This window comes from Sapajus apella, unplaced genomic scaffold (genome assembly GCF_009761245.1).
Source record: "Sapajus apella isolate SASKATOON/1434 unplaced genomic scaffold, GSC_monkey_1.0 scaffold16, whole genome shotgun sequence".
In the NCBI taxonomy this organism is placed as follows: domain Eukaryota; kingdom Metazoa; phylum Chordata; class Mammalia; order Primates; family Cebidae; genus Sapajus; species Sapajus apella.
In genome coordinates this window covers 7,238,054-7,382,232 of record NW_022436956.1, presented here as the reverse complement: position 1 = coordinate 7,382,232, position 144,179 = coordinate 7,238,054, and positions in this window count along the sequence as shown.

Genomic DNA, 144,179 nt, shown 5'->3' with positions numbered 1-144,179 from the left:
TAAAAATCACTGCTATAGAAATACACACATACATCTATTTTTTAAAACTTTATTCTATTGGTCAAGAAGAATTAATTTATTACAAAATTTGATAAGTAATTATTAAATGCAAGATTATTATTTTGACAATTTATCTCATAAAGGAAGAGATGGGGACATATAAGTCTTTGGGTAAAGGAAGATTTAGCCAACAACTGTACTTCAAATTATATTCTGCTTACTCAGAGTGATGTTCAAATTAAGATGGGGTGAGAGTTATCTCTTTCTTTTGTTAAGTGTGAGTGATAAGAGCAATGACGAAAGAACAGTGATAAAAGAGAACCAGCATAACTGTATAATTAAATTCAGAAGAAAGTCAACTTCCATGTTGGGGATATGAAACTTGACTCCTTAAACATTATTCCATGTATCCTTTAAAAAGTGTTTGTATATACCAGAGTAAGGGAACCCCGGTTTGAGACACATTGCACTAGTGAGTGAGGTCACACAGGTACAACTAATTGAAAAGTGCTGTGAAGTCCACATTACGTTCTCAGTAGCACAGAGAAATGGGCAATTAACTGCCTGGGGATGGGGAGGGGACAGTGGGGCCGCCAGGAAAAGAGATACTTGACTTCTGCATGATGGCAAAGAAAGCAATACCTATAAAGCCACAGACACGTAAATGTCACATTAATGACTAAAGGTAAGGCTAGGGTCAGGTTGCAACGGTGCCTCTGGTCTGAACTCATGATGAATATTATTTGTAGAATAATAGCTCATATCTTTAAAACAGAAGTAATATGAAGACTTAAAAAAAAAGTCAGACTAATGTGATCAGATTGCCTCCAGTGATCTAACCCTTAACCTAGGGTTAGCAAATGCCTAGGAGCTAAAGAATGTTTCTAAGACATATGATAATCAATATCAATGCCCAAAACAAAAACAAAACCATTCTTTTCCACATAAATGCATTTCTATTTTTCAAAAGGTATAAAAATATAATCGTACAAAAATAATTTGGAAGGGCTGTAGCATTCTTGCTAGTTTGTGTATTTGTCAAGGGCTCAGGGTGGGGGGCTGTCATATATTTTCTCCATGAACAGACACTTATCATGAAGGAGTAGTCTAAGTTTTTTCTTGCAATTAAAAATGAAATCACTTTTAGGATATGAACAAGAATGGGCTGATTACTCATTAAATTTAAAAATGGAATATGTTCGCAATAAGTCCGTAAAAGGACATTTAGCAACTTTCAGAGTGTTGCATTTCATTTCAGAACAGAAATGAAAGCGGACCATGCGCTCTTCTGCAGAGGATCTTACTTTAGGTAAACCCAATGTTTGAAAATCTGAGTTTACATAAAGCCTAAATTTAGAAACTAATTATTCACTTTTTAAAGGATTCACAGTAGGACATAAGTCAATAGAAAACTCTCTAGCATATTTAAAATAGAATTCAATTTACTTGCAACTTTGGGGAAGTTTTAAGATCAGTTTTGCCCACTCTTTAATTGCCATGCCCTGAAGTGTACAGACAACAAAATTGTTCCAAAGTTGGATTTATGGCTCTGAATACATGCAATGCCCTCAGGTCACCTTTAAAATGAAGCAAGAACTGATACTTTTAAATGCATGAGCTGTCAATGTCTCATATGCCTATTCAGTAATGATCACAGCTAATTGGACACAGACCAATACTTGATCCATACAACAAGTTCTCCTTGAAGGATTTGATGAGAGAACTCTGCCCAAGAGTAGCTCAATCCTGGAAGCTGAATTTCCAGCCCATCAAATCATAACTCCTTTATAATTTGAATGTGAGGCCTACAATAAGATAGAAAGAATCAATAACTAGAAGCAAGAGAAATGAAGGTAATAGGTAAGTTATCACAATAAGGAAATATGTTAGGTCAGTTTCAATTGCAATGAAAGAAACCCAATGCAAATTGACTTAGGTAAGGAAGGAGGTTTATTTGTTTATGCAACTAAAAGTTAGAAGGGTAAATTGAATTAAGGAATAGTTGGATCTGGATGTTCAAAAAGTGAAAAACACAATGTCATTGAGAATCTACCCCTTCCCATTTTTTGGCCTTGTTAGATTGACTTCATTTTCAGGCACTTTTCTGCAGATGACAAAAATATTCATCTGCAGAAAGATTGACTTCTTGTATAGATTGACTTCATTTTCAGGCTCTTTTCTGCAGATGACAAAAATATTCATCAGCAAGTCTTTGTGAAACATTTTTACCATTAGCCTTACATAGGTTGGCAAAACTGTAAGAAGTCTAACGATGTCACTGGGAGTTAAAGCTACTTTCCCCAAGAAACGTTTTCCATTGAAGAAAATAAAACCCACGGAGTGTTGCCTACATTTCAAAATGAGCAAAACTGTATCCATCAGAAGAGTCACTTACACATTGACTGAGAACATGGACTGCAACTGAACGTTATATAGTATTCTTGGAAGCCTTCCAGTTCCCTCTGCCTTCTTGCTATTTGTTCTAACCACACACTTTAATTTCCAAAGTCCCACAACCACTTTCCATCCTATCACTGGCTTTGTGATCTTGAGACTGTCACATAAACAGCTATGAATCCCAGTTTTTTCATCAGTTTGAAGACAATAAGTGTGCCAATCTCAAAGAGTTATGAAAATAAAATTATTCAGTGAAATATATGCAAATTTCCTAGATTGGAGTTTGACACATTGTGGGTTCTTAAGTCATGTTTATTTTTTAAGACACTGGATTCTTAAGTGATATGATGAGCAGTCATGGGACAGAGGTCCCCATGACAGTACGTCTGAGCCCAGATAGCCTACCATTGCACAGAGTACAGCCCAAAATAACCTTCAGATGCTCTTGGGAGCTCAGGTACTACTGTCAACTCTCCAACGAACAAAATATGTGACCTTATGCAATTCTCTTCATTCCTTTGAATTTTTAGTTTACTCATTTGGGAAAAAGAATTAGAGTGGGGTGAAAGGGTTTCTAAAGCTCTTTCTCTTTTTCTCTAACATACCACATCAAGATTTTCAAATCCTTACAAACAGTTAATATATTTTTATTTTTAGGAATGATAATGCCAATGTAAATGATATAAACAATAAGGAATTTTATTACTTCCCATAACAATAAAACTGAACCAAGGATGATTTTAGAGTTGAGTTGTTCAGTGTCTCCATGAGATTTTCAAGGGTTCAGATTCCTTCTGTCTTTCCACTCCGTCTTTCTCAGCAAGTTGACCACAAGATGACTGGGAAACTCCAGGCAACACATCTTGTGCTCTGCTGTCCTAAGAAGAGGAACTCTTTCTCACTGAACATCTTTAAACAAAAGTAAAGTATCTTGTGGAACCATAAAGAGTGACTAAATAATTTATGAATACATTCATTCATTTGTGAAGAAAGACACAAATACCCTTCTGAGAGTGAAAGGGGGTTAGTATTAATATCTAATGAGTACAAGAAGCAGACATCAGGTTGTTTTGGGCAAGTCTGGATGTATTCCCCTCACATCTCATTGATCAGAGTTGTGTCTCCTGTCCATACCCACATGAGTCACTGTAGGAAGGAATGGAGACTGTGACTGGGTTGGACCAATAGTGTTTTGCTACCTGTATGAGAGTGGGGATGGGTTTTCCTTCATAAATGGATATCTGCACAAAAACTGGGATGGCTGCTGAAAAGCCAAACAGCAGTGTCTGTTGCAGCTGCTTATTACTAACTGAGAATGCACTCCTCTCCAGTCTCAGCTCTTGCTGTTTTTTGAGTCATGTTTACACACTGAACAGCCTGTAGTTCTGAAATGCATCACGCTATTGCTACTTTTATTCTTTCCTTCCCTTTGCCTTCCTTTGCCTGGGAAGGAGAATAAAAGATGTCCCACTCTGGAGAGGGGAGAGCAAAAAAGAGAATCCTCTTTTTCTACCTGTTTTCCCAGCCAGTACCCAGCCCATGGGAGGTGCCTGCCCACAGAGACTGAGTCTTCCTCTTTACCCACTCCCCACCCATTGCACTCTGGTCCTTGGCTACCTATTGTGGTTACTTTTAGGTGTCAACTGTCAACTTGACTGAGTGGAGGGATGCCTAGATGGCGAGTGAAGCATCATTTCTGGTTATGTCTGTGAGTGTGTTACCAGGAGAGACTGACCTTGAATCAGTGGACTGAGAGTGGAAGACTCACTCTCTGTGGGCAGGCACCTCCCATGGGCTGGTTATTGGCTAGAAAAAAAAAGGTGAAAAAAGAGGGATCCTCCCTTTTTGCTCTCTCCTCTCGAGAGCGGAGCATCTTTTCTTCTCCTGGCCCTGAACACGAGACTCAAGGTTCTTCAATGTTTGGACTCTGGGACTTGAACTGGAGGATTTCCAGGTGCTCTCAGGCCTTCTGCCTCTAACTGGGGGTTGCACCGTTGCTTCCCTGGTTCTGTGATTTCTGGACTGAGCCACATTAATGGATTCTTTGGTTCTCCAGCTTGCAAATGGTCTATTATGGGATTTCTCTTCCTCTAATCATGTGAGCCAATTCCTCTAATAAATAGTGTCTCCAATATTCCATTGATTCTGTTTATCTGGAGAACTCTCATGAATACATTACCTAATGCTTTTTCATAATTAAGGTGAAAGCATTCCAATATCCCTCCCCCAGCCCTCAGCCTCTGCCTGCATTATGTAGGGTGTCCCTTTTCTGTGATCCTCTAAGACATGAACTTTTGCCTCTACATTTTCACTTCATGGTATTGGCAGGAGTGATTTGTTATTCTAAGCCTTGAATTGTATGAACTAATTTATCTATGTATCCTTGGTGCACAGCACAGGGCCAAGGAACTGCATAAGCTCAAGAAAAACAAACTAAATTAATAAATGAATAAATAAATCTTAACTCCAGAAAGAGAGTTTGGATTATTTTTCCCATGAAAGGCCTGAGCTTGAAAAAATAGAAACTGATTCCCAAAGTCCTAACTCCTAGCATCCATCCTAACTAATTCAAATAAAAATGTCCTTAGCTGGGCAGTAATGTGAGCTAACGGGATTTAGAAGGAGAAAAGAGCAGGCAGGCTCCTGATAGCATGTGGTGTTGAGAGAGACATCCCTATTATTAGGATATAATTAACAACTTTCCTCTCATAGACATTAATTTATTTTGTCATTAAATTAATTAGAATTAAACAAGCCTTTAAATCACTGCTTGTTCCTAGAAGAGATGTGTTTTTGAATGTGAAATCAAGCAAAATACCCCACTGCTTTCATGTCCCTACAGAGACAGAGAAGGGAGTGGCTGTCTTCTGGAGACAGTTACCTAAGTCTTCCCTGAGACAGGGTTGGATGCAGCAAAGAATGCCAGTGCGTTGTTCTTCTTTGAAGACAATGGAATAAGAAGAAACTGCCTGTGGAATGCATAATAAAGACTCGCAGACCTGGATCCTGCTGTGCTATTGGCATGCTGTGTTTTGATCTTCTGTTTCCTCTTTGATAAAATGAGGTAACAAGTTCCATCTCAGGGTTACGGTGAAATTTTAGTTAGATAATATAAGTAAAGTGCCAAGGGCTTATTAGACTTGCAATAAAATATAATTAACTTCCTTTTTCTTTATGCTGACATTTCAAGTTTTACTTCTGATCAAGATTGTATCATTGATTCCCAAAAAAAGATTCAAAATCTTTTTCCCTGAAAGGGAAAAACAAAACCAAAACAAAGTCTCACAACTGGATGATTACATCACTGATTCTTTATATGCTTACTCACTCGATCTAATTTGTCCATATAAATATCTTTTAAAATCTCCTTTCCTTGGCTACTTTAAAATCTATACATTTGTTAGTTCACTCTATCTTTTTCCTCCTAAATCTACCTATCGCTTCCAGTCTTTTTCCTCAAATACACCTTGAGCTCACACCACAACCCAAGAAACTCTCTCTGATTAAAGTGACAAGTGACACGGTTATCTCTTCGTTTTCCTTTTCATACAGAGATCAATGAAAAAAAAACCAACAGCAGTGAACATAGCTTGTGCCTGTGCTTATATCAAAAACATGTGTTGTGCACTTAGTTTTTATTGCATCTTAGACCTGCAATTTTAAAAAAATACAAATTCTTTTTTTTTTTTTTTTTTGAGACGGAGTTTCACTCATGTTACCCAGGCTGGAGTGCAATGGCGCGATCTCGGCTCACCGCAACCTCCGCCTCCTGGGTTCAGGCAATTCTCCTGAGTAGCTGGGATTACAGGCACGTACCACCATGCCCAGCTAATTTTTTTTTTTTGTATTTTTAGTAGAGACGGGGTTTCACCATGTTGACCAGGATGGTCTCGATCTCTTGACCTCGTGATCCACCCGCCTCGGCCTCCCAAAGTGCTGGGATTACAGGCTTGAGCCACCGCGCCCGGCCAAAAAAATACAAATTCTTGATGAGGACTACTATTTGCAATTTGTACTCGTAGAAATGAGACTCTTTTTGAATTATAGCCTAGAGGCTATTTATAGACTTTGAAGTACTTGAAGACGGCATGGGCTGAGCTCCTGAGATCTCTTGTAGCACTGGAACTATGTGTATCTATGAATCAGTGCTATTTCCTAGTTTTGAGAAAAGCATGTGAGTTATCTTAACAAGAATGTAGTCAAAAGGGTACACTCCTTATTGATTAATTCACAATCCAGTGTGACGAGGACATCAACTGAGGTGCCCTAAATTGACTTTTATTGTAGCTCAGTTTCAGAGTGGGAGGGGCAAATATTGGCCTAGACTCCAGCTTTTCAAAAGACAATAATGGGAAAATTGACCGCATAAAGGGTGCCTCAGATATAGAGAAGTTTCCGGCAAAATAGCTTAAGTCTACTGTTGAGTCTGATGGCTACTTAGTTCAACTGCTACAGGTTGAGATTTTGGCTGCTTATGCACTTAGATCAAGCATCATCAAGTTCAACATTCATGTTTTAACCTCGAAGCAAAAACATGAATAAATATAGATTATGTACTCTAATGTGATTTTCTGCCCTAACTGATATTTCACTGAATAAAATCAACCTATAATTGAACAACTCTAAGTGATGTTGACAGAGGTGCTGGGTGCTTTTTCCTCTTGATCTAACAAAATAAAAACTAAAAGCTGCATTAGTTCTTTTTTCTTTAATTAAGAGTACATCCTTATCAGTCTTTAGGAGACCAAATAGAATACACAGTTGAATAGCTATTTAATTAAGCTTTCCAGGAAACTTCTGAAGGCAACAGAGTAAATATAGACTGTTACTTTTTGTAATAAAAAAGTTTTAATTGTTTTTACCATGATACATTTTTTTCAATGTATGATCAACAAAATGCAAGTTGAGAAAACAAAGCCAATAGTCATTTTTTTCTTCACTTATTGCCAATGTTCAGAGGCCATCATTGAAGAGTTACTACGGGTATATCTCTGTATGTGCTCAGAAGGACACTGTGTGGTCCTGTGCCTTGCTTAAGATGACAATTCTAACCATGTATGTTGTAAATGTGTAGGAAAAAAAAAACCACTTTTCTTAAAAGAGCTGAATTTAAATATTCTTAGCCACTTGCATAACTGTAACCAGTATATGAGTACATTTAGGCTTAAAGAGCATTGAATATAAAATAAGATTACATGCTCTTTAATAATCAAATTTTAATATTTTTGAGTTTCTACCCACCTAATGAACAGTGACCTCAGTCTTTTGTATAGGTCCCTTCTCCAAATATATTCTAGAATCCCCCAGAATATTGCATATGGTGATCAGTCAACCATTACCAACTTCCAGGGAGCAAGAAGTCAGACGTGCACACAAACAGCTGCAGTTGACGGTGTTCTAGTGCCTGATGGAAGAAGAGCTGTGCTGGAGACCCCATGTGGAGTGGCTGCTCCCAGTGCTTTGCTTTCCACTCCCATTAATGCCACTGAGTTCACTATTTTTCTGGCCCTTGTTTACCTTCCTTTCATTTCTCGGAGTAAAAATAACCAGTCAATGGGAGTTCTCTGGTAATTAACTTTACCCATTTGTTATGAGTTTTGATAACATCGACAGTCATTTTACTTAAGGCAGAATCAAAATTCTAGGAAACCTTCCAGTAGCAGGTTCATTCTGTCCTCTCCCTTCAATGACACTCTCCTTTATCTATCTAGGCCAGCTAATGAGTCAAGGTCTTCATATTCTTTTCTCTTAAGGTACATTTCTTTTTACTAACCTTCATTCCTTCCTGTGATCACACCTCCTTTGGACTGTTCAAACTTGTTTGAATTTATCAGACATATTGATATAAAAGAGGAGGAAAGGAGTAGTGTGCTAATCTTTTTTATCCCAAAAGTCACCTAGAATTTTATTTAAACTTAGGTATGCATATATCTAGAAGAGTTGAGTTCTCCTTTTTTCTGAGACTCAAATTCAAAGAGAGATGTTGGAGAAGAAATGTTCAGAAATTATCCCTCACCAGTTGCATATAATTTCCAAGTTCTTTCAACACTTAAATGATCACTTACAAATCATTACAATTTATTGCATGCTCACATTGTGCAAAACAACAACAACAACAACACTGCAGATTATCACAGGTGTCAAAAATGTATGATAGTCTCATTCTCTAGGAGGTTAATAGTTTATGTAGCTCAGCAATTTTCAATTTGAATTTCATATTTAAGTGTTACTTTAAAGCATGTGCTTCATTTTTAATTTTACTTACCTATTTCAACTATTTAAAAAACTATAATAATAAAACTAACACATTTAAATGTGTTATATTCCATTTTTTCCCATGCTGGTGGCAGTTCATTAAATTGTCCTGCCAGGTTAACTTGGTTTGGGGCAGACCTTGTCATAAAACTCTGTCTGCTATCTTTGGTCAAATAATTGAAATTTTTATAAATGTGTCATTGCTTAGAAAAATGTGGTTCCACATTAATATTTTTAATTAGACCTCCAAATGTCTACAAAGATAGAATTGTATAAGCAATTATACTACACTCCTACAAGTGCCAGACAAGTCTAGCATCTGCCAGGATCATGGACTTAAGATATAATGTGTTGTTTATGATCCTTTAATGTTGTAAAATTCAGTATTTATCTAAACTGTGTTTTCTTTTTTTAATCTTCTCTAAACTTAAGGTCTTGATATTTTTGTGCTTACATCTATAGGAAGAATTTCAGGAAAAATACTCAGATATTTTAATTTTGGTTTTCATAAATAATTACAATAACTAGAATGTTTTTATATTTTGGGTTAATATTTCACATGAATGACTAATATATTTAAGTGTTTTTCTATGATAATAAACAGTTCATAAGGTTACAAGCTATTAAGTATATTTTACCTAATGATGATGCTTTTAAATAGTTATATAATATAGTCATTGGCACTCTCCAAATTAAAGAATTCCAGCATTTATTAGGTATGATTAGCAATTCAGGTCTGAAACGCAGTTTCTAATATTTCTCTTTCAGACATCTAGATAAGTTTTATTTATGAATATTCTGACATTGCAAGGAAAATTGTCAAGAAAAAAAATCTCGTTTGAAACTTTTCATCAGTATATACTACATAATTCTCAATTCTGGATACACAAAATGTAGATTTAATTGTATTCCTACTTTAATACAAAATGGCAGAGCTAAAATTCTGTATATAATATAATACCTTCCTTGCTTTCTTTGGGTGACTTTATAACAAAAATTTAAAACTTGAAACAATGCTGCTAAAAAGTTTGACAAGGCACTAATGTAGTGGATAATTCATGAAGTTTTTGATGATTAATAAATATTTCACATTTAATTTTATTTGAATTTTTTAAAATAAATGCCATGAAGTCCAAATGTTGAAAAATTATAATGGTAATTTATTTTCTAGGGAAAAAGAATAAATTGTCAAGCTGAGCTTCCTTTACCTCCTGATGCGGTTTTGGTCTGTGTCCCTGCCCAAATCTCATGTCAAATTGTAATCCCCATTGTTGGAGGAGGGGCCTGGTAGAAGGTAACTGGATCATGGAGGTGGAGTTCTTATGAATGGGTTAGCATCATCCCCCTCTTGGTAGTTTATAGTAATAGAGTTCTCATGAGATATGGTTGTATAAAAGTGTGTGGCACCTCCCCCCACCACTCCCACCTTTCTTCCTCTTGCTCCTGCCATGGGAAGTGCTAAAAGCTGTAGTCTTTACCACCATCCATGCTAGCAGAGGCCAAGTGGCAGATAGGACTTTCATCCCCACTGGCTGGTAATGAGGTACTGTCACCCTCACAATGTCAGTAGTGACAACACAGAAGCCTGGATTTCTACCTATACCCAACAGACATGAGATATCACTCTCTCTTCCAGTGGTTAGGTGGAATCTCGCATTGGTCAGGGGAATCCTAGTAAAAAGTCAGAACTTGTGATATATCAGTAATAAAAAGGCCACCTCTGCTGTAGTGTCATCGGAGACCACATGGGATAACGGAGTGCTCATCCAGCAGTAAAAATTGTTTCCACTTCAAGTGTCAATAGAAACTGAATGGTGAACTGGGACTTCTACTTTCATCTTGCAATAAAGTTGCAGCACCTTCCCTTCCCCTGTTGTAGTGATGTCCAAAAGAGTCAGCAAAAACAAAAGGTTTAAATACAAAGAAGGATTAAGCTTTCTCTAAATCTGAAACAATATTTAAATAGAATCTCATAACATAATACAAAAATGTCCAGATTTTAATAAAAATTATGCACTGTAGCAAGAACCAGAAGATGACAAAATGAATATTAAAATACAATAGATTCTGTATTAGTCAGAGTTCTCCCGAGAAACATTACCAATAAGATGTAGCTATAGACAGATATAGACATATAAGAGGAAATTAATTTTTGGAACTGATTCAAGTTATTATAGAGGGCAAGACATCCCGAGATATACTGCCTGCAAGATGGAGAACCAGTAAAGTTGATTGTGTATTTTGGTCTGAGTCCTAAGGCCTGAGAACCAGGAGAGCCCATGGTTTGCCTCAAAGTATAAGGCCAAAGGCCTAAGAACTAGGGAGAGAGGGTGACTGTTGTAAGTCTCAGATTCCAAAGAAGAGAGAGAAAGAATTTGCCCTTCCTACGCCTTTTTATTCTATTTGGAACCTCAGTAAATTAGATGATGCCCCCCTCTCATATTGGTGAGGACAGATCCTCTTCGGTAAATTTGGTTATTCAAATGCTAATCTCTTCCTGACACACTCTCACAGGCATACACAGTGACGTCTACAAGCTGACATAAAATTAACTATCATAAATGCCAACATCAAAATGATAGATATGTTAGAATTATCTAACAAATATTTTAAAGAAACCATTATTAAAATGCTAAAATAGATGATTACAACACATGTGGAAAAAAAATAAATAAAAACAATTAAAAAGCCCCAGTGGGGGGGAAAAAGAAAAAGATGCAAAGAAGCACCAGATGGAAATTTTAGAATTTATAAATACAGTTATTGAAAAAAGTTCAATAAATGGGCATTTGTGAAAAAACAGAAGAACTAGAAGTTAGAAAAAAAATCAATTTTAAAAACTGAGGAAAACAGACAAACAAACAAACAAACAAACAAAAAACTGAGTCTTAGAGACCTGTGGAACTATAATGAAAGACTTAACATTTGCGTCATCTACTTCAGGAAAGAGAGGATAAAGAAGGCGGAGTTGAAAAAGTAATTGAGGAAATAATGACAGAAAACTTCCCAAATTTGGCAAGAAATGTAAACCTTGAGATTTAGAAATCTGAGCAATTCCCATGCATGTAAAACCAAAGGAATTCAGGCACATCATAATTATGCAATTAAGATAAATCAAAGTATACTTCTAATAATTAGGACTAAGAAAAATTCTGAAAACAGCCAGAGAAAAATGATACTTTACCTGTAGGGAGGAAATGATTCAAATGAATGTGAATTTTTCATCAAACTCTATGGAGTTCAGAAGAAAATGTCAGAAAATATTTCAAGTGCTGAAAGAAAAAATAATCAATGTAGAAGTCTAAACCAAGAAAAAAAAAATCCTTCAAAAACGAGGATAAAATCAAGACGTTTCAGAAGAAAGGAAATGCAAGGAAAATGTTCTCAGAAGATCAACCCTAAAATAATGGCTAAAAGAAATTATCTAAATAGAAACAAAATGAGTAAAAAGAAGAAACCTTGAAATATCAAGAAAGACAGTATAATGCAGTAAGCAAACATATAGATTTTATTTTTCTTAAGTTTTCTAAATTATGTTTTATTGTTGATGCAAATGTTATAGCACAGTCTGGTGTGGTTCTAAAAGTATGTGCATATTTAAAATAATAATATAAATCATTATAATATTACAAATTAATATAACAATATAATATAAACATTTTTTGCTCCTCAATAATATTATAAATGATACAATGTAAGAAGACATAAAAGAAAGCATGCATCCTATGTCACTTGAACTGATAAACTAATGATGACAGTGGAATGTGATGTTTTATATATACATGTATACTGTAGTACGTAGAGCAAACATTAAAAATTAGTGTTTTTGTGTTTTATATATGCTCAAAAGTATTACATATAAATAGAAATAGAACTCTAAAAATTATTCAAGTAATGCAAACCTCAGAAAGGCAAGCAAAATGAAACACAGAAACAAAGAACAGAGAGAACAAACAAAACAGATTGAAATAAAATGACAGATTTAGCTCAAAAATCAACAACTATATTATACGTAAGTGTTTTAAATGCCCATATTAAAACATTGAGATTGGCAAAATGGATTTAAGAATATTACCTAACCATATACAATCCATGAGAAACTTGCCTCACATAAAATGATATAAGCAGGTAGAAGTAAAAAAAAAAAATTATCAAAAGAAAGCTGTATTATCTACAGTAACACTAGATAAATTAGACTCCAGAGCATAGAAACTTACCAGAAAGGGAGAGGGAGAAAGAGAGAGAGAGAGAGTCTATAATAATGAAAGTGTCAATTCATCAAGAAGACATGACATTTCTAAAGGTGCATGCTCAAAAGAACAAATGCAAAACATATGAAAAAAAAACAGATGATCTTAAAGGAGAAGAAGTTAACCTCACTTATATTTGTAGAGTTCAATATAACTCTTTCACCAATTAATTGACCTACTAGACAGAAAATCAAAAAGCATATAGATCAATTCAACACCATCAACCAACAGGATATAATGGACACCTATAGACTACTACACCCATCAAGAGTAGAATACATATTCACTTCAAGTAATCAAAGAACATATACCGCAATGGACTATATTTCAGGCCATAAAGCAAACCAAATATATTCAAAATAACTGAAATCATACAGAGCATATTATCCAATCACAATGGAAAATTCAGCAATCGACAACAGAAAGGTAACAGGAAACTCTCAGCATTTGGAAACTAAACATTTCTGAATATTCCATGAGTAAAAACAAAACAAAACAAAAAAACAGGTCTCAAGAGAAATGGAAAATAAAGCTTGGCTTGGTGGCTCATTCCTATAATCGCAGCACTTTGGGTGGTCAAGGCAGGCAAACCACTTGAGGTCGGGAGTCCAAGACCATCCTAGCCAACATGGTGAAACCCCATATCTACTAAAAATACAAAAATTAGCCAGGCATGGTGGTACATGCCTGTAATCCCAGCTACTCAGCAGGCTGAGGCAGGAGAATCACTTGGACCTGGGAGGCAGAGGTTGCAGTGAGCCAAGATTGCACCACTACACTCCAGCCTGGGTGACAGCGCAAGACTCTCACTCTCTAAATAAATAAATAAATAAAATATAAATATATACATTTAACTGAATGAAAATGAAAATACAGCATTTGTGGAACACAGCTACAACAATGTTGAGTGAGAAATTTATAAGACTGAATTCTGCAGTGGAAAAGATGAAAAGTATCAAATCAATATATAAGATCCCATCTGAAGAAAATAAAGAAGAAAGGGGTAAATTAAACCCAAAGTAAGCAGAATAAAGGAAATAATAAAGATAAACGGTGAAACGTAGTGTTATTCATTGTATTCACTCACTATCCTGGAGCTTCTGTACTGATATCTCTTCTTTTGTAGTCATATTATAAGTAATTTGTTTCCTATTTATTCTTTTTTTGCCACTCTTGCTGTAGCTTTGTCAATATTATTGATCTTTTTATATAACTAATCTTTTTTTCATTGATTTCTCTATTGTTTTTCTGTTTTGACAAGAAAACACTGAAAAAATACTTTTTGGTTATCAAAATAATAATAATGTTGCTTCGAGTTTCATACATTACATGCAAATTAATTCAGAATGGTTGTTGAACTACAGGTAAAACATAAATTTGGGTGAAGTGCACATTTTTCATTGGGTTGATTGTTTTCTTACAGTTAAAATGTTAAGGGGTGTTTTCACATGATACAAGTCCTTTTAGATATTTGTTTGTAAATATATTCTCCCCATCTATGAAAGTGGCTTTCACAGAGCAAAGTTTCTAATTTTAAAAATGTTCAAAACATCAGGGTTTTTATTCTCTCGTGAATTATGCTTTTGGCATTACTTCTAAGAACTCATCAGTAACTTAAGGACACCTAGACTTTCTCCTATGTTATCTTCCAAAAGATGTAGTTTTGCATTTTACATTTCTATTTATAATACATTATGACTTAATCACTGCAACAAGTATAATAAAGTATGTGTTTAAATTTATTTTTTGTTTGCATATGAACATCAAATTTTTCCAGAAACATATGTTGAATAGATATATTTTATCAATTAAATTGCATTTGTTCACTTATCATACCATGTAACTTTGTTTGTTTGGGTCTATTTCTGGACTCTGTTCTGTTCCATTTATCTATTTTTCTATTCTTTTGCCAAAACCATACTTTCTTGCTTGCTGTCACTTTATAGTAAGGCTTGAACATGGATGTGTCAGTTCTTCAACTTTACTCTGCCTTTTTCATTTTATTATTGTGTTGGCTATTCTAGGTCTTTACCTTTCCATACAATGTTAGCATCAGGTTATTAATATCCTCAATATAACTCTGGAATTTTGGTTGTGATAGCATTGAATCTGTAGATCAAGTAGACAATAATGAAAACCCAGCAATATTGAGGATTTCTATTCATAACATATTTCTTCATTTATTTAGATATTATTTACTTCATCAGTTTTGTAGGCTCCCTCATTTAGATCTTGTGCATATTTTGCTAGACTTATACCCAACTATTTAATTTGGTGACATACTACCGTAAATGGTGTTTTACTATATTTCAAATTCCAATTTTTCATTTCTAGTATATAGAAAAACAAGTAATTTTATGTTAGTTTTGTATCCTGGAAATAATATTAAGTTATAATTGCTTATTAGTTCCAGGAGTGTTTTTGTTTGGTTTGGTTTTGATCAATTATTTGATCTTTTCTACATAAATATTATCTGTGAACAAAGTTACATTTCCTCCTTCCTCATCTATATGCATTTCATTTTTTCTTGTCTTATCGCATTACCTAACACTTCTAAGACATTGTTGAATGGTAGTAGTGAAGAGGGCATCCTTGTCTTGTTCTTAATCTTAGGAGGAAAGCTTCTAGTTTCTCATTATTAAGTATGATGTTAGCTATAGGATTTTTGTGTCTGTTCTTTTTTAAATTGAGGAAGTCCCTTCTATGCCTAATTTGTTAGTTTTTTTTCATGAATTGGTGTTTCATTTTGTCAAATGCTTTTTCTCATCTTATTTTTCTTTTTTAATTGGTTGACTGGATGAATTACATTAATTGATTTTTAAAATTGAACTTGCCTTGCACAACTGGAATAAATTGTCTTTGATTTATTTACAATGGTAAATAATTATCTTTATACATTGTGCATTTGATTTGTTTGTATTTCACTGAGGATTTTTGGCCCTATATTCATGGGAGATATTTGTCTGTTTTTATTTTTCTGGAAGAGATAGTAGAGAAGTAGAGACTTGGTATCATTTCTACCTTAATTATTTGATAGAATTCCTTAGTAAAACTATCTGAGCCTATTTGTTTTTTATTGCAAAATTATTATTGATTTATTTTCTTTAATAGATACAGGACTGTTAGATTATTTCTCTGTGAGTTTTGATAGTTTGTGTCTTTCAAGGAAATAATTTATTTCATCTAACTTATCAAATTGAGAGTTATGAGTATTGTTAGTTATGCTTATGTTTTGTTTAAAACTTTTAAAGAATGGAAGCAGATTTACAAGAAAAAAACAAACACATTCAAAAGTGGGCAAAGGATATGAACAGACACTTTTCAAAAGAAGACATATATGCAGCCAACAAACATATGAAAATATGTTCATTATCACTGGTCATTAGAGAAATGCAAATCAAAACCATATTGACATACCATCTCACACCAGTTAGAATGGTGATCATCAAAAATCTGGAGACAACAGATGCTGGAGAGGATGTGGAGAAATAAGAACACTTTTACACTGTTGGTGGGAGTTTAAATTAATTCAACCATTGTGGAAGACAGTGTGGTGATTCCTCAAGAACCTAGAAATAGAAATTCCATTTCACCCAGCAATCCCATTGCTGGGTATATACCCAAAGGATTATAAATCATTCAATTATAAAGACACATGCACATGTATGTTCATAGTGGCACTGTTTACAATAGCAAAAACCTGGAACCAACACAAATGCTCATCAATGATAGACTGGACAGAGAAAATGTGGCACATATATACCATGGAATACTATGCAGCCATAAAAAATGATGAGTTCATGTCCTTTGTAGGAACATGGATGAAGCTGGAAGCCATCATTCTCAGCAAACTGACACAAGCACAGAAAATCAAACACCACATCTTCTCACTTATAGGTGGGTATTGATCAATAAGAACACATGGACACAGGGAGGGGAGCATCACACACAGGGATCTGTTGGGGGGAAATAGGAGAGGGACAGCAGGGTGGGGGGGGCGAGGTTGGGGAGAGATAACATGGGGAGAAATGCCATATGTAGGTGACTGGGGGATGGAGGTAACAAACCACATTGACATATGTGTACCTATGTAACAATCCTGCATTATCTGCACATGTACCCCAGAACCTAAAGTACTATAAAAAACGGAAAGAAAAATTTCTATTAATATGGTTTCAGGTTCAATAATTTTTTCCTCTGCCATGTTCAGTCTACTGATGTGTTTATCAAAGGCATTGTTCGTTTGTGTTATAGGATTTTTAAATTTCCAATATTGCCTTTTGATATCCCCTTACAATTTTTTATATTTCTTTTTATATACCCATTTATTCTTGTATGTTGTCCATTTTTTACATCCGTGCCCTGAACATATTAATCATAGTACTTTGTTTGTTTAACTTCCCTATTTGATCATTCCAAACTCTTTGTCATATCTGGGTTTGGTTCTGATTTTGCTTTGTCTTTTAATCCTGTTTTTCTGTCTTTTAATGTAGATTATAATATTGAAATCTGGATATGATGTTTGAAGGAAAGGAAACTAAGATTGTCAGGCTTTTAGTGTAATGTTTTATGTTTATCAGTGTAAGAATTAGAATTAGATTGTATTTACTGTTTGGTTTTTCTTTCTCTAAGAACTCTTGCTTAATAAAATATTTCTTATAGCTTCTTATAGCTTTTCAGCTGTACGCTGTTTTTATATCAGAGACTTGTTTTACATGTTGGATAGGTGTTGGAAAGATAAAATGTTCTATAAACTTATTATTATACTCAGTTTTTAGTGGACCTGAGACCCTAGCCTGTGGCTCTCAAAGGCACTTACTAGACTATTTTTTTAATCCTCTCATGTGAGACTAGAAGTAGAGCAGAGTCGTCTAATTGTCCTTCTGTTAGGTCAGACAAGACTCTAAGTAAAGCAGTTTATCTTAGAGGACAGTCTTTTAATATGCTTTGGGTATATTTTCAGATAGTTACTTTCTTCTACCTTGCCTGAGCTATTAGAATGTTTTTCAGTGATACTCACCTTGAGTATCTGGTAGAGCTTCTGGAGTGAAGCCCTGCCTAATACTGTGCCCCCAGGAGTTTTTAAATCTCCAGCTGGTCCATATTCAGCTAACAGAAATTCATCAAAATTAACCATTTCAGCGTTCTTACCACTTACCCGCTCCAGAGGGCTCTGCTTCAGGTAAGCTGATCTCAGCTGCAATTCTCTGTGTTTGCCTCTTCTCTATTTTAGAAAAGCAGTTTGCCCTGTGACCTCAATTCTATTACATGTTTAAGAAAAGTCATTGATTTTCAGTTTGTTCAGCATTTTCCTTTTAAGGATGAGAGTAATGATTTCCAAGTTCTTAACAAGTTGGAGCTGAAACTCTAAGTCCTTAAATTGCTTTTATCAGAGCAGTATTTTTCCAGAAATTAATTTGTTTTCTAAAACCCTTTTCGGCATCTATGAAGAAGATCATTATTCTTTTAATGAAGGGAACTATTGATTTATTTTTAAAATATTAAATTAAACCTTGAGTCAGTAGAATGAACCTCTCCTGGTAATAATGTTATGTTTGTCTGTTTTCTACATGCTAAGCCAGATTTTCTAATACTTTATTTAGATTTTTTTCATTTATATTTCTGAGAGAGATAAGCCTCTGATTTCCTTTTTTTTAATGTACTTACCATATAATGATATATCATGGTTTCATAAAGTATTTTGTGATTTATTTCTTTTTCTATTCCCTGAAACAAAATGGGTCAAATTGCTTTTATTTCTAACTTAATTGTTTAGAATAATTCATCTGAGCATGGAGGTTTCTTCAGGAAAATGGCTCTAATGAAAGGCGCAATTTCTTTAAAAGATAAAGGAATACTCAGGTTTATTACTATTATTATCGAGACAGGGCGTCACTCCAGCGCCCAGGCTGGAATGCAGTGACATAATCACATGTCACTGCAGCCTTGACTTCCCAGGCTCAGGTGATTCTCCCATTTCAGTCTCCTGAGTAGCTGGAACTACAGACACGTGCCACTATGCCTGGCTAATTTTTGTATTTTTAGTAGAGAGAGGGTTTCACCATGTTACCTAGGCTGGGATCGAACTCCTGGACTCAGACAATTCACCCACTACAGCCTCTAAAGGTGCTGGGATTACAAGCATGAACCACTGCACCAGTCCAGACAGATTTTTATTTATTGTACCTATTTTCATAAACTATGCTTTTAAAGAAAGTTTTTAAAAATTTATTTAAAAAATTTAAGTTTACTATTTTTGTTTGTAATATTAAATAATAGAAAATAATATATTTTAATAATTTTCATTTTAGGAAATAAAGTAACATTTTTTTCCATTCTTGAGCTGGGAAACTGATCTACTGATAAAGTAATGTTTCCCATTACTTGATCAATATTACTAAGGTTTTACACATTGTATGAATCTCTTTAGAGATTGACCAGCTTTAGACTTTATTGCTTGTTTTTTATTTTATTGATATTTGCTTTTGCTTTTATTGTGTCTGTGATGATTGTTTGTTTGTGTCAACATGGCTGTGCCATGGTGCCCAGATATTTTTGAAAAACATTATTCTGTATGCTTCTGTGAAGCTACACTTTGAATGCGATTAACATTTAAATTGGTGGACTTTGAGTAAAGCCAATTACTTTCCATAATGTGAATAGGCCTTACTCAATCAACTGAAGGCCTTGGTTGAACGCAGACTGACTTCCCATGAGCAAGGAGAAATTTTGCCAGCAGATTGACTTTGGACTCTTTCCTGGGGTTCCAGCCTGCCGGCGACCCTGCAGATTTTACACTTGTGCTCCACAATCCGTAACCTCTTTCTTTGCCTCTCTCCCAGTTCTGCTTATCTGAAGAATCCTGCCTAATATAATATCCTTTCTTTTACTTTCTTTTAGTTTATTTTACAGTTCCTTTTCTACCTATTTGGGATGTTAAAACATTCATTTTCATTGTTTCTTATTTTTCTAGTATGTGAGTACAAATTCTCCTAAAATAACTATTAACTGCATTAACATGTCTTATATGTCATATCTTGATTATTACTTAGTTTAACATATTTTCTTTTTTCCTTTGTGATATTTGAATTGTGAGTTATGTAGCAGTAGATTAATTTTTAAATATTTGAACATTTTCTAGTTAGCTTTTAAAAAATTGTCTTGCTAAATTCTGCTCATACTGTAAGCTGTTATTAGATTTGTACATACATAGAATTGTAGAATCTTTCTATTAAATTTATTTCATTATGTAGTGAACCTCTAGCCTCTATACATTCCACAATAAAGTGTATTTTATCTTACTAATATAGCTATATCAAATTCATTTTGTTTAATATTTGTTTGGTACATATTTTTCTGCTGTGGACATAGTAGACGTACTATAGATAAGCAGTAGATATGCCATTATTTTCAGCATATTGATAAAAACAAGTAGTATCTCTTGGAAACAGCATATAGTAGTAGTGATTGCTGTTCTCCAAGTCAGACCATTTTACATTTTAATTAACGCTTTAGTTTGATTTATACCTACCATTTATCATTTGTTATTTGACCTACGTATTTTATATTTCCTTTTCTCTTCTGTGATGCTTTCTTTTGGATTAAAAAGTAGTTATATTACTTTTTTCTCCCCAGTGAGCTAGCTAGATATATTTAATATTATTTATTCCATGAGTGTTTATTCTGGGGCAAAACATATGAATCACTTATTCATTAGTATTTAATATATATTAGTGCCATAACCGATTATTGGACAATTCAAATATCTTAAAAAGCTTTGACGCTACTTATCCCTCCTTTGCCTTCATTTCTTATTTAATTATCCATATATTTTAGGCTACACAGAGTAGCATTGTTATTGCTTCACTCAGTGAAAGCTTCATTAGATTCATTCACTTATTTCCGCTCTTTCATACTTGTTTTTCTCGTTTTATTTACATGCTTTCTGCTGTATTACTTTTCTCCTTCCTGATGACCTTGACATAGTATTTATCTTATGAAAGATATACCAGCTATTCATTAATTTTTATTTACCTAGAAGTATCTTGTTTTTACTTCAATTTTAAAGGATAAATTTACTGGGTATGGAGCTCTAGGCTGACAGTTATTTTTCTTCAGTATATTAATAATATTATTCCTTTATCATCCTGCACCCTTTGTTTCTACTAAGAAGTAGGCAACTGTCAGTCATACTGTTGCCCTTTAAATGTAATGTGCTTATCACCATAACTACCCTCAGCCTCTTCAGATACATTTTATTTCTGCTTTGCATTTTTTGGCAGTTTTAATTATACATGGCCAGGTGAGGTGTTATTAATATTGACTCTGTTTCAAGGTTGCTATGATCTGAATGTTGATATCCCCCCAAAATTTGTGTGTTGAAACCTAACCCCCAGGATGCTGGTATTAAGAGATAAGGCCTTTGGAAGGTGATTAGGAAATGAGAGCTCTGTCCTTGTGAATGGTATCAGTATCTTTATAAAGGAGGTTTTAAGGAATTTGTCAAACCTTTGCCTTTCTTCCACATGAGAGCATAACAATAAAACAACACCCATGAAGCTAGCACCCTCATCAGATTCTAAATTTCATGGTGCTCTGATGTTGGATGTTCCTGCCTTTAGAACTGTGAGAAATATATATATTTTTGTTGATTATAAATAGCTCAGTCTAAGATCTTTTCTTTTTTTAAATTTATTTATTATACTTAAAGTTCTGGGGTGCATGTGCAGATCATGCAGTTTTGTTACATAGGTGTACACATGCCCTGGTGGTGGTTTGCTGCATCCATCGCCCCATCATCTACATTAGGTATTTCTCCTTATGCCATCCCTCCCCAATCCCACCACCCCCTCCTACTTCTCCCCTAGCCCTGCACCTCCCAGGCCCCAGTATGTGATGTTCCCCTTCATGTGTCTGTGTATTCTCATTGTTCAACACTCACTTATGAGTGAGAACATGTGGCATTTGGTTTTCTGTTCTTGTTTCAGGTTGCTGAGAATGATGGTTTCCAGCTTTATGCGTGTGTCTGTAAAGGACATGAACGCATCCTTTTTATGGCTGCATAGTATTCCATGGCGTATATGTGCCACATTTTTTTAAACCAATCTCTCATTGATGGGGATTTGGGTTGGTTCCAAGTCTTTGCTATTATGAACAGTGCTGCAATAAACATATGTGTGCATGTGTCTTTATAATAGTATAATTTATAATCATTTGGGTATATACCCAGTAATGGGATTGCTGGGTCAAATGGTATTTCTATTTCTAGATCCTTGAGGAACTGCCACACTGCCTTCCACAATGATTGAATTAATTTATACTCCCACCAACAGTGTAAAAGTGTTCCTATTTCTCCACATCCTCTCCAGCATCTGTTGTCTCCAGATTTTTTAATGATCACCATTCTAACTGGCATGAGGTGGTATCTCAATGTTGTTTTGATTTGCATTTCTCTAATAATTAGTGATAATGAGCAATTTTTTCATATGTTTGTTGGCTGCATAAATGTCTTCTTTTAAAAAGTATCTGTTCATATCATTTGTCCACTTTTTGATGAGGTTGTTTACTTTTTTCTTGTAAATTTGTTTAGGTTCTCCACATATTCTGGATATTAGCCCTTTGTTAGATAGATAGATTGCAAATATTTTTTCCCATTCTGTTGGCTGCCAGTTCACTCTATTTATAGTTTCTTTTGCTGTGCAGCAGCTCTTAAGTTTAATCGGATTCCATTTGTCTATTTTGGCTTTTGTTGTCATTGCTTTTGGTGCTTTAGTCATGAAGTCCTTGCCTATGCCTATGTCCTGAATGATATTGCCTAGGTCTTCTTCTAGAGTTTTTATTGTGTTAGGCCTAATGTTTAAATCTTTAATCCATCTGCAGTTAATTTTTGCATAAGGTGTAAGGAAGGGATCCAGTTTCAGCTTTCTGCCTATGACTAGCCAGTTTTCCCAACACCATTTATTAAACAGGAAATCCTTTTCCCATTGCTTGTTTTTGTCAGGTTTGTCAAAGCTTAGATGGTTTTAGTCGTGTGGTGTTTTTTCTGAGGCCTCTGTTCTGTTCCATTTGTATATATATCTGTTTTGGTACCAGTACCCTGCTGTTTTGATTACAGTAGCCTTGTAATATAGTTTGAAGTCAGATAGCCTGATGCCTCCAGCTTTTGGCTTTGTTTGTTTGTTTGTTTGCTTGCTTGCTTAGAATCGTCTTGGTGATGCGGGCTCTCTTTTGGTTCCATATGAAATTTAAAGTGGTTTTTTCCAGTTCTGTGAAGAAGGTCATTGGTAGCTTGATGCGGATAGTGTTGAATCTATAAATTACTTTGGGCAGTATGGCCATTTTTGTGATCTCCCTAACCATGAAAATGGAATGTCTTTCCATCTGTTTGTGTCCTCTCTTATTTTGTTGAGTAGTTCTCCTTTAAGAGGCCCTTCACATTCCTTGTGAGTTGTATTCCTAGGTATTTTATTCTCTTTGTAGCAATTGTGAATGGGAGTTCACTCATGATTCAGCTCTCTGTTTGTCTGTTATTGGTGTATAGGAATGCTTGCAATTTCTGCACATTGATTTTATATCCTGAGGCTTTGCTGAAGTTGCTTATCAGCTTAAGGAGATTTTGGGCTGAAACAATGGAGTTTTCTAAATATACAATCATGTCATCTGCAAACAGGGACAATTTGATGGCCTCTCTTTCTATTCAAATACATTTATTTCTTTTATTGGAAGATATTTTCTTGTAAGAGCCTTAACTAATGCAGCAGTCATAAAACTTAATCATATGGCTTGATTCCTTTCACCAACTTTTAAAAATTTTTAATCATTATCTCTTCAAATAGTGCTATCCTCTTTAGAATTTTGTAGGGAAAAGCCTACACATGGTCCTAGAATCACTTCTTTGCATATATCCTTTCCCCAGGAGTCTGTCCTCTTCCATCCCAGATATTCTTGCCCGAATCCTGAGAACCTTAAGTAAATCACATTACATGGCAAAAATGTACATGTTGCATTTACAGTGTAATGCCCTGTAGGAACATTATAATGCCTTATATTCTGGAGCTGTAATTGTATACATTGAGAAATTACACTATATCATATAGTCTTGATTTCTTTTTCTCTTATTTTTACAATCTTCTCTTTTCTCTATTAGTCATGGTTTTTGTCTTCATGCTTTAGTCTGAATATTTTCTATGGCTTCTGGTTCATTAATTTTCTCTTCAGCTGGGTCCAATCTGTAATCAAATTTATTTATGAGTTCTTAATCTAATCAGTTATATTTTCACATCTAGACTGTCCATTTAATCTGTTTTAATCAACTCTAGTTATATGATTTAAAATTCTCCATTTAATTTCCTTGAGCAAATTCATGGTATTTTTTTTCTTCTGAAGTTTACATCTTCATAATTCCAACACCTGAATTATATGTGGCTTGTTATCATGGCCTGTTTTATCTTGATACACTTTTTTGTTACAACTGGTAATTTTTTCTTGAAGACTAGATATTATGTTTGGATGGATTTAAGGGGCTTTGGATGATGTTATTCTCTAGAGTGTGTCCTCTATCCTCTGGCAAACACATTGATTGGGAGCAAATCATCGCAGTGCAACCATGGACCGAGTTGACTAAACTGGACTATAGTCTTTGTAACTTTTTATCTACTTTTGTTTTACTCCCAAGCCTAAGGTGTAGACCCTAAGCATTCTATCTTAAAACCCAGAATATTTACCACTGCCTTTTTTCCTCTGATTTTTATTTTTCTTGTTCTGACAAACTATAAAGATTCTCTCAACTCTTCAGTTACTTGCTTAAACTTTCACTTCAAGAATAGCAATACATCAAGGGAAAAACCTGCCCATAGTGCTAGGATCACTTCTTTGTATTTATCTGTTCCCTAGGAGTCTGTCCTCTTACACCACGGATGTTCTTGCCCTCATCCCCAGAACCTGTACATAAATCATATTACATGGCAAAATGTTACATGTTGCATTTATAGTGTGATGCCTTTTAGGAACATTATACCACCTACCACATGGAAGTACAAAGATCAACTTCTGGAAAGATAAGGACCTCTGAAAAATTGCTGTCCCTCTAAAGCAATGAAAATGCAGGCCACACTACTAAAATTGTTTAATTTCAGAACTTTAGCATAAAACAAAGACCACTGAAAGAGCTGAAAATCATCTATCTAAAAGAAAGTACCAAAACTTGATGAGACGATGGAGTGTGTGAAATTACACATCCCCCAACCCTTCTCAACTATATAGTTTGGGAACCAACCAAAGGCCAACAGCATTGTGGACAATACAGAAAGCTGATTGTTTTTGGAGTTTCTTTTAAAGCACAGTCATCAGAACACAGCCAATATGTTGTCAGACTTGAAGCTCCCTGGGAAATGAGTGTGGTGGTTATCTCATTTGACTCAAAACACAGCTCAGGTGGTGGTAGAGAGTTTGCCCTCAGGGCATGGCAGAGTGCTGGCAATACCTCAACTCTCTACAGTTGTGATTTCAGTTGGGGCAATTGAGAACTTGGCTGGGAACTTTGAATGAAAATCCTGGAGGCATAAACATGCATAGGGGACTTTTAAAAATCGTAGCATATTTCTAGAGATCTAAAAATGTTAAAGCTCCAGCATATTCCTAGAAATATAAATGTCTGCCCAAGACTTTTTGCACACCCAGGAAAGAGGAGACTTGGGAAGGGAGAAAACAGCAGTCATTCACCTCTCACTTACCTTGAAGCCATGTGCAAGAAAAAAGCAAAAGCTAAGTGAAAGCAAGCTTTTCTTAGAAGTTTCAAATTATGTCTTTGCATACAGATCCATTTGCAAAAAGGAAGAAGACATACAGACAAGACTTCAAGGAAATCTTATGAGCAATCATTGTTTGGTTGACCTAGGTATGAGTCCTCAGAGCTCAGGCTTAAAAATAAAAACAAATTTAAAAAAAGCTTACAGAGAATCAGTGGCCTTATGATTACTTGTGTCCTTGAAATTATCAGCAGAGCTAAATACTGGATAAGAGACCTCATTTTGTGAATCTGATTTGGCAGTTCAATCCTTTGTGCTATCTCATAGGCAAAAAGCTTTCCAGACATTTGAATAGCAGATGAGAAGGTCCTGAGATGTGGAAAAACCTAAGTAGACTTGGGGAAATGCTTAATGTAGTTAGAACCGAAGATCGAAGATAAAAGCAGCATAAGATGAATCCAGAGAGTAAAGGAGGAGTCACACATAATGAGTCTTAATGCAATAATAAAATGTTTGAACTTTATCCTAAAGGCTAAGAACTCATTAAAGTGATTAAAAATGATTTAAATGATTAAAAATCAGGGTTTTTTTTTCTTTCTTAAAAGGAATCTCACTGTTTAATATAAGAAGAATAGACTAGAGGCATATATGAGACAGGAATATGAGTTAGATATTGTTGCAGCAAATCACGTTGTTGCAGTCAATGAAGGAAATAAGTGATAAAGACCTTACTTGGTTGGCAGTGATAGAACTTTCAAAAATGAAATTGAGAGCCTCTGAGTGATATAATTGAGAAGAACTGATAAGTTGTTAGATAACGTACATGAAGGGAGAAGACTCTCTGTGCAGTGTATTAGGCAACTTAGTGAAAAACGATGTTATTTTCCAACACACAGAACATGGGAGAAGCTGCAGCTCTGGTGACACATAAAAGGCAGTAAGTTGAAGTTTGGAAATGTTGAGTTTGAGTTGCATGTATTACAACTACATGGAAATGTATCTTGGGATGGTAAGGTCCTGATGAATTTGGAGTTTGGAGGTTTGTGGGCCTGAAGATAGCAGCCAAAGTCATGCACTGAATATAATCAACCAGGAAGAATGCATGTAGTTAACTGGTGGGATTGAGGGGTCATCTGAGGATGGAAACCTGGGGAGCACAGAGGAGAAAAAATGGGAGAACTGATGTCAGAAAAGCCAAGAAATAGGAGAATTTTAAGGAAATGGTGATCAACTGTCAACTACTCCATAGACCTCAAATGTCTTAAAAACTAAACAAACCTCACTTTGTCAACAATAAAAATGTAATTGGTGGCTTTTAAAAAGTTGCTTCAAAGAAGTTGTGGGAAGGGAAACTAGAATAGTGAGGGAAAACATAAAAAGAAGGGTAAATTTTATATCATAAGAAGGAAATTTAGAACAAGTAGAGGGTTTTTTTGTTGTTGTTTATTTGAAGATAGAGGACACCATCATGAGTTTTAAAGTGCATTTTAAAAATGTGGACAATTACATAATCAATTTTCTCAAAGAATTAAGAAGAGATGGAACCAAGAGAATAGAGCTAGCTTAGCCTCAGAGAGAGATCTATAATCAGATATGAGAAAAGAGAGTGAGGAAATATTTCTTGTAGATACGGCTGCTTCGGTGGAGAGGGTATGAGTATTATGTCCCTGGGGTTTCTATGTTGACTGTCAAGTAGAAAATCAGGACATTTGTAAGGAGTGTGGAAACAGGTGTTGACATTGGTGGCTTTAGTATTATAATGAAGGTGGGATATATTCATTGTGGAGCATGGGGGAGAACTGCATTTGAAGGCTCTGTTGAAGGTCCATTGAGTAGAGAGACCAAATAATCATAAACATTCTATGTCTGAATATTTCTCTCTGGAAATGTTCAGCAACCCAAGAGAAAGGAAGAAAGAGTTAGATATACTCAGGGTCAATTTCAAATTCTAACTATATAGGTGATATGGTTTGTCCCCTTTGAAACTCATATGGAAACTTAATCCCCAATATGTCAATATTGACAGATGGGGGGCTTTTAAGAAGAGATTATATCATGAGGGATCTGCTCACATGTATGGATGAATTGATGAATTAATGGTTAATGGATGAATTATCATGGGAATGGGCGTTATCATGGGAATGAGACTGATGGCTTTATAAAGAGAAGAGAGACCTGAGGTGGCATATTCAGCCCCCTCACCGTGTAACATCTTGTGCCATCTTGGGACTCTGCAGAGGGGCCTCACCAGCAAGAGGGCTGTCACTAGATGTTGCCCCGTGATCTTGGACTTCTCAGCTTTTATGACTGTAAAACTAAACTCATTTTTAAAATAAATTACCCAGTTTCATGTGTTCTGTTATAAGCAATAGAAACAAACAAAGACAGTAGTGAAGTATCAATCCCCATACCCTCTCCCTGCAATCTAGAACGTAGTGGCACTTTAATGAAGGCAGAGGCATTATATGTTGTATTTTGCATTTGTATACCTATCATCTAGCATAAAGGTTTGCAGATTTGAGGAATACAAGGAAAAAGAGTGAAGTCACGGTCTTTGAGGACACTCAATTATACTCATCCTAACCCTGAATTTTGCTACACACTGCTAATAAATCCTTTAAGTACATGCTTATTTTCATGTCCTATACTTGGGAAGATACTTGAGAATGTTCACTAATTTTTACATACCTGATAATGTATACATTCACATTATATTAATTCATATTTACATAATTTGAACTTGTGATCAATGTTAGCACATTGAGTACCATGCAGAATATTTTCAGCATCAAGTAACAGGATATTGAGCCAACCATGATTTTAAAAGTAAGAATATGTATCTCATATGATAACATGTCTGGAGATAAATTATGCCAGAGTTGGTGTTTAGCACATCTATAGATTTCAGCCTCCTTTTCACTTCTCTGCTCCTGTATCATCCTAAACTTAGAAACTTTCTGTTCTCTGACTTGTTGCTTTATGGTAGAAGATAAATTTTACAGCTCAAAGCAACATATACTAAGGTAACCATGTACATAAACAAGTCAAGGCTGCTATCTCCCACCATTTATTTCTGAGGAATAAAATCTTCCTTAAACTCTAGCAGACTTTCCCAGAGTTGGATTGACTCATTGGCCAGAGTTGGATAACATTTTTGCAAAAATAAAGGCTGAGAAATCAGATATCTGGCATTGTTGGCCTCCATTATGGGAGACCACTTTGTGGTAAAGAAGAGGGATCAGGAAAAGATGGCTAGAAAGGCAGCCTGGGGATTCTATGCTCCATACTCAATACAGATCTTCTAGAAGTTAATACCCTCAGCAACCTCAGAAAAGTTGCATATAATGGATAGCAGTTTGGCTCTGCCTTCTACCATATGGGGCCAATGTTCTCTCCTCTTCAGCCTTCCTTTTGGTCTCTGGCTACCCCCCAGCTTTTATTGGGATACCTAAGACTGTGAAGTGACCCAAGTTCTAAGATTACATCTCCCTCTATCAGAGTCTTCTCAAGCAAATTTGCTTTCCAGTAGGTGTTTAGCCAACTGAGATAATTAATCCATGCTTAAAAATGCAAAAGATAAAAGATTGACTTTCTTCCGAGGATACTTTTTCAATTTGGAAGAGAAGTTTTTATTCATCCAATTATTGTATAATTAGGTTAAGTTTTGAGAAGGAATTTTGAATGCGGAGCATTAGAGCTACAGTGCCTTAAGGGGGTTTGTCTCCCTTTGGGGCCTAATTGCCTGTTACTACTGTTTTATGAGGGGTTAAGCAAGAAGGAGTACGGTACCCCTTCCCTCCTCTCTACTCTCTGCCCCTTATATGAAGCATAAGGACACACAAACCTTTCATCAGCAGAGAATGCCTCCAGTGATGGAGGTTAAACTCTATGGCACAGTTTTTAAGATTCTGTCTTCTGGTACAATGAACATAACTTCAATACATGTAGCATAGAGATAACTGTGTTAGACACCTGGAAATTATGACCTTTTCAGGAAGTGAAGCTGAAGGTTTTTACTGGGCCTTCACAGAGGAGGTGTGCTGCTATATCACAGCCACATATGCATTTCCATCAACTCAAGTTTGCTTCCAGAAAGAATAATTTTCCAATTTATCATTGTTTAAGGTCCAAAATGGCATTACCATCATTGTCATTTTTATGACAATGATAACAGAAATATATGCAGAAAAGTGTTTAGAAAAAAACTAAATAAGGAAATTTTGATGACACACAAAGAAAAATGGTTTATTTGGTTTTCTCTTTTTTTGCATATATTTCTGAATATATTTCTGTCTTAAATTCCCATCTTTCAAAATATTGTTTTTGGTTCTTCCTTAGGACAGGGTTTCAATGATCATAGGAATGTAAGGGTGAAAATATTTACATAATAACATGGTGAAGAACCACATGCACTCTATTATCAATGCTACCAACTTATGATTAGATTATGTCCGAATAAACTCATTGTATGTTGAAAATATCTTAAATCAAAAACACATTCAGTACCCATAACTTACCAAGCATCATAGCTTAGCCTAGTCTACCTTAAACACGCTCAAAGCACTTATATTAGCCCACAGTCGGGCAACATCATATAAAACAAAGCTTATTTTATAATAAAGTTAAATATCTCATGTCATTTATTGAATGCTGTACTGAAAGTGAAGAACAGAATAATTGTATGGGTACAAAAAGTATGGTTTCCAATGAGTGCATATTGCTTTCACACAATTGTAAAGTCAAAAAATCCTAAATGGAAACAATCATAATTTAGTTAAAGCAGGGACCTTTTTTTGTGTACTGTCATCTTGCACACACACTCTTGAGAGGAAACCAAATAAACCATTTTTCTTTGTGTGTCATCAAAATTTCCTTATTTAGTTTTTTTCTAAACATTTTTCTGCAAAAGCTTTATGAACCGCAAGTTTAAAAGCAATATGTAATAGAGCTGAAATCTTATAATCCCCTTCCTAGTCACACCTGCTGTGTGTTGTGTTTTGTCAAGCACACCAGTGAGTTATCTTGACTGGACTGAAACAATATTTTACATAGCAGAGGTCCTGAACACACATACTCAGCAAAGTACCCTGAGCAGAGTAGATGCTTGCTCAGACAATTATCTGAAGTTGAAGAGAGTGATGACACCATATTAACCTGACTGGAGAGCCTGTATAACATGTATGTATATAGCGCCCCAGTTCTGGCTGAATATCTTTCTAACCATCAGCCAGTAAGCCTTCGGGTCCCTACCCAGCCAATCTGGGAAACAGTGCTTACAGCTAAGTGCGAGATGTGAAGATCTGCTCTCAGATTAAGAAGCAATTACCTACCCTAATTGCAAATGTGGGATCTAGAAAAAATTTTTAAATCTTTATATATTATTTTTAATTAATGCCTGGAATATGAAACTATCTAGTTTTCTTTGTGATTTAGTAAGAGGCAGATTAAAAAGCTCAGTCAGGAACACATTAATTTTCTCCTGGGTATAAAGCCATGGAAAGAAAACTGCTAAGATAGTGAACGGGTCTCTGAATTCGTTTCCTAAGGTTGCTGCAACAAGGTACCAAAAACTAGGTGGCTTAAATAACAGAAATGTATTGTCTCACGGTTCTGTAAACTAGAATCCTAGATCAAGGTGTTAGCAGTATTGGGTCCATTGCAGGGTTAAGAGGGAGAATGTTCCATGCCTCTCTCCTAGCTTCTGTTGGTTGCTGGCACTCTTTGGTGTTCCTTTGCTTACAGGTACATTATCCTGATCTCTGCCTTCATCTTCACCTGGCATTCTCCCTCTGTGCCTGTCTGGCTGCGGGTCCAAATATTCCTTCTTTTGTAAGGATACCAGTTATATTAGGTTAGGGTCCATCCTAATAACCTCCTTTTTTTTTTTTTTGAGACAGGGTCTCATTCTGTTGCCCTGGCTGCAGTGCAGTGGCATGATCTCGGCTCATTGCAACCTCTGCTTCCCAGGTTCAAGCAATTCTCCTGCTTCAGCCTCCCAAGTAACTAGATTACAGGCATGCACCACCATGCGTGGATAACATTTTTTGTACTTTTAGTAGAGATGGGGTTTCACTCTGTTGGCCAGGCTGGTCTCCAACTGCTGACCTCAAGTGATCCACCTGCCTCAGCCTCCCGTAGTGTTGGGATTACAGGTATGAGCCACCACGCCCAGCCTTTAACAATCTCCTTTTTACCTGATTACATTCTATAAAAGCCATCTCTATAAAGAAAGGAACATTTGGGGGTACTGGGAGTGAGGCCTTAAACCTATCTTTTTTGAGGGGGTGGGGAAAGAATCCAACTCATGACACCCTCAGCCAAGTGTTGAGCATGCACACTATCATTTATACTTAGAGAAGAATTTCTAACTGATTAGATTTTCTCTTGAAAAAAGTTTCCCCCAGTAACTTTAATGCTAATAATATGCATACATGGGTTCATTTCTCTGCACCACATGAACAACTTTCCAGTTATATTATTGGCCCAGATAAATGGGATACTCCTGTTTGAATGAGAAGTCAACAGGATAGAGAAAAGTTGGCTGAGGAAAGGAAGTTCCATGCACATGCTGAGAGGACAGCTGGTGAGCATGGCCTCTTCAGTGAGAGATGCTGAAAAGGGTAAGAGGGTGGGCAGAGCTTTCAAGGCGTGTTTCTTCAAGGCTAAATGAACCTGGCACTCCCAACCCACAACGTGAGTGTGTAGAGCCCATGTAACTGGGTCATTGGTTGAGGGGCTGTTGGCTCTAGCCCCAGGGAGTTTCTGAGCCTGGGCTTTTTTTACAAAAATAGCTGCCACGTATTGGGCTCTTACGGTATATCAGGTACTATGTCAAGGCATTGCCTTGCATTATTACATCCTAGGCTTAACAGACTTATGAGAAAGCAGATGAGAGAATAAAGCTCAGAGTGACTACCTATCTTTCCAGCACCAGTCGGTGACAGAACCAGAGTTGGAACCCCAGTTTTAGTCTTTGGCCATGTTACTGCCCTTGGAGCCAAGGCTTCTTGGCTTTCCTCTCTCAGGTCTCACACTGGCCTATCCCTGTGAAGGAATGCATCACCAGGCTGGTCCATCTGCACCGTCCAGCTGGCAAACATGGTGCATGCCAGGCCCTGGATAGCTGAGCTCTGTTGCTGAGCATACTCCTGTGGGATTCAGCTGGGCAGCATGGCACACACTAGTGGAGGACATGGGTACTCTTATCTTGGAGGAAAGAATCTCCGTCTCTTCTCTTATCACCTCAACCCCAATATACTTTGAAACTTAGATCTGATTCCTACTACAGTGTGCCCCCCTTGGGCAGCCTTGGAAAAGACAGCGGTTGTTTATTTCTCTTCCTTCAACTTCTCAAGTTCTTATTTCTTCCCACCATCCCAGCCTCTTTTTTTTTTCTCCTAGGAAATACAAGCAGCTGGACTTCATTGGCATGTAAAAGGATCATTAGTTATGTAAGCACAGTTTAGGGAATAAGATTTGTTAGTTAACTTCTGCTTTTCCTGACTGGTTTGGTGATGAAACTTTAGCACTTTTCAAAAAACTCCAGGGAGATGTGCATAAATCGCAGCACACAAATGTGTGTGTGTGTGTGTGTGTGTGTGTGTACACAGTTTAATTGACACAGATAAAAGTTCTTTGATCATTTCCTAGATTAGGCACCCCCAGCATGTCTCTTGTGACAGTTTAACCTTAAAGCCAGCACTGACATTCCTGCAGGCAAAAGTTGAAAAGTCAGCACACTTCTCTCTCACACCTGGACACACAGTCCTTTTCATTTTATAGGAAAATGGGGGATTATTACAAAAAAAAATAAGTTTTTCTGTGACTTACTTATAACTTTTGAAGTGACTGATAATGTTAAATAAGGTAACTATTTTCTTTAATCATAAATCACTTGAAGAAATTTTAACCTATTAGATTTTTCCTGGAAAAAAAAATTGGAGAAAATAGAAGAGAGGAAGTTAGATATGGTTATATTGTGACTAACATGGCTTAAATTCGGTTTACGTAGATTTTTTTCACACGTCTCGGAAATGAAGTAACCTTAGGGGAAAAAGAACAATGTAAGCCTTAAGAGTGTTGAGGCTATGAACCAGCAGATACTGCTTCAGGCATCTGAAATATCTGAGTATGTTGGGTTTGAAATTCCAAGTCCTAACTCAAAGGTTTTGTACTAGAAATTTTTACCCTAAAACTACTACTTGTACACCAGGAATGACAAAATACAGCTAGGCTTTTTTTTTTCCCTCCATTTTATTGTAATATAATACACATTCAGAAAATATTCCTGCTACAAATATATAGCCGATGGAATGTTTAAAACTGATCCCGTGTGCATTCAGCACCCAGTTCAAGAAACAAACCATTGCCCATACCTGAAAGCCTGTTTATTTTCTTCCTCTCCCCACTCACACTGTGCTGAGATCCGCCTCTTAAACAAGATCAGTTGGGCCTCCACACCTTTATTTACCTGGAGACAACAGAAATGGTAGCTAAGGAAGCAAGGCAAAGACCATACATTCTCTCTGGAGCTCAGCTGTGTGGACAGACTCTCCAGTGAACAATGTAACAAGTGAGAGCTCCTCCTCTCTGGGGCTCCTGACCCAATGGGATGACTAGGTGTGTTTCTCATGGAATTTTGAGGTGAAATCAGCCTATAGAGCTCTGCACTTTGGAGGTAACTTGCTGTTTTCCACCTCTCAACTAGGATTAGACAAGCATTTGGAATGGTAACCATAAACATACAAGGTAATTCTTAGGTGTCGAATCCTTAATTGGGGATGGGGGCATCTTGTTTTTCCTGAAATCTTTCTTTAGGGCTTTCCCATTCATCTTCTTTGTTCTCTGAGCTCCTCTGTCTTAATATATGATATTTCCCTAATACTATGGATAATTTTCTCTTTGGGTATTATTTCAGCTGCAGACTTAAAAATGTGTAGCATTTGTAGATAATGCCGTTCTCAGTGCAGGTCTCAGGCAGTTTTCAAACGTGAAATGCACCATGCTGTCCATAAGACATAGAGGGAGTAATGTTAGCTATGTCTTTTGACTAATATAACTAAGTTTCACTTTATCAATTTCACACACAATCCACATCCATGCATAATATGTTCAAAACATTTCTCAGTCAGAGGTGGAATTAATAGAAAGTGCTGTGGTTAGCAAAAGTTTAGCGATTTTGATCAGTGAAGAATTTTCCCCAAATTCTCTCTCCCCTACACTAGGACAATCCATCAGAAACACGGCAATGCTGCAGCGTAAGGTATACCTATTCTGACCCAACAAAAACGTGAAGGAATAATCTATTTTGTACCTTTCACAAACTACAGCAAAAGTTATTCTTGAGTAAATATTGGATTTGGAGTTGACACAAATTTAAGACTAATTCAAGAACTAATACAGCCACACGCTAGATAGATAAACTTGTCAAGTCATCCAGGACCTAAGAGTCTCAATTTTATCCTTGTAGATATGTGTGTGGCCTTCTCGACAAGCATGAGGACTAATAGAGATCTGAGAGTCCTTTGTCATGGTGAAGTACTGTACAAAAATAAATTACCATGGCTCTCTCCACATTGCCCGGGGCCCAAGAGGGGACACACTTTTTGCTTTGAGAGATCTGTTGGTTTACTACACAGGGAGATGCAGTATCTTGCTAGAATTATAAATGACTTTTAAATTAAAAGATTGTCACCAACCCACCATCTGTGCTACCAACACTCTGCCCTGTTTGTCAGGACGATGTTGATCGGCCTATCTTTGACAATTGGCAATTTGATGACTAGAGGCTGGGGTGAGGATGTTTTCTGTGGCAGTGGAAAAAAAAAAACACTCAATTAACTGGCCCACAAAGAGAGCAAATCCTAAAGCGTAAACTGACTTTCACAATTTAAAAACTAACTGAATTACGCAGACACTCTGGAATGCATGCCTCATTTCTGTGGGACGTGCAAGGATCTCACTCGCTCTGAATGTCTAATTTTTGTAACTAGATTAGAATGTATATTGCAATGATTTTTTTTTAGAGTGAAGAAAAAAAACAGTTATCTACAAGCAAACAAAGAACTCTGTCTCTGTAAAACCTGAATTATCATCCTGAAATCTGTCACTCTGTAATCCTCATTTGATGTGAGCTGCATGTAGATTGTTTAGCTTTGTCATTAATTGCACCTGTTTTGTAATCAGACATCCTGACTCTGCCATTTTCTCGCGTTGGGATTTTAGGACTGTGAAATTACTCCCTCTGTATACCAGTTTCCTCCTCCATATAATGTGTATGATTATTCCTGCCTCAGGGCATTGTTGTGAGGATTAGGTGAGATAATATATAAGTGCTTAGAACTGTGTTTAGCACATCCTAGGCACTCATTAAACTGAAGCTTTTATTGTTATTCACATTGTGTTCACTTACGGAGGCACACAGAAGTCAATCAATTGAAAATTGAAAATTCCATTTTCCAGCACTAACATTTCTTCTGCTTTTCTGGCAACACTACCATCACAGACGTGCTCTTTATATACTAAATTGTGGGGAGGGGGAGGGCAGATTCTATGTGATCCAAATTATTTTGTGCCATTAAAGCACTTATGCTCTAAATGATGGGCAATCAAATCTCATGCCTCAGAGACTAGGTTGATCATTAAAGAGTCCCCATTCTTTCTAAATCTGGGTGCTTCATAGCAGATGGTGCTGTCAGTGATATAGTGTCCTTCCTACAATGAGCGAGGATGGCTTAATATTGCCTTACCTTTGCAAAGCAATTTCCGTGTCAGTTAAGAATGTGTGCTCAGAAGTCAAATTCCATAGGCTAGAATCCAGCTCCTTCATTTACTTGTTGTGTGACCTTGAGTAAGTTATTAAATCTCGATTTTCAGCTTCCCTAGTAGTGAAATGGAAATAGTAACAGTTCTTATCCTAACATGTTGTTGTGAGTTTTCAACGAGATAATGAGATGATACCTATCAAGTTTTCAGCCATGGCTGGTATTATAGCTTTATTACTAATTTTATTATCAGTTATAATATTTTTATACATGTATATATCTATTTATTTTTGGTCTATTCGTGGCATAAAAGACTACTGGAGTCTAGTATTTTACATCAAAAGTGGATAATAATCCCACTGTCATTTCTAAGCAAACTCTAGCACAATCCCTGCTTTAATCTTAGACTATCACAAAATTTGAAAAAAACTGTGAAGCTCTGTGATATCAGCAGAGCTCCATTTTATAGCACAATGGAGGTTTCATATGTTTATTAAGTGATAATTCATAGCTACACACAGGCCATAGAATGTTGTCCTTGCTTCTAGTCCCTTTCAGCAGACAGAACAAGAAAAAATATCTGTGGGGATACTGACCCTCGTATGTGTATAGATACAGATCTGCAACCAACTGTATGGAGTGAGATGTGAGTTCATAGAGATGTCTCCAGATCTAATTCGCTGCCCATGTATCATTCAAGCCACCCACACTTGCTTGTATGCAACTTCCCATTACAACAATGAGAAACTAGACTCCCACCATCTGCCATCCATTTAATTGTTCAATACAAATATGCATGCATAGCACTATCGTAATTGTTAACCTACTCCTATGGGAGTAGGTTAACTATTAAATAGAGTACTGTTTTACGTACAATCTCTGTTGTCTGTAGTCATACAAATACCATTCATTTGTAGTCACATATACCTCAGTATTTTTACCCCCATCTCCTTCAGTGAGTTGTTCTGTATATTTGTAATACAATTAAATTGTTTTGTCAAATTCAGCATGAGACCTCAGACCTTCTAAATCAATTTTTTAAAATGTATATACACTGAGTGAGCCCTGTGCTGCAAAGTTCTATGATGTTGACAAAGGCATAGTGTCACATAGCCACCATTCCAATAACTACAGAGTAATTCCATCTTCCTGAAAATAATTCCCGATGTTTCATCTGACACCTCCACTCTCCTGGGATCTGTATTTTCTTATTTACTTATTTATTTATTTAACTGTTTAGTTTTGCCTTTTCCAAAATGTCATAGAATTAGAGTTATACAGTAGGTAGCTTTTTCAGACTGGCTTCTTTCACTTATAAATATCCGTTTAAGATTCTTGCATTTATTTTCCTGGCCTTTAGGTCATCTCTTTTCACATTGAGTAATAATATCCCATTGTGTAGACATACCATAGTTGTTTATTCATTCACCTATTGAAAAGCAATTTGGATGCCCCGTTTTCTTGCAGATTGTGAATAAAACTGCTATAAACATTCCCATGAAGGTTTTTGTGTACATATAAGTTTTCAGATCAGTTATGTAACTTTCTGGGGGTGTAACTGTTAGATATTATGGCAAGAAGAGATTTGCTTTTGAAATAAACTGCCATACCAGATTCTAAAGTTGTGCCATTGGCATCCCACCATTAATAAATGAGAATTCCGATTTCTCTATATTCTTGTCAGTAATTGGTATTATCACGTATTTCCCCCCTGAATTTTAGCCATTTTAACAGCATGTGCTGGTATTTCTTTGTTCTATTTGCAATTCTCTAAGGGCAAATAATGTTGAGCTTCTTTTTATATGCATATTTGTCACCTGTATATTTTCTTTGGGAAGTGTTTGTCAGATCTTTCCTGAAATTTTAATTAATTTACTTTTTTATTGAGGTTTAAAGACAGTTATTAGTATATTTTGAATACAAGGCTTTTATCAGATTTATGTTTGATTAATATTTTCCTCCAGTCTATGGTTTTCTTTTCTAGTACAAGTTTTTAATTTTGATAAAAGCCAACTATCAACTTTATTCTTCCATGGATTGTAGTTTTGGCGTTATATTTAAAAACTCATTGCCAAACCTAAGGTCACCTGCATTTTCTTCTGCTTATTTTTTTTCCAGAAGTTTTATATTTTTATTCTACATTTCCTTCTAAGATTTATTTTGAGTTTATTTTTCACAAAAGGGGTAAAGTCTGGGCCTAGGTTAATTTTTTTTATATATGAATGCCTAATTGTCCCAGAACTGTTTGATGAAAGATTATCCTCTATGCATTGAATTGCCCTTGTGCCTTTCTCGAAGATCAGTTGACTGTATTTATGTGAGTCTTTTTATGGGCTTTTTATTTTGTCCCATTAATCTACATGTCCTTGTTTCTCTAGTAAATACTACGTTGTCTTGATTAGTGTAGCTTTATAGTAAGTCTTGTAAAGGGTTAATGTGAAGCCTTTAACTTTGTTCTTCGTTAGTACCATGTTGGCTTTTCTCAATCTTGTGACATTGCACATAAATTTTATACGTAATCTGTTGATATCAACAAAATAGACTGCTAGAATTTTGACTGTGATTTTGTTAAATATTAAGGTAAAGTTGGAAAATATTGACATGTTAACACTGAGTCCTCCAATTCATGAGCATAGGCTGTCTCTCCATTTATTTAGAACTTCATTGATTTGTTTCATGACAGTTTTGTAGTTTTCTATATGTAAACCCTATAAATATACTTTTAGATATATATCTAAGTGTTTTATAATTTGTGTTTTGTTATAAATGGTGGTTTTTAAAAAAGTCAAATTCCAGCTGTTAATTGCAGGTTTATAGGAGATCGATTGACTTTTGTACATTAACCATGTATTCTGCAACCTTACTATGCCGGTTTATTAGTTCCAGGAGTTATTTTTTGTGAACACTTGGTGTTTTCTTCATAGGTAACCATATAAAATGTGAATAATGATAATTTTGGTTCTTTCTTCGTAATTGGTAGATCTTTATTTTCATTTATTTTTGTTTTTGTTTTACTGTATTAACTAGGAGTTTTAGTATGAAAATAAATGTAGGTGGAGAGGGTGTACATTCTTGCTTTGATCCTGGTCTTATAGAAAAAGTGTTCATTTGATATGATGCTATCATTTTTCTTCTTTAGTCAGTTGATGTGTAGCTTATGTTTCTGTTTTTTCAAATGCTGAGCCAGTCTTGTACATGTTGAATGAATTCAACTCATCATGGCCTATATATAATTCTTTTTATATATTGTTGGATTTAATTTACTAATATTTTGTTGATACTTTTTGCATCTATATTAAATGACATTGGCATGTGATTTTTTTTTCTGGTAATGTCTTTATTCATTTTTGTATTAAGATAATAGTGACATTATATAATAAGTGAGGAAGTGGTTTCTCTGCTTCTAATTTATGGCAGAGAATGCTGAGAATTAATATCATTTTTTTCTTAAACATTGGTAGAATTACCAGTACTTTCCTTTTTAGAATAATTTTGGTGGTTGTTTTTCTATTTTGGAGAGCTATTAGTTATTGACTCAATATTTCTGGTGGCTACAGATCTATTTATATTACCTGTTTCTTCTTCATTTGTGAGTTTTGGTACATTGTGTCATCCAAGAAATTGGTCCATTTAAAACACTACATTTGTGTGCATAGAGTTCTTTCTAATATTTCATTATTACCCTTGTAATACTTACAGGATTAGTAGTGATGTCCCATCTTTAATTTCAGATAGAGGTTTATTAATGTAATTGATACTTTGAAAGAACCAGCTTTGAGATTCATTGATTTTTCTCTATTGATTTTCTGTTTTCCATTTCATTATTTTTACTCTAGTTGTTATTATATCCATTCTTTGGCTTGCTAAGGATTAAACTGCTCCTTCTTCCCTAGTTTCATACTATTTGAATTTCTTCTAGTATACATTTAATACTATATATTTTCCTCTAGACACTGTTTTTTCTGCATCCCACAGATTTTGGTATGTTGCACTTTCATTTAGCACAAAATACCTTTAAATTGCTCTTGAGACTTCTTTGACCCATGTATAATTCTAAAGTATTTTGTTAAATTTCCAAATATTTGTGGATTTCCCAGCTATCTTGCAGTTAACAATTTCTAGTTTATTTATATTGTGGTCTAAGAGCTTATTTAGTATGATTTGTATTTTTTCAAATTTGTCACAGCGCATTCTATGATTCAGCCCAGAATATAGTCTATCTAGATTAATGTTCCATGTACACGTGAGAAGATGTGGTTAGCTATTATTTATGGAGAATTCTATAAAAATCAATTAGATCAAGTTGGTTGATAGTGCTATTTGGGCCAACTGTATTCTTACTAGCTCTGTGCTTGCTTGATCTATCAATTAATGGAATAAGAAATGTTGAAGTCTTCAACTATAATAGTGGATTTGTCTAGTTCTCTTGTCAATTCTGTCTGGTTTTTGGTGTTTTTTTCTTGCCTCGTGTATTTTAATGCTCTGTTTATAAATACAAACATCTTAAAACTTTGTTTGTCTTTTTGGAGAACTGACACTATATCAGTATAAAATGCCTCTTGTTGTTGATAGTTTTTCTAGTTATGAAGTTGGCTTCATCTGAAATTAGTATAACTATTCCAGATTTATCTTTATTAATGTTATCATGATGTGTTTTTCTCCATCTCTTCATTTTTAACCTTAGTCTTTGTATTGTCCATATGCTGTAATCTTTCAGTAAATTGCTACTCGTATCACTTTAAACAATTATCTTCAAATAAATTTAGAATACAAAACATAAACTAATTTATTTTACCTGCATTTCTTCTTTCTCTGAAATTCCTGCTTTCTTTATGTAGATCTGAGTTTTCATCTGGGTTTCATTTTTATTCTACCTGGAGAACTTTTATATTTTTAACATTTATTACAGGGAAACTCTGCTAACAATAAATTTCTACATTTTTAAAAATTTCTTTGTCACTTTTGAAGAATCATTTTACTGGGTATAAAATTCTATGTTGACATTTTTTTTTTCCTTTCAACACATTGAAGATTTCATGTCACTCTTATTGCTAGGATAGTTTTTGCTGAGAATTTCTCCGTATTTCCTTGTTCCTCTGTAGGTAAGGAGTGTTTTGCACCTCCATCTCTCCACCCTTACTTCTGGCTTCCTTCAAGATGTTTTTCTGCCTTTGATTTTTCTGCAGTTTAAAATGATATTCCTAGAATTTTTTGGTGGGTTTTTGGCTTTTTTTTTTTTTCCTGTTTGATGTTCTCTGAGCATCCTAAATCTGTGGTTTATTGTTAGCAATTAAGTTTGGAAATTTTTAAGATATTGTTTAGATTATTTCTCTTGCTTCATTGTTCTTTCTTTCTTTTCCTTCTGGTTTTCTAGCTATCTCAATGTTAGTTATATCTTTTGACATCTTCTCACAGTTCTTTAATACCATTGTTTTACTTTTTTCATTATTTTTTCCCTTTGCAAATCAGTTTGGGAAGTTGTATTGACCTATCTTCAAATTCACTGATTTTCTTTCCTCAGCTTTGTCCAATCTACTAATAAGCCCATCAAAGACATTGTTCTTTTGTTATACTGTGTCTGATTTTTAGCATCAATTTTTAATTCTTTTTTACCATATTCATCTCTTTGCTTACAAAACTCATTTGTTCTTGCATATTGCCTACTTTTTCCATTATAACTCTTAATATATTAATTGTTATTGTCTTAAATACCCAATGTGATAATTCCAACTCTTTGTTTTATCTGAGTCTGGTTCTGATGCTTGCCTTGTCTCTCAGACTTTGTGTCTTCTTGCTTTCTTGCATCCCTTGTATTTCTTTTTCTTTTTTGTTGTTAAAAACTAGGCATGTCTGGCCAGGTTCAGTAGATCATGCCTGTAATCCCAGCACTTTGGGAGGCTGAGGTGGGTGGATCACGAGGTCAGGAGTTCGAGACCATCTTGACTAACATGGTGAAACCCCGTCTCTACTAAAAATACAAAAAAATTAGCCAGGTGTGGTGGTGGGCAGCTGTAATCCCAGCTACTCGGGAGGCTGAGGCAGGAGAATCACTTGAACCCGGGAGGCAGAGGTTGCAGTGAGCTGAAATCATACCACTGCACTCCAGCCTGGACGACAGAGTGAGACTCCATCTCAAAAACAAACAAACAAACAGGGCATGTCCAAGATACTGAGAATTACTGAAAATTGAGAAAAGTATGCTCTTGAAGTGATTATTTATGGCAATAGGGCTAAAAGTGAGGTTGTGCTTAATATTTGCTGTAGTTATATGTACCACAGGCTTCAAATTCTTCTAGTGTCCTGGTTTTTATTTTTCTTCATGATTTTTGGTTTCCCCATGAACTCCTTCTAAGAGAAAATCTGTGTAAGAGATTCATTGCAGGATTCCACTTTTTAAAAGCCTAGATAAAGAAAGACGATCTAGTGGTCAAAGTACATGAATTAGAAGAAACTTAACTGAATATACCACTTGGTCCTGAAAATTTAAATCTTTGTTTTCTTTTCTCAATATAAAACTATAGAAAGAAGCAGATTTAACTCTGATTACTTTTACTTATATCCTCAGTCCCGGGACCTTATAAAAACTTATGCTGATCATTAGTGAAGAAAGGAGAATATGGATATGTACAAGGGCAGAATTATTTAAAAGTGCACCTGGCAATGAAAAATAGAAAGAAATAATTATCTGAAAGTTTATAACTCTCTTTAGGAAGGATGTTCCCAATTAATACCAATAATATAGCAGAAGTATCAGGAGCTTATGACACATCGTATTAGAAATAAAATTAAACTAGGAATTAGACCCCTTCATTCATATGTTCATTTACTCAACAAATATTTACCCAGTGCTTTCTATCTGTGAGGCACGGTGCAAAGACATCGGTGACACTGTGCAAATCATTTTGTCTTCCTGAGGTTCAGTTTTTATAAAAGCAGAACCAAGAGAATTATAACTGCCCACAACGCTTGCTGTGAGGTTCAAATGAGAGAGTGACTGTGGATATACTTTGAAAGGTACATAACAATATTGAGTTTTACTTATATAATGCTTACATATATTATATTTATATATAAAAAGGCTACTTGAACTAAATTTCAGAAGCTTCATGAGGATTGTGATTTTTCACTAGTTTTACTTATTTCACTTTTTCTCATAGTACGACCGTCCAAGTTTTCTCACATTAGCTTTATAAGAAAATGCTTGGTTTTACTGGCTCTGTTTTGAGATTCATTCTCTAGAACTCTTGCCTTGATTTTTACAAAAGTAGATTTCTTACTAGAGCCTAACATTTTAGGAAGGTAAAATTTACTTCCAATTTGTGGTTCAAACGGAAAAGTTGAGCCAAAGAAAGCGGCTGAGTCAGTCAAGGGCAGGGCTCAGAAGAACTGACAATACACTTCAGTCCCTGCAGCCATGTTCCTATAAAAAGTCCAGACTTTTTAGGTCTACAATTAATAGCAGCAACATCAGGTCTTAGATCATACTTTTTCTACTTACCAGAGCTATTCATAGAAGATGCTGAGCTGTGGCCATCATCCCCTCTCATGGCATCCTTTGGTTTACTGTGAAGCCATTATGCAGAAAGGGTGATTTATTTGTGTCTACTTTCCTTACTTGGAAACAACTCTCCAGCCAGAATTCTGAGCCTAATTTCCACCCATTATGCTTACTGGAGCAGTATGCTGTGCTGTTGAGAGCAGATAAAAACTGGAGACTCTGCATTTTATACTCACCGAATGATTGAGAAATAAATTTAGTTCTAAGCACAGCAAATGAATAGCTGCAAGGTGTGTTGGTTTATAATATGTACGTCAACTTTCTCTTTCCTCTAGAATCCCAGCATTATTCACAGTGAGTTTCCTCAGCAGAAGCTGAATGGACTATTGCACTGAGAACTTAACTTTGTGAGAAAACATTGGTCCAATATCTAGGAGCCTATTAACATATTCTGCTGTCTTTTCATTACAGTTTCCCTCATTGCACTAGAACCCCAGAATAGCATGTTTCTAAATGTCATTAAAAAATTAATGAAGTCAGGCAAGATGGCTGATTAGAAGCAGCTGCAGTCCATGGCACTAACGGGGAGGAATGAAAAGGGGCCAATGATTTCAGCAGTTTCAACTGAAATATCCAGATTCTTGCATTGGGACTGACTAGGCAAACTACTTGACCCAGAGAGAACAAAGGAAAGCAGAAAGTGGGAGTGGGGCAACAGCCCATCCAGGGAAAACACGGAGCCAAAGGAACTTTCACCCCCTAGCCAAGGGAAGTGGTGAATGACTGTGCAGTCTTACCTGGGAAGCCATGCTTCTCTCATGGATTTTTGCAACCTAAAAACCAGGAGATGTCCTTATGAGCCCATGCCACCAGGGCCTTGGATCCAATACATAGAGCTGTGTGGAGTTTCAACAGAGCAGCTGCTCACTCACTCTAGTCCCAGGATCTGGCAAAATTCATCTATACATATTCCTAAGAAGGGGGTTGAATCCAGGGAGCTGAACAGCATCCTCTTGCAGGCCCCACTTCTGTGGCACCTCAGAGTTAAGACCCACTGACTCAAAATGCCAGCCAGCTAATGGCAGCAGGTTGGAGTTCACATGAGAGGGGACTGAGTTCCTGGGGGGTAGAGTGGCCCCCATCTCTATGATTAGGTAGACCCAGCCACCCCAAGCTGCCATCTGTGGATAATACAGGTGGTCTGGATGAGAAAAGACCCCCAACAATGCAGCACAGCTGCCTTGTCGGATCATGGTCAGACTGCTTCTTTAAGCAAGGCTTCGACTCATTTCTCCTCACTGGGTGGGACCTCGATTGTACAGATAGAGCTCTGATCTTTCCCTGGGATGAGGCTATTTGGGGGAGGGGTGGCTGCCATCTCTGCAGTTTCATAGACTTAGCAATTTGAACCTGCCAGTTGTGGAAAATACAGGTGGTCCGAATGAGGAAGGGTGCTCCCTCCAGCACAGAATTCCTGCTCTACCAAGAAACAGCCAAACTGATTTTTTGGGCAGGTCTCCGATCTCATTCCTCCTGACCGGGTGAGATCTCCCAGCGGTAATCTCCAGCCACCTCTTACAGGTGTGCATAGGTCAGCAACATGTCAGTGCCCCCAGGGACAGAGCTTCTAGAGGAAGGAGGTGGCTGTAATCTTTGCTGTATTCTGGCCATCACCAGTGATAACTCCATGTATGGGAGAAACCCAGGTAACTGGGGTCTGTAGTGGACCCTCATCAAACCTCAGGAATCCTACAGTAGAGTGCCCTATTAAAAGAAAAACAAACAATAGAAAACAGCAACATAAAAAAACACCTCACAGGCCTGGCCTGGTGGCTCACGCCTGTAATGCCAGCACTTTGGGAGGCTGAGGTGGGTGGATCAGGAGGCTAAGAGATAGAGACAATCCTCACCAACATGGTGAAATCCTGTCTCTACTTAAAAAACACAAAACTTAGCTGCGTGTGGTAGCATGTGCCTATAGTCCCAGTTTCTCAGGAGGCTGAGTCAGGAGAATTACTTGTACCTGGGAGGCAGAGGTTCCAGTGAACTGAGAACAGGCCACTGCACTCCAGCTTGGCAACAGAGTGAGACTCTGTCTCAAACAAAAAAGAAAAAAGAAAAAAAGACACCCCACAGAAGCCCCATTTGAAAGTCAGCAACCTGAGGGATAAAAAGTAGATAAGCCCCAAAAGATGAGAAATAATCGATGCAAAAATGCTGAAAACTCAAAACACCAGGGTGGCTTTTCTCCTCCAAATTACCACATCTCTACAGCACGTGCACAGAACTGGGCTGAGGCTGAGATGGCTGAACTAGCAGAAGTAGGCTTCAAAAGGTGGGTAATAATGAATTTCACTGAGCTAAAGGAGCATGTTCTAACCCAATGCAAAAATTTAAGAATCAAGGTTAAACAAAACAGGAGCTAATAACCAGAATAGCCAGTTTAGAGAGGATCATAACTGGCCTCATGGAAGTGAAAAACGCAACATGAGAACTTCACAATGCAATCAAATTGATTAATATCAGAATAGACCAACAGAGGTAAGAATCTCAGAACTGGAAGACTGTCTTTCTGAAATAAGACAGGCAGACAAAAATAGAAAAAATAAAGAATAAAAATGAATGAACAAAACTTGTGAGAAATATGATGTTATGTGAAGAGACTGAACCTATGAGTGATTGGGTTACCTTAAACAGGCAGGAAGCATGCAACCAAGTTGGAAAACGTGCTTCAGGATATCAACCAGGAGAACATCTCCAACCTAGCAAGATAGGCCAATATTAAAATTCAGGAAATGCAGAGAACCCCAGCAATATACTCTATGAGAAGATCAACCCCAAGACATAGAATCATTAGATTCTCCAAGGTGGAAATGAAAGAAAAAGTGTTAAGTGCAGCCACAGAGAAAGATCAAGTTACCTACAAAAGGAAATCCATAAGACTAACAGCAGATTCTCAGTGGAAATGCTCCAAGCCAGAAGAGATTGGGCACCCAATATTCTACATTTTTAAGAAAAGAATTGTCAATCCAGAATTTTACATACAACCTAAACTTCATAAGCGAAGGAGAAACATAATCCTTTTTAGATAAGGAAATGCTGAGGAAATTCACCACCAGGCCTAGCTTTAAGAGTGCCTGAAGAAAGCACTAAATATGGAAAGAAAACACTGTTACAAGTCTCTACAAAAACACACTGAAATACAGAGAGCAGTAACACTATGAAGCAACCACATAAACAAGCCTGCAAAATAATCAGTTAGCATCATGATGACAGGATCAAATTCACACATAAAAATGCTAAGTTTAAATGTAAATGGGCTAAATACTTCAGTTAAAAGACCCAAAGTGGCAAGCTGGATAGTGTCAAGGCCCATTGGTATGCTGTCGTCAAGAGACCCATCTCATGTGCAAAGACACAGATCGACTCAAAATAAAAAGATGGGGGAAGTTTTACCAAGCAAATGGAAAACAGAAAAAAGCAGGGGTTATGATTCTAGTTTCTGACAAAACAGACTTTAAGACAACAAAGATCAAAAAGACAAAGAAGTGTATTGAACAATGGTAAAGGGTTCAATTCAAGAAGAAGAGCTAACTATTCTAAATATATATGCACCCACTACAGGAGACTGAGCTTCATAAAGAAAGTTCTTAGAGCCCTCTAAAGAGACTTATATTCCCACACAATAATAATGGGAGACTTTAACACCTCATGACAATATTAGACTAGATCATCAAGACAGAAAATTAACAGATATATTCAGGACCTGAACTCAGCACTGGATACCTACAGAACTCTTAACCCCAAAACAACAGCATATACATTCTTCTCACAACACTTACTCTAAAAATTGATCATATAATTGGAAGTAAAACACTCCTCGACAAGTGCAAAAGAGCTGAAATCATAAAAAAAAGTTTTATAGACAACAGTACAATCAAATTAGATTTCAAGATTAAGAAATTCACTCAAAACCAACTGCATGTACATTGAGCAACCTGCTCTTGAATGACTCCTGGGTAAATAATGAAATCGAAGCAGAAATTAAGAAGTTCTTTGAAACTACTGAGAACAAAGAAACAACATACCAGAATTTCTGGAATGCAGCTAAAGCAGCCTTAAGAGTGAAATTCATAGCACTAAATGCTTGCATAAATAAGCTAGAAAGATGTCAAATTAACACCCTAACAGCCCAACTAAAAGAGTAGGAGAACCCATAGCAAACAAGCCCAAAAGCTAGCAGAAGAGAAAAAATAACCAAAATCAGAGCAGTACTGAAGGAGATAGAGACACACACACACAAAAAACCTTCAAAAAATGAACAAATCTATGACCTGGTTTTCAGAAAAAAATAATAAAATAGATAGATCCATAGTTTGACTAATAAATAAAGAAGAAAAGAGGGAAAAGTCAAATAGACACGATCAGAAATTATAAAGAGAACATTACCAATGACCCCACAAAAATGCAAACAACTATCAGAGAATACTCTAAACACCTCTATACACACCCTACCAAGACTGAACTGGGAATAAACTGAACGCTTGAACAAACCAATAAGTTCTGAAATTGAGACAGTAATATATAGCCTACCAACCAAAAAGAGCCCAGCACCAAATGGGCTTACAGTTGTATTATACCAGATGTACAAAGAAGAACTGGTTCCATTTCTACTGAAACTATTCCAAAAAATTGAAAAGAAAGACTCTTCCCTAACTTGCTTTATAAGGCCAGCATCATCTTAATACCAAAACCTGGCAGATATACAACAAAAAGAGTAAACTTCAGACCAATATCCCTGATTAACATCAATGCAAAAATCCTCATTAAAATACTGGCAAACCAAATCCAGCAGCACATCAAAAATCTTATCCATGATCAAGTTGGCCTCATCCTTGGGTTGCAAACTTGATTCAACATATGCAAATCAGTAAAGGTGATTCATTACATAAACAGAACTAAAGACAAAAACCACATGATATTTTAAAATATGCAGAAAAGGCCTTTGATAAAATTCAACATCCCTTCATGTTAAAAACTCTCAATAATCTAGGTATTAAAGGAATGTACCTCAAAATAATAAAAACCATAAATAATAAGCCCACAGCCAATGTAATGCTCAATGGGCAAAGGCTGGAAACATTCCCCTTGAAAACTGGCACAAGACAAGAATGTCCTCTCTCAACTCTCATATTCAACATATTATTGGAAGTTCTGGCCAGGGCAAGAGGAACAAATAAGCAGTGTTCAAATAAAAAGAGAGGAAGTCAAATTATCTTCATTTGCAGATGACATGATCCTATATCTAGAAAATCCCATTATCTCAGCCCCAAAGCTTCTTAAGCTGATAAGCAACTTCAGCAAATTCTCAGGATATAAAATAAATGTGAAAAAAAAATGCTGGCATTCCTATACACAAACAACACACAAGCAGAGAGCCAAATCATGAATGAACTCCCATTCACAATTGCTACAAAAAGAATAAGATACCTAGGAATACAGCTAACAAGGAAAGTGAAGGACCTCTTTGAGGAGAACTACAAACCAAAAAAATCTGAGTCGACATTGGGATACCATCTCACACCAGTTAGAATGGTGATCATTAAAAAATATGGAGACAACAGATGCTGGAGAGGATGTGGAGAAATAGGAACACTTTTACACTGTTGGTGGGAGTATAAATTAGTTCAAACATTGTGGAAGACAGTGTGGCGATTCCTCAAGGATCTAGAAATAAAAATTCCATTTGACTTAGCAATCCCATTACTGGGTATATACCCAAAGGATTAGAAATTGTTCTATTATAAAGACATAGGTACATGTATGTTCATTGTGTCACTGTTTACAATAGCAAGGACTTGGAACCAACCCAAATGCCCATCAATGATAGACCAGATAAAGAAAATGTGGCACATATACACCATGGAATACTATGCAGCCATAAAAAGGATCAGTTCATTTCCTTTTCAGGAATGTGGATGAAGCTGGAAACCACCATTCTCAGCAAACTGACACAAGAACAGAAAAGCAAACACCACATGTTCTCACTCATAAGTGAGTGTTGAACAATGAGAATACATGTACACAGGGAGAGGAACATCACACACTGGGACCTGTTGGGGGGTGAGGGAGCTGTGGAAGAATAGCAGAGGGTGTGGGGATTGGGGAAGGATAACATTAGGAGAAATACCTAATGTAGGTGACCGGGGGATGGATGCAGCAAACCACCATAGCATGTGTACACCTATGTAACAATCCTGCACGAGCTGCACATGTACCCCAGAACTTAAAGTATAAAAAAAAAAAAGAAAAAGAAATCTGAGTGGACACAAACTAATAGAGAAACATACCATGCTCATGGATAGGAAGAATCAATATCATTAAAATTGCCTTACTTCCCAAAGTAATTTGTAGATTCAATGCTATTCCCATTAAACTGCCGCTGACATTCTTCACAGAATTAGAAAAAAACTGTTTTAAAATTCATATGGAACCAAAAAAAGAGCTTTAACAGTCAAGTCAATTCTAAGAAAAAAGAACAAAACTGGAGGCATCACGCTACCTGACTTCAAACTATACTATAAAGTTACAGTAACAAAAACAACATAGCACTGGTACAAGAACAGACACATAAACCAAAGGAACAGAATAGAGAACTCAGAAATAAGACTACACACCTACAATCATCTTATCTTTGACAAACCAAACAACAAGAAGCAATGAGGAAAAGACTCAATTTTTTTTTTTATTCCAGGTGGAGTCTTGCTCTGTCGCCAGGCTGAAGTGCAGTGGCACAATCTCAGCTCACTTCAACCTCCACTTCCTGGGTTCAAGCGATTCTTCTGCCTCAGCCTTCTGAGTAGCTGGGACCACAGGCGCGTGCCACCACGCCTGGCTAATTTTTTTAGTAGAGATGGCGTTTCACCATGTTGGCCAGGATGATCTCGATCTCTTGACCTCATGATCTGCCTCCCTCGGCACCCCAAAGTGCTGGGATTACAGGCGTAAGCCACCACGCCTGGCCAAGACTCAATTTTTAATAAATGGTGCTGGGAGTGCTGGCTAGCCACATGCAGAAAATTGAAACTAAACTCATTTCTTACACATATACAAAAAATAACTCAAGATATATTAAAGACTTAAATGTAAAACTCAAAGCTATCAAAGCTAAAGGAACCCTGGAAAACAACCTAGGCAATATTCTAGACATAGGAAAGGGCAAAGATTTCATGACAAAAATAACAAAAGCAACTGCAACAAAAACAAACTTGAAAAATCGGATATAATTAAAGAGCTTCCGCATAGCGAGGAAAAAAAAAAAACTACCATCAGAGTGAACAGACAACCTATAGAATAAGAGAAAAATTTTTGCCATCTGTTCATCTGACAAAAGTCTAATATCCAGAGTCTATAAGAAATTTAAACAAATTCACAAGAAAAAAAAAAACAACCCCATCAAAAAGTGGGCAAAAGTTCTAAATGGACACTTCTTTAAAGAAGACATACATGTGGTCAACAAACATAAAGAAAGCTCAACATCACTGATCATTAGAGAAATGCAAATCAAAACCACAATGAGATACCATCTCACACCAGTCAGAGAGGCCATTATTAAAACGTCAAAAAACAACAGATGCTGGTGAAGGTATGGAAAAAAAGAAATGCTTTTATACTGTTGGTGGGAGTGTAAATTAGTTCAAATATTGTGGAAGACAATGTGGCAATTCCTCAAAGACCTACAGCCAGAAATACCATTCGACCCAGCAATCCCCCATTACTGGATATATACCCAAAGGTATATAAGTCATTCTATTATAAAGATACGTGCATGTATATGTTTACTGCAACACTGTTTACAATAGCAAAGACATGGGACCAACTTAAATGCCCATTAATGATAGACTAGATACAGAAAATTTGGTACATATATGCATTTGAATGTACATATACACAATGGAACACTATACAGCCATAAAAAGGGAACAGGATCATGTCCTTTGCAGGGATGTGGATGTAGTTGGAAGCTACTATCCTCCACAAACTAATGCAAGAACAGAAAACAAAACACCGCATGTTCTCACTTATAAGAGTAAGTTGAATGATGAGAACACCTTGACACATTGTGGGGAGCAACATACACTGGGGCCTGTTGGGGGATTGAGGGAGGGAGAGCATCAGAAAAAAAATAGCTAATGGATGCTAAACTTAATACCAAGGTGATAGGATGATCTGTGTAGCAAACCACCATGACACACGTTTAACTGTGTTACAGCCCTGCACATTCTGCACATTTGCCGCTGAACTGAAAATAAAAATTGAAAAAAAAAAATTAACGGAACCAGAATCAGAGGACAAAAGTCAGAAAATTGAAAAAAAAAAATTACAGAGAAAATGAACCCTTCTTGAAAACACAAAAAGGAATTGCCATTTAACTTTTATCCCAGAGAATAAAAAAATAAGAGAATTCTAAAATAAGGTCATTGAACAAAAAATTGTGTATGATGAGTTGTGTAAAATAATGAAGTTGCAGGAAGAACAAAGGAGAAAGTATAAATGACACAGATAAATTTTATTTTTATAAAGCATGAAAGAAAGGTCAGAAACATCCTTCATCTGACTGTTATTCATCCTTCACATTATCTATTGAAGCTTCTAGAAAAACAAGACTGAAGGTCAACCTTGTTTTTGCCACTATTGGGATTGCAGACCCCTTGCTGCTGAGTTAAATCCTCTTTATATTGTAATGAAACAAATCTTTATTTAGGGGAAGAACTAATGACATAGTAGATCTTTTTTTTTTGGCAAAATAAATACCAAACCATGTGATAATTAGTGAAATGAATATTGATAATAACAGCATGAATTAGTATTTGGTGAATTTTATAAACAGAGCAAAAAGAAAGGGTAGCATCCTTTGGAGACAAAAATAATACCTCAAAGATTACTGTTCTAAAATACTACCCTTAGATATGACTGAGTCTAAACAAAATTGTAGTTGGGACTGTTAAAAAGTTATACAACAACTCAAAACTCATCCATCTCAGCAGTGCTCACATCATCTCTGTGAGATCAATAGAAATGGAGAATTTTCTCTACAGTTTGGAACCAGAAAAACCGAAACCATCTAAATAATTACGGCTGCTATAGAGATTAGAAAGTGCTAGAGTCTTTTCTAAAACATAATTGTTCTTATTAAAAACAAGTATCACACACTAGAAAGAACCTCTGTTATTTGACATGATAATACACATTCATTTGCAGATCCACATTTGCCAGTTTGGATTGAATACATGTTAAGTAAGGTAGCTAATAAGAGTAGGGGTTATACAATAAAAACAACAACAAAACTAACCACTTTGGGGTGTTCGCTGGAACAAACATTTTATATGAACTATGCCAATTTTCACCAGTCCCTCGTAAGGTAGTATCATGATTCCTTCTGCGCAGATGAGAAAAGTGATGCACTAAGAAGTTTAATAGCACTTCAAAGTCCCGTAAGTAATAAGCAGTTGAACTGGAATTTGTGGCCATTTAGTCATTATTCTAGAACCTGTTTCTCCAACCCCAAATTGCCCTGTCTCAATCAGGAATGAGATACCCTGCTTGGACATTTGGAATGCTTCCAGAAATCATGTTTATGTTAAAATGAGCCTCCAGGCATGGGTTTGGTCCTTAGAAAGGGTAATATGTTTCTTGGAACAAATTCTCCCTTATGAAAGTGTGATACAAAGATTTTGAAAAGCAGTTTCCATTTGGCTGAGGTCAATTATTTTGTATGTTTCATTTAGAAATCATGTATTTGCTTTTAGAGGTATTTTAACTGGACAGAGCACACAGAGCAAAAGCACACCGTTAGAGCTGAGGATTTAATGAAGAGGCTGAATTAACATGCTGGTGTACTCAGAAGCAGCCCAAAAGGCAGCTAGCACCTCAAGCATGGGACTTGGTCTCTAGCATCAGCTGCTACGAACACCTTCATTCCACAGAGAAGGCCACAGTATGGCTCCAACCAGCTTTAAATTATTTGACTAAATTTTCCTTGAAACAAGTAACACCAATGTAATTTAAGAAATAGTAATGAGAGAGAGAAAAGAAGAGAAAGAGAGAGAAAATATTACTTTCCAAAGTCACTGAAACAACCATCCCAAAGGTTCTAAGAAGTATATTTTTATGACTTGTGCTTTTGAACTATGATGGGTTGGAGGTATCAGGAAGCAATGTTTTCCCAGCCCTCAAGAAATTTCCAGAATCTGGTCATCATGAGAATTTGCTCTAATTGAATAAAGATTATTCAACCAGGAGAGGCATAACTCGCCATCCTAAATATTAAGCACCAAAGGGCTTTGACATGTTTTGCTCCATGTCCCAGTAATCAGGTCCCCGAAACCAAAAAAACATAAAATATTTTTGATTGGTGTGAAAATAAAATTAAAGATCAAAAAGAGCTCTCCATGGAAACGTGTAAGTTTTATTCCCACTGATTTATGCATCAGCAAATTTTGTGAATACGTACCATACACCTTTCACCTATAATTCTCCTTGTCCTTATTATAAGCACCAGGACTACATGTTCCCACCAGCATGCCCAGCTTCATTCCATGCGTCTAGTACTAGCACTACCATAAAAGGGAACTTCTCTGAGAAATGTTTTTGCCTTGAAATTCACTATCTGTGAGACTACAGCCACAAAGTTGAAGATGTACAGGTAAAACCTAGTAAGATAAGGCAAATAGAGAGAGGATGGGGTCATAATTAGCTGTATGCTTTAGGATTGGGGTAGGCACTGGAAAGGAGACAGGTCTGGTTTCCAGTGTAAAAGGACCAGGGAGACAAGCAGAATAAGGTGTTGGGAGGTTGTAGAAGGCATGAGGAAGATCCAACAGCAAAGAGGTATCTGACAGTGAGGGAATCTATTTTAGTTTACAGGTCCATCTTCTTAGATTTGGTTCAAAAGAATGATTCTACTTTTAGTTCAGGGGTTATCTCAAGCTAAGCAATGCTCTATGGGGTGGAGGGTCAACATAGTTACTGGTAGAAAGGCATTTGACCTGCTAAGTTGCTTCAGGTGGAGAGGGTAAAAGATCTGTCTAGAATCTTTTTATAAGACTCCTACTGGGAGTTACATATAATAATGACAGGATGCACTGCCCTCACCTAGGTATAATGTTCTTCGACAAGTCAGGGTCCCATGAACAACACAGAGGTAGGTCCCTGGATGTTTTTGCTTTTGCTGGCATTCTGTCCTTCCAGTGGCCCCATGTGTGTGGATGCTGAGCTTCCTGAAACTGACAGTAACAATCCCTAAGCAAAATAAATGGAGTAAGAACAAGCAAAGGGGAACCATAAGTAGGTACAGGCAGAGCAGAAAGAGAAGGACACAGAGATCATTGGTTGTTGGGGCATAGGAAGGAGAAACATGCTGAGGCCTTGGGCCATCTCTTCCCTCTAAAGTTCAAACAGCAACCACCATGTGAGATGGTCCGTCTCTACCTGGCAGGGTTGGAGATACAAATTTGTGAGTTATCAGTATATAGGTGTAAGGGAAGTTGTGGGCATTGAGGAGAATGTGCTATGAAATCCAACACTGAGTAACTCCAAAAATATAAAACAGTGCAATTCCATGATAAAGAGCTAAGACTCTGATGCGAGATCACCTTTGTCTGAATTCCAGTTCCTTCAATACAGTAGCTGTGTGACCTCAAGCAATTGACTTAACCTCTTAGTACTGCCGTCCCCTCATCGGTAATAATGGAGCTAATAACACATACCCTTGGGCTTTGGGAGTATTAAATGAACAAACACATGAAAAGCTCTAAGAAGAGTGTCTGGCACGTAATACTTGGCAAATAGAAGTTGTTTCTTTGGCGGCTTCTTGTTAATTATTATTGTATTCATCATCATCATCAATATTAAGCATTAGAAGGTGATTATGCAAAGTGGACAGAAAAGGAAAATCCAGAGAGAGAGTCAGGAGAGACTGATGTCTCAGAGGCCAAAGAGGAAGGAGCTCAGAGAGAGGCCGTGGCCAACCATGCTGAATTCTAATGAGAGGTCCAGCAAGATGAAAACTGGAAAATGCCTATTATATTTACAGACATGAAGGCTGTTAGTAGCCTTAGAAACTTTTGAGATTCAAGCATAAGTATGGTTAACATGTAGATTAAAAAGATGAAATTGAGAAATAGAACCAGAGACAAGATGGAGAAAGAATGAAGTCTTTTAAGAGAACAGCAATGACGGAGCTCCAAAGCTTAGGTCATGTTGATGGCCTTAGGTGAAAGGTGTCACAGTTCCTGTCAGGAGGAGGGAAAGAGAACAGGAAGGTCACAGACAATGATTTGATCATGGGGAGATGAGGGATCACCCACTGATGGCTTTTCTTTTCTTTTCAAAAATGTGAGACTCCATCTTAAAGAAAGAGAATTACTTATGAGAGCATAGGGTATACAGAAAGAGAGGGAGATAGGGAGTCAGTGGCCAGGCAATTAAAAAATTTGGAGAAAGTTTGCAGCATCCTACAGTGGGTAGAAAGGTGAGCTAACTTGATAAAATGTAGGATGATCTTTGGCAGTCCTGAGGTGAGGGACTGTGAGGTTGGCGACAATAAATTGAAATTGGAACCAATGTGTTTTATGTTGTACTTTTTTTCATCTCATCTTGTTCATGGTACAATTATACAAATAGTTGTTTGGATTCACCAGGGTTAATGCTTGAACAATGGGGATAATAATATTTAAGATAAAGAAAAGGGATTATTAGTATGATTATTATTGAAATGATGGGTGATGGAGGGAACTGGAGAAGGAGCAAGGAAAGGAGGTCTGATGAGGTCCCAGCGATGACATCATGAGGCTGAAGGGAGAGCTGGAAGAGAGGCCACATTGGAAGAGCCGGATGCTCAGGTTAAAGATTTTGGAGAGCAGGCCACCATGCCCAGGCTCTTTCTCTGACAGTTTTAATCTTCTTACCTCTCAAGGTTCCTGCTCCATCGTTCCTACCCACATTGGGTAATCCCTATACCAATGACCAAAACAAATAAAATGCCTTTGTAACCACTGAGCTCATCCAGACATATTACTGATCACCTTTTTTCTTACTGTCAAATCACGACCTACATGAATCACACACTCTGCTCCAATTTTTCCTTCCTTTCTTCACTTCAGAAATCTTATTTCTGCTCCAACCTCACGGAAATGCCATGTTCTATCTTCAGTGTTACTAATGATCTCTTCTCTACAAAATCCAATGATATTTTTCTATTCATCCTCTCCCCTGAAGAAAAGTAAGGACTTTGAGAGGGAAAGAAGTAGAGAGGGAATTTCAGGTGGAAACATGGCTTCAACATAAAGAAATGTAAGCAGAGCTATGAAAGGAACCTTCAAGGGGCCACGCAGAGCCTGCCCACAGGAAAAGATGAATATCACGGACAGCAGGAGAGGCAACTGGAAAATGGTAAAACAGGCCAATTGGAAAATAAGACAGGGATGAGCTAAGTTGACTTACACACTAGGTGTCCTTGTTTAAACTTAAATCTTATTAGGCAGTGGAGAATATTAAGAACTTTTTTTAGTAGGGAAATGCCATGAAAACAGTGTTGTTTTAGGAAGATTAATCTGGCCAAATTCAGAATGAATTAGATATGGCTAAAAAACTATGCATCTGGGTCAGAGAATTAAATTCCATTCAACAAGCATTTATGAAGCTTTTCTATGGATATGTGCTGTCCATTGTCCTATAACATTGTCCTAGGGAGAAGCAAAGTGCTGACTCCAGAAATAGCACAAAGTAAGTATGATCGGTGCATATTCCTTAGGTCATTAGAATTCTAATATTGGGAGCAATGGGAAAGAACTTTGGGTAAAAACCTCCACTATAAGGCATTATAAGAAATGTTTCAAAAGAGAAATATTCACTAAATTTTATGTAAACTTCAAGGAGAAATCAATTAATGTCAACTGGAGTGGAAGATTAACAGAAAGTCTCTCATAAGTGACAGGAGTGGAGCCTCGAAGGATAGGGTAGCAGGTGGTCGAAGTTATGGCAGTCGCACAATTTGGAGACCTTTGCCGCTGTTAGTCTACAGGCCAGCTTTGTAACTCCCAGGCCCAAAGGCTAACATAGGCTTGGAGTTTCAGATCAATTGTGTGGAGAGCTTGGATACAAACCACACTCCATCCTCTAAATGTTCTGATTGGAAGGAAATCGGAACTAGACTTGCTGGAGCAATCTGATTCCTGCAGTAATGAAATATTGTTGGCTATTGATCTACCGGAAGGCTGCATTGATGATCTGCCCTGTAGGTGACGAGGGAGAAGTGAAAGGAGACAAGAGGGGAGAGCAGTGGCCATACAGAGCACAGGTAGTGCATGGTGCAGGCCTCCAGTCCACTTCAAGAGATCCTGATTCTACTTTCTGTGGGTTCAGTGTTTGGGGGTGACAGGTTAGCACTTCACTGAAAGAGACATTGAGGGCAGCTGCAAGAACAGAAATGGTCAGCTGATCACTAACTTGCTCTCTATCCTTGTGCAGATCATCTTTGCCTGATGTATTGTTCCTACCTGTAAATTGAAGATAATAATCCGTGGCCCTTTGTTATCACAGTAAGTGGAAAATGAGATCCTGTAGGTGAAGGACTCTGAAGTCACAAAGAGAAAAGAGCTCTTCCATAAAACTTCCAGAGGGTAGTGTCAGCGTTAACTAACATTTATGCGTGTTAGCTCCACGCAGGGCACCATTTCATAGCCTGTACACTGAATTAACTAATACTACAAATTGTCCCTGTCTAGGGAAAACTTTGCCCTTCAAAAATCTTAGCTGCGGAGGTTATATAAATACACTCATAGAAGAAAAAACGTTATAAAGGAGGGGCAGGGAGAGTTTTTCAAATGTCCATATATCCATGTTTGGCTGACTTGAGATTTTAGTTTATTTTTACCACTTATATTTTTTGTGCCTGCACCCCAGGATTAAGCAAAGCCCATTAAAGGGTCTGATGCTGCAAAAGATGTTGTAGAAGACCGTCAGAGTTTATTGTCAGCTCTGCCCTTGCAACCTGTCTCCCCTGGAGAAACTCTGTTTTTGAGAAAGTTTGCAGCATCCTACACTGAGGGAACACAGGGAGGCTGAGAGGTCATTGGCTGACATCAGCAGGTACAAAGCATGCCATCCTTCCGGGTTTCAAGACGTGGAAGTAAACAGGACTTGAGTGGGATGGTGCCAGGAGCAAGCTGTGACCTGGCTGTGGGGCTGCTGGTGGGGGCATGTGTGCCTGTTGGGTGGCAGAAGTTGTTTCTCTCTGCCCCGGGGCTGGGAAAGGCTGGACTGCCCTCACACTGCAGGTGTCGGGGGCTCAGGAGCCTCTTATCTTTTGTGTGACTGTAACTATTTCCCCTAGAAAATTTAAGTGACTTAGTCAGTTAACCTGAAATTCCCAGCAGCAGCAGATTAAAGTTTTCTAACCAGACTTTGGTGGCTGAGTGCGACAGAGGTGGGATTCCACTACCACCTAGTGGGCAGCAAGGGGCCGCCTCCTTGCCCCTCATGGCTCCGAAGAACATCAAGGGAACTGGAAAGGAAACAGCCAAAAAACGAAGTTAATGTAAGTCCTAGGCAGAATTAGACCATCTTGTGGTGCTTCCAAAAGCCGCCTGAGGGGGTGCATTCTGAGCACCCCATCGGGGGCTGATGGCAGGGTGGGGAGCTGCTACCCTCCCTCAGAGTTTGGTTCCTGGGCCCTGGAATGACACGATGCACCCAGCCTGCTTTGGGACAGTCGACTGACCAAAGAGAGGCATCAGACCTAATTAGAGGAATCATATTTTCATATTTGAAGCCAGAGGCTTATTCATCCACTGCAAAATCAGTTCCCTGTTGTGAAAGGCTGTAGTTGCGTCATTTCTAGCTTCCTCCCTGCTGCCTGCCTTATGCATTGAGCATGTTACTCATGAAGCAGATTTTTGTTGACAGTAGATGCAGTGCTCACAGTTTTCTATGTGAAAAGAGGTGATGCTTGTTATGAGCACAAGGAGACTAAAACGTGAGGGTCACTGCCCACAAGCAGTTCATATTCTAGAGGAGCTGGCAGACACAAATAAGTCATTGCAGAAAAATCTAGCAGTGTGTAATGATTAATTTCATGTGTCAACTTGGCTAGGCTATGGTATCACTTTTGGACAAACACCAGTCTAGACACTGCTGTAAATGTATTATTTAGATATTATTAGCATTTAAATTAGTAGGCTTGAGTGAAGCAGATGACCTTTCATAATGTGAATGGGCCTTGTCCAATCAGTTGTAGGCCTTAAGAGAAAAGACCTCAAAAGGTATTTTGAGTAGAAGGAATTGTGCCTTTAGACTGCATTTAGATTCAAGGTATGACATTGACTCTTTCCAGGGTCTCCAGCCTGCAGGCCTGGCCTTTGGAGTTCAGCCTTCACAGTCCCCACAATTGCATGAGATAATTCCTTAAAATAAATCTCTCAATACATAGTTCTCAATACGTAGATGATAGATAGATAGATAGATAGATAGAAAGATAGATAGATAGATAGATAATAGATAGATGACTGATAGATGACAGATATTAGGCAGATGATAGATAGGTGATAGATGTAGACAGATCTGTGATAGGCTTTCCTCATGCATCATCGCATTTAATGCCTTCAACAGTCTTGCACAGTAAGGCAGAAGGGGTTATGGGGTAATATTGTAGGTACTGTAGTCCCCCATATGTGTAAGGAATATGTTTCAAGACCTCCCAGTGGATACCTGAAACCACAGATAGTGTGGAATCTGATTGCTGTCAGTTGGAACACGCTTTTGTTCATATCTTCCATGCAGAAATTTTGTGCCTTTTCTATCTTAACTAAGAACTTATCATGCACTGTAGCCAAAACTTTTGCAGTGTGAGAGGTGAAGGCAAAACTAGTATAATTTTTTTCCCTTCTTCACAAAGTAATGAATACAAGATTCGTTCCTACCATAATCTTAGCAACCTCCGCATACACTTTTTTTTTTCTTTCCTTATTGAGTTTATCTTTCCACTTGAAGGAAGCCTTTTACGATTTCTCTTTGGCATATCTGAACTGCCAACATCACTACTCTTGCATTTGGGGGGCATTATGAAGTAAAATAAGGGTGACTGGAATACAAATACTGTGACATTGCAACAGTGCATCTGATAATGAAGACAGCTACTAAGTGCCTGACGGGAGGGCACTGCAGACAGCGTGGACACTCTGGACAAAGGCATGATTCACATCCCGGGAGGGAGAGGGACAGCACAAGATTTTGTCATGCTACTCAGAACAGTGTGCAGTTCAAAACTTATAAATGATTTATTTCTGGAATTTTCCATTTAATATTTTTGGTTCTTGACTGACCTTGGGTAACTGGAACAGCAGAAAACAAAACCACAGCTAAAGAGTACCGTTGTCTTGGCAATAGCTAGCCCAGGTCATCCTAATGCATTGTAAATTAATATCGAATCTTGGGCAATAAATTATTTTTCTAATCCTGTTTTCTCATCAGTAAAATAGGCCTTATTAAAAGAACTAGGCCTTGATGCCTCTTAGAAATATTAATTGAGATACATATTTTCAAGGAGGAGCATCCAAATTGAAATACGTTCTACATAAATTCAACCCTACATCTTCGGTGAAAACTTTTTTACACCATTTATATTATGTAGGCGGTGGAAATAATTCTGCCTAAATAATCAGCAAAGTATAATAGCAAGAAAAGGAACTCTAGGACCTGCCTGCTTGGGCTGATGTCCACTGTCACATTGTGCCAGATTTTCCATCTCTGAAAGGAAGACAGTGATAGTAACTACCGTGGCATGTTTTGAAAATTAAATAATTTCATACATGTGAAGCTCTAGAATAGAACCTGGCACGTAGTAAAGTTACTAAAAAGTCATTGCATGCTGGATAAAGATATAGCTTTTGTTTAAAGGTAAATAATGAATTGTAAGGGGCTTTGACCATTGATGTTGAGGTACCGTTAGTATTCAGATGGCCAGGAAAGATAGTTAAAGTTGTTTCACCAACATATTGGAGGACAAAAATAAAACATCAATTGAGGTTCACTGAGAATTGCTGACTGGAAAAGAGATAGGAGAACTTATACAGGTCTAAATTCCCAAACCCTGTAAAAAGCAGTATATTTTCTGAGAACCTGGAATTTTCAGGGATGTGTTTGCATGTTTGGCGTTGCTATAAAGGAATACCTCACAGTGGATAATTTATAAAGAAAAGAGGTTTATTTGACTCATGGTTCTGCAGGCTGCATAAGCATCGCACCAATATCTGCTCTGCTTTTGGGGAGACCTCAGGAAGCTTTCGGTCATGGGAGAAGGCAAAGAGGGAGAAGGTGCATGACATGGCGAGAGCTGAGGCAAGAAAGAGGGAGAAAGAGGAAGGGGGAAGGTTCCGGGCTCTTTTAAACAGCCAGAACTCCCATGAACTAACAGACTGAGAACTCACGTTTCTGCAAGGACAGCAGGAAGCCATCATGAGGGATCTGCCCCCAGGACCAGACACTAAAGAAAAGTGTGATCAGGCTCCACTTCCAAATCTGGGGATCACATTTCAACATGAGATTTGGAGGGGACAAACATTCAAACTATATTGGGGTCATTTTAAACATATAAATATACTTCCTTTATTCATGAGGTGACCCTAGAATTTAATGCTCTTGTAAGCAGTATTTCTGCTGTAAAACAGTACTTGTCATGATAAATGTAAACAATTGATTTATTAATATTAAATAAATATAAGGCACTTAAAATGATGTTAAGCACATGGTAATTGCTATAAGAAATTTAGTAATGATTATCGTTATCCCCGTTTTGCAAATTGAAGTATTAGATGCTGAATAATATTTATAATCCATCCTAGTTATCTGCCTTAAAACTCTGGGATTGTATCCACTTTGCTCCATTTCAAAGTATGCAATAAATAAAAGTAGAGCTTCCCAGTTGAGGTTGCCTGATCACTGGCCCCCGAAATGTCCCGATTCTGCAACTCCTGAGTGAACTCTGTGGTCCTATAGTATTCTGTGGGGCACAGTCTGAAAAATCCATAGAGCTTGATGATCCTTCTAGTTCCAAAATCCTGTGATCACCAATAAGATCTGGGCAAATCCAGTCCCATCCCCTACCCAGATGGCTATTGGCAAGACAGCTTCTCTGATCTAGGTATTCAGATAGCCAGCTTCAAGAAAAATTCCTTTCTGTAAGCTACACAGATTTAATCTTTATTCTTGGAATGGATAAAGATAACAGCTGTCGTCCCATCTAGACCAGGACTCACTCTTTAGCCACAGAAACTAGAGAAATGTGGCAAATGTTTCATCACCCTCATCTCTATTGGGTCTTTCCTGGAAATTTCTGAGAAAGAAGGATGTGGTTAAAGAGGCTCAGCTGCATAGATATCAGGGCCAAAGAAGAAAATGATTCCGTTTATCAATGTTAGTTAGACTTGGTCCTTGGAAAAATATGGAACCTCCCCGTAGATAGGAAGAAGTCCTTGCTATCTGTTCCCTTACATAGGTCTTTTGCATTTTTTTTTCTGTCAGTCAAAAGTTCCTTGACCTTGGCTCTACGAAAGGAACTTAACCCTGTACCCAAAAGCCGCTGTAGGAGTTACCACTCTATTTGCCCATCTGTCAGCCCCGAACCAATTTTTTGGCAGCTGAGACTATTGACTTATTTTGTGGCTTTTGTCACTGACCAATGGATGCATGATCCTGCCATGTTAATAAGGGGAATGTGGGAGTTCTCTATGGATGGCTGCAGGGGGACACTCTTGCTTTGTCCCAGGGGCAGCATCCTAATTTTTAGAAGAATTGTAGAAAGTTAATTTAGGGGGACTGACATGCCATTTTAATGCAGGCAAACTAACCTGTAAAAAGTCACCCACCCACGTGTTAAGTATCTGAACTCCTGGCTGGATCTGGGTCTGAAGTCACACAAGACCACGCAGCCACAAGGGAGGAGCCCAAAGCCAAGTGGCATGAAGTCAAGCGAGAGTAAAAGGGCTGCGGGAGGAAGGATGGAAGCAACTGAGCTGTCCCATCAACAGCTCCATCCACAGGGCCTAGAAAGAGAAGTGCAAGGTACAGGATGGAAATCTCCAAACAGGTCTTGGAACAAAAAGGAGGACGCAAGTCCTGGAAGGAGACCCCGAGCTGCTCAAGGGAACCTCAGGGGCCTTCTACAGAGAGGCTGCGCCTTGTCTGGGGAGAGAAGCAACCTCAGTTCAAGGTCACTGACCTGGTGGAGACATGAAGGGCCCAACAGAAAGGGAGTTGGGCCCAAGGAGAGGGGAGATTTGCTCAGAGCCTTTTTTACAATGCATTCTTTTATTTCAGCGTGAAAGCAACAAGGGAAGCTGGGATGAAAACGTGGGACGGGTTTGCTACACAGAGCTATTGGTATCTGTTCTCAGTATCAGCAAGTTAATAAAGAAGAAAGAATCAATACAAAGAGGAAGCAAGGAAGAAATGGGGCCAGGGTCAAGCTATAATTTTCTGGCCTGAGTAGAATATCTGGGGCCTGGGGGTCCCAGAAAACGATTCACACAACGAACACACTTTGACCCTACAGGCTATTACCAACTCTTCTTTACGGCAAAATGTGGTTTCTTTTCCTCTAATGGTCTCTAGTTATTGAATTTGTATGCTCTTTCAAATCTAGTTGATATTCTTGATAGAAACATTCCTGATAGAAAACTATATGTAAAATAAGGCAGAGTTATAGAAGGGAAAGGTGGGGCAAGGACGTCCTTGCGAATTGGGGGTGTCTTACACCCATGGGCCCTCGCAGGGCAGAGTGGTGTAGCTGTGAGCTTCACCAGGTGCTGACTTGGTCCTAGCCCAGTGCTATGCTTCGCTGGCTCAGTCTCAGTTAGGAACGCTCCTCGTGAATGTTTCAGACTACAGTGGCCTAAGCAAATGGGAAAAAAAAATCTCTTTTCTTCTATAATGTGCACTCCCAGGTGAATGGGGGGATGTTCACAGGCCCAACTGCATCAGCACCCAAGTCTTTCAAGTGTCTCTGTGTTTTTCTCCATTTTATGCTTTGAGCTACATGCCCTTACTCCAGGAGAAAGAGGGCAAGAGGAAGGGGCAGCCCTTATGATATCAGGATAATAAAGGCTTTCTCAGAACTCCACAGCAGGCATCTGCTTACATCTCACTGGCCAGACGATGCCACATGCCTGAAGAGGGCAGAGGAGCTGCATGTGACTTTAGCCACTCAATGAAGTCAGCCCCACAGCATGATAAATGCCTGTGGGAGACAGGAAGAGAAACAGCAAAAAAGGGGAGCGAGAGAGGGAGGAAAAGAAGAAGAGAGGGAGAGAGAAAGAGAGATGAAGGAGGGAAGGAAGGATGGATGGAAGGAAGGAAGGGAGGGAAGAAGGGAGGGAGGGAAGGAGGGAGGGAGGGATGGGAAAGAAAGGTGGTGTGGGGGCAGGAAAGGAGGGAAGGGAAAGTGCCTGGGCTTTAATTAATAAGAAATGAGGCCGGGCGCTGTGGCTCACGCCTGTAATCCCAGCACTTTGGAAGGCTGAGGCGGGCGGATCACAAAGTCAAGAGATTGAGACCACCCTGGCCAACATGGTGAAACCCCGTCTCTACTAAAAATACAAAAATTAGCTGGGCATGGTGGCGCGCCCCTGTAGTCCCAGCTACTTGGGAGGCTGAGGCAGGAGAACTGCTGGAACCCAGGAGGCAGAGATTGCAGTGAGCCGAGATCGTGCCACTGCACTCCAGCCTGGTGCCTGGCGACAGAGCAAGACTCTGTCTCAAAAAAGAAGGAAAGAAAGAAAGAAATGAATTGAAGTTTTAGACCTATTGTTAAATAACGGTGAGGACTTGAGAAAGTTAAATTCTTTGAGCCACATTCTTTTTCATTTAAAAAGTGGAAATACTTGTATTTAATCCGCAGATATATTATGCAGATTAAACATGTAGGGTAAACGGATGTTGTAAACTGTCATGTAGGGCTTATTATCTTAACAAACACATTGATCCACTATGAAAGGATGATTGGTGACAGTCACTTGGCAGGTTAGTTTCCAGCGAGAAATTTCAGTGTGGCTTGGGCTTGAAAAACCTCTGCCCCAAAATGTGACATACAAGTGAAATAGATCCTGTATCCCCCTATGACATTCTCAGGTATTGATTTTACACAGGCAGAACTGAATTGCAGACATCTTAATGAGGGTAATGGTGCAAAAGGGACACTAGATGGCAGCAAAGTTCTATGTTCGGATTTCCCAGGCATGCCAATCAAGGTGTAGCAAACTAAAGATAGGCCAGGTGTGGTGGCTAACACCTGTAATCCCAGCACTTTGGGAGGCCAAGGTGGGTGGATCTCGAGGCCAGGAGTTCGAGACCAGTCTGGCCAACATGGTGAATCCTCGTCTCTACTAAAAACACAGAAATCAGACTGGTGTGGTGGCTCATACCTGTAATCCCAGCTACTCAGAAGGTTAAGGCAGGAGAATCACTTGAACCTGGGAGGAGGAGATTGCAATGAGCCAACATCGCACCACTGCACTCCAGCCTGGGCAACATATCGAGATTTGTCTCAAAAAAAATAATAAATTCCAAAATTAAACATATTTGGACATGATTTCAAGCCTATGGAAAACTGAAGAATAAAGGTAGTGCAGCTGTAATCTTATCACTTTGAAAGACCAAGGCAGGCGGGTCACCTGAGGTCAGGATGAGACCAGCCTGGCCAACATGGCAAAACACCACCTCTACTAAAAATGCAAAAATTAGCTGGGCGTGGGTGGCACATGCCTGTAATCCCAGCTACTCAGGAGGCTGAGGCAGGAGAATCACATGTACCCAGGAGGCAGAGGCTGCAGTGAGCTGAGATCGTACCACTGCACTCCAGCCTGGGCAACAGAGTAAGATCCCATCTCAAAATAAATAAATAAGTGCAGAAAGATTCATATGCCTTCTGCTCAGACTCCTGTCTTATTAGCGTTGACCGTTTTTTTTTTTTTTTTTTTTTTTTTTTTGCTATATCTGCTCTATATAACTAGCTAAATACTCTCCATAGTATTTTTCATTAAACATTTAAGAGTAAGTGGTATACATCCTGACTCTTTACCCTTAAATATTTATGTGTGCATTTCCTAAGAATAGGAATACTCATTTAGTAGTAACAGTATAGTTATCCATGTTGGTAAATTTAACATTGATGCAGTAACTTTAGTCTGCCATCCACATTCCAAGTCTGCCATGTGTCTCAATGGTGTCCTGAGTAACACCTTTTATTTTCTACAAGTGAATCTAAGCTAGACTCGGTTATTTACTTGCCATTTATATCCTTTTATCCTTATTTTTTCTAGAACACATCTAACTCGTTCTTTGTTTTTTAATGACATTGAATAACAACTTGAATAATACTGTTCACCTTGTTTGAAAAAGTGTAATGTTCCTCATTTTGAGTTTATCTGATGCTTTCTTGTAAACACGTTCAGATTATGCGTTTTCACCCCACAGACCTCATAGACAATATTGAGTCCTTTTCAAAGTATTGCACCTGGAGACATATTATATCATCTGTCCCTAACTGGTGGTATGATTCTTCATCACCTGCTCAAGGTGTTTGATTTTGCCACTGTGGAATCACTGCTTTTTTCCCCTTGCAACAATAAGCAATCTGTGAGGAGATATTTGAAATCATGAGGATGTCCTGCTCTTCTTTAAAACGTCTCCCATATCTAACACCCATTATCTGTTCTTTTCTGACCCAGTCTTTACTGTGAAGTGTGCACATGATCATTTTCTGTCCTTAGCCTTCCCTCCATATTTACTAGGCAGCACCCAGCATTCTATTGCAATCAAGAGTTGTCCTGCTACGCTTCATTTGTTTATTCGTTAGCTGTGTGGACTTACACATTCATATGTTTTCAAAGGTTTATAGTTAATTACTGAATTTAATAATTATGATACTCAAAACACCTCAGATTTGGCCAATGGGCGCCCTTCTGGGCTGGCTCCTGTGTCTCTGTGACATGCGCCTGTTACGTTTTTAAGCACTTTCTTACTTTCTGGTACAACAGGATGTTCCTGGCACATCTTGTACCTACTTTCGCTGCCATCCCCCTGGAGATCCCGGTTTCCTTTTCATGCAGAGACTGAGATTTGAACACCAAGCACCCTCATGGCTCCTAGGTTGTCTCTACTTCTCAGCCCTCTCAATGAACAGTGTGGGGAATAATTGCATATGCACCTGCACGTGCACGGACACTGGTATGGAAGTGCCCAACGCACATACATGCATGTGCATTCCCACACACACACTTCTGTACGCACACAGGAGCATGCACACATACATATATATATAGTTCAGGCAACACGAATGACCACTTGTGATGGTGAATTATGAATGTCAGCTTGATTGGACTGAAGGATGCAAAGTATTGTTTCTGGGTGTGTCTGTGAGGGCGTTGCCACAGGAGATGAGCCTCTGAGTCAGTGGACTGGGAGAGTCAGACACACCCTCCATGAGGGTGGGCACTATCTGATCGCTGCCAGCAGAGTCAAAATAAGAACAGGCAGAAGAATGTGAAAATATTAGACTGGCTTAGGCTCCCAGCCTACATCTTTCTCCCGTGCTGGATGCTTCTTGCCCTCAAACACTAAACTCCCAGTTCAGCTTTGGAACTCTGACTGGCTTCCTTGCTCCACTGCTTTCAGACAGCCTATAGTGGGATCTCACCTTGTGATTGGGTGAGTTAATACTCCTTAATAAACTCCCCTTTTCATATACATCTATCCTGTTAATTCTGTCCCTCTAGAGAACCCTGACTAATACACCACTCATTCCTGTAATTTTCATGCATCCCTATATGATCTTTTTCTCCTCCTTGGGAATGAAGTGAACTACACTTTGATGTAAACCTTAAGGCAAAGATTGCACCCCCCAATAAAACCAGAGGATGTGTGGCCAATTTGGCAACAAATAATAGATTTACAGTAGCAGGAAGATAAAGTCACAGGATGGGTTAAAACTGGAGAGAAGCAAATAAGAACACTATTATAAGCATCTTTCTAAGGATTTATGTACTCATTTCAAAAAACTTTTTTTTCAGAATCTATTGTGTCAAGCACTATTTTAGATATTGAGATCAGTGAACAAATTAAAAGTCTCTCACTTTAAGAAATAGATATTCAGGAGATATGAAACACACAGCATAAGATTAGAATAAAATATATAATAGGTGCTCATTTTGAAAATGCTACATAAAGAGCAAAGGAAAAAAAAAACGGGTGTAGAGGTACCTGAATGGGGGTAGGTAGACATTTCCTTAAATAATGGGTCTGGGGTGCATACCTTTCTGATAAGCTGATGTGTGACCGAAGACCGGGAGCAGCTATGAAGATGTCTGAGACCAGAGTTCCAGACAAAGGCTAGGTCAAGTGCATGCTAGAAGGCTGTGATGGGGGACAGTGAGGGGCTGCTGCAGCTGGAGCCCAGTGATTGGCAGTGGTAGGAGGAGGTGCAGGAGGCAGTGCAGGGTGGGAACCTATGGGCCTTCACACCTGTAAGAATTTGGCTTCAGTGCAAGATGGGAAGCCACTGCTAGATTTTGAGCAGAGACATGGCACTGGCTGACTTCAGCTTCACAATAGTCACTCTAGCTGCTCTGCAGAGAAGATGCTTTACATGGACAAAGGGAAGCAGTCCAGACGGGGGGCAAGTAAGAGAAGCTGGAGATGAACTTGAGATGTTCACAGCCAGAGATGACGTGGTGTGTACTGAGCTTACAGAAAATGTGTACATATTTTCTGTACACAGAAATGTGTCTGTGTGGAGACAGATGTCCAGTCAGCAAGCACTATTGCATGTCACTATGTGCCAGGGAATGTGATGACTTCCGGGGAATAAAAAGATGAATGAGACACAGACCCCTCACAAAGCTCACAGTCTTTGGAGAATATGGTGGGCAAGCCAGATGCGCCAGAGGAGGATGAGAGTGAGTATAACCTGATAGGCCCTGAGGCAAGTCAGGAGCAGGCTGAGCCATGTGCTTATGTGTCCAGCACTCCATGTCTGTGAATCCGTGGACTCAGGGACAGCTTCAGAGAGGACACGATTTCTCTTGAAATAGAAAGGAGTCAAGAGCAAAGAAGGAAGAGCTTTGGTCAGGCGCAGTGGCTCACACTTGCAATCCCAGTACTTTGGGAGGCCAAGGCAGGAGGATCACGAAGTCAAGAGATCGAGACCATCCTGGCCAACACGGTGAAGTCCCGTCTCTACTAAAAAATACTTGAGTGTGGTGGCACGTGCCTGTAGTCCCAACTACTCAGGAGGCTGAGGCAGGAGAATTGCTTGAACCTGGGAGGCGGAGGTTGCAGTGAGCCGAGATCACGTCACTGCATTCCAGCCTAGTGCCTGGCAACAAAGCGAGACTGTCTAAAAAAAGAAGAAGAAGAAGAAGGAAGACATTTGGGGGCTCTAGAGTGATAGACAGAATAGCCTTGGCTCTTCAATTTCCAGTTCCAGTCATAGCCCTCACCATGGCTTGCTGAGCTGTCATTCCCTTGGGCGGCCATGGAATTACCTGCCATGGTTTTGCAACAAGCTCCCCTTACATACTGTACCTTGAGAGTTTCTGTTCCTTGCAGCCCATAACTCTGGTCTGTGACACAGAGAAGATATGAATGCAGAATCAACAGCCCGATGCTGGCCATGGCGTGTGCAGGGTTAAGACGGGGTGAAGGCAGGGCTGGTGGCCGGATTTCTGGCCCAGGTGTGACAGCAACATCATTTGTCAGAAGAAATACTCAGGAAGAATTTACCCAGTGTGCTCGCAGCTGTAACAAGCTTGAGCAACCTCCAGGGTGCAGACGGCACATCTCAAGCTGAGGGGCCCTGGGCGTGGGAATGAGTTCTGGAAGGCTCCAGTAAGCATTGCCAGTGAAGCTGGGGGACCGGCAGGGAGAGGAAAAGTCAAGTATGGAACTCCATAGAATGTCTCGGCTGCTGGAAAAAGATAAGTCAGGAACTAAGAACAGCTAGGAATGAACTAAGACAAACAAGAGAAGGAAGCCAATAGACACCATGAGAAGAAAGCATTTCCAGGGGGAAAAAAATCCAATTCCCCTTATTTCCTTCCCCTCCTTCCTTCCTTCCTTCCTCCCTCCCTCCCTCCCTCCCTTCCTCCCTTCCTTCCTCCTTCCTTTCTCTTTGAGATAGAGTCCTGCTCTGTCACTCATGCTGGAATACAGTGGTGCAATCTCAGCTCACTGCAACCTCTGCCTCCCAGGTTCAAGTGAATCTCCTGCCTCAGCCTCCCAAGTAGCTGGAAAAGCAGGTGAAGGCCACCATGCCTGACTAATTTTTTTTTTATTTTATTTTTTTATTTTTAGTAGAGAGGGGGTTTCACCATGTCGGCCAGGCTGGGAGCTCCTGGCTTCTAGTAATCCACCCACCTCAGCCTTCCAAAGTGCTGGGATTACAGGCATGAGCCACTGTGCCCCGTCCAATTCTTTATATTTTAAATGACCCATTTGCTACAGCCCTTTTATCTCATGTATTTGTGCAGTGGTTTTAACTCCCACCCTAGGCTGTCATTTAGGAGCAGGGGCTGTGGGCTCTCTGTAGAGGGCAACCTGAGCTGAGCAAGGTTCCAGAGTGGCAAGCCAGCAGAAGGGCTCCATGGACGAAAAGACCCCAAATGCCCCTCTCATTCCGTACATCCTCAGATGCTATTTTACTGACTGGGATTTTTAACAGCTAAATTCAGGACAAAATATACGTAAGAATCAATATGTTTTCTTACAAAACAAAGGAGTAAAATAAATGTATATCCTCCTGCAGAGCTGATCTGGAAACGTCCTCACACACCCCTCTGCCACCTGGTGGCATCCCCTTTTCTCTTGGATTTCTGGGGTGTCCACTGATGTTGTTGTCAGAAAGCAGTGAACTCTTCCCTCCCGCGATGCAGCATGTCCGACCGCCTCGGATATTCCCAGGCCAGTTCAGCTGCCCAGCTCTTTACCCTCCTCCTTCTTCCAAGTCAGAGAGGGACCCTGGCTTGTTATCTATGGGCCTCAAGCTAAGTTTCTACATCGTTCTGGGCCTCATTATTTTTTCCCTGTATAAATTGAGGAGATTGTTGTGCTCATCTTTAAATACCTACCTCAAATACTTTCTGTTCCCTCAGCCTATTCCATCTTCCTTATGGGTCTGCCCCGGGAGCTGCTTCTGTGTTCCCAGTGCAACTGGGCATGGTGGCTACCTGAGCCCTTACCACAGGGCACTGTGAGAGATTGCTGTGTCCTCTCTCTATTGGTGAGCTCCTTGGATTCAGGAACCACATCTTACATGTCTTTAAATCCCAATGATCTGATTAAATGCAGGATGTCCAGATGCTGTTCCAGAAGTGTCAATGTACTAGAGCGACACTGATCCAAAAGGTCACAAATGTACCTTCTTATCTTAAGTGCCCTGCTTTTTTCAATTCTTCATGCAAAGTCAGCTATGTGTCTTTTTTTCTTTTCCTTTCTTTTTTTTTTTTTTTTTTGGTTGTATGCAGAGTAAAATGTCATGGAAATTTTGTTCCACATATTATCTTGTTCATCTTGGCTTACTTCCTTTTTTTTTTAATCTTGTTCATCTTGGTTTACTTCCTTTTTTATTGTACTTGAAGTTCTGGGGCACATGTGCAGACCTTGCAGGACTGATGCATAGGTACACACATGCCATGGTTGTTTGCTGTCTCTATCCCCGTCACCTACGTCAGGCATTTCTTCCAGTGTTATCCCTCCCCAACCTTCCTGCCCCTCACTGTCCCTCCCCTAGCCCCTCACCCCTCAACTTACCCTGTTGTGATGTTCCCCTCCCTGTGCCCATGTGTTCTCATTGTTCAACACCCACCTATGAGCGAGAACATGTGGTGTTTGATTTTCTGGTCTTGTGTCAGTTTGGTGAGAATGTTCGTTTCTAGATTCATCCATGTCCCTACAAAGGACATGAACTCATCGTTTTTTTATGGCTGCATAGTATTCCATGATGTGTATGTGTCGCATTTTCTTTGTCCAGTCTATCATTGATGGGCATTTGGGTTGGTCCCAGGTCTTTGCTATTGTAAACAGTGCTGCAATGTACATACGTGTGCATGTGTCTTTATGATAGAACCATTTATAATCCTTTGGGCATATACTTAGCAATATGATTGTTGGGTCAAATGGTATTTCTACTTCTAGATCTTTGAGGAATCACCACACTGTCTTCCACAATGGTCGAGCTAATATACACTCCCGTCAACAGTGTAAAAGCATTCCTATTTCTCCACATCCTCTCCAGCATCTGTTGTCTCCAGATTTTTTAATGATCACCATTCTAACTGGTGTGAGATAGTATCTCAATTTGCATTTCTCTAATGACCAGTGATGATGAGCCTTTTTTCATATGTTTGTCTGCTGAATAAATGTCTTCTTTTGAAAAGTGCCTGTTCATATTTTTCATCCACTTTTTGATGGGGTTGTTTTTTTCTTGTAAATTTGTTTTAGTTCTTTGTAGATTCTAGATATTAGCCCTTTGTCAGATGGGTAGTTTGCAAAATTTTTTCCATTCTGTTTATTGCCAAATCACTCTAATTATTGTTTCTTTTGCTGTGCAGAAACTCTTAAGTTTAATTAGATCCCATTTGTCCATTTTGGCTTTTGTTGCCAATGCTTTTAGTATTTTAGTCATGAAGTCCTTGCCTATGCCTATCTGAATGGTTTTGCCTAGGTTTTCTTCTAGGGTTTTTATGGTGTTAGGTCTTATGTTTAAATCTTTAATCCATCTGGAGTTAATTTTAGTGTAAGGTGTCAGGAAGGGGTCCAGTTTCAGCTTTGTGCACATGGCTAGCCAGTTTTCCCAACATCATTTATTAGACAGGGAATCCTTTCCCCATTGCTTGTTTTTGTCATGTTTGTCAAAGATCAGATGGTTGTTGATGTGTGGTGTTGAGGCCTCTGTTCTGTTCCATTGATCTATAACTCTGTTTTGGTACCAGTACCATGTTGTTTTGATTACTATATCTTTGTAGTATAGTTTGAAGTGAAGTCAGGTAATGTGATGCCTCCAGCTTTGTTTTTCTTCTCTTTTTTGCTCAGAATTCTCTTGGCTATGTGGACTCTCTTTTGGTTCCATATGAAGTTTAAAGTGTTTTTTCCAGTTCTGTGAAAAAGGTCAATGGTACCTTGATGGGGATAGCGTTGAATCTATAAATTACTTTGGGCAGTATGGCCATTTTCACGATATTGATTCTTCCTAAACATGAGCATGGAATGTTTTTCCGTCTGTGTGTGTCCTATCTTATTTCCTTGAGCAGTGGTTTGTAGTTCTCCTTGAAGAAGTCCTTTACATTCTTTGTTAGTTGTATTCCTAGGAATTTCATTCTCTTTGTAGCAATTGTGAATGGGAGTTCGCTCATGATTTGGCTCTCTCTGTCTGTTATTGGTGTATAGGAATGCTTGTGATTTCTGCACATTGATTTTGTATCCTGAGACTTTGCTGAAGTTGCTTATCAGTTTAAGGAGATTTGTGGCTGAGACGATGGGTTCTTCTAAATATATAGTCACGTCATCTGCAAATAGAGACCATTTGACTTCCTCTTTTCCTAACTGAATACCCTTTATTTCTTCTTCTTGACTGATTTCTCTGGCTAGAACTTCCAATACTGTATTGAATAGGAGTGGTGAGAGAGGGCATCCTTTTGTAGTGCCTGATTTCAAAGGGAATGCTTCCAGTTTTTGCCTGTTCAGTATGATATTGGCTGTGGGTTTGTTGTAAATAGCTTTTATTGCTTAGATGCACATTTCATCAATACCTAGTTTATAAAGGGTTTTTAGCATAAAGGACTGTTGAATTTTGTCAAAGACCTTCTCTGCATCTATTGAGATAATCATGTGGTTTTTGTCTTTGGTACTATTTTGTAATAGATTATATTTATAGATTTGCGGATGTTGAACCAGCCTTGCATTCCTGGGATGAAGCCTACTTGATCATGATGGGTAAACTCTTTAATCTGCTGTTTCATTCTGTTTACCAGTATTTTATTGAAAATTTTTGCATCAATATTCATCATGGATATTGATCTGAAGTTTTCTTTTTTAGTTGTGTCTCTGCCAGGTTTTGGTATCAGGATGATGTTTGTCTTGTAAAATGATTTAAGGAGGATTCCCTCTTTTTGTATTGTTTGGAATAGTTTCAGAAGGAATGGTACCAGCTCCTCTTTGTACCTCTAGTAGAATTTGACTGTGAACCCATCTGGTCCTTGACTTTTTTTGGTTGGTAGACTATTAATTGCTGCCTCAAATTCAGACCTTGTTATTGGTCTATTCAGGGTTTCAGCTTCTTCCTGGTTTAGTCTTAGGAATGTGCAAGTGTCCAGGAATTTATCCATTTCTTCCAGATGTACTGGTTTATGTACATAGGGTTGTTGTAGTAATCTCTGATGGTAGTTTGTATTTCTGTGGAATCGGTGGTGATATCCCTTTATCATTTTTTGTTGCATCTATTTGATTCTTCTCTCTTTTCTTTTTTATTAATCTGGCTAGCAGTTTGTCTATTTTGTTGATCTTTAAAAAAAAATCTCCTGGATTTATTGATTTTTTTTGAAGGGTCTTTTGTGTCTCTATCTCCTTCAGTTCTACTCTGATCTTAGTTATTTCTTGCCTTCTGCTAACTTTTGAAGTTTTTTTTTTTTTTTTTTTTTTGGTCTTGGTCTTCTGGCTCTTTCAATTTTGTTGATACAGTGTTGATTTTAGATCTTTCCTCACTTCTCATATGGGCATTTATTGCTATAAATTTCCTACTAGACACTGCTTTAAATGTGTCCCAGAGATTCTGGTACGTTGTGTCTTCGTTCTCATTGGTTTCAAAGAACATTTTTATTTCTGCCTTCATTTCATTGTTTATCCAGTCATCATTCGGGAGCCACTTGTTCAGTTTCCATGTAGTTGTGCAGTTCTCAGTGAGTTTCTTTTTTTTTTTTTTGAGACGGTGTTTTGCTCTTGTTGCCCAGGCTGGAGTGCAATGGCACGATCTTGGCTCACTGCAACCTCCACCTCCTGGGTTCAGGCAATTCTCCTGCCTCAGCCTCCTGAGTAGCTGGGATTACAGGCATGCGCCACCATGTCCAGCTGATTTTTTGTATTTTTAGTAGAGACGGGGTTTCACCATGTTGACCAGTATGGTCTCGATCTCTTGACCTCGTGATCCACCCACCTCGGCCTCCCAAAGTGCTGGGATTACAGGCGTGAGCCACCGCGCCCGGCCCTCAGTGAGCTTCTTTAACCTGAGTTCTAATTTGATTGCACTGTGGTCTGAGAGACTGTTTGTAATGATTTCCATTCTTTTGCATTTGCTGAGGAGTGATTTACTTCCAATTATGTGGTCAATTTTAGAGTAAGTGCAATATGGTGCTGAGAAGAATGTATATTCTGTGGATTTGGGGTGGCGATTTCTGTAGAAATCTATTAGGTCTATTAGGTCCACTTGGTCCAGATCTGCATTCAAGTTCTGGATATCCTTGTTGATTTTCTTTCTCGTAGTTCTGTATGATATTGACAGTGGAGCGTTAAAGTCTCCCACTATTATTGTGTGGGAGTCTAAGTCTCTTTGTAGGTCATTAAGAACTTGCTTTATGTACCTGGGTGCTCCTGTATTGGCTGCATATATATTTACAATAGTTAGCTCTTCTTGTTGCATTGATCCTTTTACCATTATGTAATGCACTTCTTTGTCTATTTTGATATCTGTTGGTTTAAAGTCCGTTTTATCAGAGACTAGGATTGCAACCCCTGCTTTTTTTTTGCTCTCCATTTGTTTGGTAAATCTTCTTCCATCCCTTCATTTTGAGTCTATGTGTGTCTTTGCACATGAGATGGGTCTCCTGAATACAGCACACTGATGGATCTTGATTTTTTATATAGTTTGCCAGTCTGTCTTTTGATTGGGGCATGTAGGTCATTTACATTTAACATTAATATTGTTATGTGTGAATTTTACCCTGTCATTTTGTTACTGGCTGGTTGTTTTGCCCATTCTTTGATGCATTTTCTACATTGCATCATTGGTCTTTACCATTTGGTGCATTTTTGCAGTGGCTGGTACTGGTTGTTCCTTTCCTTGTTTAGTGCTTCTTTCAGGAACTCTTGTAAGGTGAGTTTGGTGGGGATGAAATCTCTCAGCAATTGCTTACCTGTAAAGGATTTTATTTCTCTCACTTACGAAGCTTAGTTTGGCTGGATATGAAATTCTGGGTTGAAAGTTTGTTTCTTTAAGTATATTAAATATTGGCCCCCACTCTCTTCTGGCTTTCAGGGTTTCTGAGGAGAGAGCCACTGTGAGTCTGATGGGCTTTCCTTTGTGGGTGACCAGACCTTTCTGGCTGCTTTTAGCATTTTTTCCTTCATTTCCACCCTGGTGAATCTGATGATTATGTCCCTTGGGGTTGCTCTTCTTGAGGAGTATCTTCATGGTCGTCTCTGGATTTCCTGAACTTGAATGTTGGCCTGCCTTGCTAGTTTGGGGAAGTTCTCCTGGATAATATCCTGAAGAGTGTTTTCCAGCTTGGATTCATTCTCCTCATCACATTCAGGTACGCCTATCAAACATATATTATATCTTTTCACATTATCCCATATTTCTTGGAGGCTTTGTTCATTTCTTTTCACTCTTTTTTCCTCTGTTCTTGCCTTCCAATTTTATTTCATTGAGTTGTTCTTCAATCTCTGATATCCTTTCTTCTGCTTGATCAATTGGGCTATTGAAACTTCTCGAAGTTCTCATACTGTGTTTTTCAGTTCCATCAAGTCATTTATGTTCCTCTCTAAGCTGGTTATTCTAGTTAGCCTTTCTTCTAACTTTTTTTCAAGGTTTTTAGTTTCTTTGCATTGGATTAGAACATGTTTCTTTAGCACAAAGAAGTTCGTTATTACCCACTTTCTGAAGCCTGCTTCTGTCAATTCGTCAAACTCATTCTCCATCCTGTTTTGTTCCCTTGTTGGTGAGGAGTTGTGACCCCTTGGATGAGGAGAGATGTTCTGGTCTTTGAAGATTTCATCCTTTTTGCACTAGTTTCTTCCCATCTTCATAGATTTATCTACCTTTAATCTTTGGAGTTGTTGATTTCAGATGGGGTCTCTGAGTGAATGTCCTTTCTGTTGATGTTGAAGCTATTTCTTTTTGTTTTTTAGTTCTCCTTCTAACAGTTCCCTCTGCTATATGAGGCTTTTTTTTTTTTTTCATTATACAGGGTCAGGGAGCTGCTTGAGGAGTCAGTCTGTCCCTTGCCTGCCTGCAGAGGTGCTGTTGGGCTGGCTCAGACTCAGCCCAGCTGCTGTGTGTGCTTCCTCTGGCTTTTGTTTACACAGGTGAGATGAGACGTGCCTTTGCAATGGTGGATGCCCTTTCTTCCACGGAGCTTGATCGTCCCACTTCGAGCTCAAACTGATGTGCTGGCTGTGAAACTCTCAAGGAAGAGAGCTTCAGTTTGCTGGTCTTTGTAGGGGTGGGACCTGCCAAGCTGTATCACCTGGCTTCCTGCTTTCCGCTGTCCATCTTTCTGGGGGCGGGGGTGGGTAGATCTGTTCCACAGGCACTCTTGGCACTAGTCAGAACTTCTGCCCAGTTTTGTGCTGACTACTCATGGCACTGGACCAGCCAGAACTGTCACTTAGATCTGTGTTGGTAACTCATGGCACTTTTTAGGCCAGCAGCATTTTCCTGGACTGTGGGTTGCAATGGCCATGGGAGAAGCACAGTATCTGAACTGGAGTTTTGGTTTAGAGGTGGTAAAGTCCCCAGTCCTCCTGTCAGTTGCACTTCCCAGGTGGGGCAGTGCCCTGCCCTGCTTTAGTTCACCCTCCTTGGGCCACACACTGTCCAACCAGTCCCATTGAAATGAATCTGGTACCTCAGTTGGAAATGCAGAGATCACTTGCTTTCTGCATCTCTCTCACTGGGAGCTGTGCTCTGGAGCTGCTCCTATTTGGCCATGTTGGCAGAAGTTCAACTTGGTTTACTTCCTTTTATTACACAAAACTTTCATGATTATGTGATAAGATGTTGCTCCTCTCTTACAGAAGGTTAGCAATAAAGAAATAAGCAAAAGAAATTTCAAAGGTATTCTGGGAATTTAACTCAGATTATTGTCTTTTCTCATGTTGGCCCCAGGGTGAGCAAGGACTTTAGAATACAAAGCAATGAGTAAACAAATACTGAGGCCATATCCGTAGTGTACAGTGGAAGGTGTGGTATATATGACTTGGGTATGGTGTACATATGTGGTGTATATGAAGGTGTGATATATGTGACCTATGTGTGAACTTTTAATATCTCTGAGTGTTCTGTTCAGGGACACCCTTTATAACCAATTGCAAGTGTATGTAGATCTTCAAAATTCCCAGGCAGCACCACTGGTGTTAAATATCCTCTGGTCAAGGGAGAGTGTCGGCTCTGTGTGTGAGCTTGGAGAGGCTTGCCAAGATCATCTCTATGCACAATCATGTCATTTTTCATAAACTGTTTCTGAGTCCTGAGGAAGAAACAGCCTTGTGACCACCATTCATCATTTCTAAAGCTAGCAGCAAAGCCATCCTTGGCAAGACTTCTGCTCTCTAAGCCAAACCACCAACAGCTACTCTTTCACACAAGGCTTCCTGGCCTGACCTACACTCTGCTAACCACACAGGCAACGCCCTTCATGACTGTGTTGCAAGGCAGTCATGACCAGGGTGCAGGCAGCTGGGGACAGAAGGCTTATGAAACCAATTTCGATGTGTGGGTGATAATTTATAGAGCTTTTGTGGACTGTAACTTGTGACACGGGGTAGTGACTGGCTTAAGTGGGTCAGAAATAGATGGTCTTATTAAGAACAAGTGGGGAAAACATGTGTGATAATTTTATGGGGTAATTTTTATGTAATACTTTATTATCCTTTTTACACGTATATTAGAAATTGTTGAAGCCATCCCTTCTCTCTCCATATTTGCATAGCACTATGTGTTTTATATTATTTATTACAGTATTTCATGAATTAGTAATGTACATGCCAGTTTTCCCTTGTAGACTTAGTAGAGCAAGCATTACCATTCATCTATTTGTATCACTTCCACAGTGTCTGGAATAGTGACTGATTTGGGGGTGTCTTTTTAACATGAGTGACATTTTCCATGCTTAATTCATATATGTTTAACCTACTTAACTTCATTGTTAAAGGTAAAGCACAAAACAAAGTGACACTTATTATAAGAAGTCAACAAGCAAAAGCAATAAAATCCAGAGGTTTTAAAATTTGATGAACATGTTTTGGATTATAGTTGAGATTTTTATATCATTCAGTTTAATTAGAACTTCTATGTAGATTTTCATTTTAATAAATGTCAATATTTTTTCTTTAAAATATTAACAATATAAGGAAAGAAAGAGACAAAAGTAATAAAACCAGAAATAGGAAGACCAGCCTGGAGCTTGCCCATCTAATAGATATTCCCATGCCAGCATCAACCTGGCTTCTCCCATGGACAGACCGAAATCAGTCCTTACTTTGCACACGAACAGGAATGTAAATATTCAGATAATGCTCAGAAGAAAGGTTTAGCTGTGATATGGGTTGAAGCTCAGGGAGTCTGGAAACAACTGTTCATTGAAGCAGGGAGTGTTGAAATAACACGTTGTTTTAAAATGCTTCACTGGGAGACTAATATTTCAACACATTTGAATGACTTCCTTGCAGCAAAATGCTTAGGCTTAAAAAAATGAAGCTGGATAGGTAAGAGGAGCTTCCAAGAGAAAAACCACTCAACTTAGATACATATCAAGGCCAAGAAATCCAGGCTCTGTAGTTAGAAGTATTCCCAGCAAGCCCACCTCATGTTGTCTGTTCTCAGAGAGGATGACTTTGGCTTGGACCTACCTTTCAAATAAAACTGTTAGGTTAGTGAGAAACAAATTTCAGATTTCTAATTTTTCATGAGGGACTTACTGAGGAAATTTATGTTTAAGTGACAAATTTTGATTTTCTGATATTTAGGTGAATAAACATAAATACTTCAATCCAACTGCTACACAAATCCATAAATTACAGTGATTTAGTGACCACCTATATGAAATAAGACTTGTGCTAGAGTTTCATCTACTGAATTTAAGTAATGAATCGGTTGTATAAAATGAGAAATCCTCTAATTTGGGGAGCCTATGATCCTTATTTATATAATGAAATTGCTTGGTGGGGAGGAACTACAGTTATTAGATTAATACCCATAACAGGAATATTGCTTTTTTCTCAATATTTATTAATTCTTTGCTTACTGTAAGTCTTATAGTCTTATTATTTTGACTTTTGTTTGCACATCCTTTTGTTTCTTTTAAAATTATTCTTAATGAATTGTTAATATTATTTTTCATTGACAAATCTTAACTGTATACATTTACAGAGCACAATGTGATATTTGGATATATGTATACAATGTGGAATATTTTTGTTTCTGATTCTTCAATAGAAATAAAATAGTAATAACTGTAAAAGCACATGAAATAATGGAAATTTCAACAGGCAATCTGGACTTCTAGAGCAGATTGGAGAGGACTTTATGAATATCCCTAGGTCTCTCATAAATAATCAAGGTCTGTCGTATAAGGATTTGTGAGAAAACAAGACTATAAACCATGTGTTCTTGGGTCTTTACATTTGTACATAAAAAAGTCTTCCCACGAAGCAAGTACAATTATTTATTCTTCATGGTGCCTATTAGAAGTGAAGGTAAATGTGAAACTGGATCTCTTTTTTTTAAAATTGTGATAAGAAGCTGGGATCCAGGAACACCAGGATTTTGCCCTGCATATCATCTACCTTCCCAGCCCCTAGTAGGCTTCCCAAGTGATCAATGTGAAAGGATCAGTAGACAATTAACAAATAAAATGGCATTTTATCGTAAGCTGCATGAAGACCCAAGCCTCAACATAGGACTCACTGAAAAGGCTAGCTTGGCATATTTTGGCTAGAGCTAATGTCCAAATTGGGCTAAGTCTGGCATTCACCCACCCCAAAGCCCACACCTAAACCTTGAATCTCACTCCCATGATCAGCTTCATGATCAGGAAGGAAACCAAAGGCTATGGCACACAAATTAGTGGAGTAAATATCTGCATATGGTGAGAGAGTGAGAGGACGCCAAGGCTAGCTCAAACAATCAAGCCCAGGAGAGATGAAAGAGATAGCATGCCTGTCACATGCATGATTAATGGGCCCTGTCAGTGCTCCCCGTCCAGCCTGATCAGCAAGCTCCCACCCCCGCCACTTTTGGTGAGGGGAGCCAGGGTGGGATTGTCAGAAAGGCAGGCATTCCTCCCCATTTCCACAGCAGGAGTAGAACAGAATGAGCCAGGATCTGGGCTTGCACTGATGGAGGCAGGCAACAAAGAAAAAAGTAGTTACAACTTTTGGTGACCTTCTCTTCATGGTTCTTGATCTGAGTACTGAGAACTAATGTTTTTAATCCATGTGTCACATTCCTGCCTGTACCTGTCCACCCCTGCCCTAATACCTCATGCAAAGATATTCAAGGGCTACTTTTGTGCTCAGCGGAAACAAGAGCTCTCTCTATTTCCCTAAGTTCTGTTGCTGCTCCAAAGTCTGCCTTGATAAATAGGGAAAGACATAGTAAAAATAAATTGTTTTAATTTTTAATTTCTAAATAATTTTAAAGTTATATCAGTAAAAATTGTAAATCGTTTCTAATATCAAATAATTCTAAAAGTTTTAAAGTAAAAGAGTACTGTGTTCCACCCCATCCCATTCCTCAGGCATTTTATCCCAAAGCCAACTCTACATAACTTTTCTGGTTATTTCACATGATTTTAGCTTCCATATGTCTAAATAGTATGTTGATGTTGCTAGACTTATATACATTATATACATGTTCTCTCTCTCTATATATATATATACACACACACACATCTATACACACACAGACACACACACACAGACACACACACACACACACACACACACACACACGCAAGCCTAGCAAAAGGAAGGAATATCAATGAAACCACAATAGGAAGACCAAATTGGATCTCACCCATCTAAGAGAATGGATATGTACATATAAATATATATGTATTAATATTTAATGTGTCTGTGTGTCTGTGTGTGTGCATATATATATATATATATATATGCACACACACACACACACACACACACATATATATATAAGTTTTACACATTATATACATATAACCTACCATTGGAGATGAGGATTCACTTTTCCATACCCACTATTACATCATGTAGGCAATGGGGGGAGGGGATGGAGACAGCAAACCACCATGGCATGTATGTACCTATGCAACAATCCTGCAGGATGCAGGATGTGCACATGTACCCCAGAGCCCAAAGTGCACGCACACACACACACACAAACACACACACACATAAATCAATAGTTTACATTCTTATGACTATCCAAATATGTTCACTATTCTACTTCCATCCTTCTTATAAACCCTCTGATGCTGTTGTTCTTCTTTTTGGAGTTAATTGTTTTCTCAAGTTTTTATTTGCCTAGTTTTCTATGAAGTAATAGATATTTTTTTAAGAATTCTAATCTCTGCCACAGGCCCATAAGCATTATTTTTTATATACTCAAGTATGTCCTCTGTTCCAATTTGTGCTGTTTTCTGTGAAGGCCTTCTTTTCAGCTATAAACCTGAATATTTCTTTTGATGCTCACTTATATCAGCTATTCTTTTTGCTAGATGTAAACTTTTGTTCTTAATCTCTTTTTTCTTTAAATTTTTTTCAAAAACATATTCTAATATCATTCTGAAATAAGGTGATAATAAGTTAGTTTTTCAGCTCCATTATATCAGAAATATTTTATCACCATATCTGATAGTTTATCTGGGTATAAAATTTAATGCTGAAAGTCTTTTCTGTCAGAATTTTAAAATTGAAGCTCCCTTGCCTTCTAACTTCCAATCTAATTGCTTAGAATCTTGTTGCTGAACTAATTCCCAAGACCTTGAGAAGAAATAGTCTGGAGTGGTTAAAAATGAAACCAGGTGGGTTCATATCTCTATTTAACCTACCAATTTAACCAAGTGACATTTGACAAGTTAAGTAAGCTTGCTGTTTATCTCTTCCCGTCTCTATAAAATAGGATGTGATAAAGTTCTTTCCAGAATTAGTCCATGTCTTGGTTGTTATTATCTTTTGAGGGTTTTAATTTAAAAGGAGAAGAAAATGTTTGAGTAAAATTTACCTTTGTGGGACTTAATCTTTTTATGGATGGACATAAGTTTCAGTTGATGATCTGTAATACAGTTTTGCAGTAAAACACAACATATAATACTAAGCACATCCTACAAACACAAATACAAACTCCCTAAATTACTGTATGACAATTTTTGGAAAAATAAAGTGGATTGTGATACTATTCAACTTGTAATCTATAAATTAATTATTGTGAATAATAAAAAAAAATCCACCAAGGGTCTTTCCCTCTAAGGAAACACTTTCCAACTTGAAGCTCCACAGTCACACAAAGTTAGGAGATTGTGAGGGACACATATTACAGCCGAAGATGGTTAGAACTCTCAGAAATAGAAGTGGTGGAGGGGAACAGAAAATATTATCAATCATGGCTGGGGGAGCATACTCCTTTCTTGAGAAAATAATAAATAAATATATTGTAAACATATAAAGTTAAATAGAGAAACAAAATTAAAGTTTCTGTTTCTGTTTTGTTCAACAATAGGTTTTCTCAGTCTTTAAAATGTGAAAGTGGACTGCAAACCTGCAGAGGAGATTCACTATGCCCTTCTTTATCCGGATTTGACCACTTATCTCTGACTTTTGATTTTACATTAATAGGTTCTGAAAGATTTGAACAAGCTTGATAAAACCTGCATTAAAATTCATTTTCAACCAGTTTGTTAGCAGATCTAGCTATATGGATCTGCATTTTCATTTTGGAGATTCCACACAGAAAGGAGAAAATCCATCTAGGCATACAGAAAGGACACATTAATTAATTGAAAAGGGGAACATGAGGAAGGGCAGTGATACAAGCTTCATTAGTTCAGATTCCCAAAGAAGCAGATTTCACTGAGATTAGATGTGTGAGACATTTATTGATGGAGAGAGAGCAGCAGAAGGTAGAGAGAGCCTTCAGAGCTAACACCTATGAAAAGTCCTACTTCTCAAAGGACTGAGTCTGACCTAGTACCCAATGCATTCAGTCATTGGTTAAGAGCCGCAGGAAGAAACACAGTAGGCGGTCCGTATCCGGTGGTGAGTAAATTAGGCTCTCCACAGCAGGAGATCTGAAATTCACAACCTCCTAGCCAACCAGACAAGCAAACATTTAGTCAAACAATTTTAAGACACAAATTTACAAATTTGTTAATTAATGGTCCATTGTTTGCTATTATTCAAGCATAATAATTTATTGTTTAAAAGTGAATTTCCCTCTGTTTATTATGATACTTAATGCTAGGAATGTGCTACATACCCACAGATGTGAAGATGAGTTTTGGAAATATTCTGATTTGGAGATGGAAAATGTGGGCTGTTTGTTTCACATCGTTGTTTGACTTGCTTAGCCTCTTTTTCCTAGCTGCCCTGTCTGCAAATTGCTGCAGTCATTTTATTACAGCATTTTTCTAAAGGCTAAAATAACCTGTACAAAAATTCTCAGTAAGTACTATGAAAACTGCTGTTAACAGGGACTGAGACTGAGGCAATGTTTTCATGTAATGTAAGTTCTTAGGAAAGCAGAGGCTCTTATTTCATTTATGGCATGGTTATCTTTTAGAACAGAAATAAATAAGAGCCTGGCTAATAAAATTTCTATTAAAAATTTCATTTTGTAAACATTAAACAGCTTTCTAGCCCAAATGTTTTTTATCATAAACTCAAAAGCTAGTTCGTGTCTTTCCTGTGTATTTTTTGTGTCATGATAGAGCAGCTGCCTATTGACAGTTACCATTATGCATTTTTCATTCCATATATCTCATTCATACATTTTTGTATCTATATGTTTGTTATGATTTATTTAACTAAAGACAATAATGATATACTGTAACATATATTAATGACTTATTATGTAGCAGAAACTATGTTAACAGGGAGTCCAACTATATTTGTTGTCTTCTGTATCCTAAGACCATACTGACAATCTTGAAACAGTACTAATTTTCCAATATTTTTTATTGGAAAAACAAAATGAAAATTAACAGAACTCCTTTGGGAAGAGTTATGTTGTGCAATAAATAAAGTCATTGTAGTTTCATAAATCTTGGGTATTATTAAGCCAGAGAGAAAAATGTTGTATTTGGAAGTTCCTTTTATTAGTACTTGATGCTATATATGCTGGGTGCTATAGAAGACAAAAATAACCAGTGATGCAATAATGAAACAGACAAAAGGTCAAATAATTGAAAATCCAATATAAGATGGGCATGTTGACTAATATACAGAGTTTGCTGCAGAAACACAAGGAAAGGACAAGTCTCTTTTTCTGATTTAATTTTTTCCTACTTTGCCTGATAACTTTAGTACATTAATACTAGGATCTGACAGCCTTTTCTGGAAGAAAGTTCAATCTTCATGATGGTAATTAAGAGAATTTAAACGGATTTTGTCTGTTCACTTAATAACTGGGTAACTGTATATAAATTGCTTAAACTCTCTACTCCCCAGTTTCCTTATTTAAAAAATGAGACTAAGAATATGTAATAGGGTAATTATGAGTATTATACTAGGAAATATATTTAAAGTAGTTTCCATTGTGCCTAATCCAAGAAAACATATAATAATTATAGCTTTATTATTTAAAAATATATTATTTGTCAACTCTTTGTTTCAATGCTAGTTTTGTGCACTTTTCTTTCTTTTATTGAAATTCCCAATATTCCTTGTAAGTTATGCAATCCCTAACTTGGTAGAGCTTTCCATCAAAATTTTGCTTTTAGAAATGTAATTATCTAGCACTTAATTACTAAGGCATCTAGGGATAGTCCTGGTTAACTACTGCCTTTGGTATGCTAACAATACACACTGTTTAATGTATTTCTCCTGAAAACTAGTTTTTTTGTTTTTGTTTTTGTTTTTGTTTTGTTTTGTTTTTATTCTTTAGGTTCTGGGATACATATGCAGAATGTGCAGATTTGTTACATAGGCATACACGTGCCACGGTGGTTTGCTGCACCCATCAACCCATCATCTACATTAGGTATTTCTCCTAATGCTATCCTTCCCCTAGCCCTCCCACCCTCCTGACAGGCATCGGTGTGTGATGTTCCCCTCCCTGTGTCCATATGTTCTCATTGTTCAACTCCCACTTATGAGTGAAAACATGTGGTGTTTGCCTAAAACTCAGTTTTACAGCTGGAAATACAGTATCAACTCCTCTGTTAATGCCACTCTGTAGTTTACTCATAAGTCAGAAAAACAAAACCCAAGTTAACAATGACATTTTGTTTATGAAAGAAGTTTACATAGATAAGAAAGAGTTACTCATACTGAACACAAATGAGTTGTTCAGTTTAGTCCATTGTTCAAAAATAATCAAATCACCAAAGTTAAGTAATGAATGACTTGAGTAACAATTGTAAAATACAAACTCTTCTTCAGCTTCTGGGAACTTCAGAACTGGTTCTCATATCTAGTTCAATATTGAATAGACAGCTGCTTTACCTCTATATGTACTCCCTGACCTCAAGCATTTACTAATACCACAGCAAGAAATAGCACGCTAATTAAAGAAAGACCATTCTTAATAACATAAAGCAAAACAAACAGAAAAAAAATCACAAACAAAATCAACCAACAAACAGCACTTTCTCCAGCACAACACTAAACATTAGCTGAGAATGATCTCATGAAATTCAGTACAATGGAACTGAATTGGAGTCCATATATCTCTTCAACTACATCTATGACAATAATTAACTTATATAATATACTGCTACTATTATTAATAGCTACCATTATTAATAATACAAATAACAATTCTGAAAGAAATATGGTAAAATGTTGAAATTTAAACAATTATGCTGATTATATTATTTTATTTTTCAGTGTACTTAAAATATTTAATGACTTTTTAATGATGAAAAAGTTTAAGGTAAATGATTTTTCATGGGGCACCACTGAAACTGGAAGACATGCATTGGAACTCTGTTACTACCACTGAATGGATCATTACTCACGTCAACCCTTAGTTTCTACCTATAAAATCTCTATCTATAAAAAAAGAAGGCCATAAAATTGTTCTGCTCTTTTTTTACCTGCCTCATAGGGTACTTTATAACTACAAAAAAAGTTGATGTTAGAAAATACTTAGCACAGTGCCTAACACAGAAAATTCTACTAAATATTATTTTTGCCTGAAAAGCATTTTTCATCATAGTTGTTATTATGCATAGAATAAATTCTACACAAAGCAAGTAGACTGGTCACAGGTGGATTTCTAACGTGCCTTGTGAAAATGAGCTGCTAGAGGAGTGACCTTACAGCAACATTCACTGACCAAGAAAAGTGAAGAAATAGACTAGACTGGATTTATGGTCAGAGTGTTGGAGTTAATGAATAATAGTACCTATTTTAGTCATGCTTCAGTAAAGGCTAAATTAAATTTCTCAGACACAAAATTGACAGGTACATGGAGGGAGAACAGATGCCTGTTAAAACAAGAACAAATTTAAACTATGGTAAGAAAAAGGAAAGCTGCCCAGTCTCACTTCTGAAAATTTCAGAAAATAATGAACACTTGAAACAGAGTTGAGGGCCTTTCAAAGGAACGTATAAAGCCACCATCTTTGGGAAAGTAAAAAGATATTTCCAGCTGTGGAATAATTTAATAGAGTTCTTAAATAGGAAAAAAAAGTGCAGAAATTTGAGCAGAAAGAGCAAAATCAAGGACCAAAAAGAAGAAATTCACAAAGGTAGGATCAAAGTGTTGAACAAGGAAGAGTCTAAGCAAGAATCATAGCTCCAATCCCAGTCTTCCGACTGTGAGCAGGGAAGGAAGGGGAAGTAGCCATGGGCTTTCAAGACACTGCAGCCGCGGGCAGGTGACACTGAGGACAATGACACAGAGAGCTTGTGCAGAACTCCTCTAAGAGGTGGGGTGGCAGGAATAGAGGTAAGGAACGACTGAACCAAGTGTGACTATTAAAGAATGAAAAATAAAACAAAGGAACAGTTACCATGACAACTTATAAAGTAAGCCACAAGGTGGAATTCCCAGAGAAGAGACGCACACAGGGTGAGCCAGCCTCACTGCAGAGTCTGCTCTGTTACAGAGTGACTGGGTTTACCTCTAGCTGTTGATGGCAAGTGGCAGAAAGTTGAAAAAAAATTAGAAGAAAGGAGGAAAGCAGGCATTAGGAACCTTTTTTTGAGAGAAACGGAAGGATAAGATTGTAAATTGAAGATTAAGCTTACCGTGAAGTCTGGCGGGGAAGAACACGCATGATAAACAATACAGCCAGGGTATACAAGAGCAAAGAGAAGGTGACTGGTTTTCCCTAAACTTCAGGGAAAATGGAAAATAGCCCCAAAGCAAGAACTCAAAAAGGTTGCTCATGAACAAAGATCTGATTGATCAAACAATTATTTTCTGTCTAAGTGCATAGCTCTGGTGTGCCATAGAGGCTTCTGAAATAAAGGAATGTGTTGTAAACCAGGAGACTTCCATGAACCAAGCTTAAGTGAAAAAATACCAGAGGGACTGATGAGTCACACTGCACAGAGAGCCATCTCTATGGGTTTGAAGCTTTTCTATTAGAATATATCTGTCAGATTCTAAAGAAGAGGGAAGTGAGGAAGCCAAAGAGATAAATGGTGTGCAAGCTGAACACAATCTGGTCTTCCGGAGATGACACCACATTTACAATAATAGAACAAAGGCACTAGGAACGCCAATAAGGAAAGCTCACCCAAAAGTGAAAGTGTGAATCAGTAATATATATAAGCCATAAAGATAAAGCTCCAACTGTCTTGAAGATGTGGGCATTGAAAATAGACCAACAAAGATCTATGGCTTAGGCTTTGGAGAGAAAGAATTTAAAAACAAAATTATGAAAATAAATAAAATAACAAAAACAATAACAATAAAATAGCAGGTGACTTTATAAAGTACCTACTATTTTTCTAAGTACTTTGCATATATTCACTAGTAATGGGATTATAACTACCTTTTAAGGTAGGACCCATTATTATGAGGAAACTGAGGCATAGAGAAGTTAAGTAATAGATTGTGCAAAGTCACATTACTATAATGACAAAACCTGGATATAAACTCAGAAGTTTTGCCTTCAAAGTCTGTATTCCTGACCAGCGTGATATACTGCCATTGTAAATTAAAATTGGGGGCTTTAAAAATGATCAATAATCTTATTCAGGCATGTGTTAAAAGAAAAACTTTAGGTAAATTAAATTTAACAGAATTTATCTGAGCAAAAAATGATTCAGCCATCAGGCAACTCTAAGAATCAGAAGAGATTCAGAGAGCTTTTTTATAGTAGAGTAAGCAGCAAGCTTTTATTGACAGACACAGAAGTAAAGTAGAAAAATCATTTTATTGGCCACAGCTAAGATGTCTGCCTTATTTGAGTATGGTATGATGAGTTGACAGCCTGTAATTGGCTGAAACTCTTCTGTTTATTATACTCCTAAGTTAGATTTAAGTGCTAAGTGAGGTTGTTTTTTATTATGTAGGAACTCAAAGTATGGAGACAGGCTCAGACTAGTGGCCCCCAGCTTATTCAATTTAACATATAGAACTTCAAAGTTTATGAAGCATTTATATTCCCAATCCTATTATACATTTTATCACCATGAAAGAGGCAGTGCAGATAGTAGGGTTTCCCTTCCACGGAAGAGCTGGCTGTTCCCCAGGGAGGACTCAGTGTCTTCTCCATGTCCCAGTGAGTGACAGGTCTTTTTGACCTAACTCTTTGTTCCCCCCCCCACCTCAAATCCTGTGACCTTTCAACAACATAAAGTTGACTCGACTAGAAAACAAGTAAAATTGACCAGCCAGTTTCTGATGCCAGGTTCCCTGACAAATACAAATATTTTCCACTAACGAGTGGGACTAATGGTATATCTCCATAGAATAGTAAAAGGAGCTTGTGAAGTAGTTTGTGCAGGTTCATGCACACAGGGTGTGTGTGTGTGTGAGTGTGTGTGTGGGTGAAGTCCTGGGAGTAACAAGGGCAAAAGAAAGAAAAACCAGAAAACACTACTTGTTTCCCTTCAGACGTGAGGAATAGCAGGCCTCATATATATGTGTGTATTATGAATGTCTGAATGCAGTATAATAAAAGACTTTTGATCCAGTTAACCAAGAGATTGGTTTTGTTTTGCCTTTTTCTTTCTCTCTTTCTGTGTGTGGGCGGTGTGGGGCAGGTGATGGTGAGCAGGAACATGAGGCAGCAAAGAAGTAAGGGTCCAAAAGGCAGTGACGGGATCTCACAAGTTGAAAGTGGGAAGAAGAAAAAACCAAATTATTGTATTTCTTTACTCATCTCTCAATAGACTTTTAGGTTGTTTCTACATCTTAGCTATTTTGAATGATGCTGCTGTGAGCAAGGAGGGCAGCTGTCTCTTCAAAACCCTTCTTTCCTTTCCTTGGAAGGAAATGTAAAAGAAAGAAGAGAATAGTGTTCTTGAAATCACATGGATGAGTGTGCAAAAGAGAACAGGGAAGAACCAAAATAAGGATGAAATACTCTGGAGAAGAGAAGAATGAAATCCATGAAAAACAGAAACAAAAGTGACAAACATGGAAGAGTGCTGAGTTCATAGGAAATTTATATTTTGTTTCTGGTCATTTTAAAAGGCTTGCATGTTGGTGAGGTAAGAGCTGTTAATAAGTTAAATGTCCTTTGTAGGGACATGGATGAACGTGGAAACCATCATTCTCAGCAAACTGAATCAAGAACAGAAAATCAAACACCGCATGTTCTAACTCACAGGTGGGTGCTGAACAATGGGAACACATAGACACAGGGAGGAGAGCATCACACACTGGGGTCTGTCGGGGGTAAATAGGGGAGGAACAGCGATGAGTGGGGAGTTGGGGAGAGACAGCATGGGAAGAAATGCCAGATGTAGGTGATGGGGAGGAAGGCAGCAAATCACACTGCCATGTGTGTACCTATGCAACAATCTTGCATGTTCTTCACATGTACCCCAAAACCTAAAATACAATAAAAAATAAATTAAAAAAATAATAAATAAAAGTTTAAAAGGTTATCAAATGTGACTATTTATATGAAAATATCCTCCAAAATTATGAAATGCTGTTGAGGTGCTAGATATTACTGTTGCTTTTACCATTGATGGCATTTCCTGTGGTGTAATTCCTGGCAGACCACCCAGTGATTCACTCAGCTCCATCATGTTTGGGGGCTGTGGTTCCATGTTGTATAAAATGACCTGTCCTTCCACTCCTCTGAAGACAGTAGAATGGATATTATCTACTGATGTCAACTACAATCTTATAATGAAAGAAATAGCTATTTCCCACTACTATCTAATATATAATATGAGAAAATAATCATAAATTACAGCAAGGGTGATTTAGGTTGGCAAAAAGAATATTTTCTTGCTGTTTATGTATGGAAACCGATTACTTGGGAAATAGGACTATCTCTTTCCTAGAGATAACAATAAACCGTTTTCTGCTTATTTTTAGTTGTTTAGAAGACGACACTTGGAGGTGGACTGGGCTGTTCAAGGGGGTCATTTCAAGGGACCTGTTGAAATCCTCAAGCTATACTGTATAAAATGTCATCATTGATTAAGATGTGCTATTAAGCTAGACGCCCACAGCAGTGCTTCAATTCCATGCACCCTCAAGTAGCCCTCAACAGTTAATACAATTTTTAAAATACCTTCAGTTCTGAAAATTGTTGAAAATGTTGAGAGTGAAAACATTGAAAAACCTCAAGCATTTCAGGTTATAAAGAAATCATTATTGGATTTTTCTGTTTTCAATTGCGATTTCATTTTTTTTCCTTACTCAAACCATTCTTTGCCCAGGCCGATGCAGCTTAGTTTGCTTTATTCACCCAAAATATAAGACTTGATGTTTCCTTCCTTATGCAACTTCCTACTCAAATCCCCTATCTTCCTTAAAGGCCGTGAAGGTGTTCTCTACTTCCTTAGCCTTTCAACCAGTCCCAAAAAGTTGTTTCCCTTTTTGTTAAGAGGCATAAAAATGTCAGTGCCACTGAATATACAATATCTTTATTCTCATCGTCTAGGAGACAGGATGTGGTTAGGGTGTTAAGTGTCAGGCATGTCAGATTTCACTTCCTGCTTCATAATCAATCCAATATGGGTCTACCAGGTCCCTGTTATGTCCTAGCTTTTCCAAGAAGATGTTGCTTCTAATCTGACCTGGACTGCTCTTACTTCAATTACCCAGGGAAAAAGTTAACAATACCTGGCAATAACCCTCCCCTTCATCTACCTCCTGGCCCTTCTTCCACCTCCAGGGTTATAAAAATTAAGGAAATGTGTTACGACTGATTCACATGGCTTGGGAGTTGCTTGCTGGATGATTTCATAGTCTGGCTATTAGCTGTGAAGAAATATAATACCATCTTTACATATCTGGTTTTAGTTGGGAGGGAAAGGCTCCAATTAAAGCCTCAAGAAAGGCAGAGGGAATGGAGTGAAAGAGTTAGAATTCTGGGGACTTCATCTGATGTAGGATGATTAGATGGAGTATTTATCCTTCTAATGGTGGTGTTTGATGCTCCAGTTTTTTTACTTGTGGTTTGTGTGCCAGTGTGGAAAGTGACTCTGGAGAATACCATGCTAGCTTAGGTGGAAGGAAATGGTGGGGAGAGAATGCACAGCTTTTTGGCTGGTTAATTTCCCCTGGTGGAGGGGCAATGACGAGGTTGGCAGCCAAAAGCCAAAGCTCTTAGGTTCAACTTTAAATTTCATTACCACATCGATGGGTGGTCTTGAGACAAAATTCTGTAATGGTTAAGAGGTTGGGCTCTGAGATCAGGCTGATGAAGGCTCAAGCTCTGTGGCCTTGTGAAAATAAACCCAGTGTTTTTGCGCTTTAGTTTTCTTAAGTGAAATAAAAAGCAGATAACAACTGTGTCTAAATGAGATAAGGCATAAATTATGCTAAGCATAGTGCCTGACACATACAGACAACTCAAAAATCAAGAAACACAGGCAATCCATTTTATTTTCTATTGTCAGAAGACAATAGGAAATAAAATAAAATGGATTGTCTTCTGACAATAGGAAATAAAATGGATTACCTGTATTTCTTGATTTTTGAGCTGTCTTCATGTGTCAGGCACTATGTGTCTTCTGACAATAGGAAATAAAATCGATTACCTGTATTTCTTGCTTCAGCAAATTTTTATTGAATGCCTATTATGAATCAATAAATGCATATAATATTTTGGAAGAAATAAAAGGGCACGCTGGGCAAAGCTTTGACCCTGTGACTTACAATCTCACTAAATAATAATAATAATAATAATAATAATAATTTAAATACCGATCTACTTAAGTAAATGTGATGAAAGTTTGAGAATTCAGGAAAGAGGGTAACTATACACTGGAGTAAAGAATGTCTTGAAAATACATAAAATATTTAGGATAAATTAGAAAACGTTTTGTGGTTTCCATGAAACTATTGGAAACAGCAGTTACAGAGAAGAGAGCTAACCTGGAATTAGAGGGTATAGATTTAAATCCAGTGGTTCTGTCACCTTTTTCTGTTATCCTGGGGACTCTTTCACCTCTCTTTATTTGAGTTTCCACATCTGTAAAATTAACATAAGAGATGATGCATGGATTTCCCTATCATAGAGCAGGATAACATACACGACAGTGCCTAGATGTGGTTTGCACTAGGGAATATTTCAAGAAGTAAACATAAAACAAATGCACTATCAATGCTTACTTCCTCTGTTTCTCCTCCTTTCTTTTTCCTTTCATCAGAGTTATAGTAGCTCTCATTTGATTCCCTTAGTTCCTATGCTATTTGCGTGGAAATAAGCAGATTCACAGTTAAAAAGCATTCATAGATGTGCCAAGATGATTCACTGGGTATGTCGTATTTCTCTTGCATCTTTCAGCAGCTTCTTGAGAGCTTCCTGACCAGAGCTGCTGCCACCAAAGGTGCAGGTGGATGGAGCCGGGCTTGCTGTTTGAATGGCCTCTGCTCTTGACTCTGCAAGAACTTCGCTGAGTGAGGCTAGTATACTGTATATTCACCCTACAGTCTAGCTTACAATACTATTTCCTGCCTCAGGGAAGCTATAGGAAGATGAATTCACTAGCACCAGAATTGGAGATTCTTCCAGAGGAAAAGCGCTGTCTCAGTTTTACATGAGACTTTTTACTGTGTTATCCTTCACTCTCCTGGGTGACTCTGTCACCTCTCCAGCATCTAAATTAAACGGTCTTTGAGTAATATGATAAAGAGACCCAATGTTTTCCCTCCAGGCCACTCTAGGGCTGCTTTTCTTGGTCTTAACAATTTCAAAAAGTGCTAGAAATGAAAATATTTCAGCAAGCTGTACAATCATAGCATACTTGATGAGGAGCTGTCCTGGACTTGTCAAAGTGCATGGCAATTCTTTAAAATGTGGCTTGGAGTTGCAGTTTTTTAAAAAATTCTAATTTCCTTTTATTTCTTGAAAAAATCATTCATGTTTGCATTTGTAACACAGATGTACCCTTTCTTTCATGGGCAAAGTTTTGATACCTCATGGTTATTTATAAAAGTTCACTATGGTTGGGGGTGGAATTTAGGTGGAAGTAGTTATCTACATTGTATCCATCTATTTTTTTTAAGGTCAATGTTACTAAAATATAATTCACATGCCATACAATCTACCCATTTAAAGTGTACAAGTCAATGATTTAAGTATATTCACAGAGTTGTGCAACCGTCACCACGGTGAATTTTGGATCATTCATGACACCAAAAAGAAACCCCACACCCAATGTCAGTCCCTCCCCATTTCCCCCAACCTCTCCCACTCCAGCCCTGACAGCCACTAATTTACTTTCCGTCCCAGTTGATTTGCCTATTCTGGACATTTTATTTAAATGGAATCACACAGTATGTGGTCCTTCTTGCACTGAGCGAGGTGCTTTCCGTGTCATCCACGCTGCACGTCCACACTGTGACATGCCTCAGTGCATCACTTATGTCTATTGCTGAATCAGATTCTGTTATATGACTATCCCACATTTTATTTACCCATTCATCAGCTAAGGGAGATTTGAGGTGTTTCTACTTTTTGTCTATAATAGATAGTGTCATAATTATTGGGATGGAGACATATTTTCATTTCACCTGGGTATATAGCTAGAAATGTGACTTCTGAGTCATGTGGTCACTCTGCATTTAACCTTTTGAAGAACTCTCTGGCTGCCTTTCGAAGGGGCTTCCCCCATGCAGCATCTCCAGCATTTGGAGAAACGGAGCGTTCTCATTTCTTCACATCTTCACCAGCACATGTTATTTTCTGTTCTTGTGATTGTAGCCACCCTACAATCTGGGTGTGAAGCCCTCTATTTACTGTTCTCTTTGGATTATTTCTTCTTTGACCATCATTTCTTCATGATTGAAATTAATAATTAATTCGTGATTATCCCTTCTCTAAAACCAAAATAATGTCCAGTCCCAAATATGCCTCTAGTGGGAATAGCTCAGCTGTAGAGAATGTGGTAATAAAACCATGTGCAGTAAACAGAACAACAGTTATGTATACACCATTTCACTGAACAAAAGATACTAGCAAAGAAGACAAACTGCTCTTCACATCCAAAAGCAAAAATGGGAACTGACATGAGGACAAGAATAATAGACAGAAAATTCACCTTTCGATGATAACATGACTGTCCCAAAAATATAAGACTTACCTTTCTTACCCAAGCATAAAAAGGACTCCTTGACAACGACTCTGAGAAATTTTTTCCTGTCTTCTCACAGGGCCCTGCATGTACATAATAGTTAATAATGTTGCTGGTGGTTATTTGGGCTAACATGAATAAGCACTGACTGTGTTCAGACACTGGAATAAGTATATTACCTATGCTTTTGCAGAAACTCAATAAGAGCATATGTGTATGTGAATGGTGTAAGTGATTCCCATTTTACTCATGAGAAAACTGAGGCACAGACAGATTAAGAAAGTTGGCAATAGCCCACAGTTAGTAAATAGCAAGGATAGGATTCCCCTACCTGCCTTATCTGGAATCCTATTGTAAACCCACTACATCTCACAGACTCTGCAAAAAGGTATTTGGTGAATAAATGGATGAATATTTGCAAATACCGAGTTTGAAACATCTAAGAAAGGGAAAATCATGTTTTTGGAAGAATGTATCCGAACAAAAGGACTTATAGTTGACAGAGAAAACTAATCTGCCACTTGCCTTTTCACTGATGGTTTAAAATCTATACACATTTATATCAAATAATTTAATGTACATTTCTATATTAAATTATTTTGAGCACAAGTGGCTACAATGAGTACAAAATTAATAGTAATAATTCCACAAGTGCCATTTCCCCTGCTTCCACAAAACCTCTTTAACCCTTCAAAGTCTAATCCTATAGTCCAATCTAGTTGTTCCTTGGACTGAGTTAGAGATGCATCACCTGAGCTTGCAAACAATTCCTAGGGCCCCAGTAGCCACATGGCATCAGAGAGGTTCTTCCTCTCCTGCTTCAGTGTCCTTGTCAGTGCCTGCTTCCTGAGAAGCCAGTTTAGAGTACCACCCTCATGCCCTCTGGCAGTGCCCACCATGGAGTATCCATGCTTACGTCACAAAGTCTGCATGCCTGCTCCATACAGAGTGCAGTTCTCAATATGCCAAGGGTATGCTGGTTTTAGAGCAGATCTAGATGAAAGGTTATATCCCTCCCCGACTTTGTCACCTGAGAACCAATGCAGAATTCCCCCACTTTGCCACCTGAGAACCAATGTAGAACTGATGGTCCTTCAGAGTCTCCCAGGAAATAATGATATTGTTCAAACAGTTTATCTGATAGCTGCACTTTGCTTTCTACAGAACTCAAATAGAAGCAGCTAATGCTGGCCCAGGGAACTAAAAGATCTCAGATGTCCTTTGGGGGCTTCTCACCCGTCCTCCTTTACCGAGGATCCTTTGCCACATGCAATTGAATTCATTTACTAGATGCTGGAGAGCAGCTCGCTCTCCTTGCTAACCAGTCAAACCCAGACATGTCTGAGTCCCAGGGGCAAGTGCAGCTTGGGCTCAAGCTGGGACCATGTCTGTATTACTTTCTAAAACCTTAATTATTTTGGAAATTTGATCAGATATTTTCATCACTTTTGGTACTGAGAGGGAGAAAACATGTCAGATTCTGCCAAATGTAATTTGAGAATTGCAGCGTACATGTTTTTCTCCATCGCCAAAATGCACCCAATCAACTAAGATTAGGACGATAGTTATAAGGCAGTGTATTAAAACAAGAACACGCCAACTTCACACAGACATGGAATGTGTTCCATTGTTAAACAAATAAAAATGAGTGTGTCTTATGCCTGGGACTAATAGAACTTGAAATTTAAGAGGTGAAATGAAAAATCGACAGATCAGTAATTAAGAGAAGCACAGTGGCAATGATGTACAAATCAAAACATAGATTAAGGGGTCATTATTGTTTTTATTTTTTAGCCAACTAAAATGTATTGACTTCTTACTATACCTCAGGCATCAGAGATATCAAGGAAAATACCATGCTGAGTAAATTAATAGTTGTAATGCAGGATGACATAGCTTATAATAACATAATAGAAGCATGTTATTTGTACTGGAAACAAGAAAAGAGTGCTTGAATCCTCCCAGAGTTGTCAGAAATAGGTTCATTCAAGGTGAAACTTGAGCTGAGTCTACAAGATAGATCAAAAGATACTGAGGTACCAATGTCACTGAATTACAAAATCTAAGAGCCATGAGCAGTAATCGGACGAGGCACTCTCTAAAACGGACAATTCCAGTACAGGTTTCATCTCGGGTTCCACATGGATTGGCTGAGTGGCATTTGCCAGCTCTGTCTTTCCAGACCCACTAAGTTGCTCTCCCTGAACCCTGTACCTAGAAATGTAGGTCTAAGCAGATCTGAGCCACTCATCAACAAAGCAGGAAATACCCTCTCCCCTACCAGCAGGTGGTTTTAGGTGTGGTAGCATTGCTGGAGGCCCACTCTCTATGTGCACAATTAACCCCTAGCACTTTGGTCTAGCTTGCACTTCTACTTTTGGGTTATCGTCGATCTATTCTGTTTCCGGCTCAGCCCAGAGTTCTAACTCAAACTAACCAGCCTGCCTAGGCTTGAGTCATGAGTCTAGTACTTGTCATTTGATTGTCATCCATAATCAGACCATTCATTCTATCTCCTAGCCTGCATGAAGTATCCTTTTCTTTCTGAAAACCCCAGCAATTAGGGCTTGTCCATCAGAATGGACAGCCTTTGCTATGAATGCCTCCTAGGCCTGATCTCATTTTGTCTTCCTTCCTTCAGTGTTGTATAATGAATTGCCAGCTTTCCCTACAAAGCCCTTTTCTTCCTATTCTCCAGCTGCCTATACAACCTAGACCTTCCCCTTGAGCTCCAGATTCATCCAACAGCTTCATGGATGTCTCCATTTCTTAGACTTATAGTTTCCACAAACTCAACATGCTTATTTAAAAAAAACCTCAATAGTGTTCTCACCCACCACCCCAATTAGCCCCAGATTCTCTCTTGTACTGCATTTCATGGTTTCTGCACAATTGCCCAAGCCAGAATCTAGGAAATTTTCTCAACTATTCTCTCTGACCACCTACAAGTTAGTGATTCAGTCTTGTTGAGTCTACCCATCAAATGTATCTGATTTTCACTCCCTTTCCCCGTCCCAAATCCTCCTGCCGTGGTTCATGTCACCAGTACTGATTTTCTGGAGTCTAGCCATAGCTTTCTCTCCATTATTGCACTGTCCCTTCTCATAAGCTGAAGTCTGAAGTCATATTGTGGACTGTAATGGTTCCACAAAGCCCATCTGATGCTGCAGTTTTGCTATCTTTATCCTTTTAATGACACCGCTGTCTGTAAAATAAAGGGCAAATTCCTAGGGTGATACCTAATGTCTCATGCTCTCTTCTCCAGCAATGCAAATGATTGAGGGTTTCCCAAAACAAACTCTACTTTTCTCCTCATTCTTTTCATTGCCAGAGCTCTTCCTTCTGTCACCACAGAAAAATTCTATTAAGCTTTTAGGACCTGATTTTACACTTGTGTCCCCTGTGAAGGCTTCTTTGCAAATCTCCTTTATAGTTTCATATAAATTTACTACATGTGTCCCTTGTACATTCCTGTAACTTACACATATTGTAACCTGGGCACCCAACTTTACATATTATTTTCAGTTTTTGTTTAGCTCCCCCCTCCACGAGACAAGGAACTCTTTGATTATTCTACATCTAGTTAAGGGTTTCTCAGCAATGATTATCGTGGCATTTTGGGCCAGTAATTCTTTGTTTCTGGAGGGGTAGTCTGCTCATTGCATGATGTTTAGCAGCCCCTCTGGCCTCCACCCACTAGATGTTAGCAGGATATTCTTCTTGACTTCCCCAGTAGTGACAACCACAAATGTTTTCAGGTATTTTCACATGTTTCCTGCCGGGGTGGGGAATGATAAAATTGATTCCAGGTAAGAACCACTAATCAAATGTATAGTTTGGCATATTATCTATTTTGATCATTTCATGGATGAAAGGGGAGAGGGAAGGAGGAAAGGAAAGAAATAAACAAATGAAGAAATGTATGAAAAGTAGGGTAGAAAAGCATATAACAATATCGTTATTTTTGAAAGAGCAAAAAATTGCACCCAGTCAGAGATCAGTTGCCTATAAGTTCAAGATTAAACTATGCTCATTGGTATCACGGGTACTGATAAACTAGAAGCAAGAAAAATATAAAATAAAAATGAAAGGAAAAAATATGTTAGAGATAGTTTAGCAAAAAGAAGGAAAACGAGAGAAAGCCAACAAAATGATATGCATTGGTTACAGAAAATAAAGGACCACTAGTAGCATCCAAGGCTTATCCCGGACAGCAGTGAGACGTTGCTGTGGTCAAGAGCACAGGCCAGGACCAGGCATCCTGGGTCCACTCCTCCCTGTCACTTGCTATCTAGCATCAGAACTCATCTGTGGAATAGAGGAGATAACCTATATCCTGGGCTGTTGTAAAGAATACATGGTACTCCATGTACAGGATTTGGAAGAGTGCCTGGCACATTTTATGCCCTTCATATGTGGTAACTAAATAGAGCCCCTTCATCTGTATTAAATGTCATTGACAAAGAGCCATATAGTGTTATCGGCCCAGCTCTGGTCTACAAAGAATGTACCCCCAAATTAATCATCACGCAGGAGAAAGATAGATCTGAGATATAATTGTAGAGCCACTGGAAGTCTAGACATTCCTTGACATTCCTACTGTCAAGTATTCTGCTTTAGTGTTTGGGCAAATATGTTTATCTTTTCAGTCTGTGTGTCCTTGCATTTTTATTACATCCATGTAATGCCTAATTTGGTGAAAAGTTTCAAGTTAAGCCGTGAGTCTTTTTTCTCTCCCTGTCACTGGGTCACACTTGGCTTCTCACAGAAGCCATTAACCAAAAAACACTCAGGTACAAATCCCAGAAGAACTTGAATGAAGCTGGGCCTGAGAGAAGTTGACATATTTACTGCTGTTGACCTAGTCATAAACTTCTCCATGCCAGCAGCCTCAGGCACTGGTGGCGGGGAGAAAGAGGATGGAACATTAAGGGGAAGGGGTGTTTTGCCAGGTCCCCCTCAAAGGAGGGTGGATTGAAGGCAGGTCAGAAGTCAGCAGCGGCTTAACTGTTGCAGTGTGTGCTGAAGAGGGCTCCACAGTCCTATCAGGATGCAATCTCAGCATCAGGTTTCAGTGGGGAAGAGAGCTTGTCCCTAAATGAAAGTGCGGCTTTTGCTCTTAGAGAGCTAGCTTGAGAGCTGATGTAATACAAGTGTCAGGTTGATGTATGAAGGTCCCTGTGGCATTTAAGAAAATAGCAGCTGCTTGTTTCCTTTCACGTGGTCATTCCTTCTGGTTTAAAGAGGCTAAGATCAGTGGACCCAGCACAGGTTTGTGGGAAAAGAGCTTTTCAGGGTTCCAGCCCTAGTTCCCTGAATATAACTCCTTAATATTGTCATTTTACTTCTCTAGACTTAATTTTTTTATTTGTAAAAGAAGGGGGTTCCACTTTCCAATTTCTAAAATCCCTAAATTTTGTGACTTCTGCTTGGAGTAAGACAACGAAAAATGTTTCCATAACACAGTGGTCTGCTGTGCTCTCTGGAGTCCTTCCTACATGCATTGCAGTGAGCATTTGCAGATGGGGTAGGGGAAGAGCAATGGCCATCCCCAGCTTTCTACATCATTCTACATTAACATTCACATGCTGCCGGTCTTATTGTGTGAAATGAAGCTCAATTGTGCATCATTCAAATCTTTCTTTGCTGATGCTGAATTCATTCCACTGCAATCTTCTCAATGTGTAGGTGCTAGGTTGTAAGATTCTGTATTGTGTGTGGTGTGTGTGTGTGTGTGTGTGTGTGTGTGTGTGTGTTAGGGGACAGAGAAGCAGAAGCATAGAGGGATGAAGGACTGGTGTTTTGGGTACCTACAAGAAGAGAGAAGAAATGAATTAGAGAACCAAAGAAGCTTGCATTCTCATCTTTATCCTAATATTTGTGTATTTAACTTTCCCTCTACCCTTCACATTATCCACACACATACGAGTTTGTTTCTTTGGTTTTAGAACTACATTTTAATAACTTTATATTCCCTAAGGGGACCCACATGTAGGAGATGAACTGAGTTGGATCTCTCCGACTACATCCTGGAATTTTAGCACTCATTCCTTTGGCTTAAGCATTATCATTAGGCTAGGTATGGTGGCTCATGCCTGTAATCTCAGCACTTTGGAAGGCTGAGGCAGGATAATCGCTTGAGCCCAGGAGTTTGAGGCTGCAGTGAGCCATGATCGTGCCAATGCACCCAAGTCTAGGCAACAGAGAGAGACTGTCTATACTAAACAAGAAGCATTATTAGTAGTCATCCACTCTTATTTTTAATATAGTATATGTGATATGTGATGTCCTTTTCTAAGTACTTTATATGTGTTTTTCCTATTAATTTCATGACAATTCTATGAGATAAGTACTATCATCATCTCTATTTTAAGATTCAAAAAATATATTACACAGAGAGGTTAAATAATATCTCCTAAGATGTACGGATGGTTAGTAGTAGAGCCAGGATTCAAAAACCAGACAGACTCGAGACCTAATATTCCTACCTGATGTACAATTCTACCTGTGGATGTAGACATGACCCTGAAAAAGTAGTACCTTAGCTATTAAACATCTTGTTATGAATTGGTGTGCTACACACTTGTAGATCCCTAAGGTCTGGGATAACAGAGGGGTTAAAATGTAGAATAAGGAAAGACTGAAATCGATAAGCCACTAGCTAGACTAATAGAAAAGAGAGAAGATCCAAGAAAACACAATTAGAAATGAAAAAAGGGGATATTACCACTGAGCCCACAGAAATATAAATATCTATCAGAGAACATTATGAATACCTCTACGCACACAAACTAGAAAATCTAGAAGAAACAGATATATTCCTGAACTTATACACCCTCCCCAGACTGAACCAGGAAAGAATTGAATCCCTGAATAGTCAAATAATGAGCTCTGAACAGATAGTAATGTTTATCAGTAACAAACATTCTACCAACCAACAAAAGCCAAGGATCAGATGAATTCACAGCCAAATTCTACTACAGATACAAATAAGATCTGGTAGTTTGCTAATGAAACTATTTTGAAAAATTGAGGAGGAGGGACTCCTCCCTAACTTGTTCTATAAGACCAGATACCCACATCTGGCAGAGACACAACATAAGAAAGAAAATGTCAGGCCAATAGCCTTGATGAACGTTCATGCAAAAATCCTCTACAATATACTAGCAAACTGAATCCAGCAGCAAACCAAAAAGCTAATCCACCATGATTGAGTTGGTTTTATTCCTGGGATGGAAGTTTGGTTTAATATATGCAAATCAATAAATGCGATATAAATGTGATTCATTATATTAACAGAACTAAAGGCAAACACTACATGATTATCTCAATAGATGCAAAAAAAGCTTTTGATAAAATTCAGTATTTCTACATGTTAACTCTCAATAAACTGGGTATTGAAGGAATACACATTAAAATAATAAGAGCCAACTATGACAAACCCATAGCCAACATCATTCTGAATAGGAAAAAGCTTGAAATATTTCCCTAGAAAACCAGAACAAGAAAAGGCTGCCCACTCCCACCACTCATATTCAACATAGTATTGGAAGTCCTGGTCGGAGCAATTAGGTAAGGGAAAGAAATAAAGGGCATCCAAATAGGAAAAGAAAAAGTCAAATTACCCCTGTTTGAAGATAACATGACTCTATATCTGCAAAACCCCATAGTCTTGATCCAAAACCTCCTTAAGCTGACAAACAACTTAATAAGCAAAGCCTCAGGATACAGAGTCAATATACAAAAATCAGTAGCATTTTTATATACCAATAATGTCCAAGCTGAAAGCCAAATCAAGAACACAATCACATAAACAGTAGCCACAAAAAGAATAAAATATCTAGGAATACAACTAAACAAGGAAGTGAATGATCTCAGTAATGGTAACTACAAAAGTCCTAAAAGAGATTACATAAACAAGTGGAAAAATATTTCATGCTCATGGATAGGAATAATTAACATCTTTAAAATGGCTATACCGCCCAAAATGATTTATAAATTTAATGCTATCCTTATCAAACTACCAATGGCATTCTTCACTGAATTAGAGAAACAATATTTTAAAATTCATAGGGAACCATAAAAGAGCCTACATGGCCAAGGCAATTCTAAGCAAAAAGAACAAAGCTGGAGGCATCATACTACCTGACGTCAAACTATTCTACAGGGATATAGTAACCCATACAGCTTGGTACTGGCACAAAAACAGACACATAGACAAATGGAACAGAATAGAGAGCCCAGAAATAAGGCTGCACACCTACAACCATCCAATCTTTGACAAAGCTGACAAAAGCAAGCAATGGGGAAAGACTTCTGATTTAATAAATGGTGCTGGGATAACTGGCTAGCCATATTCAGAAGACTGAAACTTGACCCCTTCCTTACACCATATGCTAATATCAACAGGATGGATTAAAGACTTAAACATAAAACCTGAACCTAGGAAGACAACCTAGACAATACCATTCTAGACATAGGAACTGGCAAAGATTTCATGACAAAGGTGCTAAAAGCAATTAGAACAAAAGCAAAAATTGGTAAATGAGCTCTAATTAAACTAAAGAGCTTCCACACAGCAAGAGAAGAGTAAACAGACAGAATGGGAGAAACATATTCCAAACTATGCATCCAACAAATATCTAATATCCAGCATCTATAACGAACTTAAACAAATTTGCAAGAAGACAAACAACCCCATTAAAAAGTTGGCAAAGGACATGAACAGAAACTTTTCAAAAGAAGAAATACATGTGGCCAAGAAACATAGGAAAAGGAGCTTAACATCACTGATCATTAGAGAAATGCAAACCAAAACCAAAATGAGATGATATCTCACACCAGTCAGAATGGCTGTTGTTAAAAAGTCTAAAAGTAACAGATGCTAGGGAGGTTGAAAAAAATGCTTATATACTGTAGGTGGGAGTGTAAATTAGTCCAGCCATTGAGGAAAACAGTGTAGTGATTCCTCAAAGAGCTAAAAAACAGAAGTACCACTCAACCCAGCAATGGCATAACTGGGTATATGCCCAAAGGAATATAAATTATTCTACCGTAAAGACACATACATGGGTATGTTTATTACAACACTGTTCAAAATATTAAAGACATGGAATTAGCCTAAATCCCTGTCAATGATAGATAGGATAAAGAAAATGTGGTATATATACACCATGGAATACTATGCAGCCATTAAAAAGAACAAAATTATATCCTTTGTGGGAACATGGATGGAGCTGGAGGCCATTATCCTTAACAAACTAATGCAAGAACAGAAAACCAAATACCGTATGTCCTCACTTATAACTGGGAGCTAAATGATAAGAACACATGGACACATAGAAGGGAAAAAGAGACACTGGAGCCTACCTGAGAGTGGAGGGTGGGAGGAGGTGGAAGATCAACAAAAATAACTAATGGGTACTAGGCCTAATTCCCAGGTGATAAAAACATCCATACATCGAACCTCCGTGATGTGGGTTTACCTATACAACAAATCTGCATGTGTACCCTTGAACTTAAAAGTTTTTTAAAAAGAAAGACTGGTAGAATTTATTATAACATTTTTCAGTTATGTTTTGTAAAAAAGACAGAAAGAGGAACAAGAATTTCTATATCAGTGGTTACACTTATCCCACAAAATTTTAGTTAACAGCTAAATACCCTAATCAACTAGCTTCAAACTGACATACACAGCTGTTCATCAGATGCCTGTGGAGCTTCAAATGAAAACAAACAAAACGGAAGAACCTCAAAAGCAAGATCTTGCTTACACTGTGGATGGAGATGTAAAATGGTACAGAAAATTTGGAAAACTGGTTGGCAGTTTCTTACACAGTTAACACACGCTTCTCATATAACCCAGTCATTACACTCCTGCATCATGCAAGAGAAATTAAATCTTATGGCTACACAGATTCTTATTCATGAATGTTCACAGAAACTTTATTCATAATAGCCAAACCCTGGAAACAACCCCAATGTCAAACTGATGAATGCATAAACAATTTGCAGTATATGCATACAATGGAATGCTATTGAGAACATAAATACAATTCTGATACATGCAACAACATGGATAAATCTCAAAAAAACATCATCCTAAATTAAAGAAACTGGACACAATGTACTGTATGTTGTATGATGTCATTTTTACAAAACTTGTAGAAAAGACAAAACTAGAAGGGTGGGAAGTATACAAGTATTTGAGCCAGGAGTAAGGACATTAAATAACTGTAAGTGAACACAGGTAACCATTTTGAGGTGATGAAAATACTGTAAAATTAGATTATGGGATGCATTCATTCATTTTCATGCTGCTGATAAAGACATACCTGAGACTGGGCAATTTACAAAAGAAAGTGGTTTAATTGGATTTACAGTTCCACACAGCTAGGGAAGCCTCACAATCATGGTGGAAGGCGACAGGCACTTCTCACATGGCAACAGACAAAAGAAGAGAGCTTGTGCAAGAAAACTCACCCTTATATAATCATCTGATCTCATGAGACTTATTCACTATCACAAGAAGAGCTCAGGAAAGAACTGCCCCCATGATTCAATTACCTCCCACCAGGTCCCTCCCACAACACGTGGGAATTCCAGATGAGATTTAGGTGGGGACACAGTCAAACCATATCATGAGATAATTGTATAACTATACCATTATTAGAAGTGAACTAGTCTCTCAAAATGGGTAAATTTTATGGTGTGTAAAAATGCCATAATAAAGCTGATTTTTTTAAAAAAATGTAAGCCTTCTTCTCAACTTATTAAATAAAAATATTTGGCACTATTTTTTTAATGTGGAAAAATATACCTACCATAAAATTTTCCATTTTAATTGTGTTAAGTATACAGCTCAGTGGCATTTAGGACATTCATATTGTTATGGAATCATCATGATTATCCATCTCCAGAATATTTTGAGCATCCCAAACTGAAATTATGTACATATTAGACAATAATCCTAAATTTCCCTGTGCCCCAGCTCTTGGCAGCCATTCTACTTCTATCTCTAAGAATTTGACTACTCCGCCGGGCGCGGTGGCTCAAGCCTGTAATCCCAGCACTTTGGGAGGCCGAGGTGGGTGGATCACAAGGTCAAGAGATCGAGACCATCCTGGTCAACATGGTGAAACCCCGTCTCTACTAAAAATACAAAAAATTAGCTGGGCATAGTGGCGCGTGCCTGTAATCCCAGCTACTCAGGAGGCTGAGGCAGGAGAATTGCCTGAACCCAGGAGGCGGAGGTTGCGGTGAGCCGAGATCGCGCCATTGCACTCCAGCCTGGGTAACATGAGTGAAACTCCGCCTCAAAAAAAAAAAAAAAAAAAAAGAATTTGACTACTCTAGGTGCTTCATGTAAATGGAACCATACACCATGCGTCTTCTGGTGTCTGGTTGTTTCACACAGAATAATGCCCTCTGGGTTCATCAATGTTATGATATGTGTCAGAATTTCCTTCCTTTTATGGAATGATTTTTGATTCCACTGTATGTGTTTACATTTTGTTTATCCATGCATCTGGCAATGAACATTTGGGTTGTTTATACTCTGGTTGTTTTGAATAATACTGCTAAGAGCATTGTTGTACCTTGGTACTGTTTTTAAGATTTGTATTTTTTCTTCAGGAGGAAGGGGTTTAAAGGGGTTTGTGACACAAATCCTAGCCATGTGACTGACTATAGTAGACATAAATAAATAAAGCCTTCATGCCTTCATTTCCTGGCTGGGGGATCAGTCTAGCAATTGTGAATGTATCATATATGTACTATATCAAATACTTTTCAACATATAGATAATGATCATCCCAGTTCTTCAACATGTACCAGCCTCTATACTAGGCACTATTTTTTTTTTCTGTCACCCAGACTGGAGTGCAGTGGTGCAATCTCGGCTCACTGCAACCTCCACCTCCCAGGTTCAAGTGATTCTCTTGCCTCAGTCTCCCAAGTAGTTGAGACTACAGGTGTGTAGCACCACACCCAGCTAATTTTTGTATTTTTTAATAGAGATGGGGTTTCACCATATTGGCCAGGTTAGTCTTGAACTCCTGACCTCGTGATCCACCTGCCTCAGACTCCCAAAGTGCTGTGATTACAGGTGTTAGCCACTGTGCTTGGCCACTAGGCACTTTTTTACATTATAACATTTAGTTTTTAGAATATACTTCTCATTCTCACTTGTGAGGCAATGGGGAATTAAATAATTTACACAAAGTCAGTAGAGATGTTTTAGTCAAATTCAGCTCTTTCTGACCCAAAGGTTATGTTTGTAACCATTTTGCAATACTGTCTCTGGAGACAGATTCCATTGACTCACTTGAACAGTTTGAAAATGGCTATAAGTTGGAAATGAATTTTAGGCAAGACTTGTGCTTTGATTCAATAAATAAAGTATACACTCCTTGCACTTTAGAGTATAATTAGCAGAATCTAATAGCTAATAGGAAGGCTAAGAACTCAAGCAGTGATTATGTTTTAGATCTGATTTGGGATTCTCTTGTGCAAATATTAAGCCATTTGGAATCAATCCAGTTCTATTTAAACTAAACTTTCATAAACTTATTTGTATTATCTTGCCCATATCTGGAGCAGAGAAAAAAGACCACTTTACCATAGCAACAAAGCCTCCATGGTCTTTGGCCATCACTCTTTTTTCAGTAATTCTCTCTCTGAATCCTAGGCAGGTGTCAGGAGAGGGCATATGAGAATATGAATGTTTCCATTCCTAATTCAAAGCAGGCTTTCCTACCAAAATATTCACAATGGCCTGGAAGCAAGTCAGATAAAGATTTTGCTCTGATGCAAATAAAAGTCTTCTAGGGATAGATTTGTGTCCCCAGCTCTGACAGCTGCATTCTCATCTGGTTTTTGAACAACTCTCTTGGCTGCAGCTAAATGATTCTCTTATTAAAATAGAGACACCTGCATGCTCAGGCATCGTTGTCTGTTGCTTCATTTTCTATTAATAGAGACTTTGGAGACAAATACTAAGAAGGAAAATACCACTCAAGTATTGAGCTTTGCCCACAAATCTAATCAAAAGGCAATTTGGAAAGTAAAGCAGAACAGGGATTGAATAGGTTTACGATTGATAAAAGTAACATGGGTCACCATGAGTCTTTCTTACCTGCTCTATATTTGCATGCCATTGTACTAAGGCAGAGCTCCTGTGTTTAAAGTTTGTCAGTTCCCAGTTGGACTCCTCTCTCATTAAGGACAGCATCTGGGTTCCCATTATTTTTGTGTCCCATCTGTTCTCAAACACCAAATGATATTTTGGCAACAATATTTTCATTTACTCTTTATGATGTCATCTGAAGTAAAAGATGATTTGGTTTTCCCACTTTTAGTGACATTAAGATTAATAAGTCGTGCTATTTTGTTGCTGCAGACTGAAGATATACACATAACCATCTCAACAGAAAAACTTTGGGCTGTTGAGGACTGTGCTTTTCATAAAGTCATGGAAGAGTTAACAGTACCTTATGGATTTAATCCTAGGCCTGTGGAGAGGATTAAAATGGATGCTCCTACTGGGCAAAGGGATAGAAACTTGTACTGTGAGATGAAGGGAGAACTTGTCAAAGGTGGTATCTTGCTCGTTGGAAAGGGACAGTCTTTGGGAAGTAACGTGGAAAAAACATGTAGTTCTCTTGCACACTGTGCTAGGTGGTACCCAGACCTCAGATCATGTTCTCTGGAGCTTGTGGAGAATGGACACTAAGTATCACATTCTTGAGAGCTGTAGAAAGGATCCATGTAGTGAATTTGTATTAGAGCCAACATCTCTGTGTGCCGAATAATTAAAATCATGGGCCTCCCTGCTCATTCTCACCTGGACTGCATAATCTCAGAGTCTTTGTTCTACTGTGGGAGGAAAAAGGAGCTACCAAAAAATCTGTATTGGACATCTTAAGCACTTTGGTGAATGGGAACTTGGAAGCAGATTTTACTTGATTTAGTGGGGATATGATCATTATAGCAAGCATTTCATGATGTGCTAGTAATTGTTCTAAGCACCTCTATGCACAAGGTAAATTCTCACATTTCACATAGAGGAAAATATTCTTGCTAGTTGTGCTACTTAACCTCTCGGTGTCTCTGAGTCAGGATTACGAACCCAAGCAGTGCAACTGCAAAACATCTCTCATTTAAGGAAGGCATGATTTACATTAACTGCGAGCTTAAGAAAAAGGAAGGATGATGAATGTCAGATGAGATATCCAGCTAAATAAACACACACACACCTCTTTCGTTCAGGGGACTTGCTATGCTTCTGATGATTTACCTTCAGGTAATATTAGGAATGATGCTGAGTTTGATAAATATGTACTGTATTGGGCTGACATGCGTTGAAAGTCTTTATTGCACCACTCCCAGTTAGAAGACAGTGACTTGGTGATACAGAAGAATGAATTTATCTTTCTGCTTTATTCTTTTTTTCTCCTACATCTATGTTCTTATCCCTCATCTAGACACTCTCCTAGTCTAGACTGTTGGGAATGACAGCTAGGTGTGACAGAATATTTTATTTTACACCTGTTTAGCCTTGTAGGTTCTGATAGTAATGCATTTCTTGGAAATGGAATTTGACATAGAGGGAGTAAGACTGAGCCAGGCCCTGAGTCCCATTTCTTCTTTTAGGCAATAAATGTATATTTCCTCTTCTTACTTTTTCTCACCTGTTTTTCCCCCAACATTTCCTGAGTAGAAGTCAGTTCAGGCCCCAAACAACAGTTCAACTATTCCAGACATACCCCTGCCCTCTTGCTAACAGCTCACACTGAAGCAAACAGCACAGCCTGGGAGGTTTGTGGGTTTGTGGATTGCCACTGGACCCTGTCCAAACCCCTTTAGCCTGTGCCCAAGAAGGTCTAATGGGATCCACTGTCACGTTGCACATGATTTATTATTCCTGAGCTTGTTAAGAGCAAGAAAGGCATTTCTCTTTTCCACTCTTTCACCCTGCGATTTCCACTCCATTACTGAGGTCAGTTCATGAGTCCTGCTGAAAAGAAAAATTGGTAAAAATGGACAGTGTTTTCTCCACAGTACCCTCAGTTGCCCTTTTATCTTCTCACTCCCCCCTCTTGCAACCCATGCTCTTCTTCTCCTTCCATCTGATTCACGTCAGTCTTGTTTTTTCTTTTCCTCCTGTCCCAGTCCCTTCCTTTTAGACTGAGAGTACTGTATGGCCAAATAAATAGCTTGTCAATCCACAGACTTTCTTTGGTTTTAGTTTTCTTTTAAATGAAAGCAGAATTCTTTAAAAACTGGTTTGGTACCCTAGTTTTTGAAGTTGTTCTAATAAGAACAGCTCTGAAAAGGTCTGAGAGGAATGAAGAGATCAGTTAGGAGGCTTCCGTCATAGTCCAAGTAAGAGCAGATGATGGCTTGAGCAAATGGGCACTGGGAAACACTGAGATATTTAGATATCATAGTGAGGCAAGGCACTCATTGGAGGAAACTCTTGCTTAGGAAAACAAAATGGCAATTTAGGATTGTCCATTTCTAAAATGATAGTGATTTAATTACAGTTAGTGTCATTTCTACTTGGTAGCAAAAAGCAATGATACTGACACTTTTCATGCAGCTGCTTCTGGAAGGTTAGAAAAAAGACAAATGCACCACATATGAATAATGAGGCAGTTTTCCAGTCCCAGTAGCAACATAAATTTATAATCTTAAAAACATTCTTGAGGGGGAAATATACTTTCAGTATTATAGGACTAGAATTTTAAACTAATTACTGAAAGATATGCTTCAGGTAAAAGAATACCATCTTAAAGTTTGAGTTATAAATAATCAACTACATTACAAAATAGTAACATCGATATCTAATTTGGGATATAAAACATAAGAGCCTAGAAGATTAGAAAAGAAAGAATTGCTAAGTTAGAAAAATAAGAATAGTTAATATGTTATCTTACAGTTTAGACACATTAATTGACCTTATGCTTTTAGTAAAATATGCATGTATTTAGAAACTATTCGAAGAATGGAACTAGTGGATGGCTTATGAAATAATAGAGAAACAAACTGTACTGTTGTCTCTGAAATGAAATAAATAAACCTTAATCTTCTTTATGCCCTTAATTCACAAGTGATTAATAAAGAAAACCAGCCAGGCTGAGTTCTCATTGTTGATGAGGCTAAAGGGGAATCATAACTCACAGAGGACATTAAGTCAAAAAAGGCCACCAATCCAAGGAAACAAGCCACCATACATGACAGCAAAAATAATAAGAAGCATAATTTTATCCCCAAGAGCCTTTTTATTAGAATATGCATATAGAAAATATAAATGATAAGTAGTTTAAATAATTAAACTGGTCATTGAAAACATGAATAAGGAATGACAGCTTTGAAAATAACTATATAAAAGATTATAGAAAAGAGACATTTTATTATTGAAATTTTATAAATCAATAGATTATTTACATAATAGATTCAATGGTAATTCTGAAATAGTTGGTGAAGTAAAAAATAGATTTAGAGAAATTATCACAATTTTATATAGAGATCAGGAGATATGGGTTGGGAAAGATTAAATAAAATGATGGAGGAAATAATGAGAAGCATTATTAAATAGTTGATCAAAGGTAAAGTTTTTCTATTACAAAAAGAAAATCATATTTGATGAGTAAAGGATTGAAAATGTCTAGAAAAGATGGAAGATAAAAACAAACACAAGCCCTTAGCTTTGGGATGCTCAATGAATTCCAGGAAGGATAAAAAGACAATAAATCTGGTAAAATTGAAAAACACACACAAAAAATGAAAAGATGATACTAAAGACTCCCAGTATAAAAAGATAGAATGACTATAAAGAAAGAAAAGACTGAGCCCTGAATTCTTAATAGCATTTGTGGAAAAGGCAGGAAAATTATGCTTTCAATGTTCTGAGAGAAGCCCAGCTAAACTGTAATTGAAGAAAGTGAGTAGAATAAAGACATTTATATATAAACAAAAACTGACATAGTTGACACAAATGGCTCACATCTAAGTAAATTTTGGAAGATACACTTCAGGTAGAAGGAAACGATCTTAAGAAAGTTTTGAGATATAAGAAAAAACAATAAATTGATACATATGCATATATGTAGAAACTACTTGAAGAATGGAACTAGGATGTGGCTTATTGAACAGTAGAGGGGCAAAACAGAATATAAAAATTCAATAAATACACACAAAAACAGAGAATAAGTATGAAATGAGGAATATAGAGAAAACAAAAATATTTAAAAATATTTCACACATACGCAAACATACACACAATATAACAATTATAGCAATTATAAACAGATTAAACTTTCTAGTTAAAAGACAGAATATCAAGCTTGTTTAAACCGATCTATCTATGTGCTGCCTAAAAGAAATTATTCTAAAATATAAGAACATATAAAGTTTGTAATGAAGAGAATAGAAAAATAAATAGCAAATATATTTTACTTTAAAAATATAATGTACTACTATTTAATAATAGAATTTAATGTTAGTCTTACACTTTAAGCCAATAATTTAGCTATCTAAAGACAACCACTATCCATTTTTTTATAAAAGTTTTGACTTACCAGTGTATTTATTAGCACCTAAATTTTGTGTGCATATAATAAAAGAGCTTCAAAATATGTAAAGTAAAAAGTTATTTGGGCACAATTCTTAGAAGAAATTTACAAGCTTGCAAATGGGGTAAATATTTTAGCACCTCTCTTAGTAACTTCTTGACCAATATGATAATGTAAGTAAGAATATTAAGGGCCTATTTTCAGTATTTTTAAAGAAACAAAATTCTAACCAAGAATTCTATATACATCAAATTAAGATTTATAAGCAAAGGAGAAATAAAATATTTTCTAGTAAAGCAAGCACTAAAGGAATTTGTTACCATTAGACCAGACTTACAAGTGATCCTTAAGGGAGTTCTGAGCATGGAAACCAAAGAATGATACCTGCTAACACAAAAACACACTTAAGCACATAGGCCACATACTCCATACAAGCATATGATAGAAAGTAAAAATCTAGATAACAAATTTACAATTTACCTCACATATCAAGATTAACACATATTAACCTTGAATATAAATAGTCTAAATGCCCCACATAAAAGGCATAGAATGGAAACTTGGATAAACAACAAGATCTATCCATCTTCTATTTTCAAGAAATTGATCTCACATGTAATAACACCCATAGACTCAGAGTGAAGTGCTGGAAAAGATGTACCATACATACAGAAAATAAAAAAGCAGGGGTTGCTATTCTTATATTAGATAAAATAGACTTTAAACCAACAACAGAAAAAAAAAGAAGGAATTACATAGTGATAAACGGTTCAATTCATATATTCTAAATATATACACACCCAATATTGAGTCAACTAAGATTCCTAAAATGAATACCTCTAAGCCTGTGAAAAGACTTAGAAAGCCACACAATAATGTTGTGGTATTTCAACACCTCACTGATGGTATTACAAGGATCATTAAAGCAGAAAACTGAAAAATTCTGGACTTGAACTCAACACTTGATCAGTAAGACCTAAGAGACATCTACAGAATACTCCACCCATCAACCACAGAGCATACACTCTTCTCATTGGCATACAGAACATACCTCAGGATTAGCTACATGTGTGGCCATAAAGCAAGTCTCATTATATTCAAAAAATTAAAATTATACCAACCATAATATCCAACCACAGTGGAATAAAAACAGAAATCAATACCAAGAAGAACTCTCAAAACAATGAAGTTACGTGGATATTAAAACAACTTACTCCTGAATGATTTTGGGATAAAAAGTGAAATCAAGGCCTAAATCAAAAAAATTTTTAAATAGATGAGCAAAACAACAACATACTAAAGTCTCTACGATGCAGAAAATGCAGTATTAAGAGAGAAGTTTATAGTGCTAGGCTCAGAAAGTTAGAAAGATCCTAAACTATTTAACTAACGTCATGCCTAGAGAAGTCAGAAAGATGAGAACAAACAAACCTCAAAGCTAACAAAAGACATGAAATATCTAAATCAGAGCAGAGCTGAATCAAACTGAAACTCAGTAATCCATACAAAAAATCAATAAAACCAAAACTCAGCTCTTTCAAAGGAGAAACAAAATTGACAGACCACAATCTATATTGACAAAGAAAAAAGAAGATCCAAGTAATCACACCCAGAAATGATAAATGTTACGTAACAACTGACCCCACAGAAATAAAAAAGATCCTCAGAGACTATAATGAACACCTTCATGCCCACAAACTAGAAAGTCTAGATAAAATGGATACACTGCAGGAAAAGTAAAACCTCTCAAGATTGAACCAGGAAGAAACTGAATCCCTGAACAATCCAATAACAAGTTCTAAAATTGATTTCAGTAATAAAAAGCCTACCAAGAACAAAAACCAGAACCAGATAGATTCACAGCTAAATTCAACCAGATGTGTAAAAAAGAGATGATACCATTTCTTTTAAAAGTTTTTCAAAAAACTGAGGAAGAAGGACTTCTCCCGAACTCATTCTTTGAAGCCAGCCTCATCCTCATGCCAAAACCTGGCAGAGACACAACATAAGGAAGAAAACTTCAGGTCAGTATCCTTGATGAACATAGATGCAAAAATTCTGAACAAAATATTAGCAAACCAGCCAGGTGTGGTGGCACACACTGGTGGTCCCAGCTACTCAGGAGGCTGAGGTAGGAGGATCGTTTGAACCTGGGAGACAGAGGTTGCAGTGAGCCAAAATCACACCACTGCACTCCTGCCTGGGCAACAGAGCAAGACTGTCTCAAAAATAAATACCACCTCAAAATATTAGCAAACCGAATCTAGCAACATATCAAAAACTAATCCACCACAATCAAGTAGGCTTTATCCCTGGGATACAAAGTTGGTTCAACATATGCAAACCAATAAATGCAATTCACCTCAAAAACAGAATTAAAAACTAAAACAATATGATTATCTCAAAAAACACAGAAAAAGCTTGCAGTAAAATCCAACATTCCTTTTCATGATAAAAACTCTCAACCAACCAGTAGTCAAAGAAGCATACCTCAAAATAATAAGCATCAACCATGGCAAACTCACAGCCAAATTCATTCTTAATGGGTAAGAACTGAAAGCATTACCTTCAAGAACTGGAACAAGACAAACACGCTGCTTCTCATCACTCCTACTCAAAATAGTACTAAAAGTGACAGTCAAAGCAATCAGGCAAGTGAAAGAAATAAAAGGCAACCATATATGAATATAAGAAGTCAAACTATCTCTCTTTACTGATCATATGATTTTTATATGCTTGTTGTGACAAATACCTGTTCATGTCCTTGGCCCACTTTTTAATGGGGTTGTTTGTTTTATTCTGGTTAATTTGTTTAAATTTCTTTTAAAATCTGGATATTAGACCTTTGTTGAATGCATAGTTTGCAAATATTTTCTCCTATTCTGTAGGTTGTCTGTTTACTCTGTTGATGGCTTCTTTCGTGTTGTAGAAGCTCTTTGTTTTAAATAGGTCCGATTGGTCAGTTTTTGTTTCTGTTGTCATTCCTTTCAGCATCGTTGTCATGAAATCTTTGCCAGGGCCTATGTCCAGCATGGTATTTCCTACGTTATCTTCCAGGGTTTTTATGATTTTTGATTTTGCATTTAAGTCTTTAATCATCCTTGAGTAAATTTTTGTATATGGTATAAGAAAGGGGTCCAGCTTCAATCTTCTGAATATTGCTATCCAGTTATCTCAGCACCATTTATAGAACAGGGAGCATTTCCCCATTGCTTGTTTGTCAACTTTGTCAAAGTTCAGATCCTTGTAGGTGTATAGCATTATTTCTGGGCTCTCTATTCTGTTCCATAGGTCTTTGTGTCTGTTTTTGCACAAGAATCAAGCTGTTTTCATTACTGTAGCTCTGTAGAATAGTTTCAAGTTGGATAGCGCGATGCCTCCAGCTTTATTCTTTTTGCTGAGGATGGTCTAGGCTATTTGAGATCTTTTAAAAGTTGTTTGATTCTATATGAATTTTCAAGTAGTTCTTTCTAATTTGGTGAAGAATATCATTGGTAGTTTGATAGGAATCTATAAATTGCTATTTATAGATATCTATTAAGTCTATAAATTGCTTTGGGGAGTATAGCCATTTTTAAGATATTGATTTCTATTCCTAAACATTTGATTCTTTTTGTGGCTACTGTTTATGTGATTGCATTCTTGATTTTGCTTTCAGCTTGGAAGTTGTTAATGTATGGAAATGGAACTGCTGGGCTAGAAACTCCAGCCAGTATTGCCTGTCTGGTTACTAGCAGTGAAAATGGGTGAGATAACTCACCCTGCTGTCTGGGTATTTCCTGGGACAATGGGAGGCTTCCCACTGGCTTTATTAAAGCAAAAGAGGGATCACTGAGCTGGAAGCTCTAGTAGAAGTTGCCTGCCTGGCTACCAGTTGCAGGCGGGGCGGTGGGGTTGTCCAGACAGGGGGTGCTGTCTGGATGATGTTTCCTGGGACAACAGGAGGCTGTGCCCTCTGTCTGACTTCACAAAGTAGTAGGACTGCTCGACTAGTAGCTCCAGAAGAAATTGCCTACCTAGCTACCTGTAGTGGAAGTTATGAGGTTGTCTGCCCTACTGTCAGGGTGTTTGCCAAGACAACAGGACGCTGTGGCTGCCAGCCGAGTCCAGGGCCCACTTTTGAATGGGTTTGTTTGTTTCTTGTAAATCTGCTTTAGTTCTTTGTAGATTCTGGATATTAACCCTTTGTCAGATGGGTAGATTGCAAACATTTTTTTCCCATTCTGTTGGTTGCCAATTCACTCTAATTATTGTTTCTTTTGCTGTGCAGAAACTCTTAAGTTTAATTAGGTCCCATTTGTCTATTTTGGCTTTTTTTGCCAATGCTTTTGGTTTTTTGGTCATGAAGTCCTTGCCTATGCCTATGTCCTGAATGGTTTTACCTAGATTTTCTTCTAGGGTTTTTATGGTGTTAGGTCTTATGTTCAAGTCTGTAATCCATCTGGAGTTAATTTTAGTGTAAGGTGTCAGGAAGGGGTCCAGTTTCCGCTTTCTGCATATGGCTAGCCAGTTTTCCCAACATCATTAATTAAACAGGGAATCCTTTCCCCATTGCTTGTTTTTGTCAGGTTTGTCAAAGATCAGATGGTTGTAGATGTGTGGCATTGCTTCCAAGGCCTCTGTTCTGTTCCATTGGTCTATGTCTCTGTTTTGGTAGGAAATGTGAATATTTACTTTAGGTACAATTATGTTTATCACTGCCTTTTACGTGTATTAAATTTATAAGAACCCTATAGTGGGTTAAGTATCTTAGGTCAACAGTACTAATTTAAATCAAAAAAAAAAAAAAAAAAAAAAAAAAAAAAAAAAAAAAAACTATGCTCCTCAATTTCTATGTTGATTCCAAATTTTTGTTAAATTATTATCAAATATTAGTAAATAGACAGACATAATACCATCAATTAAGAAGTAAAACACTATTTTAAAACATGTTTTCACCTCATTAATTATTCTATAATATTGTTATTTTTTTCTTTGTTTACTGATAGCTATTACCAAAAGACTGAGATTATGCTTACAAACAAAATATAATGCATGGTATCCATAATTTATATAATTCCTAAACCTTTAATACAAAAAAAGAGAAAAAATTTTAAAAGAAAAGAAGTAAAACCAATTAAAATATTGTATTTTAAGGACATATTTGATTATCAGTGCTATCAACTAACAAATCATGAGCACTTTGAGAGAAGATGTTAATGTAACATGTTGCAATATAAAGCTACCAGAATAATTGCATAATTGTGTTTTGTTCTCTCTGAATTGTGAGTGCCTCTGTAGACCATATAAAGTTAAGATAAATAAATAAATCTTCTCATACACAAAAATCTCATAATTCAAATGACTAAATCTAAGAGTGTATCTCAAACCATTTCTATCAGTACTTCACATATCCGATGTGACAAAGAATGAAAGTAATGTGTGTTCTCTGTTACAAATAAAATTTAACCATTTTTTATCTATATTTTTTCATTATATATGTTAGCTGTCATGGAGAACATTTAGGTTTATGACCCTGTATTCTACTATGTCTGAAACATATATTATAGTATTTAATACAAAATTAATTGTAGAAAATGATTCTAGAGAAACAAAATTTTAAGGGTACGTTTTCTGAGTTGGCTCTGGGGTTTCTCTGAATTTGTTCTGTAATCTGATTATACTTAAATATGCTAATTACTCTATTTCCAGTAGTAAAAGGAGGACTAATAGTTCACTGCATAACCTATTTTTAGAGAAACAATATGTTTGTGTTGAATACTCTTATTCAACCGCTTATAAGAAATCAATCAGCTAGGTGATTCCATAGATGATACTTTCAAAGATTTCTTGAGTAAGACCTCAAAAGCTCAGGCAACTAAAGCAAAAATTCACAAATGGGGTCTCATCAAGCTAAAAAGCTTTAGCACAGCAAAAAAAAATAATAATCAACAAAGGAATGAGACAACCCACATAATGTGAGAAATTATTTGCAAGCTATTCAATTAATAAGGGATTAATAATCAGAATATATAAGAAACTCAGACAACACAACCATAATAATAATAAATGATCTGATTAAAAATATGCAAAAGATCTGAATTGATGTGTCTCAAAGGAAGACATGTAAAGAACTGATTTAAAAGTTTATTTCATGAAGTTAGAAAGAAGATTAACTATTACTGGGGGCTCAGAAGGGTAATGTGGATGGGGGATAAGGATAGACTGATTAAAGTTTAAAAAATATAGCTAAATATTAGGAATAAATCTAATGCTTGATAGCACAATAGCATGACTATAGTTAACAATGATTTACTGTATATTTGAAAATACCTAGAAGAGTGGATTTGGAATGTTCCCAATACAAAGAAATGATAAATGTTTGAGGTGATGGATTTCCCAGTATCTCAGTTGTCCTGGATTTCCCAGTATACAGTTACACATTGTATGCTTGTGTCACAATATCACATGTACTCCATAAATATGTACAACTGTTATGTACCCATAAAAATTAAATATAAAAAAATAAAAATAAATACAATCCTAATATTGCTAGAAAAATTGATTTTGAAAAATGAGCTCAGAGATTCACATTTTCAGCTCTAGGTAAATGGTCTAAAGGCCTCTATGTTTTCCCTGAAGGAATATCTTATGTCCAGTAGCTGCAAGGCAAAAAGTACAAAAAGTCAAATGCAGAACCTTATCTTGTGATCAGCTAAATACAATGCAAGTTGAAGTCCCAAGTTTGCAGTGTATCTACTGGTAAAATGAGGTCATTGACTGGAAATGATGGTGCCCTATAAGTTTGGGTGGAAATATGTAGGAAGACCTTGATGAAGCTGGTGACATTGAGACCCTAAACTCTGATGAAACTTCCTTACCAACAGAAGAGGCTTCCCCACCCCCAGAGGAATTGGCCTTTTAAAACCAGAAGAGAAAGACTTTAACAGTGAAGTGGATGGAATGACCCACTGTGTGAACGAATATAAGTCAGTTTCTTTCTCCAGCCAACTTTTCCATTTCCTAATGGGGTCATGAACCAAGAGGCCATGGTAGCAGGGATGGAAGTTACTCATGGGCACAGAAACATGGACTTCCACTCAACAAGGCCAACCTGACTATAGCCAACACTGAGTGGTAGCAGGTTGATTACATTAGAAAGCTTCCATCATGAAAGGGGCAGTATTTTGTCCTTCCTGGAATAGATGCTGTGAACATGGATTTGTCTTTCCTGCACACAGCACTTCACTAAAACTACCGTCTGTGAACTTAAATCACTGGCTTGTCCATTTTCATAGTATTCCGGATCACAATGCTTTTGATGAAGGAACTCATTTCACAGCAAAGGAAGTGCAGCAATAGGACAAGGAACATGAAAAACATTTGTTTTACTATGTTTTCCACCATCTTGAAGCCACTGGCCTGATAAAATGATGGAATTGTCTTCTGAAGACTCGGTTACAGTACCAGCTAGATGGCAATACCCTTCAGGAATGGGATGAGGTTCTCCAAAAGGCTGTATATGCTCTGAATCAGAATCAAATATATGATGCTATTTATGTGGTAGCCAGAATTCATGGGTCCAGGAATCAAGGATTGGAAGTGAGAATTGCATCATTCACTACTACCTATAGTGACTCACAAGCAAAATGTTTGCTTCTTGTTTCCATGACATTATACTCTGCTGGCTAGAGTCTTAGTTCCAGAGGATGGGATGCTTCACCAGGAGACACGACAATAATTCCAATGACCTAGGAGTTAAGACTGCCACCCAGCCACCTTGTGCTCTCCATGCTGCTGACTCAACAGGCAAATAAGGAAATTATGGTGTGGGTTACAGTGACTGATCTGACTACCAAGGGGGTGAGGAAGAGTATGTCTGGAATACAGAAGTTCCCTTAGGGCACGATTAGTGTTCCCACACATTGCGATTAAGGCCTGTGGAAAACAATAACTCAGTTCAGGTGGAACAACTCTTGGGGCAGAACCTGAAAGGAATGAAGTTTTGAGTCCTCCTATCAGGTAAGGAACCAGGACCAGCCAAGGGAATTGCTGAAGGCAAAGGCTGTACAGGATAGTGGTAGAAGGTAGTTATAAATGGCAGCTACAACCATGTGGCCAGTTTCAGAAATGAGAACTATAATTGTCATGAGTATTATCTCCTAATTTTGTTATGAATATGCCTGTATGTATGTGTGTATACATATGTTAAACACGTATCTTTGTTCTTTATCTTCTTTTTTTCCATATCAGGTAACACAAGCTATATTGATTCTTGTATAAGGATTTAAGTATTGTTCATTTTACAAGTATTTTGGAACATCAGAAGAATGCCACTCAAGGACTTATCTCCTTTTCTGAGGAAGAGATTAGTGTGTATTTGGTTGTATGAAAATTGTTGTATCATGTTAGATGAAATTATGATGTTATTGTTATCTTTATCCGGAGATTAGGTATAATTTAAGGAGATATATAAGCCAAATTGATAAGAGGTGGATCTATTATTATTTATTTTGTATGCCAACTTAACTGGGCTAAGGGATCCCCAGATAACTAGTAAAATTTTATTCTGAATATGTATGTAAGGGTGTTTCTGGAAGAGATTAGCACTTGAATGAGTGGACTGTGTAAAGATCATCTGTCTTCATCAGCATGGGTGAGCACCCATATCTGGAGGGACTGAATAGAACAAAAGGGGGGAATTTCTTTCTCCGCTTGAGCTGAGACATACATTTTCTTCTGCCCTTGGACTTTGGTGTTAATTGTTCTTGGGTCTTTGAACTCAGACCAGGGTTACACCAGTGGCTTCCTGGTTCTCAGTCCTTTGAACTTGGGATGGAATTACACCACCAGCTTTCTTGGGCCTCAATATTGCAGAGGAAAAATTATGGGGCTTCTTACCTTCATAATCGCATGAGTCAATCCCTCATAATAAATATTCTCCTCTGTTAATGGGCCTATCCCTTTCAATTGAGAATTGTTTTAATTAAATTACACTTCTCCTTTTTTTTTTTTTTTTTTTTTTTCCCCTGTGGGTACATTGCATTTTATGTTTCTTTTATGTCTTCTCTTTTTTTTGGAAAAAAATCAGATTATTTATAATTAATTTTGCTTTCTACTTTCTTTTAATATTTTGAAAGATAGGGTGTTGTTTTTTAGAACTCTATCAATGATTGGTTTTGATTTTAGAAAATATTTTAAAGTTCTCATTGGTTTCAATTTGTAAAAAATTAAAGGAAACATTTTATTGCATTGACTATGTGAAGAAATCGTATACATTCAATTATTCCTGCATATCTTTTTCAATTTTAGTTACTTTAATCTCTTATTTTACATCTTGCTTATTATTTTTTCATAGGATAACTTTTATTTCAAAAACAGTTTTAGACTCTTTAAATTCCATTTGTGATCATATTAACAAAAATTATTTATTATTTGGCTACTCATTATTTATTGTGAGTACAGTAATAGTATAACCATAGCATAGCCACTCCATTTTTATTTTATTTTATTTTATTTTATTTTGAGATGGAGTCTTGCTCCGTAGCCCAGGCTGGAGTGCAATGGCGCAATCTCGGCTCACTGCAACCTCCACCTGCTGGGTTTCAGTGATTCTCCTTCTTCAGTCTCCTGAGTAGCTGGGATTACAGGCACGAGCCCCCACCGCACACCAGCTAATTTTTGTATTTTTAATAGAGACGGGATTTCACCATGTTGGCCAGGCTGGTCTCAAAGTTCTGACTTAGTGATCCACCCGCCTCAGCGTCCCAAACCTCTCCATTCTTGAGTTCATTATTTTTATTTTTTTCCTTCTCTTAGTCAACAGAAATGTCCTCTGAAGAAGTTTTATTTTGAAAGGGAATTGAGTAGAGTACTTTATAAAATTAGAAACTTTTAGGAGGAAGGGATTAGTACACATTTGGTTGTTTGGTAATAGTTGTATCATGTTATGTGTAATTATGATGTTATTGCTGTCTTTATCTAGAGATCAAGTAGGATTTAAGGAGATATATGTGCCAAGTTGAGAGAGTGGATCAAAGAAACAGAGCTGGTAGAAAGGAATAAGAGTTCGTTTATTCCCTGTTCTCACTTACACATGAGCATTCAATTCACCTAGACTTTTTGTGTTTTGTCCTTATACCAAAAGATTTATAAGTATGATTAAATACATTATTTTCTGAAAGAGAATGTCAAAAGTGTGATGTCAGCTGAAATTTTTACCTTTATGAACATATATTTTTTTCTACCTGGATTCTAAAAAGATGCTATTTCTATTAAAAAATTAACATAAATGCACTAACAAATGTCTATTTCTTTAAATTTGACATTTAGTTATCTATTTCATTATGAAAACTTAAATTTTTATTTAAATTGGGAAACATTTTTTCTTTCTTGTATAATTTTGTATCCTTTATCTTCTATACTCACCTGTTTTAAATTTCCAATTTTATTGGAAAGCAAATATACATTATATATACATTATGTATTTTCTCATTATTTTTGTTCTTTTTCTCCTGAGATTTATGAGAATTTTTTTCAGTTATGCTTATTTCATGTATTCAGTTTTAATTCAAATTTAAACTCCTTCTCATTGCCTCAATTACTATAGTTTTAATCCAAATCTAAACTCCTGCTCATTGCCTCAATTACAGTTTCATTTAACAGAAAAATTATACATTTCTGTCTCTCCTGATGTTAGATTGTTCCTCCTTTATGACTACAGTTAAATTAACAATTTTTTAAAAAGCTTTTCAGTGTGGCTCTATTAGATCTTTTTAAAGAACTTCCTGAGACTGGGTAATTTATAAAGGAGTTTAATTGACTCACAGTTCAGCATAGCTGGGGAGGCCTTAGGAAACTTACAATCACGGTGGAAGGGGAAAGGGAAACCTCTTTCACAAGGCAGCAGGAAGAAGTGTCTAGTGAAGGGAGAAGAGCCCCTTATTAAATCAGATCTCGTGAGAACTCACTATCATGAGAACAGCATGGAGGAAACCACCCCCATGATTCAATTACTTTCACATGGTCTCTCCCTTGACACATGGGGATTATGGAGATTACCAGGATTATAATTCAAGATGAGATTTGGGTGGGCAAACTAAACATAGCCATATCAATGTGTAGAAACACAAATTTTTCCTGTTAAATGAGGAGCTGTTTCATGGAAAATATTTGTTCTGACTTCACGGATGTCATTCTTTTTAATTGCATTGTGCCCTCACAAAATAGTATGTTTTTCTCTCCTAATTCTTATAAAGGATTGATTATATTTAAACAGGATTTAGAGCTAAAATGTAGGAGAACATCTCTATGAGGCTGTGTCATGTTCTGATATATGCTTAGATGATGCTTACCATTTTAAGAGCAAAGGTCATAGGCAGATATGCCGGAAAAAAAGAGACAAAGTCGGGCCAATGGGATTAGATGACAAATATCTGTTTTTTAGTTACAGTAGTGTTCTGAAGCCAGTTGAGGTCTGACTGCGTTTTAGTAGCCAGCCACAGAAGTGTCTCATTTTTTATCTCCCATGGTAATCTGTGGGAAGTGGGGTATAAGTGCTGCTGTGTGAAGCCTGGCTGGACTGGCCTATAAAACTGTGCCTTTTCCAGAAGTGGCTTTGAGATCCAAATGTAACATTGGCCCACTCCTTACTCCGGTTCTTGTTGCTCTGAATTAACATTGATATTAATATTCTGATGTGATCTGACATGTGTATGTCCAAGGCAAACATTACTTCTTAAGTGGACAGCCAATGATCAGGCTACCTCTTTCACTACAACATAAGTTACCAGCAAATATTTTTAAATTTCTAGCATCAGGGTGCTATCTTTTTCTAGTTTCCAGAATAGGGTCTAGAATTTCTATTTTTTATATTTTTGGTTACTTTCATGAGAATGATGGACATGGACCTTCAGATGTATGTGCTCAAGTTTTCATCTTCTCTATATCCTACAGTCTGTTTTTGTTTGCTTGTTTGATTAGAAATACTATGTTGCTTCCCTGCTTAAAATTCTTCAGTATTTTTCCATTTTCTGAAAGTTGAAATTATTTAGGATGGCAGTTATGGCCTTTCAAAATCAAATCACTAAGCATTTCGGCTGCATGGAATCACACATTGCTGGTCCATGACCTTAAACTCCAGCATGCAGAGTACTTGTTTATATTTATCCAGTACTTTGTCTAATCATTTGACCACAAACTTCTTTAGCCTGGCATGCAATTTCCAACTGACACAATTCTCTTTACTCCTCATTTTTCCATATTATGCCCTTCGTATTTTTAAATTTTCTGTCTGAGCACAGATGGCTTTTGAGTTTGCCATTTCTCTTCCTGTTCTTTATCTTTCCATTTTTTCATTTCCAGTATTTCAGATACTGTAGAGCTATTCTCACTTCCCTATGCTGTAATTCCTCTCATTTCTGTTTTTCGTGACTTACTCCTTCATCTGTTGGGAATATCCTTCCCTTTCTCCTACACCCTTTGCCTGGTAGTGCCTATTTGTCCTTCACTCTTCACTTAGACCTCGCTTTGTCTAGGAAGCTCACTATGATTTTCCAGAATGGCCCTGACAACTGACTAGGGTACTTTCAGACCTCTTCCAGCAGCCATTGTGCTCACTTCTTTTTCTACATTTGATTGTTTTTCTTGTTTCTCTCTAGACATGAGCTCCTTGAGGGAAGAAATGTATGTTTCATCTTTATATTCTCTGTATATGTCATGTAAGGTGCTCTAGACAAATTTATTAATAATTATATGAATGTATACAGTTTTCTAATGGAGCAATTTAACGTTTTAAAAATGTGTTCTTTGATCAAGACTTTAATGTAAATGTATAACAGAACTGGAAATAAAAATTACTTAGCTAATAACTTATCCCTGCCTTCTTTTTAAGAATTATGTTACTTATTCTTGGGGAGATTTTGCTTAAGCATTCATTTTTCTATTCAATGAAACATTATGGAGTGCCTTACGTGACAGGAACATAATAATGTCTGGGGATGATTGTGGACAATATGCCCTACCTTCAGATTTCTCCTGTATTTCCTAATCATTATTTGGTTTTCAAAAATGTATTTTAGTTGTTGGATATATGCTATAGGGCAAAAGCAAAAAAAAAAAAAAAAAAGGAAAATAGATTTTGGTTTCAAAGTTTTTGCAGGAAATAATTTTCAAAATTCTTTTGTACTTTTTGCAGAGTGCCTCCAGAAATAAAAGTGTTACAAAAGAATCACTCAGAAAACCTACAGCTAGAGAGTCCATTTGAAAATTGCCCTATCTGAAATGAAGTGGAGGTCAGTAATAACAAGTACTTCCCCATATATACCCTAAGATAAAACTAAATGCAATACCATTTCCAGCAGCACATTATGAGAACAGGAGGTCTTTGGCTTTTAGCTTCTTCTCCTGCTACCTCCTTTCCTAATTCTTAATATTTAAGCCAGAGCCAACTCTGCAAAGTTTAACAGAGCAATGGAAGTTATGAATTTTAATAGAATATAGTCTGAACATCAAAGGTCATAAAGATTTTTGCCTTGTGAAATAGGTATTATTTGCTTACCAACACTAATTGTAGCCTCTAAGATTCTAGAGTTTTCCTGAAGATACTTACACTTTTTTCTATCACAGTTCCATTAAGGGTAACATAGTTTAGTTTATGTTGGTTTTACTTTTGTAAAAATCAGCGGGCCAAGTGTTTGATTTAGTAACTTGGAAAAAGGTTCATATATTTTTAGTCTTCTGGAAGCTCAAAACATATTTTTCAGGGTACAATTTAACCCCTGAGCTATTTCGTATAAACCATTTATTTATCCGTGGTTAGGATTAGAGTTTGACTTACAGTAGCTTCAGGAAACATGCTCTGACCTTTACTCTTGAGCAATTTACCTTCAAATCCAAACCTGAGGATGACTGATTAGAATCTTCTGTTAACTTTCAAAGCAACAGCACTTCATTCTTTTCCAAGAAGTAAGGTAAGGGAGAACGATATTTCACTGCACATCAAAACACATAAAAATATAAATTTTTCATTGGATTGAAAAATATTTGTCCTGGGGATAGTTCAGATCCAGCTCATCTCACTCCATTGTCTTATTCACAGATAATGGTCAGAGGTTAATATCGTGGCCAATTTCTATCTGAATCGCACTAAGGTGAAGGAAACTGTTCTCCTCAGAGCAAGAGGGCTTTGGGCTTCACACCTTCAGATCTAAATGACCACTTTAGAGTTATCAGGAGTCACGTGAGAAGAAATCATATCATTTTAATTCTGCACGTTGCATAATACACTTGAAGCTTATATTCTAAAGACGACGACAGTCCATTAGAAACAATTTGGCTATATGTAACTTGAGATGGTGACATAGATGAATTACAGTACAAAGCTAGGTAATATAGAAAATCATAGCATGAGGAACTAGAGTTAAATAAGATTGGAGAAGGAATCTGGGGAGAATTCTGAAAGGTAAGAATCTAGCCACCAAGCAATTTAGGTTGAGTATATCAGGCAAGGAGAACAGCAATTGTAAAAGCTGTGGAATGGGAATAGGTTTGGGACATGCAAGAAGCAGCAAACAACTAGTACAGCTAGAACACAATACAGAGAGTGAGTGGCAGGACACACAGGTGAGGGACACATCACATAGTATCTTTTAGGCCCTCAGTCAGGAGTTTGCATTTAAGACACAAAGAAAAGTCATTGGAGAATGCTATGCAGTATGCAGGAAACTTGATATCATATTTGTTTATAAAGGGTCATTATGTCTGCTGTGTGAAGAAGGGCCTGTGGGAAGTCAAAAGCAGTATCAGGTAGGCCAGAAAGGACTGTGCAAAACAGGGATAGCCTGGTCAGAGACCAGGTGAGAGGCTGCAGCAGGCTGGGCTATAGATATAGCTGAGCAGGCGCAGAGAAGGTCGTGGATTCAGAATACATTCTGAAGAAAGAGCCGACAGAACTTGCTGATGGACTGGATTTAGAGAATGAAAGCTTTTGGGCTGAATCATTGGGTGAATTATGATAATATTTATTGGCTTGGAAACAGTAGAAAAAGAAGCAAGTTTAGAAAGGGAAAGTCAAAAGTTTTGTTTCTGTTACATGAGTTTGACGTACTTATTTGACAGCCAAGTAAAAATGTCAAGTAGGCAAGTAAATTTTCAAGTTTTAATTTGTAAGAGTTTAGGGACAAAGCTGTATTTCTGGGAGATATCACCAAACAGATAGTATTTAAAACCAGGTTGCTGAGTGAAAGCAAAAATGCACCTAAGGAGCAGTGGGGTAAGAACTGATCTGAGGGGATGCCACCGTTTAAAATTCAGAGAGAGAAGGGGATTCAGCAAGGAAGAAGTGGAAGAAATAAGCAACCAGGTAAGAGAAAAACTAGGGGAGTGGTTCTGAAGTCAAATGAAGAGGGCTTGAAAGATGGAATAGTTTCATGTCAAATGAAACTATTTTCATTATGAAAACTATTTTCAGTATGAAAACTGAGTAAGATGAAGAGAGAATGGTTGCCTGGATTTGGTGAGATGAATGTCTTTCATGACTTTGACAAAAATGGTTTCATCGTGGTGGTTGGAGGAAATCTTGATTAGGATGGATTCGAAGAAAAAGCATTTCAAAGTGATAAAAATGACTATGGAAAAATCATTCAAAGTTTGGTGTGAAGTGAGGAGAGAAATGAGGTGGAAGTGAGAGGTTGTGAAGCTGTATAGGGATTAAGAGAGGATCTTTTTATTTTTAAGATGGAAACTATTAGAACATGCCAGTGTGCTGGTAACATTATCCAAGGGAAAGGAAAAAGTAGACTTTTAACTTGGGATGACATATTTTTCAGGGGGAAGAATGGATCATATCTTGTGCATAAGTGGAGAGAGTGACAGAGAGAAGAGACCGAGTCCTGAAGCAGGGCTAAAGAAAAAGCTGGCAGAGACCACTCCATATGCAGAGAAAACACTCCGTATGAGGGGCACTTTATCAAAATCTCAGCCCTAGGCTTTGATCCTTGAGGTAAACAGGAAAAATAAACAGACTCCAGAAACTAGAGCAAAGTGAGAATTGAGAAGACAGTCTTGATGTGTGTTAGGGATAGGGAAACTGTACTTAGTGAATCTGGTGACTCCCTATTTCTAATGATAGATCATTTCTAGATTCACTGCTTAGGTCAGGCTCCCTTTGGAGCAAACTTAACACAACTGAGCTTTCCCACTGCAGTACTTTGGCACAAGCTGACAGAGGCAGTATTAACGGAACTGATTATCAATACATAGTTTGTATTTACACTAATGAAGAATTAGCTTGCATTGATTGATTGCTTTGTGGGTTGGTATAAGAAAAATTGTGAATATCATCCTCTTAATAACCTAATGGGTAAAAGTCAGGCATTGCTGCCAGCATCTGAAAGCAGGAGGAACCAGCCTTGAAGTATAAAAGTTAACAAGGATAAACCTGCTGGGGATCAGAAACCTCACAGATCATTCTAGGGAGTATCATCACAATGAGAACAGCAAAGAACTGCTGTCTATGTAATACAGTTTTACAAAATAAAGGTAGCTATTACATATTTTTAAACTGTAACATTTTATTTATTGTTTTCATTTCTAAAACAGAAATACTAAGTAATACAGAAATGTGAACAAAACATTTATATACTGTTCTACAAACTATTGTAAGTGAATACCCTTATAACTCAACAGAGATAAAATAATGCAACTAAAATAACTCCATCTTCCTGCCCTATCATCCTTTCTACTCCCTTTCCTCCAGAAATAGCCACTATTCTGACTTTGTGAAATGAAAGGCAAATAAAATCTCAGGACCCCAAACTCAATATGTCAAAGGCAACAGTTCAGCTTGGAAGCTGAGTCACACAAAAAATTGCCTTTCCTTTTGTTCCTAGCCTTTCCTTTTGTTCCTAAATGCATGGCTGCAAGGCAGAAGCACCCATAAATATCTCTCCTCCTTCACTCTGACAATGTAAATTAACAGCTTATCTTTATAGGCACTGGACATAGATAAGACTAGAAATTATCACTCTGACCACCACAAGATAAATGCATATTTGAATTCTTCCTCTAATCTGTTGACTTTATCTTATGTAAAATGCAGATTTGCTGAGCATGCGATGAATGCATAATTGACTGTTCCTCTACCCACTCCTTTTACATGTAACATGCGGATTCAGTGAGTGCTAATCAAAGTCTCACAAGAAAGTGACTACTTGTGTCATTACCTACACACCCTTTTTTTTCCCTTTCCCTCCTTCCCCTCCTGCCCACTCTTTACCCTTTACATTTTGAAGGGCTTAAAATGCTGTTTGCAAAAGGCATGGATCACAGACACTCCCTGTGATTTGAAACTCACCTCAGTCATTTTCTTTGGTTTATGGTGATAATCATTTGCGTGCCTTTCTTGGTAGTTTGATCATATGTAGAGGCATCTCTGATTTCTTTACACACACACACACACACACACACACACACACACACACTTAAAGCTTTTCAATGATACTTGTTAAAACACAGGAAGGAAGACTTCATTGAGGACCAGAAAAATAGGTATGGAGACCATGGCAATGCGATTTTGCCATGGCATAGAAAGATTGGGCTTGATAATGTAGAGCCAAAGAACAGGGTGAGGGTCATTAGATTAAAAAAAATACTAAGAGGAAACATCAGGGATAGGGGAGATTCTGGCTCAATGAACCTGACAGGATTCTTGCTGAAGGCAGACCAGGGTGATCAGACATCATCTGGGAATGGGGGAGGATGAGGACCCCACTAATCAGGTAACAAGGTTAGTAAATATTAAAGGTAGAGGATTCTTGTTAAATTGATCAGCAAAGTTTTTTGCTAAAGCTGAGTTTTGTAAGGAAGTGTAGAGATGGACCTAGGACAAGGCTCAGGAGGCTGATTAAAGATTGGCCAAGCACAGAAGATTTGCCATCATGCACACATATAATAGCATTCATATACTCCAAGGTAGTTCTGAGTCATTCTGAGTCTTTCTGCATGTTTTCTTTTTGTTAGTGTCTCCCCTTGTAAAAATATGGCCACCTACAATTCTGTCTTGAAATGAGAATTTGCGTTAACTCCTTCTTGGGGTCCTGTTTCAGGAAAATGGAGTGGCAGAAACGACTATGAGGCGGTATCAGCCAGGTAATGTTGACATGTGAACCTAACTCATCATGTTATTTAACCTCACACTTGAAGAAGTTTATCCAAGTACTGTTTCTGCATGAAGACGCTTCCCAAGGAGTCCTCGGCCTCAAGGAATTCATTTTTTTCTAGACTAGACCTGGAAAAATTGTGGAGTTGGTGAGGTTATCCTCTCTGTGCCACCCACATCCTCAGACCCTCACTTTGGCAGTTGGTGCCCTCATTAGTGTGGTCTGACTCTCCAGCCAGTGACCATTCCTCCCTGAAGGCTTCTGGAATTAACTCTCCAAACCCCATTTCCTTCAGAACTTATCTATACTGTTTCCCATTCCTGAACTGTTGATAATCAAAGATACAACTACACAATTACAGTTACTATATGTCAAGTATTCTGGTAGGTGTGTTACATTATTAAATGCATTCTATCATTATATCCTGATATTAATTATGCAAGATAAATCTCATTATTATTTCCATTTTACAAACAAAAATAACAAAGCCCAAGATAACACACCTAGCCTACATCAGAAAATATTTTGACCCAGGTCTCTCTTACTGGGATATATAATACTCTCTCAATTATAGCACACTCTGCTGCTTTTCATTAGCTTATTCAAGCTCAAATATTGGTAATAGATATGGTACAGATTTAAGCATAATAAGATAGATAGAGCCTACTCATTACTAAACATAAATAGGCCTTTTTAGCCAATGTATGTCACATGATATTTATACAGACTATAATGAGTCGAATTGATGGCTTTATGCAAATTTAATGCAAATTTATGCAATTTGGTTTTACGATATGTGTTGTTTAATTGTTATGTATCAATGAAGGTAAGTTTAGAAGTACAGATAAAAATGATAGAAAATGAAAATTTATCAACTACTATTTAATCAAGTTGTAAAATAAGATTGTGGAAGCTGGTCATCTTAAACAAGTGTATGCTAATGTAGATATTTAAATTAATGTATACAGTTAGAAACTCAAAGGAGTCTTCCTATAAAAATAACATTAGATCCTAGATAAATTATCATAAACAAAATTTTTAAATAAAATGTTGTTCTCTCAAAACTGCAAGGGAAATATCCAAAGGCAACAAAACAAAACAAAGCAATCAACAATTAGCACTGTCACTACCAGCACAAATATTTAAACTAATAAGCAAATGCAAAATAAAAAACTGACTTACGAGGAAATGTCGATATTCACACCAAAAGGAAAAGAATAGTTCTTTTTCTCCTTTTAAGAGAGGGGAATGAGGTCATAATACTTTTGAATTGGTTCTGCATGCAATAATACATAAGCCAAAGTAAATAGCATTCCTCAGCTTCTGCCTGATGCAACTAACTGTCTCTGGAGTAAACTGTTCAAATTTTGAGTTCTCAGGGTTCCAAATGTTAATACTCATCAATTATTATGTATACAAGGAAACGAAACAACATGAATACTTGGCTGAAAAAAGTAGCCAATTTAAATAAAAGAGTCAATTTAGACTCTCAAGCACTTAAGATTTTCGGTGATCAGATAAATAATCAAAAATGTATAAAATGTCTAAATCAATACAAAATGAAATGATCAAATTTTAAAATCCTTAGATTTGAAAACTCAACCAATGGAATTATTAGGTTTACATTAAAATTATATCTGTATCAATTTATATTTATTCTGTTTATATTAAAATATATCAACTAGAAAAATATAGAAGGATTAAATAAAAGAGACAGTTAAGAGAGTTACTAAACTACAATATAGATCCAGATAAATGATTACAATGAATACAGAAAAATAAAATACAAAGAAGATGAGAAAGAAGTAAAAAGATGTAGAGGATAAAATAAGAAGTTTTCGCAAATTTAAACTTTGCCCCAGAATGTGACACAGAGAGCATGAAAGTCATCATTTGAAGAGATAACGGCTGAGAATTTTCCAAATATGTATACAAAAGTGTAAGATTCACATATTCAATAAATTTTTAAAAAGAGAGATATCCACTTATAGGCATATTTAGTAAACTGGAAGAACAGTAATGGAAAATGGAAAATCTTGAAATAACACAGAAGAGGAAGAGACAGGACAGAGAGAGACAAAGACTATGTTTAATATGTTCTAAGATATAAAAATATATGATTTATAATATATGAAGTTAAGGAGAAATATATAAATGACTGAGAAAGAGTTAAAGAAACCTACTGAAATTTTTGAAAAAAAATTAATTATTCAAATTTAAAAAATAAATGAGTTAAGCTGGCAATGAAGCATACTATGAATGAAACTGAAAGAGAGATATCAAGAAATTATCCGAAATCCTCTAATGGTAAACAGTGAAATGGAAGTAAACAGAATGAAAAAGACCTTGAAATTAGTGTGAGAAAGTCTAATCAAACATGAAATATGAGAAGAAACAAAACGGGTTGGAGACAATATGTGAAGAGCTATTAGCTGAGAATTTTCCAAAACCAATGAAAGACACAAAACAATAATTTCAGGATGCCAAATGAGCTCCAATCAGGATAAACAGAAAGAAATACAATACTAGGCATTTTATAGTAAAATCACAGCACTCTGAAGACAAAGAGAAATAATATAAAAGTAGCCAGAGAGAAAGGAGAGTTGAAAGTGGATTCCTCAGCAGCAACAATGAAAGCCAGAAAATGGGAATCATATTTTCAATGTGAAAAGAGACAATAATGACCATCCTATAATATGTACCTGGTGAAAATACATTGCAGGAAAAATAGTGAGAATAAAATCTGAAAGTGTTTGCCATCAACAGACACAACTAAAGATAGTTTTAAGAGACACATTTCAGGCAGAAGTAAAGTATCTCAGATGACGAGTTTGAGATATAAGAAGGAAAGCACACCAAAAGGAAAAATGATAAATACACGGATAAATATAATGACGAAATGATTAGAAATACAATGTGTTTGGTATTCAAAAATGGAAATTAACTATATTACAATAGCATATCAATCAAGAGAATGAGGAATAAAGCCGAAAATAAACTAAGAGGGAGTAGGCAGGATTTCAGGAATGGCAGACTAAAGAGCTCAACAGACCCTTTGCAAGCAAAACAATTCAACAGGAAAGTTTTAAAAATCATTTATATATATCTGGTGTTAATGTCTCCCACTATTATTTTATGGGAGTTTAAGTCTCTTTGTAGGTCTCTAAGAACTTGATTTATGAATATGGGTGCTCTTGTATTGGGTGCATATATATTTACAATAGTTAGCTATTCTTTTTGTTTTGATCCCTTTACCATCATATAATGCTCTTGTTTGCCTCTTGTGATCTTTGTTGGTTTAAAGTGGCTTTATCAGAGTTAGGAATGCAACCTCTGCTTTTTTTTTTTCCTTTCTATTTGCTTGGTAAATATTCCTCCATCCCTTTATTTTGAGTCTATGTGTTTTAATAAATAAATTCTGCAAAGATGGGCAATTGATGTAACACCAGAGAAATATACACATCTACAAAATAAAAGCCAAAAAATGTAAAATAAATGAATAAATAAATAAGTAAACAAGCAGATAAAAGTTGGCCAGGCACAGTGGCTCATGCTTGTAATCACAGCACTTTGGGAAGCTGAGATGGGTGGATCACCTGAGGTCAGGCATTTGAGACCAGACTGACTAACGTAGTGTAACCCCATCTCACTAAAAATACAAAATTAGCAGGGTGTGGTAGCACAAGCCTGTAATCCCAGCTGCTTGGGAGGCTGAGGAAAGAGAATCACTTGAATCCCAGAGGCGGAGGTTGTGGTGAGCCAAGATCATGCCATTGCACTCCAGTCTGGACAACAAGACGAAACTGTGTGTCAAAAAACAAAAAACAAAAATAAATAAATAAAAAATATTTATATATCTGGAAGTTGTCTAAGGGCACACAGGAAATGGAGAAATATTTATTTCAGAAAATCTACTATGTGTTTTTTAGAATAATGACAGTCTATGGTATTTGAGCTTCATCCTTTTCCCTTACCCCTCACACCCCATTTTGTGTTATAGAACCTTTAACATGAGCACACTACTCTGGGCAGGTGAGGCCAACAAGACATGAACTCCCTCTCCCCCCAGATTATAGTCTGGGAATACAGATTTTCTAGATATGTTCCAGAAGCCATATCCAGAAACCATGTTCCAGACAGTTATGGCTGAGAAGACATTTCTCCCTTTCCCCAACCAGCTCCTACTCTTGGAGTGGAAGATCTACTTCAGGCATTTAAAGCTAAGAATAGCTCTTCATGTTACATTCAATGCAATAAGAAGAGCTAACTATCCTAAATATAAATGCACCCAATACAGGAGCACCTAGATACATAAAGCAAGTTCTTAATGACCAACAAAGAGACTTAGACTCCCACACAATAATAGTGGTAGACTAACACTGCACTGTCAATATTAGACAAAGCAATGAGACAGAAAATTAACAAAGATATCCAGGACTTGAACTCAGATCTGGACCAAGTGAACCTAACAGACATCTACAGAACTCTCCACTCCAAATTCACAGAACACACATTCTTCTCAGCATCACAATGCACTTACTTCCACATAATTGGAAGTAAATCACTCCTCAGCAAATGCAAAAGAACGAAAATCATGACAACCAGTCTCAGACCACAGTACAATCAAATTAGAACTCGGGATTAAGAAACTCACCCAAAACTACACAACTACATGGAAACTGAACAACCAGCTCCTGAATGACTACTGGATAAATAATGATATGAAGGCAGAAATAAAGATGTTCTTCGAAACCAGTGAGAATGAAGACACAACCTACCCTAATCTCAGGGACACATTTAAAGCAGTGTGTAGAGGGAAATTTATAGCAATAAATGCCCACATGAGAAGCAAGGAAAGATCTAAAATTAACACCCTATCATCACAATTAAAATAACTAGAGGTGCCAGATCAAACAAATTCAAAAGCTAGCAGAAGTCAAGAAATAATAAGATCAGAGCAGAATTGAAGGAGATAAAGACACAAAAAAACCCTCGAATAAATCCAGGAGCTGGTTTTTTGAAAAGATCAACAAAATAGATAGACTGCTAGCCAGACTAATGAAAGAAAAGATGTAAGAATTGAATAGATGCAATAAAAAACGATAAAGGGATATCGGCACCAATTCCACAGAAATACAAACCAGCATCAGAAATTACTAAAAACACCTCTATGCACATAAACCAGTACATCTAGAAGAAATGGATAAATTCCTGGACACTTACACCCTCCCAAAACTAAACCAGGAAGAACTTGAATCCCTGTATAGATCAATAAAAAGGGCTGAAGTTGAGGCAGCAATTAATAGCCTACCAACCAAAAGAAGTCCCAGCCAAGATGGGTTCACAACTGAATTCTACCAGACATACAAAGGGGAGCTGGTACCATTCCTTCAGAAACTATTCCAAACAATGCAAAAAGAGGGAATCCTCCCTAACTCATTTTATGAGACCAACATCATACTGATACCAAAACCTGGCAGAGAAACAACTAAAAAAGAAAATTTCAGGACAATATCCATGATGAAAATTGATGTGAAAATCATCAATAAAATACTGGCAAACCCAATCCAATAGCACATCAAAAAGCTTATCTGTCACGATTAAGTCGGCTTAATCCTGGGGATGCAAGGCTGGTTCAACATACGCAAATCTATAAACGTAATCCATCACACAAAAAGAACCAAAGACAAAATCCACATGATTATCTCAATAGAGGCAGACAAGGCCTTCAACAAAATTCAACAGTTCTTTAGGCTAAAATCTCTCAATAAACCAGGTATTGATGGAATGTATCTCAAAGTAATAACAGTTATTTATGACAAACCAACAGCCAATATCATACTGAATGGGCAAAAACTGAAAGCATTCCCTTTGAAAACTGGCACTAGACAAGGGTGCCTTCTCTCACCACTCTTATTCAACATAGTATTGGAAGTTCTGGCCAGAGTAATGAGGCAAGAAAAAGAAATACAGGGTATTCAATTAGGAAAAGAGGAAGTCAAATTGTCTCTATTTGCAGACGACATGATTGTATATCTAGAAGACCCCATCATCTCAGCCCAAAATCTCCTTAAGCTGATAAGCAACTTCAGCAAAGTCTCAGGATAAAAAACCAATGTGCTGTTCTTCCTGATGCTCTCCCTCCCCCTTTTCCTTGACAGGCTCCAGTGTGCGTTGTTCCCCTCAATGTGTCCACATGTTTTCTCTAGACTATGTACATGGAAAAGAGATTTACTAATGTTTTAAACAAATGAAAGTTATTTCAGTGTTAAAAAAAAATGTGCAGAAATCACAAGCATTCCTATACACCAATAACAGACAGAAAGCCATATCATGAATGAACTCGCATTCACAATTGCTACAAAGAAAATAAAATAACTAGTAATACAGCTAACAAAGGAGGTAAAGGACCTCTTCAAGGAGAGCTACAAACCACTGCTCAAGGAAATAAGAGAGGACACAAACAGATGGAAAAACATTCCATGCTCATGGTTAGGAATAATCAATATCGTGAAAATAGCCATACTGTCCAAAGTAATTTACAGATTCAATACTATCCCCATCAAGCTACCGATTGACCTTCTTCATAGAACTGGAAAAGAAGCACCTTAAACTTCATATGGAACAAAAAAAGAGACAATCTTAAGCAAAATAAATAAATAAATAAAAATAAACAAACAAACAAACAAAAAACACCAGAGAAACAAACAAAGAAACCAAAAAAAAAAAAAAAAAAAAAAAACACCAGAGCTGGAGGCATCACAATACCTGACTTCAAACTATACTACAAGACTACAGTAATCAAAACTACATGGTACTGCTACCAAAACAGAGATATAGACCAATGGAACAGAACAGAGGCCTTGCAGGCAATGCCACACATCTACAACCATCTGATCTTGACAAACATGACAAAAACAAGCAATGGGGAAAGGATTCCCTGTTTAATAAATGATGTTGGGAAAACTAGCTAGCCATGTGCAGGAAGCAGAAACTGGACCCCTTCCTTACTCCTTACACTAAAATTAACTCCAGTTGGATTAAGGATTTAAACATAAGACCTAATACTATAAAAACCTTAGAAGAAAACCTAGGCAATACCATTCAGGTCATAGGCATAGGGAAGGACTTCATGACTAAAACACCAAAAGAAATGGCAACAAAAGCCAAAATAGACAAATGGGATCTAATTAAACTTAAGAGTTTCTGCACAGCAAAAGAAACTATCATTAGAGTGAATGGGCAACAAACAGAATGGGAAAAAAAATTTGCAATCTACCCATCTGACGAAGGGCTAATATCCAGGATCTACAAAGAACTTAAACAAATTTACAAGAAAACAACAACCCCATTCGAAAGTGGGTGAAGAATATGAACAGACATTTTTCAAAAGAAGACATTTATGCTGCCAACAAATATATGAAAAAATCCTCATCATCACTGTTCATTAGAGAAATGCAAATCAAAACTACATTGAGATACCATCTCACACCATTTAGAATGGTGATCATTGAAAATTCTGGAGACAACAGATGCTGGAGATGATGTAGAGAAATAGGAATCCTTTTACACTGTTGGTTGGAGTGTAAATTAGTTCAACCATGGTGGAAGACAGTGTCGCAATTCCTCAGGGATCTAGAAATAGAAATACCATTTGACCCAGCAATCCCATTACTGGGTATATACCCAAAGGATTATACATGGTTCTATTATAAAGATACATGCACATGTATGCTTATTGTGACACTGTTTACAATAGCAAAGACTTGGAACTGATCCAAATGCCCATCAATGATAAACTGGATAAAGAAAACGTGGCACATATATACCATGGAATATTATGCAGCCATAAAAAAGGATGAGTTCATGTCCTTTGCAGGGACATGGATTAAGCTGGAAACCATCATTCTCAGCAAACTGATACAAGAACAGAAAACCAAACACCACATGTTTTTACTCTTTAGTGAGTGTTGAACAATGAAAACACATGGACACAGAGAGGGGAATATCACACACCAGGGCCTGTTTGGGGGTGAGGGGGGTCTAGAGGAGAGATAGCAGGAGGTGGAGGGATTGGGGAGTAATAACATTAGGAGAAATACCTAAGGCAGGTGATGGGGGCATGGATGCAGCAAACCACCATGGCATATGTATACCTATGAAACAATCCTGCATGATCTACATGTACCCCAGAACTTAAAGAATAATATTTTTAAAAAACTAAGAATACTGAGGTTCTAGTTGCTTTCCCCTGCAGTTTGCTTGTAGGATGGAAACTTAATGCCAGGAGAAGAAAGCTGAAAAGAAACGAGCCTGCTAGCCACCCCCAAAGCCCATTCAAAGAAAGAGGATTTTCTTCCCAAGAAAAGGAGTTCCTTCCCACAGCTCTAGTGTAGTGGAGAAAGAGTTCTGCTTGGGCAGTGGAGGTGTGGCAAGGTGGGGAGCGACAGACTTTATTGGGAACTGAGTGTGGAGAATTCCATACTAAGTGCATGGTTGCAAACCATGGAAATATTCATAGAGGTCAATTAAGGAAGGCTGAGAGCTTCATAATACAAGCAAAAGGGCAGAGGAGCTGTAAGTTTAATAGACAGCCAGGAAGATCCTTCCTAGAATCACAGTCAGTGCTAGAGTCTTAATGGCTGAGTGCAAGCTCTAGGCTCCACATACAAGGGAGTAATCAGAGCAGGGCAGATTTGAAAGCATTTCTCAAGCTGCACACAGACCCATCAACACAAGGCAGAGGCCTCACAAGCACATGGATCTTAACTGCAACCTCTGACCAAACACTCACTGACAGGAAGCCAGGCATAAAAATAAAATCCTGATCATCCCTGGAGATCTATACGACTGTGTGCATGCTTAATAATGTGTCCTCTAGGAGCAATCAGAAAAGAAGCCTTCAAGCCACTAGTCCCTGAGAAAATGTGGGACAAGAAAATGTAAACTTTCTAAACTGTAATAGCAGTCTCAAGGCCACACATATATCCAATGGTGTAGGATAAAGGTCTTACCGGCTAAGGAGATTGAAGCAGAATCTTTGATAAATAAGTGGCTTATGCCATTCCAGGGGACACCTCTAGACAAAAAGATAAAACCTTGCTTAAAAGTAAAGCCAAGAGAAAATAAAACACTGAGGAGGGTCAACCAAGGCTGTTGACTCTGGAGGAAATTAACATTGCAAAATTAGTTTAGACAAGTCACAAAATAATAGACAACAAAACAACAACCACTCCTTAGTGAGAAGGAGAATCAGTATTCATAGTTGCTACAAAAGATTATCTAAAATAGCCAGTTTACACACACACACAAAATTATAATACATGCAAGAAAATGAAGTGTTATCACACACAGGAAAAAAAAATATTTGACCCCAACCCATGCCTTAGAAGTGGCTGAGAGGGTGGACTTAGCTGCCAAAGAACCCAAGCAACCATTATAAATTTGTCCAAAGAACAAATGAGGACCACGATTTATAAAAATGAAAGAAGGTATGATAATAATGTCTCATCAAATAGAAATTATTTTTTAAAATGAAGTTAGTGGCATTGCAAGCATAACAACCAAAATGAAAAATTCACTAGAGGCTAATAGTAAATTGGAGAATCTGCAAAGATTCTCAGAAGAATCAGCAAAGTGCAAGATAGATCAATGCAATATTATATAATCTGAAGAAGGGAGAGGGAAAAAAATGTGAAGACCAATAAAGTTCCAGGGCAAATATTTGGAGAAATAATGGCTGAAAACATCCCAAATTTGATTTAAAAATTAACATTCACATCGAAGAAGTTATCCAGAGTCCAAGCAGGATAAATGTGAAGAGATCCATACACAGACACATGATAGTAAAAATGCTGAAAGAAATAAATAGGAAAATATTGAAAGCATCAAGGTGAAAGGACCTATCATGCAGGAAAACTCCCATAGGGTTGATTGCTGAGTTCCCCCTGAAAGCAACTGAAGTCAGAAAGCAGTGATACAATAGCAAAAATGTGAATCAACCTAAATGTCCAGCAATGATAGACTGGATAAATAAAATGTGATACATCTACACCATGGAATACCATGCAGCCATAAAAAAAGAACAAGATAACGTCCTTTGCAGGAACATGGATTGAGCAGGAGGCCATTATCCTTAGCAAACTAACACAGGAACAGAAAGCAAAATACTGCATTTTCTCACTTATAAGTGGGAGCTAAATGATGCAGACACATGGACACACAGAGGAGAGCAACACATACTGGGGCCTATTGGAGGGTGGAGGGTGGGAGGAGGGAGAGATGATCAGGAAAAGTAACTAATGGGTACTAGGCTTAATACCTGATTGATGAAATAATCTGTACAACAAACCCCATGACACAAGTTTACCTCTCTAACAAACCTGCACATGTACCCCGAACTTAAAATAAATGTTAAAAAAAAAAAAAGAAAGCAATGAGAAGACATATTAGAAGTGCTGGAAATGAAAACAACAGACACACAAGACAATACCTGTCAGCTAAAATCTTAAATACAGTAAAACTGTCTCTCAAAGATGAAGGTTAAATAAAAAGGCATTCTCAGACAGATAAAACCTCATGGAATTTACTACTTTGCAGAAAAAAAAAATTGTAAAATAATGTTCTTCAGGCTGAAAGCAGGTAAACCAGACAATAATTCAAAACACCGCATGTTCTCACTCATAAGTGGGTATTGAACAGTGAGAACAAATGGACATAGGAAGGGGAACATCACACACCGGGGCCTGTTAGGGGGTGGGGGAACTAGGGGAGGAATTGTAGGGGTTGAGGGGTTGGGGAGGGATAACATTAGGAGAAATACCTAATGTAGATGACAGGGGGATGGATGCAGCAAAACACCATGGCACGTGTATACCTATGTAACAATCCTGCACAATCTGCACATGTACCCCAGAACTTAAAGTATAATAAAAAAATTTTAAGAAAGACACCAATAAAGGTAATTATGTAGGCAGTTACAAAATACACTATAGTAGCATATTTCTCCTTTCTTTTAAAATTGTGATGAAATACACATAACATAAAATTTATGTTTTTAACAATTTTTAAATGCACAGGGGAATTAAGTACATTCACATTGTTGTGCACCACTGCCATTATCCATCCCCAGAATGTTTTAATTATTTCAAATTAAACTTCTGTGTCCTTTAAACATTAATTCCCTGTTTCCCTATTTCCCAGGCCCAGGTAACCACTATTCTACTTTATTTCTCTTTGAACTTGGTTATTCTAAGTACGTCATGTAAATAGAATCATACAGCGTCTGTCTTTTTGTGCCTAGCTTGTTCCCCTTAGCATCGTGTCTTCCAGATTCATCTATAAGCAATGTCATAATTAGTTTTCCTTTTTTAGAATGAGTAATAGTCCCTTTTGTGTATATACCACAATTTGTCCATTGATTCATCCACTGATGAACATGAACTTGTTGCCATCTTTTTGTCATTATGAATACTATTGCTATAAACATTCATGTACAAATACCTCTTGGAATCCCTAATTTCAATTCCTTTTGCATACATCCACGAGTGGGATTTTATCATATGGTAATTATATGCTTCATGCTTTGAGAAGCTGTTA